The following is a 121,896-nucleotide window of genomic DNA, read 5'->3' on the forward strand; positions in this document are numbered from 1 at the left end:
TTTCGAACTTATATAAGTTGAGGATAGTAAAACTACACATGAACTGAGATACAAATATATAAAAATTATATAAAATTATATTTAAAATTTTTGCGATCTAAAAATTATATTTATAAATTTTTATTATAATCAAAAATAAAAAAAAAATTATTTTTTTTTAAATATATATTTCTAAATATTCATTATACATAAAAAAATTTTAATTTATAAATTTGTATACTATATTAAAATTATAAAAATTAATTTTTCAAATTATTATTTCAAACAAAATTATAAAAATTAAATTTTGAAATTTTTTTATATATATTTGTAATTTAATTCTTGGAAGATCTTCCACTATATACATTTCTTTTAACTCTTTGATCTATTAATTTATAAATCGAGCTAGAAACATGTTTTATACTTCCAGTAAAAATTCATATTCAATTTATATATAATTTTGAAATTGCCAAATAACTATAATTGTTCTCTTTTCTTTTGTAGGGTATGCAACTTGCTGTAACTCAACAAATAACACTTTTCTTTGTGCTTGCCCTCAACGGCATACAAATGGCCAAACAATGGCTAGCTGTTCATGCCAAAAAGGCAGCAGGCAACATGCCACAGGCAGTGCTGCAAGACCAGCTCCTGCTGCTGCAGCTGCAGCCGAACAAAAGTCGAAAGCTGATGGCAGTCGTTGTCAGTTGTCTGACTGTCAGGCTGTCAGGCTATGTCAGACTCTGGCCAAAAGTGAGTTATATATCTCTTGCTATCTCCCTCTCTCCATCTGTCTGTCTCTCTTTGGCTATGCAGTTGGGCTGGCCAGCAATTTGACCACTTTATAAAATCAAATTAAAATCGAATAAATTTAACTAAAAATGTTTGCCATGACGTAAATGAATATTACTTAAGCGTTGGCCAGACCTTCTTCATAGCTGTCTTGCATTTGATCAAGTTTATTGAATTAGCATATTCGAGCAATAGGAATCGGATTTGAAAGGCTTAGCTTGATTAGCTACGTCGTTAGTTAAAGCTCAAGTTGAATTTTTAAATTCTGTTTTCAGCTGACAGTTGCTTTTACTATTCGAAAAGACATTTGAGCTCTGCTCTGCTCAGCTCAGCTCTGCTATTTATTGCTCGTGTGTTCACAATTTACGTTTTCTCACGTTTTTTCATTTTTTTGGCAAATGCCACATGGCGTATGCGCAACGTGTGGCAAGTGCATTGTGCGTGGCTAAGCGAAGTGACAAACGTTGCACAGCAAAAGGTCAGCTGGCAACTGCACCTTGCCACCAGCCCAGGCCACCCAGCAGTCGCCGCCCTCATCGTCGCCTGGCAGTTGTAAATGACAGACGTCAGAATGGCACAAAAGACAGCGTCTGGCATGTGGATATGGATAAGACGCAAGATGCTTTACAATCTGCCTGTGTCTGAGTGTGTCTGTGGCATAGACTGTGCGTTGCAACATTTCAGCGCCACATCTCTGGCAGCCATCGATTTATTTGCGCTGCTAATACTTCGTTTCCAGGACGCACGTCCAACCCTTGGCAAAAGTTTCGCCAATCGATCTGGAGCTGGCGCTGGAGCTCTTTTCCTTTCTGTCAGATTCTCGTCAAGCAGCTCAGCTTTCACCTGCTTTTGCTACGCTAATCAGCTTAAGCCTCTCTACAAGCCACTGCCTTCCCTTTCCCTCTCTCTATCTCCCTCTCTCTCTCTGTGAGGGTAATTGCTCGTGAAGCGACTGTGAAAAATTGCATTTAAATTCGTTGGGCAACTGTTACTTGAAGCGTTACTGCAACTGCCGCTGGGACAGCTGTCAATGTCAAAAAATTTCACAGTTTTTGACCGAAACACACAAGAAAAAATGCAGTTGAAATGCAATTTGGCTGAAGCGATATATTGCATGCATATTCAATGCAGGCCCCGCACGTGCTGGCCTGGTTAACTTAATTTGGCCAAAAACTTTTTTTAACACCACCAGAAATTCCGTACAAACAAAACCAGAGAAAGAGACCTACAAATCGGCAACGAAATAATTGAATTTTCATTTCCGTTTTATGTGTTTACTTTCAGGCGCTGAACATTTCACGATTTCGACAGCCAATGGGCCTATAAATGAGACAGAGCCTGCCACACGGCATGGCCTTACCCTCGTCTGGCTATATGCTCCACTTTCCATACTGATTTCAATCCATTTGTATACAAAAGCTCAATTCTTTTCGTTCGCTCTCTCTCTCGTTCGGCTTGGCAAAAACTTTTTAAGTCAATTGTCAAAAAGTTTTTAACGTCTTTGCTGGCGACCACGCCCAGTTTTTGGCCTGCTCAGCCGGCCTGTGCGCTGAAACTGAAATTGAAATATAATTCGGTAAAGTTTTTGCCGTACGTGGCCATAAATCAATGGCAGCCAAAGAGGCGGACAACTCAAATTGATTTAAGCCTACCAGAAAGTATTGTGGGCGTGGTCGCCAATCAAATGAGCCACTGTCACATAACGTGGTCAACAGCTGCTTGCGAGTGTTCGATTGAAGCGTTTCTGAGTAAATGAAATGCGAGAAAACTTTTGAACAACTCGTTGAGCGATGAATATGAATGGAACCTCGATAAAGGCTAGAAAAAAAAAAGAATTTCTCTAAAGTTTTCTATTGCGCATCTTATTTATCTTTCTGTTGTGGCAGTCGAGGCCTAGAAAGTGCTCATAGCTGTCAAATATTCATAAAGCCACGAGAGTCTAGCAGCTACTAAATGAGATACTCAGCAGCAAATAGCTGACTCATGTGCTCTACTTATATGAACCAAGTCAATTCTAATAGAAATAACGAAAAGACTCAACTGACAAGCTCATACTTTGCTTTTTAGCAATAAATAGTCAAAGGAAATGCTCATTTGATAGGAAAGAGTTGAAAGCTGAATGAGTTTATGGAAGTTGAACGGAGAGTCCTTTTACTCCAGCCATAAAAAGGAGGCAGCTGCAGGTCTAATATTCAGCAACAATACTCAAAAGTTAAAGAACAAACGAGTCATAGGCGTGATATTCATAAAAGTGAAACTAAATACTCGCCAGATTTATAAAAAACTCTTCTAAGACTTATGAAAAAAAATTCATGAGGCACTCTTAAACATTTATCTTAGAATAAACATTTATAAAACTTGACTAAAATACTTGTGTGATCATAAGATCAAATCATAAGACTTCAATTGATTTAATTCTTCGCTTCACATTAATTCATAACACTAGAAATCGAATATTTATATTCGATATAATGGAAATCAACTAATCCACTTCGGAATTCCCATTAGATACTAGGGTAGGCTATAAAGCTATAATCATAAAACGCGAATGCACATCTCAAATAAAGCTCAATTGACATGTTCACAATATTCAGATGACACTCATACCATTCACGTCAAACACTCATAGCACTCACTCAACCAGCCAACTGTAGTTGGCATCCATTACGAAATGTTATGCATAGCCATTCGTCTCGGTTACTCATTTCTCCTTTCTCTCAGTTTTTGATGAGCAATTCGCGGTGTTCTGCTCTGAACTAAATATGCAACCTTCTTCGGGTTGTAAAACTATCCATAAAAAAAAAGCGAAAACGAAAGAAAGCAAGGCAAAAAAGGACAGCAGCCAGGGCAATCGCTGAACCGCAAATCGTGAGTTTTATGACTGATTCTGGCGGTGGCATCTGCTTTGCTCTAAGCACTTGCAATCACATTGCCTTTTTACAGTATTTTCTGCAGTTTTTCAGTGCTCGCTATATGCTCGCTTAAGGCTGACAGAAGAGAGTATATTGGGTACGAAGCATTTGCCTGCTACTGCAGCTAGAGACTTTGAATATTTTGAATATATTTAGAGTCGCATGTGGCTCTGTGGCTAAGGGAGAATGGCTTTAGAAAGTGTTTAGCAGAGCTTCTGAACTTATGCTAGAAGCTTGATATTTTAGTTGTATATATAATAATATAAAGCTACATCAATGGGGGTGTGGCAGCTAGAGCTATGAAGCTCTATAGATATAGAATACGGACGGGACCTTGGCATATCTGGCAAATACTTCAACTTTTATAGGCTTCAAATTTGTCAAGCAATTAGCTAATTAAATCTTTCTATCGATATATATCGATCGATTTTATTGAGGTACTCTAAAGATATAGAACACAGACAGGAACCTTGGCATATCTGGCAAATACTTCAACTCTTACAGACTTCAATGTTGTCAAGCAATTAGCTAATTAAATCTCTCTATCGATATATATCGATCGATTTTGTTGATCCACTCTAATCATAACATTTTATATAAAGAAGCTCTGTCTGGAGCGTAGCAATTCAGGCAATAGTTATTGCCGCTGTTGCCACGCCCTCAGGGAAGTCTTTATATGACATGAACTGATCTGCCACTGCTGAAGGGCTGAGCCCAATCAGCTTTGAGGTTGAGCTGCTCTACAGCTAGATCCCAACACTGTATAAGGGCTGGCCACAAAATTTAATATTCTTATTTGAAATCGACTTTTACATTGCGAACGAGCATTCTGCAGTCGTCTAGCTGCGCTGTTCTAACTGGTTTTTGTTGCAGCATTAAAAACAGTATAAACATGCGCCATGTTGTCTCATCAAACTTCCCCTGGACCCTCGACCACCTTGCTGCGCGTTGTGCTGTTGTCGTTGTGTTGTTGCTGTTGTTTTTGTCACATGTCAGCGAATGCTCGAAGTTCAAACCGTGCTTATTGCTTGGTTCATTTTGTGCTCAGCGCGTCACTTGCACATTTAATTAAGTTTACGGCACGCTGCACACGTAAAGGACGAAGGACCAGGGACGAAGGATATCTGGCTGTTGGGTAGAGGGCAAAAGGGACGCTATTAATTAAATTGCTTTATACAGTTAAGTCGCCAAGCCAAAAACTTTTTTGTATCTGTATCTGTATCTCTCGCTCTCTGTGTGTGTGCGTCAACAATCGGAATATTAACGAACCAACTAATGAGACTTTACAAAAGGCGCGAAACATTTGCCGTCTTCTGTCTCTGTCCTTGTCTCTGTTTCCCTCTATCTCTCTCTCTCTCTCTCCTTCCCTCAGGCTTACACTTTATCTGCAACAGAAACTAACCGAAAGGCTTATTAAATGTTTGCCGTGTAGCGTATCCACCTGCCAACCATTAGATCAAAGGCCTGCCTTTTCCTGAAATCCTGTCGGACTGCCACAAATCATGCATTGCCTGACAGACAAAGAGTACCTCCAATTATTGGCCAACTCCTGCTCTACTACTCTCCTACTCTTACTACTAAATCCGCTCAGTCTGCCTGGCTGGCTGGAAGTGGACTTAGCAGCACACATACTTAGCTTTCGTAACATGGGTCGCTTTAATAAATAGCGACAACAACCAGCACGAGTCGGTGGCTTAACTGCCGGCGACCTTTGAAGTGTATTTGCCTAATAAAATGCTCGTGTCTTGAGCTCTGCTTTGAAACTCTTTCAAGGATTGCAAATGAAATATGTATTAAAGTTCGGGCAGGTCGGGTCGGATATGGTAGACTATGCATAGCTAATGAGGAAGCCATCGATATAGTATTTGTTAGTAATTTAATGCGCGTTTCATTTGTATTCGCTCTGAGTTGGGTATATGGCTTGACTCGTTATGAATTCACTTTTATGCACTACTCGTTGTTTGCTTCTAGCTGGCATCTCTACTCACTAGCTGTAACTGTATCTTGCACTCACTACTCGTTAGTTCATTGTGTTCTCCTTGTCTTTTCATTTCACTATTAGTCGCTGGATTTTGTCATGGATTTTGTCATGTCATTGGATCATGGCTGCACTTCCTACTCTTAGTCTCATAATGTACCTTGCGTTCACTACTCGTTAGTTTCAGCTGTACTCGTTACTCGTTGGCTATTCATTTCCCCTTTACTCACTACTCGTTAGTTTCAGCTCTCAGCTGTACTCTTTAGTCATTGGCTTATCATTAAGCTGACTTGCACTGTCTACTCGTTTGTTATTATCATCATAGATTCTTACTACTCGTTGCTTAATTATAGAATTTGGCACATGGCACTCGTTGCATTTTTTGGCACTTCTTTATTTTAAACTCGTTTGAACTGTACTCGCTGTTTATTGGATATACACACACGTGACGCTCGTTACTTGTCTGAGCTCTACAAGCTAGTCCTTCTCTATATATTCTTCTAGCCAACATTTAACTCCTTTCCTTTTATAAGCTTTGCTCGCTACTCGCTGCTTTCCCATATCTCATTCACTCGTTGGACTTCAGCTCGTTTAGCTCTGCCATCTTTTTCTATCCCCTTTAGCAGCTCATCTACATTAATTTCCGACTTCTCTCCTATCGAGTTGCTCTAGTTCTATATGACTTAGCAGTTATTAGCTCTCTTAAGCAACCCTCGATACGTCTATACGTCATTCAATAAGAGTCAAGAAAAACACATGTTGCGGACGTGGCAGGCACTCATTAAATATTTAAACCGCTTGCTGTACGTAAAGCCAAATCGACTTATATTAAATACACTGAAAACAACAAAGAACAGTTAAGCAGTGAGTAGAAGGAAGAGCCAACGGGCATACAATGTGCAAATCCCGAGTGCAGCAGCAGCAGCAGCAGATGAAATCCGTTCAAGCTGGATTCCAATTCCAATGACAAAGTTGCGAGTTGGCAGTTGTTGCCTCATGCCAATCGGTTTGTAGCATTTACATTTAAGCTGATAAGCAAAGTGCTTCCGCCTCCGAGGCAGGTGTCACTCACCTGAGTCAGCTGTTGTGCGCGGCGCAGAATGTCGCAAGTTTATGAAAGCGCGAAGCGTTGAAATTTACATTTGAGGCACGCACTTTACATTATTAATGCCAGACACTAAAGGTGTCGAACAACAACAAAAATTAGTTGCCAACGTTTCTGCCAGAGCCATATAAGTTATGCCTGAATATGTGTGGGTGGCTGGCAGTGTGTGTGCCTGTGTGTGTGTAGGTAAATGCTTCAGCCATTTGGCAAATGTATCGCATTTCGTTTTGTGTGTTTGCACATCGCTGAGAACTTTCCAATTTTTGCTGCTAATATTTATTAATCAAGTAATAGCAGCACACACGCACACACTCACACATACGCAGAGTGTGTGTGTACGCTTATGAATATATGAGTGGGGCACTTGTGCGTGTATTGTTTTTTGTTCGTGTTATTTGATTTTTTGCACAAAAATTGATTGGAAATTTATAAGCTAAACTTTTTCACAGCATTCTCTTTTTGACTTCGGAAAAACAAATATGCACGTTTGCAGTGGAGTCTAATCGATTGTATAATACTCGCTGCGCGGGTATATAGGATTATATGCTTCAATTTTCAAATCTCGCCCATTTTGCCATAGGATTTAGGCTGAAGCCTATAAAGTAATTTGTGCTTTGCCACGACCTCATTGTGCTTATGCGAAACTCTTTAAGAGGATGGTATCTCTGAGTATATTTTATACATAGGCAATGCAAGCCAATATACTCTCTTTTTGCTACCCGAACAAGCATAACGAACTTTTTCTCTGTGGCTGAAATTTTTCTTGTTTTTTTTTTTTCGTATCACCCGCCATTCGCAGCACTTGAAAAGGTCGCCGCATGTGTGCAGAGTGTGAGTATTAGTGAGTGCGTCTGTGTGTGTGTGCGTATGTGTGTGTGTGTGTGTGTGTGTGTGTGTATGTGCTTCTGTGTGTAGTGTTTGGCTATTGAGTTTTCCTATATAGCCTGGCCATATGCTGAATTACAAGTGGAAACTTTAACGTGCTTTCAAAAACAAAAACTTCAACTGGATTTACATAAAAAACTCATTTGATATGTACTATAGAGTATATATAAATATATATATATATATATATATGTATGTCTATTGATATTCATTTATATATTTATGTATAGAGTTGGCTTTGTCACAGCAAAGACCGTCTGTCAAAAAGATTCTGAAATGGCAAAAAACTAACACAAATCATTCAACGTTCAAACCTAGTAACGTGCACATCACAAAAAGTAAGTATTCTAAATAACGATATATTACCAGATAAATAAATATTATAAATAATAAACATTAAGTATAGAAAATATATTTAATATAGAAATATGAAAAATAAAAAGATTTTAATATAAACATTTAAACAGTTTCATAAATATAAAAAAAAATTGATTTAAAAAATTTATAAAATTAAATTTTTTATATAAAAAAAATTAAATATAAAAAATTACGATAAATATATAAAAAGTTTTAAAATTCAAAAAAAGTTGAAGCTAGATAAATGTATAAAATAAAATTATTTTATAATAAATTATAAAAGTATTTAAATTACTTTCAAATACAATTTTTGAAAATTAATTTTAATAAATTAAATATATATTGAAAAATATTTATTTTGTAAATATGCCAAGTCGTAAGCGTCTGCTCTAAAAGCTGCTTGTTTCTCACTGTATTCTCAGCTCTTTTACTTGAATTTTCTCATGCAAAGATTTTTCAACTGCCAAAAATAAAAAATCCCCTCAAGACGAACTATGAAGAAGCTTTTGGCTAGCTTTTTGATTTTCATCTGCTGTAAGTATATATGAAAAAGTCCATGTGGAATGCTGCAATATTTATTGGGCTGCTGCGTACTCAGATGGCTGCCTGTTGCTGTCACAGCCTGGCCAGGCGCTGCGCATCAAGCGCGCCGATAGCTTGGCCAACACCACAAACAACACGGAATCGGTGCTGCCCGTTGTGGCCATGGCTTTGGGCACTGCGGACTTGTCTGATAAGCAACAAGTGAAAAATGGGAGCGAAGCAAATGCCGCGGCAGCAGCAGCAATTGCCGACAATGATAAGGACAAAGAGCTGGAGCAATCGAATGATTTGTCTGCTCATTTGCGTCGCAGCAAGCGTCGCATGTCTGGATTAGAAGAATCTTTAATGTCCAAGGCCTTGCATCATGGACGACGTCACAATGCAGCGGGAACGACTGTAGCAGCAGAGGCAGCCGCGGCAGCCGTACCTGTCGTTGCACCAGCAACAGCCGCAGCACCAGCGCCAGCACCATATGTCTACTATAATAAGCTGATATCGCCGGATGGCAAACAGGAGCTGAAAGAATTTCAGCTGCTGTCACCGAATATGGTCTTTGAGAGCGTGCAGCGCGATGTGAATTATGGACCAGCTGCTGATGTGGGCGGCGTTCTGCTCTTGAATGCCGACAATACCCTGAGCGGGCATATTCGTGCCTTGGCAGCGAAGCCATCGAAGCATCATCACAAACACAAATCGTCGCTTACCCTGCCGCCCTTTCTGTTCCTGCTGCAGCAGATGCTGCAGCCAAGCCTGAATCTCGAATTGGAGCCGACACAGCCGCTGCCACAGCCACGCGCTCACTTGGAAGCGCCAATGTATCAGTTCCTCGACAGCGCCGTAGACAATGCTCTACGCAACAATCACGAGGTATTTGAGCATCTCATTAATGAACATGACCACGCTAATGAGCTCAGCGGCAAGGCGAAGGAGAAAGGTAAAGATAAGGATAAGGACAAGGACACGGAGAAGCTGAAGGATGCAATTGATTTGCTGCCCATGCAAAAGGCAGCAGAGAAAACCAAAGCCACAATCGAATCGGGCACAAATCACAAGGAAGACGAGCTGCTTGTTAGCTGTCCCATACATCACGAGCATCATGCCAACATCAATGGCGATATGATCGACGATGATGTGGTGCTCGTCAAGGAGTGTCACATTATCTAAGCAGAAGCTGCAGCAGCAGCAGAAACGGAAACGACAATCAACAGCAAGATTTAGGGCCAAGTCGAAACATCTTTAACTTAGTTAGTTGTACTTTTTGGCTTATTCGAAGAGTAAACTCCAAATTTTAGTTAGGTTTCATTTTAGTTCTCATTTGCTTGTACCACGCCCCCTGACCTCTCCATGTTCTCAAATTGTTTATAGTTTGTTTATTTTTGGTTTAACAAGTTCCACACTTAATGAAAAATGAAATTGAATTGGCTTGAGAAATTTTGTAAAAAGGAAGTAATTCGAAACTATATAAAAAAATAAAAATGGGGAAATGTTTGCAAAGCCTTTTTAAGCTCACATGTTTCATCGAGTTTTTGAATTTTTTTGGTTATAAATCCATCTGACGGAAACATACATAAAGGCATACAAATGTAATATATATTTGTATTTGAATTCCGTTTTAATATACTGCATAACAAGCATAGTTGTCGTATTTCAGAGGCCTTGGAATGTAACGTTCCTTTATCTGGGAATTTCATAAGCATTCTGTTAGGATTTTATTGAAAAATATTAAACTTTCTCAATAATTAACTTTTATATCGGCAAACTTCACAATGATTGCGAAATAGGAAGCTAAAATTTGAATAAGATGTGCATAGATTTTTAATTGTGAAAAAAATTTCACAATTTCTACTATAAGTTATGCTTGTCTAAGGCTTAAGCTGAAGTCAAGGCATGCACTTCTAAACCTCTTCACCGACATCGGTGATTCATAGGAAATTTTAGTTAGTCACGCAAAATACGTTTATTAATTTTGCTTGTTTAATTTTTTCTAATAAGTTCTCACTCAAACTAGTTGTCTTCTCCGCTGAAGCCTGTTTCATTTGGCTCATTATTTGTGTTGTCTGCCTGTCGACAGTTTATTTTGCTATTGTCGTACTTATTTTAACTTCTGAATAAGAAGGGCTCATGTGCCAGGATAGCTATACATCTATCTATCTATCTACATCTATCTATCTACATCTATCTATCTACTACTATCTATCTACTATCTACTATCTATCTACTATCTATCTATCTACTATCTATCTATCTACTATCTATCTATCTACTATCTATCTATCTACTATCTATCTATCTACTATCTATCTATCTATCTATCTACTATCTATCTATCTACTATCTATCTATCTACTATCTATCTATCTACTATCTATCTATCTACTATCTATCTATCTATCTATCTATCTATCTATCTATCTATCTACTATCTATCTATCTACTATCTATCTATCTACTATCTATCTATCTACTATCTATCTATCTACTATCTATCTATCTACTATCTATCTATCTACTATCTATCTATCTACTATCTATCTATCTACTATCTATCTATCTACTATCTACTATCTATCTATCTACTATCTACTATCTATCTATCTACTATCTATCTATCTACTATCTATCTATCTACTATCTATCTATCTATCTATCTACTATCTATCTATCTACTATCTATCTATCTACTATCTATCTATCTACTATCTATCTACTCCTTTCTATCTACTCCTATCTATATATCTATATTAATCAATCTATTTATATTTATTCCAAATTATTCCTAGCTATTCCTAGCTATTCCTAGCTTTTCCTAGCTATTCCTAGCTACTCCTATCTTCTCCTATCTTTTCCTATCTTCTCCTACCTTCTCCTATCTTCTCCTATCTTCTCCTATCTTCTCCTATCTTCTATCTTTTTCTATCTTTTTCTATCTTCTCCTATCTTCTCCTATCTACTATTTATCGACTTATATTTATCTACTCATATCTATCTACTCATATCTATCTACTCATATCTATCTACTCATATTTATCTACTCATATATTCTCCTCATGGCTGCTGCTTAATCATTCAGAACTAGCTTCGAAGCATTTGCTATGCATTTGCTAGTGTCAATACTGAAGATTACTTTCACGGCTTGTGTTTAAGATGTTAGGTTGATCTGCTGGCTCTCAAAATTTAATCAATAATTTAATAGTCGAATTCAATTTGAGCAAACAAATCAGTTAGTAGCTGGAAATCCTCAATGAATCCGAAATCGTAGTTCAGCTAAAATTGCCTACGTACAAAATGTGAAATGAAAATCAATTTGCTTGGGTGCAGCTGTCGTAAATTGATATGCTGCGTGTAGCACTAAGCTACAAGCAAATATATTACACACACACACACACACAGTTACAGGTTACTTGCGCCTGAGGCAAAAGTTTTGCCTGCTGTTGCCTGCTAAAATGCTAAAAGCTGCTAATTTCTTATACAATAAAACTAATGTAAATTGCCACTTGACGTTTCGATGTGTATGCGAGTGTGCGTGTGTGTGTGTGTGTACAATACATGTACATTAAATGGAGCACATAATGTGCTGAAAGTCGAAAGAGCATTGAAAGACAAACCCCAGCCAAACTGAATGCCAAAGCGAATGTCATGGATGCTTTAGCAACAGCATAAATACAAATTTGCTTTACAAATGCACAGCAGCAAGAGTGTGGGTGTGTGTGTGCGTATGTGTGCGCTTCAGTTGATGTGTGAATGTTGCCTTAAGTGTACATTCAATGTACATAAGTGCATACAAATACGCTAGGGTAAGCCATTATACATAAGCTTATATAACAAACACGTATGTGCGTGTGTGAGTGTGTGTGTGCGTGTGTGTGTGTGAAAAGCAGAAAAGTGCAACGCAGCATTCGTAAATTGCGTAGCTGCTCTGCCATTGTCCCTGGGGTGTTAACTGGACTGTAAATGTGAATGTATGTGCCAGAGTGTCACGCCGCCGCCACGCCAAGCCACGCCACGCCCCACTAAGCCAAGTCAACGCTTGGCCATATATTGGATTGGATTGGATATACGTATGTATGCATGCTCGTATATCCCTATATTTATATACAAATTGTAAATAATAAATGCAGTTGACAATGCATCACATTTGACTTTTGGCAGCAGCGAATGGCAACCCCAACAGTTCCTGCTGGGGTCGCGAACTGTTCAATGCTGTAGAAAGGGGTGCAGTTGGGAATGGGCACGGGCATGGGGGTGGGGGTTAAAGTATAACAAGTGCATTAGCTAGTGAAATGCATGGCTTATGATTTCAATGACAGCCATCATCAGCATTAGCAGATAATAGAGCACTCGGCAAACTCTTCAAATGCCCCATCCAAAGAAATATTAAATAGAAAATGGCAAGAAGAAGAAGAAAAAACTACTATACACCATATAATTTGATTAAATTTGCTTTTGAGTATGAACAGCAACTGAAATTCAGACAAAAATGTAACGAAGGCAACTGCTTTTTTTTCTTTGCCCTTCCGTTGGCTGCTCTCAACAAATTTATGGGAAGTGGAAGGAAGTGGGAGGAGGGCGCGGGGGCAGGGCAAAGGGAGCCATAAGCAGGCCATCAGACAAAGCGTTGCTAGGGCTTCTATTGCCATTCGCTTAAGTTGTTGCTGGCTCTGTAACTGTTATGGCTGTCATTTGGCAGCTTGTAATTATGTTTTTGCCACAAGTTGTTGCCACTCCCACTCTCTTTGAAAAACTTGTTATCTAGATTTCATAGTCAAAAACCATGACGGCAACAGCATCAAATTCAATTGAACTGTTGAGTCAGCAGCAGCAGCAGGCAGTCAACTATAGAGGAGCATTCAAAGAAGTCACTGAGCAGCAGCCACGTTTGTCCTACTTTAAGCCCATTAAAGCTAATTTGCTAAGCAAAGTTTTCCATGGAAGACGCCGAACATCAAGTATCAGCAAAATGGTTTAATAAGCAGCCAAGAAATTTGTTTACTTTACAAGTATTACCAGATTCTTCAAATATCATTAGGCAACTTTTAAAGTGCAAATTTAGATAATATTATGGACTGTCGTATAGATAAAGACTTAAGCTTATAAATGTGTCTGTTGTGATTACAAGATTTGTTGTTGTTTCGATGAAGATTTGAAGCATTGCTGTTGCTTAAGCTGCTGCCTGACAGATGGCGCCAAGATGAAAGAAAATGTGAGAACAATATATAGTTAAGAAATACGGAAAAGAATGAGAAATTCTAGCAGCTGCAGGTCAACAGCTGAGGCTAATATATATATTACATAAGTTTAAATATATATTTATATAACTATATATATATATATATTGTGACTTACGTTTCTATATACTGTAAGCCTAATAAGTCAGTTCTTTGGCAGTTGCTTAGTTGCTTAAAGACAGAATAAACAAAAATAAATATATTATTTAATGTGATAAACTAAAAAAATAATTCATATTTCTAGCTGCTGCAGTAGTTAGCCACAAAAATTACTAGAGCTGCTTCTTTAATATATATCAAACATCAGTTAATTTATATCAAGCCATAGGTATATATATATGTAAATTTAAAAAGCTGCACATTCATTCACTCTTAACTACAGCAATCTACGTTTCCTATATGAAACAGACACTTCTTAGCTGTCGCAAATTAAAATGCCTTAAGCTACTAGCCAACAGAGGGCGCTAAGCGCCTGAAAAACAAAACAAAATTACTTTTTGTCAAAACAAATTTAGTAAAATAACAACAAAGTCTAGCCACTGTGCGGCAGATAAGCTTAAACTGTGATTTTTTGATATGTGATATGCAAAGGTTTATAATTTAAATATATATATATATATATATATATATATATATATATTATATAGTACATGAGATATAGCTGACAATATATACGTGGCACTTACCTGCAACAAATGATTTTTTTTTTCATTTGTGTATCATTTTTAACATAAATAAAAGAATGTTCCTCTGTTATTTTATATTCAAGTAAGTTTACTATACTAGCTTTATATGCTATACAGTAGGGAGCAAAAGTGTTTCCATAGTTGACACTTTCAACTTTGTGAGTCGATAATTTCTAAACGAATGAAGCAAATCAAAAAAACTTTTTTTTCCAATAATATGTATTTAATCCTTAACAAATTGCCGTATATAACAAAAACAAAAGTTAATCAGTAAAATATTCAAACGAGGAAAACTGAAACAAAACGCATGTGTACAATTTTGCACCTTCCGATATTCTTACTTTGGTTTGATTTCTTAATTCTCTTATCGGCAATACACATGCAGTTTTACCTTTATATGTTTTATTTATGCATTCTACACTTTTATGATCCAGAAATCCACGTGTTTCTTATTATTTGAAGTAGATTTGTTAATTTTAGCAATTAGTCTACAAAGTACCGCGAAAAAATGAAGAAGCGTTCGTCAGATGTCGAAAATAGTATTATTAGCCTAACTGAAAGTGGCTGTTCGACTCGTAGTACTTCAGATCAGCTTAATATTTTTCATTCAGCGGTGTCCGAAGTCCAGAAAAGACGCAATGGTACATCCAAAAACACTATTAAAGGCCGCAAACGACTCTTAAAGAACTCTGACGCCAGACTAATGGGAACTGATAAGTTCCTAACACCGAAGAAGGCATCTATGGACATAGAGAAAGACGTGAGTCGGCGGGTGGCTAGAAGAGCACTAGCTAAGGTTGGATACGTGGCAAGTGTGAAACAAAATAAACCAGCTCTATCCGAGAAGAATGTCAAGGGTCGATTGAAATTCGCCCGGGAACACAAGAACTGGACTGTAGATGATTGGAAACGTTTTATCTGGTCGGATGAATCCAAGTTCAACCGTTTTCAATCAAATGGCACGCAATACTATTGGCACAGGTCCGGGGAAAAGCTTCAAACACACCATGTGAAGCAAACCGTTTAGCATGGAGGAGGCAATGTCAAAGTTTGGGGATGCTTTACTTGGTGGCACATTGGACCATTGCATAAAATTGATGGTATAATGTTAAAAGAAGACCATCTAAATATTTTGAAAACCTGTCTACCCAATTTTCTGGACAAGTGTGCATACCCCGTAAAGGAAATCATTTTTCATCAAGATGGGGATCCGACGCACACTGCCAAAACTGTCCGCGAATGGTTACAAAACCAAGATTTTATGCTGATGGAGTGGCCAGCTAAAAGTCCCGAACTCAATCCGATTGAGAACCTGTGGTCAATCGTGAAGCGACGGCTCGGGCAATATCAATCAATGCCATCCAACCTAGACGATCTTTGGAAGCGTGTAGAACTGAAGTGGAACCGAGTTCCAAAGGAAACCATAGAAAAGTTGGTCGAGAGTATGCCAAACTGAATAAAAAATGTAATAGCTAATAAGGGCCTGTGGACAAAATATTGATTTAGAATCATATCAAATTTTTTTCACTGAAGGTGCAAAATTGTACACATGCGTTTTGTTTCAGTTTTCTTCGTTTGAATATTTTACTGATTATTTTTTGTTTTTGTTATATACGGCAATTTGTTAAGAATTAAATACATATTATTGGAAAAAAAGTTTTTTTGATTTGCTTCATTCGTTTAGAAATTATCGACTCACAAAGTTGAAAGTGTCAACTATGGAAACACTTTTGCTCCCTACTGTATATGCGAACCACGCCATTTTCACTCTGCAATATATACATTTATTTATTGAAATTAAAATATATATATATTTCCTTTTTTTGTTAAATCAAAAGCTTTTTGGACTACGCCACTGTATGAAAGATACATATTATATATAGCAGAAATATATATATATATATATTTATTTATATTTGGTATTTCAGCTGACTTTCGTCTTGTTCGCTCTGCAGCCAAAAAAAGAAGCGAATTATACAAATTTCAGCCTGTCAGCCAGCACGAACTCTTTCATATTTATGGCTATTATGTGCGTGTGCGTGAGTGTGTGTGTGTGTGTGCATTACAATATCTTTGCATGGGCACCCTTTGCAGGTTCATCAAGAAGCTATATAGGCCTGCCGTAGGTTAAGTCGCCCTCTAGATATATATATATATTTCTATATATATAAAAGATGTTGTCATGTGCGCGTGTTTTTCATTGCTTTAACGACTGTCATACACGGCGTATGCGTCATCTGACAGCGGCATTATGCAAATTTTGGCGCATCAGCTTCAATTGCAGGCGCACTCACACTCACACACACACACACACGTACACTTGACAGCTTGAAAAAGCAAATGTTGTTTATTTTGCTTGGCAGCTGGCAATTCAAGCCAAACAAACAAAACAGCAAAAAGATAAGAGAACCAGAGAAGCAGAAAAAAAGAGTTGAGATGACGAAGAGCAGAGCAGTGAGCAGCAAAGGGAAGTCAAAGGCATTGCAATGCCGGCACTTGGAAATCAATAGGAAATCAAGAGCAGTGTTTGGGACGCAAGGCAGACACATCAAAGCGGCTTAAATTGCGGCAGAGATCCATTTAAATTGTCAACAGCAGTGCGAGGCGTTGGGGCATGCTACAAATTTATGTTGCATGCAACGCCCCGTTCGAGTGTTGTGGCTTTTAATTGAGTCATGCCAGTTGCTCGAATTTTCATGTTGTTGCTGCTGGCTGCTGGCTGCTGGCTGCTCTTGTTGGCCAAGTCAAATTTATTTGCAAACGCGTTGCTACAAAAACCGCAGGCGAGGCATGAGAAGAAAAAAGAGTGGGAGAGAGCCAGAGAGACAGTTTGTGGGTGTCTCTATATATGGGGCATGCAGCGTGTTGCGTGCAACTTTTACAAGTGAAAACTTGCCTGTCAGAGATACTTTATGTGCAAATTTTTGGTTGGGCAAGATACACAATGCAGCTACAATGGCAACAAGCAGAGACGGACAGAGAGGCACGCACACACTTGGTCAGCAGTTTGCTATTGCTGCGGCTGTCAGTTGCCAAGTCATTTGCATGCACACACACAGCCATGCAGAGAGAGAGAGAGAGGGAGAGAGACTCAGCACAAATACGAATACCAACGGGGCATGCATGACAAACAACAACAACAATGAAAGTAGTCAGTGAACAACTAAAAGTAAGAGTGCTTCAAGTGGGAGTGCATGACTAGCAGATACCCTGCAGGCAGCACAGAATTGCTAACGGACACAAAACAGACAGACAGCCAGACAGCCAGCCACAGCTACACCCACTCACTGGATCAACCCTGCTCAAGAATTTCCGCACTGCTGCCAAACAGCAACAAGCTACCCTTTGTACGCATTTCGAATAGCATGCAGGGTATAAAAATGCCTTCGCTTGCATGTTGAAACAAACTGCAACAACAAATTGACCGCCTGTTAGCATATAAATCACATTGTAAAAGATAAATTGAAAGCTGTACCAAGGTCTAACGCCACCTCCTCTTTACCTTCGCAGCCACCTGTCACGCCGCCCTCCCTTTGCCCAGCTAGTGCAATTAACATACGCAACAGCAATGCGAACATGGCAAATGTTACTCCGAAAACTACAGTTTGACAAATTCCAGTTCAGATTCTCTTAGTTAGCCCTAGCACTCGACTGGCTGGCAGAGTCGAAGTAAATATTAAGCACAGCTAAGCAATATAAATTACATTTAAGCTGCTTGGAGAGGGCGTGGAAGGGAGAGAGAGACAGAGGGAGGGAGAGTGATAGAGAACGAGTGCTTTAATTGTTGTTAATCTGATTTTGTGGGTGGACACATACATAAGAGACTCTACTCCATTTCTATACACTCAGGCATTAAACTCATTTCCATTATCTATAACTACATATCTCTCTAGCTCTTTTACCTTTTTGTATTTTGCTTTTACTAACTCTTTTTCTTCCCTTCTTTTTGCTTTCTCTCTCTCACTCTGTCAAAGCATTAGAGCTGTTTAGTAGTTCAAGTTTAGCACCGTTCTATGCGATTTTCATAATTTGTATTTATTAGTTCAAGCTCTTCTATGTACTCCTACATATACTTATCATTAGGCAAAGAGCTCAATTGCTTCCTTCTTCAAATGCCACTTCTATCAACTCATATGCAAATCCTTTAGTTTCATTCATTACTTTAAACAAAAAATGTTTACTTAAGTCTTTCAAGCAATTTGCTAATCTCAACGAAGAAATCTTTAAGTGCCGCATCGTTTGCCATTTGAATATCTTCGCAAACCAATCTCTTTACCAATTCCATTTAATCTAAAAACTAAAGCCTATCAATTATCAGTTAATCAAAACAATTGAATGTTTCAGCTCATAAATTGCATGTGCGAAGCAACAGCTCGAAGCTTAAGGCTTTCGAGTCCATTCCTCCTCTCTCTCTCTCTCTCTTAGTCTCCATTTGGGCCACATTTAAATACGCATAAAGCCAACTTGTTTTCATAGTTGGGATAAACACATTTAGCCTTGGACCCTGGTCGGATGGCTCGCTTGCTTGTTTATGAGAATCGTTGATTAGATCTGATTATTATTAATATATTTGAACAATGGACCTTTTTGGACTTTTGTCAGTTGGCGACATTATCAGATTGACTTAGCTTTTATTTTACACCATTTACAAGAGAGCTCTCTCTCTGTCTCCCTTTCTCACTCTCTTTTTCTGTCTATCTATTTGCCCCTCTTTATTACCTGCCCGTCAATCTTTACGACAGGTGGTCGAGCAGTTTATTATTTAAGCAGCTTCATTATGCCACCCTCGCCACTTGTTGCCATGGCAATAGATAAGTCACCTTAACCATAAGCCCGATTAGCAGGCAACTGCTGCTTCCATTTATTATTATTTTGCAGTGGCAATGCAGTTTAAGAGCTGTGCACTTGATAATGCTCAAATAGCCGAGAGAAGTACTAAAAAATTATGTTTTTATTGGTATAAGTCTATATATAAAATGAGAAAAGTTAGTTTAGTCGAGCTGCAAAAAGTCTTCGAGTTTGTTTAAGCTTTAAGCTATCACTGAACTTTTTCGAGGCATTGAAATTACAGTTACTGTTGATGTGTTATAAAATGAGCAACATAAAAGGTCAAGAACGGAGTGCAGAAAACTAATAACTTGTGTACTAAACTATAGAGTGTTGATAAACGAGTTCAAATAATGATTTCTGTTAAAGAAATATTGGGAAAAAAATTTCCAAAGAATTGAGCGACACTGATTAACCTCATGAATAGAAATTTGCTTAGATATACTAAAAAATAGAACCGAACTGAATTTAAAAAAAGGTTTTAAAGAAATTCAAATATTACAATTTTTTGTAATTAATCTATTTATAATACAATTATAGTAAACAAAATTAAATATAGAAAAATATAGTTGAGAATCTACAAAGTAAAACATGACTTTAAAAAAAATTAAAGAAAATTAAAATTGAAAAGCAAACTATATTTTTTAATAAAAAAAAATTAGCTTAACATTTTAAAAAAGAATTTAAAAAAAAATATTTGTATTTTAATTTGTAAAAAATGTTGTTTTTTTTTCAATTTTTAGTTTTTGTTTTAAATAGGTTTTTGTATTTGTATTTTAATATGTAAAAAAATGTTTAGTTTTTTTTTTAATTGGTTTCTTAATTTTTGTATTTGTATTTTAATTTGTAAAAAATGTTTAGTTTTTTCTTTCAATTTTTAGTTTTTTTTTTAATTGGTTTCTTAATTTTTGTATTTGTATTTTAATATGTAAAAAAAAATGTTTAATTTTTTTTTTAATTTTTAGTTTTTTTAATTGGTTTCTTAATTGTTGTATTTGTATTTTAATTTGTAAAAAAATGTTCAATGTTTTTTTTAATTTTTAGTTTTTTTTTAAATTGATTTCTTAATTTTTGAACATTATTTTTTTAATTTTTAGTTTTTTCTTTTTCATAATTCTTAAATTTGTAATTTTTATACTTTGTGTTTTTTTATTTCCATTAGTTTTAACTGCACATATTTTTATTGACTCATGTCAAGTACTTAAATTGTTCTGTATATTCCGTTAAAGACTCTTTACTTTAACATCTACAAAAAAGTTGACTATATTTGAAGCTGTGAAACATTTCCCTTGTCTCCGTCAGAGGCGCAACTAACCTGCCACTAATGATGTCTGCTAGATTGATGTGCTATATGCCAAAGGACTAGTCAGACTTACTCAAGGAACAAATAAGTAAGAACACTGCAGTCGGGCGTAAACGACAGCTGAATACGCGTTCAATAGTTGAAATGAAAAAGAAAGCAATGCAGCGAGGGTTGATATAATGAATATAATATTTCTTCTTTATCGAACAAGAGTAGTTAGACTCGAGTATAGTTATTCTAAATTTCTTACACTGCAAAAAAAGCCACTCACTCTGTAACCGAAATGAACGAGTATTAAAACTGAAAGCGCAGAGTTTAACCTTTGCGGGCCCGCAGCTCTTTAGCGAGCCGCACATCAGCTTATGGCCAGCTGCTGGCGCATTCCAGAACTTGGCTTCCCAACTTTTTTCAACGAGCGCTAAGTGCATTTTAATTTGTCTTTCGTGTTTAAGCATGCTCGACCCACAGCACGCTCTGCGGTCCTCAGCTGTTGTCTACAACAAATTAAATTTGAGCCAGAACAGGTGGGACAGGTAAGGCAATAGCCAAGAGCTATGAGGTGGCTGCTGCTGCTGCACTTTATGCACTTCAACTTGAAGTTGGCCAAGAAGCGCTAAAACTTAAATTCATTTTCATTATATTTCTCTCCGTGCATCTAGATATATCTTCCTGCTCACAAATTAATCGAACTTGTTGGAAAATAGATTTTATGATTCCGAGCAAAAAGTGCTCGGAAATTGAATTTGTAAATTTTGTTTACTTTGGCGTTTCATAAGACGATTGCAATTTTGCAATTGCGTCAATTACGAGCAGCTTGGTCCACAGACAGCAAAAGAGAAGGCGAAAGGGCGAGACAGAGAGAGAGAGAGAGAGAGAGTGAACCAGAGATAGACAGAAAGAGAGCGAGGCAAAGTAAATGCTAATAGATAATTATGAATTTGTTATTGCTTCATTAGCTCAGTGACCAAGGCGGACGCTGCTTGGCATTGAGCTCAATGAGACAGTGAGTGCCAAAAATAAATGTACGCCTTGCATTAATGCATGACTAATGCTCCATAGATTACGTTTGATTTACCGAAAGAGCCAAAAACTGTGCCATGTGATTGCGCAGCTAATTAACTTGAAATGCAAGCAAATACCAAAAAATTATTATTTTTATTTTAAATTTATAAATCTCCGAAACATTTCAAGCTTCCAGTGTGCCCGATGCAGGGCCATTGTATTATGCATATTCCTTAAGTGTATTGTTAACACGTTTGGCTTTTTCGTTGGCATTGGCAGCGCTATTTCCATATGCCCTACGCATTTAATATGACTGAGAGATAGGGTAGTTTGGCTAATGGCATATCTGACTGAATAGATTGAATAGAACCTGCTTGTTTCCAGTCTTACGTGCAACAATGACAATGACAATGACAATGACAATGACAATGACAATGACAATGACAATGACAATGACAATGACAATGACAATGACAATGACAATGACAATGACAATGACAATGACAATGACAATGACAATGACAATGACAATGACAATGACAATGACAATGACAATGACAATGACAATGACAATGACAATGACAATGACAATGACAATGACAATGACAATGACAATGACAATGACAATGACAATGACAATGACAATGACAATGACAATGACAATGACAATGACAATGACAATGACAATGACAATGACAATGACAATGACAATGACAATGACAATGACATACAATGACAATGACAATGACAATGACAATGACAATGACAATGACAATGACAATGACAATGACAATGACAATGACAATGACAATGACAATGACAATGACAATGACAATGACAATGACAATGAAAATGACAATGACAATGACAATGACAATGACAATGACAATGACAATGACAATGACAATGACAATGACAATGACAATGAATTTAGGCATAACATAGAAGAAGAAGATTCGATGCTAATGACGTCGACTGGTTAGGATATTCTGTAGTCGTGCACTGCCCACGCACCAACTCTGACACGTTTTTATTTTATATTTTTAGTATTGTTGATATTTTTGTGTTTTGGCTCGCAGTCGGAGCTTCTATTGTTCCATTTTGTTTGAAAAATGCCAAGAATACATAGCCGGAAACGGACATTTGCATATATTGCGGTTGTGCTTTCTGCTCGCTTGGCAATGCAATGCCAATGACTATGTATACCCTGCTTCAGGTTGTTTAAGTAGGGTATGATGGAAGTCTGATTAGAGAAATTCAGGAATTGCTTAATAAGAAAAATGTTGCTTTAGTATTTTTGATAGCATTTTATAGGGTATCTATGTGGGCAGCAAATGCTTGTATATACCAGATAAATTCTATATTGGCTATGCCGAAGTGTGTCAGCTTACAGCTAGACAGCTTCTCTTCTTAGCTACTCAGCTCATCTAAATGCAGGGTATCTGCAATTCGATCACTCTTCTGGGCATACCTATTTGTTTAAGCTTATAGTTGTAGCACCCGCATTTCCATAGCTTCGAATTGTTGTTGTCTCAGTAGCTGGGTCAGATTTGGCTGCTCTGTTTGCCCAACTGCTCTCGACTTGTCTCTCTCTGTGTATGTGTGTGTGTGTGTGTAGCCGCGGGCGCATTTGGAAAGCGAGAAAAAAAGTATTTGCAATGTTGTCTTTCACTTCTTGTCAGCAGTTTTGGGCGATGGCTTATCGCCAAAGCTGTTGAGCATTCGCCACAAGTGGACAGCAGTTGCAGTGGCAGTTGCCTCCTGGCTGTTGGCAGTGGCCACAGCAGCCACAGCTGCAGCTGCTCTGCATAAGCTGCAACAATATTTGGCTATCAGTCGGTCAATCCTGCAGAAAAGACCAAATCCTTTTGTGCGGCCCAGTGTCTGAAAAGTCATATTGGCAACGGCTTAATAAGTAGCCAAAGGCTATTCGAAAAGGAACATTCTTAGAGTACTTTGTTTTATTCGAATCATTAGATTCTGCTAGGACTTTCGCTTTTATCATTAAGAGATTTTTTATATGAAATCTTAGTTTTCAAAGCTACACAATATACCTATCTAATTAATCAGTTATTAGTTAATTTCATTTAAATAACAATTGCCTGTTTCATACGCTGCCCATGTGCAGGTCCTATCCCAACAAGAAATGAAATTGATAAGCCGCTGATAACAGCGCTCGAGGCTAGGCGGCTGACATTGCTCTTCATTTTCGAACTAAGAGCGAAACTCTACACAATGAGAGAGTGAAAGCGTGCGCGTGTGTGTGTGTGTTTGCGTATAGGCAGCAGCGCCGTCGGCAGCGCAGGCAACGTTCATTTACACATGGCGTTAACTTGACTAACGAAATGCGTCTTCGGGCGCAGCACGAGCCGACGACAACGACAACGACAACGACGACGACGCCAACAAACACGACGAAGCTATTGTCGCTGCTGCTCTGCTGCCGTTGCTGCTCTGCTGCCGCTGCTGCTCACATATGCGCTGTGACGTAGTCAGTCAACGCTGCGGCTGCTGCCGCTGCTGCTGCGACGTCAGCTGAGGCAGCGCGTTTTTGGGGTGCTCTGCCGACGCTTGCTGCTGATAAACAGTTTTCGTTTATCATCAGTTTGTCGATGGCAACGCGCGCAATTGGACGTTCTTTCGCTTTCATTCGAATCTTCTCTTCACGTGTGCACCCTACAAAAATTTCACTAATGTTCACTGCATGTGTCTGAGTGTGCGTATGTGTGTGACTGTGTATAGGAGCAAACTTTAAACGGTTTTATCAGTGCTGCAAGTGATGTTCGAGCCCCATTCTTAATTTTGCCGGCTACAAATTGTTTATGCAAAATTCCAAAAATCAAAAATATATAAAAAAACTTCTCTGAGTTTTTTTATGTGTGCAGCAAGAGGCAACCAAAAATACAACAACAACAGCAGCGCAGTCGATCAAATGTGAGTAACAACTTGCAAATTAAAATAAAATAGAAAATAAGTTTGGATAGGTCGTTAAAGTAAATAAGAAAAATGACTAGAAATTATAGTTTATAAATTATGCAATGAATAAAAATTATAAAATAAAAAAATAAAAACAATTGAAACAATAAAATTCACTTAATGATAATAATTAAAAATAAATACAATTAAAATAGCTTTCTAAAAAACAAATAAAACAAGAAAAAACACAAGAAAAATAAACATAAATAAATAACAATATTATATTATATTTATTATCAAATAGGAATTAAAATATATAAATAAATAAATACAAAATTAAATATTTCAATGAAAAAATAATTGATATAAGCTATATAGACATGTAAATATTAAATAAAATTATAAATTATATAAAAAAAATAAGAATTAAGAAATTCCATCATAAAGAGATATTTATAGATATATATTAAATTATACTCACAAAAAGCTATAAAAATAAAGAAGTATATATAAATATTATTAAATCAAATAAATTAATAATATATACATTATATTTATATAATACTAAGATAAAAATTAACTTATTATAAATTATTAAAAATAATGATTGTTATATAATTTTATTAAAAAATTAATAAGTTAAGAAACATACATATTTATAAACAAAAATCAAATACTTTAGTTAGCAATAAATAAATATAATAAAATAATAAATAATATATATTTATAAAAATTATGTAAACAAAAATAAGTAAAAATTTTCAAAATATAGCCGCGTTTAGGCAGAACTCTAAACACTTTTAATTAACCAAATAGAAGAAATGTTCACAAAGTTAAGAGGATTTTGCTGAAGTACTAAAAATGTACAAAGTGAATGCATAAACAATGTAAATTGCAATTGGTTTCCTCCAAGGTAAAGGCGGAGGTGGAGCTGCTGCTCTGCCAGCTCTTCGATTTCCTAGAATTTGGTAATTGAAAAACCATTTTGAGGGCTCAACGAGGCAGCTATGAATTTCTAATTGACCAAAACAGCTTAAATGACCTAAACAGGAAAAAAATTATGAGAAACAAGCGAAAAAGTGCGCAACTAGAGTCAAGTGCTTAGCTAAAGCTTATATATAAATATATGTATATATATATATATGTGTGTATATAAATATTATTTTGTTATGCCTGCTTCAAACAGGCGAAAAAGTGCAAAGGCTGTGGAAGCGAAATGCGACTTAAAAAGTCAAAAAAATTATGTAAATGCATAAAAACATTTTTTATGCATGTAAACAATTTTTTGCGCCATTATGCGCCATCAAATATGCAAAGATATGTTGCTCGACGAGCAGTGAATGCGAGTGAGATGTTGAGAGAGGGCGAGGAAGAGAGCGGTAGACCATCTAGTCAGCTGCGATGCCAGCCGTATCAAGTGAACTGCAAGATTCTTGTCAGATTTGCTGTCTGCTGTCAAATCAAGTTTTGCAGGCTCGAGTTGGAGTTGAAATTGTAATCACATTTGCGTTCTGGCTTGTCGCTTTAATTAAATTTAATATGCGCTTGCCTTAGAGCCAAGAAAAAAGAAACGAAATATATGAAAGTAGCTGAAGAGAGTAAGCGGAATAAAGTTGTCTTTGGCCGGCAGTCAAGCGTGCAATATTTAACTTTCGAATTTTGCATTCAATACACGCACCAAAGGCAGAAACTTGGCATGCCATGGCAACAACTTTGACACACTCACACACACACACACACATACACACATACACTTACACTTTTTGAAGTCTGACTTATGCATAGACAAAGTGCCACGTTTTTATTGTAAGGCGAAAATCCCTGACATGCTTTTAGCAGACAAAATATGCGCCTTTTGCCGCTAAAATCGGCAAACTGCCCCACAGCCGAAGTAGACACAAATATAGCATATATATATATATATTTAGATATATATATATATATATAACGCTCGCAGCTGGCGACATTTGTTACATTTATTTACGCACAAGCACAACGTACGAAAATGTTGTAGCAAATAAGATTAACGCACGCCGCTGAAAGTAGTGAATGCCATAAAACTTATGCCCAAGCGCAGAGGGAAAGAGTGGGGTGGGGAGAGTGGGTTGGGGTTGTTCAAGTTGTGTGCCAAAGTCAACGACATTGCCGTAGGTGCTACCCATTCATCATCAAGTGGTGTCTCCTGTCACGAATTCCCGCCCACAAACTGCCTCCCAGTTCATGCAAGTTTCTCGCATATTTTGCTGCTGCAAAGCGCGCAAACTTTTGGTTTGCCATGTCATTTGCTGTAGCTAAGCATCATGCATGATGTCCCCCACTCGCTCTCACTCTGTCTCTCTCGCTCCGCTGACAATAATTTAGGGTTTAAACATTTTTTATTGCCTACATTTGGGCGCACGCCTAGGGCTTGCGCTTTATAGACCCAACCCGACCTGAGCCGACCCGCACCGAGCAGCAGCGACCATGTCAGCTGCGTTTTATGTATGCAGCCGCTCGTTAAGCCATTGCACTCCAACGACGTGATGTGGACCCCTCGCTTTTTACACAATTAACACGCACGCAGGCACAATGCGGCGTATACGCAATATTACGCATACGCCACATATATGCCACAGGCTTAAGCCTATTTTTAAAGAAAAAAGTTACGCTTAAACTGTATTTTCGCTTGCAGCTGCTGAAATGCGAGGCGACACGTGTCATGTGCCCTGTGCCTTGGAGCCATGGCCCAGCCAAGTGTGCTTAAAGCATTCTAAGCAGCTTAAATCATAATTAATTCGTGTACAAACGAAAGTCTATATATATTCAAACTTTGAGGAATTTAATAAACTAACTGTCTGTTTGTCTGGCTTGCTGACACTGCCTTGGTCCATTAACATTTCATTTAAAGTTGAGCCACTTAAATTTAGCCGCGCAGCTGAGCAAATAAATTACAATAAAAATGTATTTTCCGAATGTAAACGGCGTCGGCTGCAGCAGTAAAGTTTAATATTTCCCTTCTGCTGGTGCTGCTGCTGCTGCTTCTTCTGCTTCAGCTTCGTCTCTTTTTAAAAGAATTATTAAAAATTGTATAATAAAAGCACAAGCGGGTCGACATTAACCTGTGCACAGCCAGCGGCCACCCACCCCAAAAAATGTTTAGTCGTAAACATATTAAAAGCTACTTTGCATAAACTTCGGGCAACGGCTTCAGCCTCAAACCCAATCTCACCCCTAGCCTGGCCCCAAGCTCCTTCTACCGCTCCCAGTGCTCACATTTCTACCCAATGCCATTCACTGCAAGGACAAATGCCCATTTGCGATTTATTGAAAAAGGGAAGAAAACGACACAAAAAAATGTAAAAATAAAATATAAATGGGCAAAGGCAGAAAGAGGGAGGGAGAGGAAGGCAGAAAGTACCATAAAATAAGTGACGGGTGGCTGACAGAACGCGGCTCGCGTCGCTGTCTTTATTAGGCCGGGGCAAGCGAACTGGTTAAAAGGCTTCATTAAAAACACATTTCGTGCATAAACGTTGACGCCGTTGCCGACTTCATTCAAATGCAGCTAAAAAACGAAAAAAACGAAAAGACGAAAAAAACAGCAAAGCAACAGAAGAGCAAAAACAAAATTTAGGCAGCGAGCTGTGTAATATAAACCGAAACTCATATTATTTGCTTTTCAAAAGCGGCTGTCAGCAAAAGGCGCAGCAAACACCAAACGCAAAAAAAAAGCGAAAAAAAAACGAATTGAAAGGGAAAATTCATATTTGCTGATATCTCACTTTTTGGGCGAGCTATGCGGGCTCGCAGAGCTCGTGACTAGCAGATATCAGTTGAGTTGTTCGTTTTATTTTTGGCTGGTAAAAACTATTTTTAAAGCCACGTTAAATGTTTTTCAAAAATATTTTATATGGAAATATGATTTTGTTTATTGCTGAAACTCAGTGAAATTATTTGAAATTGACTAATATGCAAAGGCAGCAAATGGAAAATTTTTGTATTTTATATTTGATGATGAAACAATCGACTGACGGCTTCTCTTTTTTTTTAATTAAGCTTTTCATTTGTCGAAACTAAGTTCTAGCTGTGCTGTGGCATTAGATAATGAAGTCAAGTGAGAATAATTGAAATATTACTTACATCATGTGTGTGTGTGCACTGGACTATGGAGGATCAGAGCACGATAAGTTCAATCTGCAAGTAGATTGCGTGAGAAGCAATTGTCAGTGGCATGTGATATAGTCGTATAGGCCTAACTATAATAAAATATATCTAATCTACGATATTATGTCAAAATAATATGAAGAGGTGTGAATACAGAATATATTAATAATATAATATAAAGCACGTATTATAAATATAATATAAATATAATATAAAATAAATTAACATTTATATAAAGAAAAATAAATTTATATATATATATTCATACATAAACATACATAAATATTTATAAAATAAAATAAAATTTCAACGTATTTTTCAAGTTCACCTTAAATTGGAAAACTTTCTTAAGCTCAACTCCACTAAATAAATTGTTTAAAAGTAATTTAAATAAGAAAACGAATTCTCTGGCTATCCTATACGCTCTGGTAACCCTATGCTCTACACCTTACTCATTCTTAGTTTTCTCTCGAATAAATGTTTGGCCATTCGTTTCCCTTCTGCTGGCATTGTACAAGTAGTTCAGCTTTCCACAAATAAATAAGCCAAAATATATCTTAAAAAAAATGAATTAAATTTCTCACAAATATGTTATATAAATATTAATTATAAACTCATTTTTTTGTGTTTGCAAATATTTTAAGTGTATTAGAAATTCTTTCATTGATATGAAATGTAAAGTCTTAGTTATTATGATGCGTTTTTTATATATATATAATTTTAGTATGACTCTCAATCAAAATCATCAAAAATAATTATCCATATATGAATATAAAATCGTTTTTTATTTATCCCATGCCAAATAAATCATATAAATAAGTTCTAGACTTTATGTGATTTTTTTAAAGTTTAAATTCTTTCAAGAATTGCATTTTTCATTTACATACAAAATATAAATTATTTAGCATTCGCTTTTCTTACTTTCGATTAAAGCTCAGACTCATGAATATTATTCAAGAATGTAATTTATATGCCTTGAGTCGCTGGCTCGCTTTAAGCTATGACAGTTTGGGATTTCGATGTAAGCACGTTTTGTCTATAATCTCATCACCAGTGCACACACACACACTCACACACACAGAGAGAGCTGCTGTCTGTGTGTTGATTATAGCTTAGTTTATCAAAGCGTTTGCCTTATTTATATTTTCGGCTGGCAAAGCGCGACTAAAGAAAATATTTACAATGCAGTCGAGCGATAAAATGAAACGGACACGCCCCAGCCCACAACAGCCCGTCCGCCCTCTGACCGTTGGCCAGTGGGCAGTGTAGACAGCGCAGGGCAGAGTAGGCGTGGCTCTGGCGCTGGCTAAACCGTGTGTCATGCCAGTTAGAACATAATCAAGTTTCAATTTCAAAACAATTCGGCACAAGGCGAAGAAAATTTCGCACAAAAGAGAGTGCTTGGAATTTTAAGCATCGTTTCGATAAGATCTGTGTGCAGAGCGGCCAAGGGGGCGTGGCACACGTATGTGACGATGTCGTCAATGTTGTCATGCGAGACGCAGTGCGCAGGGGGCCACAGAAATTAAATGGAAACGAAAACGAGCAGCAGCAGCGGCAGCACAACAAAAAATGCCACTGAAATGTACACAAAAGGCAGCCCAAGTTGCCTTGCATTTGACAGGACTGTAGAGGAGGAGGCACACATCAAAGCGCCGGCTGCACGCATCGATGCCAGAGTCAGCCAGCCAGCCAGCCAGCCAGCCAGCCAGCCAGGCTACAGCCTCGACTCTACGCTGTGTGTAGTTCATTATGGCCACTAGAACAGTTTAATGTCGTTTAAAGAGCCGCAGCCACAAAGCAGCGCGAAACAAAGCCACAAAATGTGGACAGCAAAAGCGGAGCAAAGGTAGGCGTTGTTTGAGAAGGGCGGGGCGTGGCAACTGCAAGGGTTTCCCCAACACGCGCCGCACCAACAGCACCGCCGCAACGAGCATTGCGGACAATGGCCGTGCCACATTGTGTGACGGTGTTGGTTAGCCTTACCTCCCCCTCTATCGCCCCTCACCCGCTCTCTCTGTCTCTCTGCCGCCCCCATCTCTATGTCTCTTACACTCTGTGTGTATTATAAGCAATTTTCCATTTTCCACATTATTTTTTGCTTTGCAAGTTTTGCGCTTTGCGCTTTGTTACACGCTGACAGGCGACTATGAAAGCGAAACGTAATGAAAATGGCAACAAACAAAATAATTGAAATTTGGTTTAGCAACAACAACAACAATAGCCAAAACAGCAACAACTAAGCCATGAAAAAATTGGCCAAATGAGAACGAAAATTTGAGGCAAAAGCGAATGCCAACAACATAGAGACCGACAGTGAGAGCGAGAGTCTCGAAACGAAGATGAGAATTTAAGCCAAGTCGCAAAAGCAAATGAAAAACCAAAAAAAGAAAATGCCAAAAGGAAAATGGGCAAAGAAAAAAGCTGCTCAAGAAAATACGCAGACCGAGACGACAATGTGGCCTTATTTTGCGCAGATTTGTCTGTTGATTTTCCTCTCATTTTCCACAAATCTCGTCTTATTTTTTCCTCTTTGTTTTTGTTTTTTGCTTTTTTTTTTGTCTTGAAAAGTTGTGCGACCATCGCAAATTAAATTTTCCAATTCGCGTCGCCCATGCTTAATGTCGCAATGTTGCGCTTCGGCTTTACCTTGCCTCGGCTCGGCTAAGGCCTCTGACATATTCAATTTTCTAATTCTGTGTTATATTACAATCAAAAAGAGAGAGCCACAGGGAGAGGGAGGCAGAGAGGAAGAGAGAAGGCAAGTCAAATCTTGACTAGCGCGAAGTTTATATTCCCTTACAGTTTTCACTTGTTACAACTGTTTTCTGGCATGTGTGTGTGTGTGTTTCGTTCGCTCGCAAATCAATTTCCTCTCAGCTCAAAAACTTTTCAAAACACTGCAAAAGTTGCACAAATTTTGAACAATTATTTATGCATTTGTGCTGCGATAAAAGCCGACACAAAAAAAAGGAAACTTTCCACAACTTTAATACTCTATGACCAGTTATTCAAAGCTCAACTTGATGCGAAAGTTATTGTGGCACAGCAGCAAAGCGCAGGCAACTGGACGAAAGAGAATGTACGAAAAAGTAAAATATATGGAAGAAGGAAAGTTATGGTATGTGTTGGGCAGGCCATAGAAAGACATGACATGACATGAAAGGCTTACAAACAATTTTATGAAAAGAAATTAAAAAAAAATAAAATAAAATATATAAGAAGAATCATTAAATTATTTAAAAATTTAAAAATATAAAAAAAAAATTAATATAAACCATTTTCTTCTAACATCGACTATGAAATCTTATAAATATAATAAGACTTAAAATATAAAATCAAATAAAATAAAACTATTAAAACTCAAATATACGCTAAATACTTAAATTCATCAGCCATACAAATTTAATAAAACTAAAAAATAATAATACTAATAGAATAATTATTATTAAATTGTTTTAAGAAATATATTTTTTATTCATTTCAAACACGTTTTTACTTAAGCCTTAATTGCAAGTTATTAAACTGATAAATGAATAAATCACATATGATATTATAATATATATTTAAGCCATATCTGCTATTAACAACTATTGCCAAAAATATCTCATTTATATAATGATTATAGATAACTAACTTAAGCAAAGCTTAGCTACCCTCTATCTATCTGACTCTAATATTCCTCAGCTTTACGGGTATCTCACGAGTCAAGCCAACAAAATATATGGCAATTGAATGCTAAGAGCTAAACGGGTATCTAAATGGATTTTGCTCAGATTTAGTATGTTGGCCAGGCCAAAAAACGTAGCCACAATTTCAATTTTCCTGGTTTTTCATATGTTTCTTGTTTTGTTTTGCTTTTCTGTCTCTTGCATAATTTAAAAATCTGTTGCCTGTTTTTTAGCGCAATGCCAAGACTTTAAGTTGCGTCTATGTGTGTGTGTGTGTGTCATTGTTATTATGTGTAATTGATATTGCTTAATTGCCCAATTAGAATGGTCAAAAAGCGGTCCCATGCATTACAAATTCCCAAATTGTAGCCGTGGGTAATTACTTGTATCAATTGCGAAACACACACACACACACACACACACACACACACACACACACACACACACACACACACACACACTCACTTAGCAATAAAGGTAACTAGCGCAACTTGTCGCATACATTTGCTGTTGCCACACAGCTAAGGCAGTTGGCCAAGAGCGCTTGCAATGGCAGGGGAAGGGGAAGGGGAGGGAGAGGCTTCTGTGTTTGGCTGTGACTCGACAGCGTCGCATGTCCTGTTGTACATGCAGGTCATGGCATACTCTTTGTGTGTGCCTGTTACATTCTCCATCATCAATTTTTGCGCACGTTAAAGCCAAACGTCGTGCAGCAGCTGAGAAACCAGCGAGAGGTGTCCAAATCAAAAGCGACTTGACTTGGCTGTGTATATAAGAAATATGAAATTCCACATAAAACATTTTGTATGTACTTCTATAGACATTTATCCCAAGTTCCATTTGTAATAACATTACATAGTAAGTTGCAGTCAAAGCTCATCTAATCTGCTTTGTCGAAAGTTTAATTGCTTTCAGTTTCGACTTTTTAGCTTTACTCGAATATATTTTACAATCACAAATTCCAGTGGCGCCTCTAACGCAAAAATAGCATTTTATTGAAACAATTCGATCATAAATTTCGTAAATTTTTTACGCTTTGTTCTTCTAAAAATATTGTCGAAATGTATTTTCATCGAATTTTGTTTAGCTTAATTTAATTTATAGCAAAATATTTAATCGAGTTCTTTATTTAGAACTGAATCTGCCCCAAAAGTTTGGTGCGAGATTGAGTAAAAAATTAATAAGAACTACGTCTTCCAGCTATATCTATACAAATATATATTTCACGAAAGCCGGAGCACGTCTCATCACATAGTTCGGACCACACCTCGCATACGTAACGCGGGCTACAGAGATATCACAGCTTCCTAAATGAGGCAAGCAAAGTGCACACGTTGCCGGCATATTAAAAATGCAAAAAGTGTTTAAGTTTTTTTACCTCTTCTTCTTCTTTTTCTCGCCCTGTTTCATATTTACTTTTTCTTTTTTTTGAATTTTGTGTAATTTTTCTTGTTTTCTTTTTGGTTAATTTTATTGGGCAAAAGTCTCAAGCGCACTTGATGACCTTGAGAGTGCCACGCCTACAACGCCTCTATGTGTGTGTGTGTGTCTGCCATGATGTGCCATCAAACGCAGACTTTTTAATGAAAACGTGTTTGTTTTACCAAAAAGCAGCAACTTAGCCTTAGACAGCAAACGACATATGTTTCTTACACATCATATCTAGTATATGTTATATATAATATATATATATAAACATATACTCAACAACAATTTTAATGGCCTCTACATGCACAGACATAAACAATCAAATTACGAAAGTCAAAGCAATGCAACTATTTCATGCTCTTTCTTAACCCGCAGAAGTGTTACGAAAGCTTTATATGAAATTAAATCTTGCCAGGCAGCTGTATATGAAATTAAATCCAAGTGAATTCAGTAGATCTTATAGTTTTAGCTGCAAAATTTGGTATGCTCCCTTTTTCGAAATAAGCCAATTTGTATGTAGCTTAGAGCTGCCAAGGCTCTAACAAGCAGTCAACTAACTCAGTGAACTCAGAAACTCTTTGAACTATGAACTTAAAATTAGCTGTTTAAGCTTATTTCTTATCATTAAAGAAAGTTACGCGTGACTTATATAATAATTATGCTTAGCATGTTTTTTAGAAGCAAATATAACTCATTGAACTCAGATACTACTTGAGCTATAATTTTAAAATTCGGTATATGTGCATATTATATATAACTTATGAAATTTAGGTGCGATATGCCTAACTAACATGCTTCATATAGAATATATTAGCAATATAACTGCGCTAACTCAGGAATTCTTTAAGTTATATTCATGGTATGTTTTATATAACTAATGAAATTTATATATGAGTTTCACACTTACCAAGAGCAAAACAATGACATTAAGAAAAATAACTAACAGAGTTAACTCAGGAACTAGTAAATTTATAGTCATAAAATATAGTTATTAATTATTTTATTATTATTTATAATTTATAATAATTATAATTATAATTATTTTATTTACTTTATTTATTATAAATTTATTTTATTTATTATAAATTTATAATAATTATAAAATTTAATTATTAATTATTTTATAGATACCCAATAAGATCATAGGGTGATTTACATGACTATATTATCTAATATATATAATAAAGCCAATATAATTAGCTAAATACAAGTCTTTCTAAAGTAATATGACTAAAGCTATACCTATGCGATTTTCGACCCTTACAAACCCAATAAATTCCAGAATTCTTTAGGCAGCAATCATAAGATGCTTGCACACAGTTGTCACTACAGTTAATCAAATTATAAATCTTGCAGGCAACTTTCATAAGTATTATTCAAATATTTGAAGTTTCTCATTATAAGTGCTGGAACATAAAGCAAATAAACTAACGTTAATTTATATGCCAGTAAAATATAAATAAAAAAAATATGCTACCTCCGACAGTCTCTCTTTCTGCTGGTCTTTTATTGTGCGTTAGGAGCTGTCGCCGAAGTTTCGCATATTTTATGGATGAAAGTTTATCGCTTTTATGCTTCGGCTGATAAACGCAGCCGAACGGAAGCAACACACGGAAATAAAATAGAAATAAAAACTGAACCGAACCGAAACAAATTCTGAATTTATTGCAGCTAAAACACACGCACAGGTGAGCGAGTGTTGGCCACGTAAAACTTTTGATATGCAGCAGTTGTTGTTCTTGCTGTTGCTGTTGCCAGAGACAAAAAGTTTGGACAAAAAGTTTCGTTTGGTTTTAATTTCGTTGCGTAAGACATTTGAGTTAATTATGCGTCGATTTGGCAAAGGCAAAAGTAAACAAATTAATTAAAGAGCAAACATGTTGATAATGATGCTAAGCACACACACGCGCACACACACACACACACAGCCAAATGGGCAGAGCAGCTGCCAAGTGTCAAGAGGGCGCCTCGCCTTTTGTTTTATGTCTATGTCTCTTGTTGCTGCTGTTGCTGTTGTTGTAGCTGCTGCTAGCACGCATTAATGTTAATTATTAAGCAAGTGACAATTTGAGTGATTTTCGCTGGAGCCAAACAGCGAACGCTCATCCAATGTCAAAGCAAACAACATGCGACAAGAAAAACAATCAAAGCGACATTTGGATGACCCCCAGCACAACAGCCAGCAACAGTGTTTGGCCTTATAATAAAAAAGAGAAGAGAGATAGTCAACGTTTACGCCCGCCCGCCCTCTCTCTCTCAATCTCTCTCTCTCTTTCACTCTCGCTTTCTCTTGCTGCCTGCCCTTTGCTTTGCCTGTCATTTATTATCTGTTCTGTTTGATATATCGCTACAACATTCACACTGTCCAGCGCATTTTTCTTTTAGCCGCAACTTGTTCGCACGCAGCCACATTGGCAATTACACCTACACACACATACAGAGAGAGAGAGAGACACGCACACCTCACTCACACAGCGAAATGAATCGTGTGAAATGTCAACACACAGTGACAGGGCACAAGTGGAAATGGTAATTGCGTGTTAATTGCTTTACGCGATCAAAGTGCTTTCTACGTTCACTTTTTTTTTCATACACACACAAACACACACACGCACATAGAACACATTCAACTGAAGCACAACTAATCAATCTAAGGCCAGGGCTGCCATCGAAGCTGGCAGCTCAATGGCAGCACACAGCATTCACACACAAAGATAAAGAGAGAGGGAGAGGGACATACAGTCATACACACACACACACACACACACACATGCAAAGCGCACAGATTTCCCATTTACAGTCAACCAATGAGCGCTGCAATTCCGTTTTAGTTGCGCTGCCGGCTCTTTGAAATTGCAAGGTTGTTACACGTTGCGTATGAGCAATGAGCTGCCCATTCAATTTACGCTCTCCCCCCTCTCTTTATCTCTTTCCATTTAACGATCTGCCTCTTTGCTACAGTAGAAGGTCATGTGATTGTTTGCTAAATTGCGTTTTGTGGCTTATTGTTTAAACTTTTTAATGTTGGCGCGCGATTCAGTCAGAGCGCAAATAAAAACGAATAGGCACAGTTGCAGTTGAAGTTGCAGTTGCGCTCAAGCGACTGTTAAATGCGTAAATGTGCTATGGAATTAATGTTTTTTGATTATTTTTATGTTTTTCACGCCCAACTGGACGCATTGCATAACCTATAGAACTCTCTGTAGAGGCTTAGAAGTACTCTTGTCACTATATGAAATATTTTAAAAATATTTTAAAAATATATTCTGTAAATAATCAACACATTCTTCAATTAAATTTATAAAGCAAATTATTAGTTTGCATTCCATATAATTAGTTGGCTAAACTTTCATATTAATTTAAAATAATTTATGCAAAACTTCATTTGCATGCATAATAAAGCAAGATACCGCAAGTATAAAATAGTCAATAAATTTCAATTTCAATGAAAGCGACATAAATGTATACAATATATAAAACAAGACAAAATTATAAAAGCCAAATTACCAAGGCTAAATGCGAAACAAGTTAGCGAAAAATTGTTCAAATAAAAAAAATATATTTTAATTGAACAACAAATGTAATTAATACAAAGCAAACACAAACTGTGAGCGAAAACGATTTCCTTTTCAATTAAATAATAAATTTAAAAATATTTAAAAATATTTGCATGTTCAAATTTATATATAAAATGAAAATAACATGAACATTTCATTTTACAAAGCAATTATTTTCATTAAAAAGAAATTATAAAAAATACACAAAAATATTTTATATCAAATATATTAAATATCTCAAAGCCAGAGTCAATTTAGACTTGTCAAAGTAAAAAAAAAACTTGCCAAAAATATATTGATTTATTTTATATTTTTGATAGACATATTTCAAGGTAGAGTAAGTAAAATAATATTTAAATAAAATATTTAGCCAAACAAAAAACAACAGCAACATTTATAAAATTTAAAAATTAGTCGAAAACACAAATGAAACCATTTGCATAACATTTAGGTTCAACTAAAGCGACTGCAAATTAAAGTGCTTGACCAATGGACAAATCCTTTAAGGACCAACTAAGCTCTCTATCTCGATAATCGCTCACAATTACAATGCACAGCACATGTGTGGAGTATGTGTGGCTTAGCATTCCGAGCATAGAGTCAATAATGTCAATAATTACCTTAAGTTATGCGTGCCAGCTGGCATTTGATTATTGACATGACCCAAACCCTGACTGGCTTTCGCTTGCCTACACTTGCCACAGCTGGAGGCACAGGTGGGCACACTCAAGCTTGAGCTGCTGCCACGCCCTCTAAGCACATTATGACTGTCAACATGTTTATTATTCACCTGTGCATGAAAAAGGCCAAGTTATTAAAAACTTTGTCACATTAGAAGAAGACGGAGCCAAAGGGATGCCAGCCCCATGGCAAGCACTTTTGCAAACAATTGGCAAAAAGCAAAGAGAAAACGAAGAACCGAGAACAGTGAACAGAGAAAGCGAAAAAGAAATGCAATAAAAGTTGCTGCGTATGCGACGTGTTTGCTTAAGTATTTCGCAGGTAGGCAGCCAAGTAGGTGGTGGCAGGTGGGAGGCGTCGCTGGCTGGCTGGCTGATTGTGATAAATGCGACAAAGACATGTGTAAAATATGCTTCATGTGCCTTATTATTGCGTTTTATGGCCCATGGGGACTGACACAGCAGAAACACACACACACACACACACAGGCACACACACCTGTGGGGCAGAGAATTCCAAAATGTCGAAATGCTAAAATGTCGCCCCGCAACTGCTTCTTCTGCTCCTGCCGGCTGCCAAGTGTTTAAATATTTCACGCATTTCGACAATGCCAAAAATGTTTTTAATTATAATTTAATTTTTCTTACTGCTCGCCTGCAGCCAGAGCTAAAGGAAAGAAATTTAAAAAAAAAAAATAAGAAAAACCAGCTAAAGTTATGTGAGGGCTACTAAAAAAGCAGAGAGCGTGGGGCAGCAGTAGCTCCCACTGGTCGCATAATCCATAACAACAGCAGCAGCAAAAAACGCAGCTCGTAATCAAACACAGCACGCCGAAAATTTCCCTAGAGTAAGAGTCAAAAAAAAAAAGCGAAAAAGACGAACGCGAGAGTGGGAGTGTGCCATGTATGTATGTAAACATACTTATAAGCATATGAAGACATAAGACATGTTTGCATAAGTATAAAAATAAAGAAAGAAGCACAAAAAAGGCTCAGCAAAATAAAGCAGCCGCATTTTTAATAATAGCACAAAAGGCAACACACAATGCCAAAGGCAAAAGACACAACAGCAGAAAACACAGCGCGGCTCAGGAGAGACACTAAGAGACACCATTCATGCTGATGGGGCACAAATTCGAGTGTCTTTTGCTGAAATCTAACTGTATATTTAGAAGTATCTCTGTGTGGGTGTGTGTGTGTGTGTGTGTATTTGTCATAAACTCTTGACTTATCAACCCTTTTTAGCATATCAACGAGGTCTATTCAAAACGTATTGCGAATGTTGATTTTGCATATTCGATTTTATGTGGCTAACGCCGAGGCAAGTTCAGCTCAGCTAATTTTTGACAGCTTTTTAGCTCCTCTTGGATTTTTGCCTGCTACAAAAACTAGAAACAAGAATTCTGTATCAACAACACACTGATGATGCCCCAGACCTAAATTCCAGTGACTTTTTCTGCTGGCAAAAGCTGCAAAGATATAGACGACAACGAAGAGAAGAGACCAAAAGAGTAGATCAAAAAAACTGATTCAGTGAAGTAAAAGAGAAAAAGCAGACATAACTGATGCTAACTGAAAGTGGCTTAGAAGTAAAAAAAAAATAAATAACTGTGAATAGATAAACTAACCTGTCGAACAGACCTCGTCCATATATGAGTAGCTGCAGCTTATCGGGCATATTTATGAACTCTGCCTTATGGCATATGCGCAAATAGCATTTAGCAGTTGCAATTATTTTGCAGCTACAAGAAGCTAACCCCATGGCAAAGCGCGCTCCTGCTCCTTTATACATTTGCTGTGTGTGCGCTGGCCAAGCATAATCAATTAAACAAAGTGCACTCGAAGTGGGTGCGCGGAAATGCGAGCATACTTAATGCGAAAAAATGTTGCAATTTACGTTAAAAAGCACACACAGAGGGAGTATTGGAGAACAGGAGAGAGAGAGAGAGAGAGAGAGAGAGAGGAGAGAGGGAGACCGATAGAGGTGGTGTGGTCGCCGGCTTTTTATGCACACGCTGCGTATACGCAACGTCAAGTGGCACTTGGCGCGTAATTTAGCTCGTTTTTTATACCGACTAGCACTTAAGGCAGCCATTTCATAAAATAAACCATTAAAAGAAACAAGTAAAGTGAGTGGAAGAGCTGCAGTGTAGAAGCGGCAACGCCTGCCACTTTAATTGCATTTTAATTAATTTTTTTCATAGCACTTACGTGCAGCCCACATGCGCAGGTAATGCATATAATTATGGCCACGGCATTAATTGCAAAAGAGGCAAAAGCGGCAGCAGCATCAGCAGCAGCAACTCCTCCGTTATGCCGCCACATAACTCACTCGCAATTCATTGCTGCTCCAAATAACAATATGTCCAAGATCAGGGCCAGGTCAAGGTTTGTCTGTCTGCCACCCAAAAATAATATGATTAAAAATCTCTGGAGCTGTCAGCGCAACAGTTGGACAGCAAAAACAATAAACACTGCATTGGCCAGGCGTTGTGCTCTGTCCTTTGCTCTCACTAATTGCCAGCTATGCAAATGTTAAGCAAATGACAAAAAAGAAACAACTGAAAATTGAAAAAAGAAAGCACGAAGTAAGCTAAGAAGACAAACGTCAACAGACGCCGCGAGCTCGTCGTGGCAAATAAACAAACAATTAAAAAAAGCAAAACGACTTTCAACGCGGCTCCCATCTCTTTCCCGTGCAATCTGTTCGAGAGCTTACACTATGCTACAAGTCGACTAGTTTGCACACACTACTACAGCCAGCAACGGCAGAGAGCGTGAGAGATTGAGTTGGTAGATATGGCTATGGTCATTGAGCTTTATATAAGCAACTTATCGATAATATTCTGAAGCTAATATTTGAAATGTTTCTAGCAATCGATAATGCTTATAATGTAATCGATAAAAGAATATGATATTAATGGTAAGACCAATATAATTTGTGAGCCATAATTTTATATATAAATTAATTTAATCAAAAATTTATCGATTACATGCTGATGATTTTACCACTGTTTTTTTCAAGAATATGCATTTCAAAAAGAGATTAACTAAACGTAAAATATATAACATGTTCAGTTATCGAAAAGACTATCGATAACAGCAATATTTATAGTAAAATTTTATTAAAATTAATAACATCAATATCAATAATGGAAATATAATTATAACATATTTTCGAAGGTATTCGTTTAATGCCAGTCCAAGGCAATCAAATTTGGTCTATATGCAAATTATGTTAATCAATATAATGCATAAATTATTGCTTAATATGCTTACTTAATGTTGCTTGTCATAAAAAGCGTTTACAACAAATACAAGCAGTTCAAATGGCTGCTTAGTCAACATTTTAAAACTATCGATAAGAACACATACTTTATCGATAACAAAGTCAACTATATGCTTGGCTACACTCATATTTATACCAATGTCTGAGCTGCACTTAATATATTTTCTTTTCTATATATTATTTCTCAATTATTACGCCAACTAAGAACACAAATCTCTAACTTTAACTAATGCATTTATCGTTGACTGAACTATCGACAGTTGCTTAACTTAAATTTGGCCATCATTTCGCAAGGCTGGTTACACTTAAGTAGCACATAACACCCTTTTATTGCCTGGCTTAGCCTAGAGCTTAACTTTTGTCCAATATCCCTGGGCAGATCAATTTAATTAGCACTTCTATATACACATATATGAACATATATCTGTATATGCATATATTGAATAGCTCTAGTTATTGCTAACAATCGTGCTAACTAGCCAATGATGCTCCTTTGCGGCAAGTGTAGCGAGCGGGCGAGTAAATGACGACCCAATGGGACCAACGCGGCGTATGAGTGTTGTGTCTGTTGCTCTACTTTTGTTTTGCTTGCCGCTGACGGGCAGGTAAACAGAGCAGCAGCAGCCAGGGAGAGACGTGTGTTAAGCCAGCGACTTAAAGTGCGTAAATGAGCAAGACACACACACACATAGAACAAGCACACACAAGAGGCAGACAGAGCATTGTAGTTGTGGCGCCTATTATGCGTATACTTAACATTTATTTCAGCCAGACAGCAAGCTAGCGCGCGCGTGTGTGTGGGCAAATGAGTGGCAGCTCATAGACACCGTCGAGCTTTATAGCCACACAGAAACACACACACGACGCATATATATATATATATATATATATATATATTTTATATATATATATTTATATATATACTATAGACATACTTATATATATCACACCCTGGCATGCAGCATAAATCTCATCGTGCATTCATCAATGTCAAGCCACAAGTTTGCTTTTCATTTGTTGTTGGCTTCATTCGTTCTTTGTCTATGGACGAGGGTTGTTTATAACAAAATAAATAACATTTTATCGCATATCAAGCTGTTGAAACAACCCGCGTGCTCTGGGCCAACGCCACTTAGTATGCCATGTGAAGGTTTCTTTACCCATTCTCAATCGAATTGCAAGAAATTTCCGAGCATCTGATTTCCTTGAACTTGGCGCACACAGATAGTTGTGTGTATGTATGAGTGTGTGCAGGTGTGTAAACGTTTGATTTGCATATGCTGACTGCATTTCATCTGCCATCGAATTTCATTACACATTCTCATGAAAATGGCTACACTTAAGATTCTCTCTCTCGCTAGCTATAAAGGGTGGAATGTAGATAAATTGTTCATAAACTTCAAGTACAGCTCAAATTGGCAGTAAACTCAGACAAGCAATAAGGCATCGAAATGTTAGCTCTATGTTAATGGCCAAGCTCTGACTATGACTCGCTCACTCCGCAGTTTAAGTAGAGCACTTTGCGCACTTTGCTTGGTAAAATGTTATAATCCATAGATTCCATATAGTAATTTCACCATGAACTACATCAACTTTAACTTTAAACTCTAAAAATATTACCAACAAGAACTTTGAAAAATATTAGCTCAAAACGTAAAGCTCTTAAGCTGTTGTTAGAGTTGTGTAGGGTGAATTCTCATTTGTAAAACTGTTGTTGACAGAGCACAAAAGAGGCTTAGTCGTATGTTGTCTAAAAAGTTTCGAGTTAACTGAATTAAAAAGTTTCTTATTGGAATGTAAAGGGGACTGTTATGCTGCTATGTGAATGCAACAGAAACTTAAATGTTAGCTGTACACTCTTAAGTAGCTGAATTTAACAGTTGCTTAGCAAAATGTTAAAATTAAGCAAAGTTTTAACAGAGCTTAATAGTTGTTACCAACATAAGTCTTTGAAATTAACATAATGTTAACTGTAACTCAATGTTATTAACAGAGCTCAGCGGTATCAAAGCACAGAGCTCAACATGCACTTAGGCCAATGTTACTTGTAAACTGTTAACATAGTTTAACAGCTGCTTAACATTTCCTTGTATATTTTAACGAACAATTTTCTATAACAATTTCTAAAAGAAACTCTCAAGCTTTATCTATGCAGTTTATAGGTAAAATTTCTGGTCGCCAGCTTAAGCTGACCAAGTCAAGTGAAGCCAAGCCAAACGCTTCTTGTTATACAATAAACTAAGCTAACCAAAGCATAGAAACTGAAATTGAATTAGATATGGCAACGGCCTTCCACTCCAACTTGGGGATATCTCAAAGATTTCGCTTGGATCTAATACAGATTCAGATTCGCTGGAGCTTGCGACAATTGCAAGGCCAAAGCGCAAGACAATTTCATTTAATGGCTAGCGACCGCAGAGTCAAGTTGTCGGTCGACTAGGCCAAAAAATTTGCTAGACACAGTGGGCGTAGAGAGAGAGAGAGAGAGAGAGCGTGGCTGCAGCAACTAATTTCGACTGGCTGCAAGTTTTTATTTTTGTTTTCCCCCTTCTCTTGGGTTGGGAAATTTTACGAGCATCAGGCGCCAGGCAGTGGCATTGGCTGCCGTCGCCAGCGACGTCAACTCGAGTGCGCGCATTAAGTAAATAAAGCGTCAAAATAAAATGGAAATGCAGACGCGGCGACACGGCTTCACCGTCAGCTCAAAAATCTTTAATACTCCTGCCAACAGTCGAGCCATTCTGCATTGTCTGCTCATCGATTTTTGCACACTTGGCTGATTGCCCAGACGCAGACTAGAAGAAAAAAAAAAACATAAAAAATAGGTCTAACTGGCGCTAAGAGTCATTGAAATTGAAATTATTGAGCTACTCTCGAAGATTTGAATGCTGGAGAGTTTCCGATTTCCATTATACTCCAAAGCAATTGAATATAAATAATGAAGGTATATTGGACTCTCTTCAGTTTTAGCTGATAGTCACAAGAAGAAAGCTAAACTAGAGTAAGCCTTGAACATGGTTAAAAGAAAGGTTAAAATTTAAAAATTAAGTTCAGAAAATTATTTGACTTTATTAGGTAGAAAACTATTGAAACCAACCTCGCTTATTATGTACATATATATACTATAGATGTATACAGTTCCATATAATATATATATATATTATTATATAACATAGAATCACTCTTGCTGCTTGGATATCTCATCTCATATCCACGCATCCCTCCTTAATATCTCTAAAGCTCCATACTTTGAGTTGGTTCTTTCAGCATAACTCGATGACTATAAAAGCTAAAGAGCTCAAACTTGGTATAAAGATACTCCTAAAGTGTATATAGATAATAAATAATTCCTTTTTCAGATGCCAAACAAGATTGAATCAAAGCCTAGGTTTTAGCTACAGCAAGAAGACTATAAAAACTTAGGGGAGCATAATTAAGATACGCTTCACATATCTTAAGGTATTTTAAATATATTTTAGTGTAATATTACTATTTTATTAGTATTTTCTTAGTATTTTATTAGACTTTTATAAATATTTTATTCGTATTTCTCCGTGTCTGTATCTAATCTGTAAAGATGGCCAATCAGCACATTTAGGGCATCTCTTGGTCATGCACTGCCGATTGCTGCCTCGAAATGCAAATGAGTGGCCAAAAAATTGCTGTTAGCTGCTGGGCAAACGCGTCACCTACACAATACAATATGTCGGGGCCGATTTCAATTGGGAACGTTCAAAGCTAACAAGCTGCAAAACAGCCGGAAGCGCAATTCACTCGAGTCATTTGGGTTTTCCTGTCGCTGAAAAAGTTTCGTTTCGCAAAAGCAAAGCAAAGGAATTCCATTGCTCAAAAACATAACAAGGCAACAGCAGCAGCAAATCACTTGTAAGCACTTGAGAAGAAGAGCAAAAAAAAATGGAGGCTGACAACAGGCGACGAAGCCAAAACACAAATCAAAAGATAAACGCCAACCGGATGTTGGAGGCTCTGACTCTGCCGCTCCTCTCTCTCTCTCTCTCTCTCTCTTTCTCTCTCTCTTGCTCACGCTCAACGCATTTAAGACGCTGCCCAGCGGCCACTGCTAAGCGCGTCAGACAGCGCATAAAGATGAAAAATTGTAGATGTGGCAGCTGTGCGCGGAAGGAGCTGGGGCACAACACAGCGGATACAAGAGTTTGCTTAAATAAAGTGCAAATTTGGCAAGGCACAGACAAATGAGCATAGCATTTGGCTTGACAAGTGCTGGACACGATCGAACATTGGACAGCTGCTGCGCAGGCTAATATGTTAGTGTCAAACATCCATTCCCATTCCTGCAAGCTCCTCAAGCCAACCCCTCTTCAATAGAAAATTGAAATTCACAACAAACCCAATAAAAAAAAAAACAAGTTTCCTCTTTTTTTCTTGTGTTCCTTGGACAACTTTATGAAAAACTTTTTTGTTGTCCATAAAAGTTTGATGGCATGGTAATAATATTCACTCGACCAGCCCTCGAGGGCGGTTAGCTGTGGGCGTGGCACTGCTAATCTGTTGGTTTCCTATGCGGCATAATGATTATTTGTTGGCCAAATCGAGTTGAGAGTTGGAAAAGGGCAACAGCAACAACAACAGCAGCGACTGTGGCAGCGGCAGCTTGTTGATTAAATTTTCAACATATTTGGCGCAGCGCAAAACTTAATTAAATACATTAAAAGCTGATTAATAACAATATTAAAACCAAACATTGTGACGGCTGCTGCCGCTGCCAAGCTGAAAAATTTCCTCATTAATATTAACAACTTCATTTAAGACCCCGGACGACGCTTTTTTGCCCCGATTATTTTTGCAATTATGCAAAGTAGCTGCTAGTTGAATATACTTCGTTCTTTGTGGTTGTTGCTCGCTCTTTGTTGTTGTTGCTGCTGCTCTTCATTGTCAATACGTGCACAAAGTTAAATATTAATAAATTTTTAATCAAAGCCTCGTCCGGCAACACGATTTCGAGTAACTCTGGACACATCAAGTCTGTGGTCAAGCATGAAAAATAAACCCCATTTACTTAACTTGACTTCTCACGTTCCGGCCATGCACATATACTTTGCCAAATTTGAGAAATTCTGCAGACCCTTTCGCAGGAAATTCATCAATATTGTATGCCAAACTGAGAGGGTTAGTCAGAGCAAAGACAACGCCCTTGAGTAGCGCTGAACGAAGATGAAATATGCTCGTAGGGAAAAACTTAAAAGTCTTTTTCATATTATGGACAGCCGAAAAAGTCTTTTTATATATTCAATTTTAGATTTGAAGTAATGAAGCTAATCATAAGATTTGAGGTATAAGATAGAGAAGTCTGAAATTATATAAGATCTTAAGCTGCTATGTCTTATAAACTTTAACTTCTATATTTCACAGTCTTTATCTATCTATTATCCTGTATTATATAAGACTTCTATTATCGATAATATTATATTATATTAGACTTCTTCCTATGTCAGCAAAAGATAAGAAATATGTTTTAACTGCAACAAATATTCGAAATTAGCTAAATAACTAAATGATAGATAAGCTGTCCAACGAGCTGCCAATAGCTACTATTTAATTGACATTAGTCATAAATAATTATATATACATAAGACTCAGGGAGGTTCGCTTCTAAGCCTCGCAAATATCACACCTTAAAATAATTTAATAAATACCTTAAAATAATTTAATAAAAAGTATTTTACAAAGAATAATGAAATAAATTCCATTTCATATTATAGCTGCTTTGCAGCGATTTGAGACAGCTTAATATTAGCCCAATAAACGCGTGTATTTATATCAATTGAAGCTTATTTCATTGCTGAACATATTAAAAGAAATTCCCAGGCACACACACACACACACACACACATACTGCAAGACTTCAGTCTGAAATTGTCAGATTTAATTTTAGTCACATCATTACGTAACAGCTTTTGCGAGGAGGCTGAGATGAATTTTGCTCGCCTCGTAGCATTTAACAGGCTGAACGCCAAATGCAGGTTGCCAGGCAATTTGTACAGGTAGTACACAGATTCACACACACACACACACACACACAAATTCATTCACATCGATCGTCTGAGTGGCGGCAGCTTTTGACTTTGGCCCCAGCTTCATACCAACTCCGTCGCCACGTGCTTTGCAGTTCACGTTTATTTGCATGAGAAAGAAATCACAGCACACACATGTCGCCGACAGACAGCCAGCGAGACAGCGCGACAGCGCGACAGTTGTGAAATCTTTGTAACCAAATTGTGCGCAAGAGCATAAAATCATCTTTTTATGTGCCGCACATACACTTAGCAGACACTGTTTGAGCTTAAAAAAAAAACAACAACAAAATCAAAGAGGAAAACTGCGCTTTAATTGCATTTACACAAGTTTGGTCTGTGACTAATTGAGTGGAGCACTGCTGTAAGTGGCTGCAGCAGCTGCAGCTAAACTTCCCTTGCTGCTTCCTCCTTGTCTACTCATGCATATTGCATGAACAGCGAGCGCAGTAAGCTAAAGTACTACGAATTTACGACGCTGCATTACCTGCAGCTATCTGTAGCAGAGACACGGACCAGGTGAGAGTGAGAGCAACTGCATTGACAACAAACAGAGAGAGAGAGAGAGGGAGAGGGTCGCTCGAAAAGCATGTCAAGTTGTGGCACATATAAAATTTATGCGCGCCTCACAAATGTTGTGCGACTTTCACGAAGGCAAAAAAAGGCTGCGCACACGCACACGGCTCATAAATTTTTATTGTGTGGTAAAGATGGCCAAACAGCCGGAACCTCAAAAAGCCCAAGCCACGCCCCCTATACCCATACAGCAACATCTTTGCTGCTGCGTGCGGTCAGCAAAAGCAAAACAAAGCGAAAGCCAAGCTGGCCTTTACTACTATTTTTTTGGACGCACTCTGCGATGAAGTGCCAAATGGCTGCAGAGCAGGCAATAGAGAGCGACTGGAGGCGTGGCATGGGGTGAGAGATGTGAGGTTAGTAGCAATAGTAATGAAGCAGAGTGCGTTTGCCAGCCATTCAGCGCGAAATGAACTGACCTAGCAGAGGGCAGGCAGGGGCTGAGGCAAGCCACGTCCAGGACAGATGCCTGCTTCAGCTCAATGAGAAAATGCAGCAGCAACGGCAGCAGCAGAGGAGGAGGGCCAACCATGCTATGTAGGTAGCTGTTGGAAAATAAATTCATTTCAGTGTCTCGCTGACGTATGGACGACGGATGCCTTGGCCTAGGACGGCACACAGGAAGTGTTATTTAAATGCAGGATATTGCATGCGGAAATTTATTATCATGTGGCATGACGTTCAAGAAAGCGCAAATATATATACATACATATAATACAAATATATATATATATATCTACTATATGGTATATGGCATATATAAGGGACAGCGAGGCAGCCTTTGTTTGTGCATGCTCTAGAGCATGCGAATTTCTGAAATGTAATTAAAAGGCAACAATTTTCTTTATCCACACACACGCACACTCATGTGTAGAGAAAAATATTGTAAAGAATTGTCAGGAAGTTTAATTGAATTTTCAGCGCATAAATTAAAAAAGAGAGCAACAAAAAAACCACAAAAAGAAAGCTTTAAAATTTAATGGAAAGCGGCTTATGAATAATGCAATTGGACTGCGCTATGACAATTGTCAACATCAAGTATTTATGAAGTGGAGTAAGATTTAATTGAGCTGCGTTTTACTTTTGATGTAGATTATGCCGTATATGTCTCCTCAAATACTCAGGGCAAATGGAAGCGTGGGGTATATTGGTTTCCTTGAACTGTATGCAACAAGCAGCAAAAGATGTGGCTAACTTCGGATGGTATTTCTATACCTGATGAAGATCAACTGCAGACACAACTTTTCGTCTAACTGAAGACTTAATTTTCAAGACTAAGGAATAAAGACTAAAGACTAAAGACTAAAGACTAAAGACTAAAGACTAAAGACTAAAGACTAAAGACTAAAGACTAAAGACTAAAGACTAAAGACTAAAGACTAAAGACTAAAGACTAAAGACTAAAGACTAAAGACTAAAGACTAAAGACTAAAGACTAAAGACTAAAGACTAAAGACTAAAGACTAAAGACTAAAGACTAAAGACTAAAGACTAAAGACTAAAGACTAAAGACTAAAGACTAAAGACTAAAGACTAAAGACTAAAGACTAAAGACTAAAGACTAAAGACTAAAGACTAAAGACTAAAGACTAAAGACTAAAGACTAAAGACTAAAGACTAAAGACTAAAGACTAAAGACTAAAGACTAAAGACTAAAGACTAAAGACTAAAGACTAAAGACTAAAGACTAAAGACTAAAGACTAAAGACTAAAGACTAAAGACTAAAGACTAAAGACTAAAGACTAAAGACTAAAGACTAAAGACTAAAGACTAAAGACTAAAGACTAAAGACTAAAGACTAAAGACTAAAGACTAAAGACTAAAGACTAAAGACTAAAGACTAAAGACTAAAGACTAAAGACTAAAGACTAAAGACTAAAGACTAAAGACTAAAGACTAAAGACTAAAGACTAAAGACTAAAGACTAAAGACTAAAGACTAAAGACTAAAGACTAAAGACTAAAGACTAAAGACTAAAGACTAAAGACTAAAGACTAAAGACTAAAGACTAAAGACTAAAGACTAAAGACTAAAGACTAAAGACTAAAGACTAAAGACTAAAGACTCAACTTTATGTCGAATCATCCTTTTTCGATTCATTGAAATCAATAAAAATCGTTAGCATACTTCGATTATTTATGCATATCTCTGACGTCATGAATTTATTATCATTGGCTATATAGATTCGTCTACAAATATAAGGTCGCTAAGGTTGTCCAAGGTGGTTAGGGTATTTGCTAGTCGTGCACTTCCCATGAAGCTACCTTTTCTTTTTACGGTTCTTATAGTCTAAATGTTGTTGTTATTCTTACTAAGATGTTAAGATACAATATATATAATATATATATACTATTGATATTTATGCATATGAAATAACTTATGCTTAATTTAATTGTAAATTATTATTATTAATATGGAAATTTTTTCCAAATCAATTTCCGCCCGCGACTTCCATTGGAATTATTATGATATCAATTTTGATACGAGCACATGTATATATATAGGGAGAGATATATCTACAATTTCAATTCAATTTTATGTTATTTTTTAAACTATTTACAATCGCAACAAATTCTCAGTTGGTTTACATTTGCAGTGGCAATTGGAACTTATTTCAGCTATTGCTTTTTTGCACATGCAAATTTGCTTTTTATTGCATTGATTTTTTGTGTGTGGGGCAAACGCGTTAAAATTGCAAAATAAGCTGGCATTTAAATGTTGCCAGACAGATGTATATGTATATGGACTATATCTATATATCGATGTTTTTATATACATGTATATTTCTATAGTTTTTATGCATTACGTATACGCAATGTTTTACAGCGGAAAGGACATACAGAGCGACAGCCACACGGTTGACTGGCTGCAGCGACAGTTAACTGTTGTCTTTCTGTGTATGTGTGTGTGTGTTTGTTTCTGTGTGCTTCCCGTCACTTGTTTACAATGTACGTAATTTGTTGCTGTGGTCAAAAAAATGTCGATTGCATTATTATTGAATAATTGAACAGTTGGGCTATGCATGTAGCCATGTCCAGAATGTGTGCGAATGTATTTAGAACTAAACTAATTACAAATGCGTATGGCATGTGTGAAATGTGTGCGTATACGTTAAATTTATTGAACTAGCCGAGGGCAGAGCGAGCATAAAAGTTGGCAAAGCACAGGCGCAAAAGTTATAAATTATTTGCAATAGACTGATTGGCAAAAGCAATTGCAAAAGCGGGCAAAAACAATGGCCGGAGAGGGAGAGAGATGCTGTACACATAACAGCTGCAACCGCAACCAACAACAACAACAAAAACAACAGGGGGAGAACTCGATATAGTCCGGGCAATGAAAGGCCTTTGCCGGGACATGGCAACAAGGCGCAAACACTCGAGTGCAAAGATAGAGAAAAATGGCGCATGAAATGAAGCGGAAATGGCGCAAAAAGGAACCCAGAGCTATCACACACACACACACACACACAATCAGCTTGAATGGTTGAAAGGAGGCAGATTGGGAGCAGGCCTTGCTGCATAGCCACTTACAGAGCTGAACTAATATGTACATTAGTATCTTTGAATGCATGTGAACAACTGATAAATGTCTGGTCATGTTTGCCTTTCGCCCATTTATATAGACTATATATAAATATATATATATATGTGTGTGTGTGTGTGTGTGTGTGTGTGTGTGTGCGTTTGTGGCCTGTGAATGAAATCGAGCGTCGAATGAGAAATGCATGCAATTTATTTTATTTTATTTCAGTTTAGTTTAGTTTTAGTTTTTTAGTTGGGGTTTCGTTTGAGCTGCAAGCGTTTCTCGTTTCGTTCGCATTTCAAATTGTCGAAGAAAAGGCAAAACGTTTTGCAAAACCGTTTTCAAAAGTGCAGTTTGATAGGCCGAATAAATGCTGTACATTGATGGATATAAAAGCGAGGGTTGCTAAAGCAACTGTTTGAGAGAAAAGACTAATTTAATTAGCAATTGACGAGTAGAGAAAAAGAAAAAAATTTAGATCTTCAAATGGAATACAATAACATTTATTTAATTTTATAAAACCTTTAAAAGAAATTTGTAAATAATAAAATAATAAGAATGGGATAATAAAATAATAATTAATTAATAAGAAGAATAGAATAAATTAAAAATTAAACTAAAAAGAGAATACAAATGAAACAAAAAATTAGAAATAAATAGAGTAAGAATACAAAAATAAAAAAATAAAAACATATCTTATATAAATTAAAAAGTTAAAAAATTAAAATAAAAAAAATTAAAAATATTTATCTCTTTTCTTATTTTGCTAATGTATATATATATATATATATATATATATATATATATATAATTGCAAAATATAAAAATATACAAAATTTGAAGCATGATAATTATAACTAAAAAGATTTAAGACAAATAAAATTATAAAAGAACCATATGTGCTTATAAAATAATATAATAAAAGTTAAAAAAAATAAATAAACTTTAAAACATAAAAACAAATATATTAATAAATAAAAATGATGATTAAATAATAGAATTTGTTTTTTTTTTCATCATCATATCATTGCAAATGCTAATCAATTAAATTAGAAAATTAGAAACTTATACCTTAGTATACCTGAGTCTATCAAATAGACATTTATTTCTATACTTTCCAACAAAAACAAATGAACATTTGTGAGCACAGAGGCAGGGGCAAGCTTGTAGTTCAACAAAGAACAGTGCAAATGCTAATGCATGTGTAGCTTAAAGGCCAAGCTGCATAAATATGCGATAAGCTATAAAAAGCGACACACACACACACACACACACACTGTTATAGCTATGCACATGCATAATAAATGCAGTCACAGTGGCTCGCGCTGCTGCTGAACTACTTACTAGCCAACCGCAACAAGTGCACTCGGCAGCTGCATAGCCACAGTTACACACGCATACATGTATATATATAAATACACACACGCACACACACATATAGAGTTCTACTGACATGTAGACAGGTGTGCATTTAAATGACATGTGTCGTCTTCACACTCAAATGCACTTCAAACGCGCGCGCCGCACGTTTGCAACTGCCCAAGCCCGGGCCCAGGCCCAGGCTCAGTTCAGCCCCTAAGCCCGCCCACAGCAAAGCAGCTCCCAAATACCCTTGCTGCATGCCACTTTGCAACCGCAGCACATATAGCCACAGTGTGCGAGTGTGTGTGTTGCCTTGAAAACTCATGGCTGACATAAACTTCCGCATTAAATCGACTTTGAACTTGAAAATGTTTAGTTACAGGGACGCTGCCTATAGATGCACACATACACACACACACACATACACTCACTTATACTTACAATACATAAAGTGTTGCAGTTGCTGTTCTAGTTGTTGTTTTCGCTGTCTTTTGAAGGTTAAAGCGCTCAGCTAGCAATTTGCTTTTAATATTTAAACATGCAAAATGATTGCAACAAAATTTTGCGCAGAGAAATTGTCAGCAAAGTTAAAGGTATGTGGGCGTGTATGTGAGTGTGTCTCTGTGTGTGTGTGTATTTGTGTTAAATCAGTGCACAGCCAAAGTCTTTGCACGTGCACGAACGCAAGGTAAATCGTCAGCCCTGCAAAGTATGCTACGTTTTTGTAGCTTGTTTAGTCGAACGGAGCTACGCAAAAGCGAATACGATTGCCAATCAACTCAGGACTTCTTGTGCCACATGAATACGTAAAAAGGGAGAGAGACAGGCGGGGGAGTGAGAGTGAGAGAGTGAAGAAGCAAGGGTAACAGGTATGGCAAAGTACATGTGTTTTGTGTGCTAACTAATGCCAACTTTTAATGAGCTCCTTGCCTGAAACTGAAGCTGCAATTGAGACGATGCAACAGCAAACAGCAAACGGCAAACAGAAAACTGCAAACTGCAAACTGCAAGCTGCAACAGCAGCAGCATCTGCATCTGCCACTACCTTCATTTTAGTGTATTTAACTTGATGATGCTGTATAATTAGCAGTTGGCGACGCTTCTAAAACTAAACTCAAATCCAATTTGACAAGCGCAAGCACAAAACTTGCATATTAATTGGCTGCCAAATGCACAATATGCATCAAACGAGAAGCCCAATTAAAACATAGCCGGAGGGAAATTCACAAAAAATTTATTTATGCAAAATGTGTCGACTGCAGCTGGCAGCAGCACAGCTGCAACTGAATATGATTTCAATTTCAAATGCATTTTCTAAGTTTTTTTTTTTCATTTTATTTTGAAAAAGTCGAAAGTGTAATTAGAAGTAACTTTCATAATTGAGTTGCTCGCTTAGGCAATTGCAAATGAAATTTTCGCTTTTTAGTATTTATTGTATTTCTCCGTATTCATGAGTATTTTAAGCAGCAAAAGTTTGCTGTGGGCAAATATAGTTATATAGATATTTATCAATCCATTAGGCTTTGTTCCAGCATTTATTCTATAAGATTCTTCATTAATTTGTCAGATTTTGCCTATGCAACAGCTTATATCCTTTCATATATATTTTTTACTGTTTGTTTTTTGATCAGCCAGATCTGACTATCTATCTGAACATCTATCTGCCAGTTCTTCTGTCTGTCATCTGCCTGCGTTTCAGTTTGCATATAGGAATATAGGAACTCTTCGTTCTATATCTGACTCAATTTGCCTCTCTGTTTCAGTATTCCCTGCTTTGAGTCTGTCTTTCTCCCTGTCATTTTGTATGCTTCTCCTGCAACTAGCTGTCTGTCTCTCTCTCTCTCTATTTCTTCTTCACCTCCCACTTTTTATCTCTTCTTCTCTTTCTCTCTATTTCTGTCCTTCACCACACACATTTCATCTGTCTCTGGAACTCGATCTCTCCTTCTCCTCACACTCTTCACCTCTCTCTGTCTCACCCTCCTTTTAGTCCCACTCTTAATATGTCTCTCTTTCCCTAGACTCTCTGGCCTATCTCTCTCTCACTTTCTTGCACTCTCATTCTCCCCCCCTCTCTCTCTCTCTATGTTGCTTTGCCTCTGTTCTATCGTTCTCACTCTCCGTCTCTCCCTCCCTCTCTCTCCTTCTGTCATTCTGCACCCACATTTCAGCTGTCTCTTTCTCACGCTCTCTCCTTCTCCACCCACTCTTCACCTGTCTCACTCTCTTTCTAGTGCCACTCTTAACATGTTTCTTTCTCTCCACTCTCTAGGCATATCTCTCTCACTTTCTTGCACTCTCATTCTCCCTCTCTCTCTTTCTGTCTATGTACCTTTCCCACCTGTGTCTTCCGACTATCTCTCTTACTGTCGCTTTCACTCTCCCACTGTCTCTGTCTACCTTTCCTTCACCGCATCTCATCCATTTATCTCTGTTCTTATCCACTTCACCATAAATTCATTTACGGCAATTACTTTAAAAGGCATTCAAAATATATATCACACTTGCTAATTGCCTTAGTTAACCATGCAGCCATGCAGATCACATAAATCTTTAGGGGCTATAGAAACTATTTTTTATAGAGTTTACCTCAGCATATAGAGGAGCAGACAGAGTGGGGCAAACAAAGCGCCTTTGTTGCCGCAGTCGGGGCTAGCCTTATGTGAGCTATAAACCAAGCCATAGACGGCACTCGCATTACGCATGCAACATTTTCGCGACGCGTTTATGGCGCCGCAATATATACCATATAAGCACATATATAGTTGTATATATATATATGTATGTATAAACTATATAAGTATTATATACGATACAGTTACAGTTACTAGCCTGCACACACAGGGAGAAGACACACATAAGGCATGCGTTGACATTTTACTACGCTTGCCGTGGCGCAGCTCTTGGCTTCTACTATTTTATGTTTCTCACATTTTTATGCCCTACACTCATTGAAATTGCTTGAAATAGGGTATATTAATTGCGTGCTGGTGTAGGAGTGTGGGCAGGGAACATAGGTAGGCATATACATAAGCGCTAGATGCTGTTAAGATTCATTTTCAGCCTTGACACAACTCGAAGACTAAAGGAGCGAGAGAAATCAAAATTGGTATATAAAATCAAACTGAGTTTGTATATATAGCAAATATATGCTCTTTTCTTTAAGTACTATTTTCTCCTAGTTAAAAGGGGTATTTCCTAGTCTCTAATACCAACTGAGTTGTCTTAACTTAATTTTTACTTGAATATGAATAGTTTTTCCGATATATCTTTATATCTCTTCATCTAAATCTGGAAAAGCTGACTAAAGGACTTGGTTTTTGCAGCATCGCTCGAGAACTATAAAAGCTAGAGAAAAAATATTTTGTGTATATATACTTCTAAGACACATGCAAAATAGAAGTATTTGCTTTTTAGAATACCTCATTTAATAATCGAGATATTCAAGTTTAAAGATAGTTATTTGTCTGCCTTTAGCATAACTCGAAGACTATCAAAGCAAGAGATTATATATTAAGTATGTATACTCTTTCGAGGCATATATGCAATATAAATATTTTCTTTTTTAAATACCGCTTACCATACCCCAGATAACCAACTAGAGTACGTACTAGTCCACACTCTCCAGTCGAACACTCTTACTTACTGCTTACTTGCTTGCGTTTTTTATGCGTTTTAAATTTATTTCATTGCTGCAGAGAGCTGCCGCTAGCGATGGCGCCTGTCGCACGCACGCAAACTTCCGGCCACACATACATATATTTCTGTGTGTGTGTGTAGAGGGGGCGGGCAAGGCGGAGACTGCGACTGCGACTGCGACTGGCTTTTAACTGAGAAATGAAAACAAGTTGCGTGCCCGTCTTCATTTTTATTTATCGTGCAAAGTGATTGTGCGTAATTGCAAAAATTGCGTTAAATTATTTAACAAGCAAATGTGGAAGAAGAAATATTCAAATTCATTTACACTTTATGCTCGATGTGCAGGAAATTGATATACGTACAATAAATTGTGTAGACTTTGTGTAGAGCGGCTGCAGGAAATTATTTAGCTGTAAAATATTCGAATTTCGATAGCTAAACAACAAATTTTATTCTAATTGAAATTTTCATTTGCAGCTGTGCGAATGCATGCGGTTTAATGCGGGCCGTATTGGCCCACGCTCACATCAAGTCCACATCAACAACAACAATAACAACTAGAGAGTGGAGTGGAGTGAAGTTATGCTGCTGGCGGATGTGAAATTCACTTTGAGGATATGAAAATAGCGCATAAACGAGCCATAACACATGCGAACAAACGGAAGAGCTTAAAAGGAGTGCAAAAAAGAGGAAAAGAACCGGCAGAGCTTGGCAACACATATACAACACTGCCAGTACAACAGCAACAACAGCAACAATAACAACAACAACAATAGCAGCGCAAAGTTGTCAAAAGAAAAGTGAAAGCCGAAAACTGTAAAAGAGACTTCGTGTAAACACTCAAAAGCTCGTTAACAGAATACATCCTGCCTGTGCCTGCCTGCCTACATCTGCCCTCTCCCTCAATCTCTCTCTCAGTGTATGTGTGTGTGGGAGCGTGTATCATCATCATGTACGTACAACAGCAACGACTAAGCCGTCTGAGTAACTCCAACTGTCGCCTCTGCCCGACCATTGCCATTGCCATTGCCTAGTCGCACAGTCGCGCTTCCGCTTCCGTCTACGCTCACTCGCCTCATTTCCGCTGCGGCTGCAATTAAGCCAACTACCCACTAACCTGCAACAAACCAGCCAAAACAAAAACTACAGCTGCAATAAAAATGGCGCGCGCGACCAACTTTAATGGTAGGTAGCAGAAACACAAACAAAAGCAAAAAAAAACTAAGTTAACCATAAGTAGCTGCAGCTAAATGCATGAAATAAAAAGTTTGCAATATTTAAAACCAGCTGCAGCTCATTAAATTAAGTTACATTTACCTGAACATTTTTTTAAAACATGTTAAATGCGGCATTTTAACTCAGTAAGGAGTAAGCCTGCTCGAGTCGAGAGTGCATGACTAGCAAATACCCCGAACCCTGCTACATTTGTCATCTTCTGACACTTCTTTCCTAGCAGCATGCTATATATATACAGACACACATTAGCTCCAGCTCTGCTTAATGCGCAGCGGCTGCTTGAGCGAAATTAGTTATGGAAGAACTTTGTTCGAGATGAACTTTCTTAATTTTTTAGAGCATATTAATGACATTCAGATGTGACTCTTTGCCGAAGCACAAGGCTCTGCTATTTAAAATAAATATTTAAGGAAGGTATCAAAAACCAAAAATTGCCAGATCTGTGTATTTTTTATAGCAGTCTACATAATAAATGTATAAGCCGTAAATCATTAGCTTTTGTGGCATTCATGTTACCAAATATGACTATCGAGTCAAATATGACTATCATACAAAGCCGAGCTGTATGTTATGGAGACTTAAAAAAAATAAAAAAGAAAAAAAAATTTTTAAATTTCAAGCCTCTGTCTTTTGTGGCTTGCGAGACAGACAGACAGACATGTCTAGGCCAACTCAGCTTGATGCTCCAATCAAGAATATATATACTTTATGGAGTCCGCCAAGGCGCAATTTTAAGCAAAAGGCAAAGAAAGCTTCACTCTCTCAGAGTGTCTAATGCAGGGCCTTACTCAGCTTCAGTTTTTTTAAAGTTATAAAACAAAAAAAACCAAAAAAATGTCAATAATTGCAAGCTAAAGTGACAGAAGCGCTGCTAAATCTCATCGTTCCTCTTGCTAATCAAGTACAATTTGCATTGCAGACGCACTGGACTACATCTACATAGCGAATAGCATGAATAACAAGGCCTATCTGATAGCCGACCCGCGGCCCGATGAGCCCGTCGATGCGCCTGAACAGGAGGAGGAGGAGGAGGAGCTAAATGGCGGCGACAGCAATAACAACAATCAATACTATAATGATGGCGACTTTCAGAATACGGCAGCAGCAGCAGCAGCTGTTGCGGCTGCCGCTGCCTTGGAGAACAATGCGAGCAGCAGTTCGACTGGCTTCCCCAGCCCCAACAGTTCACCTGGCTCGCCGCTGGCCACCGCAGCGCTGGCAGCAGCTGCGGCCAGCGCCTCGGTGGCAGCGGCTGCAGCGCGCATAACAGCCAAGGCAGCACATCGTGCATTGGGCAGCAAAACGGCCATCGAGCTGATCGATGCCGATGGCAGCAAAAGTCCGGACAATAATTATACGAATGTGGCTGTCGGTCTAGGAGCAATGCTACTCAACGATACGCTGCTGCTCGAGGGCATGGGCAATGAGACGGGCGGTTTGAGCATCTTTGGCGATTTAGTCAATGGCAGCGGGCAGCTGTTAAATGGCAGCGCAGCGATCAATGTCACAGCCAGCAAAGTGGCCGAGGATGACTTCACGCAGCTGCTGCGCATGGCCATCACGACGGTGCTGCTCGGTCTGATGATACTCGTCACGATAATTGGTAAGTCCTCCGGCAGTGGCCAGCCATAAAATGTTGTGAAAACATGGAAAGCTCATTAGGGCGCATAAGGCCAATGCGTAAGCCAAAGCTGTAGCCTAAACATAGACATAATTATTTGCGCCACAGACAATAAATGCCATGGACTTCAGTCTCAGACACGCGCGCGCGTGCCAACAAATCCGACGCGCCATACCAATGGGGAATATTGCAAACAATTCAATAAGGCAAGCCAAATGACAGCAGCAGCAGCCGTTGGGGTTGTGGGCGCGGGGGGCGGTGGCACATCAAGTGCTTCCAAGATTTTTGCGCCTGTTCAGCATTTTCGGCTCAGTTGCAGATAATAAAATACGCGTAACTGATATTTATGGCTGCTTCCGAGCCATTGTATATTATTTATTATTTGATTTTATTATACAGCAGCAACAACAACAACAATAACAATGGAAAAGCTCTCGTTATTAATAAGGCTTCGCGTTGTTGTTGCGCAACATTCATTACACGCATTTAGCCATAAATCCAAAGGCAAACAGAAGACAAAATCTAAACGCCACATTTAACTAGGCCAAGGCAGCGACAGGCTTGCCGTATTCAAAATGACAGACAATCAATCAATCAATCACAGTTTCACAGCCCAACAACACCAATTTTTGTAAAACGCAAAAACATTCAGACGAGAAAACAGCAGCAACAACCAAATAGGCAAACAAACAGCAGGCAGCAGGCAACAGTAACTCGAATTGATTTCATTAATTTAAGTAGATTTCATTTTCGTTTCGTTTAAACACGCCTCACCAAAGTCAACAGCCCCAAAGCATAAAAATCTAAATATCGCGCCCTACAAAGTATGCTACACTTTTTTGCGCCACATTTGCTCTAGGCCCATTCACATATTTGTGCATATCCTGCACGATTTTGTATGGGGTATATTAATTTTGCGATAGGCTATGTTTGGCAGGTAAGGAAAAAGCAGAAGTTCTATAACATTAGTTAGAGAATGCTAACTTAATAACTAGTTAGCCTGAGGGTCGTCGCATATCAATAATAAAAATACCCCATAAACTTTTGTGAATGCTTAAAGCGGAAAAAATGTCACAGAGAAAATGTGAGTGAGACAGAAGCAACAAAATATATCAATTTTTAAGCAAAATGATGATGGGATGAGGCGCACAATCGTGCCCCCAAAGGTATGCAATACTTTTTGAAGCACAAATTCCTTTGGCTCTGTTCACATATTTATGAATAATCTGAATAGTTAAATAGCTTATATGGGTTATTAGTAAGGCTAGAGAAAGCATACAGCATACAAAAAAATTTATAAAAACATTGAACGAAATGATGATGGATATGAATGTGTGAGCAAAATCAGAATGATAAATAAATAATCTGACATTTTAAACATAACTGGAAGATTAACAGATATTTGCTTTTAAATGAGAGGAAGTTGCTTAAAAACAAGTTAAGCCCAACAGGAGTTTGAAATTATATTATATATTATATATTAAATATTATATATATATATAGTCTACATAGCCTTTAATTCTACTCGCACTCCCCACTCTCTAGCTATGAATCAAAGTCAATCAAAATGACTTCAGTCAACTCAACAATCTAACTACTTAGGGTATTTGCTAGTCTAACACTCCCAGCAGGATGCACTTGTGCTTGTTTTGACTTTTACTGCTCCCATCTGGCATTCATTTTGATTTGCTTCTAATTTGTGTGTGTTTTTTTATATTTATTTTCTCTTGTATAGTTTTAACTTGGCGCCTCGCTCGCTTTCACACTAAACGCTGCCATTTCCATTCTCACTCTCATTTTCATTCTGGGTTTTCACTTTTGCACATTTTCGTTTCTCGTTTTCATTTTTATTCTGATTTCATTTGAGTTTTCCTCACTTTTGAACTTGGCAGTGGTTGCATTTGCTTTGAATGCTGTTTTGAGTGCCAGCATTTAGCATTTAGCATTTAGCATATAAAAGGAAATGCTAATGAGCTCTAATGCTAATTTCCCAAGCAGCCAACAAGAAAACTAGACGAAATGTGAAATTGTGAAATGTGAAAACACAAAATCCTATCCAATGGCTGCTCTATTTGCGAGCGAGCTAAAAGAAAATAATATGTAAGAAAACACTAGAAAATGAAATAAAACAACAACGGCCGCTGACCCAATTGAAAGCAAGTCAGAATGTTACACTCGCAGGCGTAACTGACTGCCTAATACTCGTTCACTGCAACTAAATTTTGTATTCACAAATATCAAAATTTTTGGATTCACTACTCTAGATCTAGAGCGAACCAACAGGGCTTTAACTAACACTCCCAAGTTTAATTTATTTATCATTGTTGCTCTGTCAAAGAGACTACTTGAGTCTATTCATACTTCATTCATTCATTCATATAAACTTCATTCACATCGTGAGCGAGCATCAAAATGACTTGTTTAGTGATTGTTCTAGATATGGTTGGCGTTTGCTTTTTAAACGACTTTAAATGGTCATTTAAATAGCATCAAAGGCACGAAGAATTTAATTCAGATTTCCTTCTAATTTAATATAAAAGCTAATTTCGGCTTATATAAAAATAAATGCTTGTTTCAAAAATTAAATTAAAGCAATTACTTACATCACTTATTTATTAAGCCAATGCCCAATGCTGAGTAGTGCTAAAGCTCGTTTCTGTTTTACAAACTGCAAGCAAAATTTAAATACATTTTTATTAGTTAGGATTTTCTTTATTAGTTATACATTTTAATTGATTTTTTTGTAATATTGATTAATACAATTTCAATTCATATATAATCAATTCTATTAACATAAACAATTAACTTATAATAAAATCAGTTCTTTTCTTTATTTGCCTTTTTAATTAAAAAATCAACGGGTTTTAACCTATGTAAAGTGTGCATTTAATTACTTTTCAGTTGGTTAATCAATTGAAACATTCTTCAAAGTCATTTAATTTTAATTGATTTAATTTTAATGTTTTATTTGATTTTATTTATTTTGATTTATATTTTTAATGTGTTTCCACAAAGTTCAATGTGAAATCAAAATAAATTAAATTTGCTTTAATAGTATAATATTAGTTATCAACTGCAGATTCAATTTAAACTTCAACACCTTAAAAATAGAAAACAAAATAAATGAAATGAAAAACAAATAAAATAAATTAAATATATTTTTTCCTAATTACTAAGTTTCAAAGAATATATATATAAATATTACTTTTACATTTTTATTAATTTTTAAGTACCCACTACTATTTTTTTGAACCCCTAGATTTTGATTCTAATAGCAAAAACATAATTTACAAAAAATATGTTCCTCTCAATATTTATCGCGTATTTATATTATCCAACATTTGTGCTCAGAAGCACTAATATTTTTTGAATACAGATTTTTATATAGAAACTATTTTGTATCTTCGCAACAAGCCTAAAACTTCATATATATAACTATTTATATATAGTAAAGCCACGTTAGGTTCACCTAGTATTGCTTTGGCTTTGACTTGAGCTGACAACTTTAAGCGTCACACCCCAGCAGCAGCAACAGCAACAACAACAGCAATGACAACTGCAACGTGCAGGTGAGGGACAGCGTGCGAGACCCTCGGCTTGCCTTCACTTTGACACTGAAGTGTCTAATTGCATGTGTGTTCCTTTGTCGTTGCACCTGACAGGTGTCCGTGTGTGTCACTGTGTTTTGCTATGTGCCACAAATTGCATGTCTTGGGCGCAATTCTTTTGCTGCAGCTTTCAAGTGTGCCACAAGTAGTTTTGACAGCGGGTGCAAAAAAAAATATTGTATATAAAAGATTATATATATATATATATATATATATATATAGACAGCTTCCACTCTGCCATCAAAGATGGCGCCAGTGTTGGCTGTCAATTGTGCCACGCCCACGCAGTAAAAAGGAAGCAGGGCGCTTTGGGGGCAAAAAGTTTACGACAACGCGATTAGCTCATGTCGTTTATTTTGGCTTTTGTGAACTTTTGTCGGCGTCGGCTCAAGTGCAACAGAATGTGGCAAGCGCAAAGAGAGGGGCGCCACGCGTGGCATAGCAAAACTACGTTGGCAATTGTGCACTGATATTCGGTTACAGTGAGCGCGCCCTTCCTCTTGCCCTCTCTCTGCCTCTCTGTTTCTCTCTCTCTCTCTCTGCCTTTCTCTCTCTTATTGGCTGCCTCTTTAAATGTGTTATAATGCAGCAGCTCAGCGAGCTTCAAGCAGCAGCCAAGTTTAATAAGATTCCCATTTCGTTTGGCCACACGGCTCTGCGGCACAGAACTTTCGTAATTCTCACAAACTTTATTCCGTTCGTTTGAGTTTCGTTTTCATTATACACTTGTGCGAGGTAATTGTGACTATGCCATGGAATATGTAACTGGCCGGGAAAGAGTTTAGTGTAAAATATGTTGAAGAGTCTGAAGCGGAATCTATTGCTTCATGTAATGGATATAGAGACATATATTAACTATGCTTAAGTAGTACGCTATCCTAGATCTAGCTTTAGGTTAGAGTCTGGTTTAGCACAAAGCTCAGCCCACAAAACTCAGCTTTAGATCAACTTTAGACCTAGATTTAGGTCTTTTTTCTTGCATAGTGTATTATACAAGCATTAGCTTAAAAGATTTCAATCAGCAATAAATGTAATTTTTATAAATTTCTACATCTAATGTAAGTGTATTTCACATTCGCTTCGTTTTTTCGCTCAATTTATTTTCATTTTAATTTTGCTTCAGGTTTACGTATATTCGTATTTTACCATTCGTTTGCGCTTTCGACTTTGGTTTCGGTTTGCAGCTGCGCCTAAATTTGACTTGCCAACGTACTTAATTGAATTGAAAACTTTGCGCTCAAGTCAATTTTCGCAATTAGTTCGCTGAACAGCAGCAGCAGCAGCAGCTTCATCTACTGGCAACAGTTCGTGCAGCTGTCATTGGCATTTCCTCTCTATCTCTCTCTCTATCCCTCTCTATCTCTCTCTAAAGAATTAGTACAACTTCTTCAACAATTGCAGGCAACGTCTTTGTGATAGCTGCCATTATACTGGAGCGCAATCTACAGAATGTGGCCAACTATCTGGTTGCCTCGCTGGCCGTGGCTGATCTATTTGTGGCCTGCCTCGTGATGCCCCTTGGCGCCGTCTATGAGGTGAGTACGAAGCCCCTTAACTTAAACGAGGATAAATTAGTCTCTCATGTTGATGGCTAATTAAGTTGCTTAAGAGTTTTTAGCTGTTAACTTCAAACTCAAATTTGAGCATGGCAAAGACTGTAAACGCTTAGCGTGATTAGTTTTCAACGAAAACTATCGATTAAATCATCGATGCAGCCGAGATATGTATTATTTGGGGGTTTTCAATTATTGAAAGATTAATATAATTAAAACTAAATGTCAAATTTATCGTATCAAAGTTTCTAGAGTATTGGCTTTATAGGGCATATGAAAAAAATATCAATAACAAGCTGATGGTGTTGTTACGTTATCGATTAATTTGCCAAATACGCACGAATATATTTAATTTGCCTACAAATTCCATAAAACGAAGCTGTCGATAACAAAAATAAATTTTCAGTGAATATTTGTGAATCAACGATAACAGCTAAGCGCTCGATATTTTTACGTTATCGATACATTACACAATTGTTTACTGCAAAATTGTCAGAAGTCTTGACTTTAGAAGTAAATGTTGTCTATCGATAACAAATCGATAAATTCAATATCAAATCTAATATCAACGAATAAATATTATCGATAGCTCATAATGCATACAAATCCAGCTAGTAAATATAATGAAGGAATTCTGAAACTTAGCATTCGCGTATCGAAACTCATTTCTTTATCGATTATTAAGCAGCACTACAGAACAGGCTTTCATTAAGCAGTAGCTAAACGTAACGTAACGTAAGCCTTGCCACTACGACAAAAGCTTGAGACACACATTCAACGAATGTACGATACGCTCAATTGTCGTCCTGCCCAGCGGGACGAAGGCTTTGGCCATTTAAGGACAGTGCAATCGTTGCCTGCGCAGTTATTAGATGACATTATGGTCAGGCCTCGCTTGAACTCCTCCCCAGCGTGACATCAATTTTAATAAGCCATCAACTTTTATTGTCTTTTTCACTGGCACTTGGAGACCCCAAGCCGTAACTTTGTGTGACCTCTCACTCACACTTTCTTTCTCACCCTCTCCCTCTCTGCTTATCTCACTCACAGATCAGCCAAGGCTGGATACTTGGACCGGAGCTATGCGACATTTGGACCTCATGCGATGTCCTCTGCTGCACGGCATCCATTTTGCATCTGGTTGCCATTGCTGTCGATCGGTAAGTAATTACATTAAGAGAAACTTTTCCAAAAAAAAAAAAAAAACAGAAGTAAAAATCAACACATTTTGATAAACGACCCAAAAAATCCACTTGTAAGCGACGTGTAAAACAAGGCTGGGAACAATTTTTAGATGGGGAACCAAAAGAAAAACTTGGCTGTATTCTGTCAATATGTGGACGATTATGTGTGTGTGCCTGTGTGTGTGTGTGTGTGTGTGAGCTGAGCAAATCAATCAATCAAGTTTTTAGCATGTCAAATCTCTTTACAAATCCACTTGGCAACAAAACGAAACGCACATTAAGACACATAGCAAAAGAATAAATAAAGCAAAGGATGGGAATGCGTGCAAGCACTTGAGTAATGTGCATGAGATATTGAAGATGCCCTAGATAAATATTTTTAGAATTCATCAAATTAGGAGAAAGGGTCAAAGCAAACATTTTTAAGTTGTCAGAGCAACAGCAAAATGTGTATAAAAAATGTAACAGAAAAACATTTGAATTTTTGGCCGTTCTACAGAGAAAAAAATATATTTCTAGAAATTTAGGCAGTTGATAAAAATAAAAAAAAATCCAAAAAAATATATAAAAATTATAATAAAAATAAATATTTACGAATGTAAATTTTAAAGTAAAAATTATTTTAAAAATGTTGACAAATGCTTAAATAATAATTAATATATTTATTCCTTATTTTCAAGCTGAATAGCATAAATTTTCAATTTGCAATTTTAAAGAAATTTTTGTTAATTCCATTTTATTTGACTTTTTCAATGCAAATAACAAAAAGAAATATAATTTAAATTGCGAGCAACAATGCTTTTATCATTTTCTAAATTTAAGTCTTAAATTATTCCACGAAATAATAATTTATTTACATATTCTATCCATTGTTGTTCTGCAAACAAAAATCTTCTATAAAAAGGCAACGCAAAGCCTTGAAATCCTTTAAAATTTGTTGTGATATTTTCAAATATAATTGAAGTTATTATTAGCTTTGCCCTGGCTTAGCTATTTTATTTCGAGACTTGCTGTGCCATAATGTGAAATGCGATTTCCATTCAAAACCAATTCACAAAACCATTCACAGTGCGCAGCCAGCTGTTGTTCACAAACGATGTGCCCAGCAACCAGAAACCGCGTCCAACTGTCGCACAGCTCAAAACGTGCGTGCGTGTGTGTGTGCCGTTAATATGCTTAGCCATTTAGGGTTGACAAATCCATAGGCTGTGTTTACGCCTGCCTGCCTGCGTGCCTGCCTGCCTGCCGGCCGTTTCGCCTCCTGCCACATTATGGCTATATCAATTTAAAATAAATTCTCACTTATTGAAGCGTATGGGGCATGTGGCATGCCTCGCTGCATATCATCAATCAATTTGCTGCAAACATTTCAATCAATCAATCGTATTGAGTGGAGCGACAACACACTCCTGCCCCACCCCACCTCGAACACTACAAACGGTAAATGAAATGAATTCCATTTGCAGGCCATGAAAAGCAAATCTAATGCCCAATCGGCATTAAGTTGGATTTTTGTGGGTGCCTGGCATATTCATTAGGCGAAGTGCTCAAGGCAATGCCTCAATGTCAGCTAATTTCAGCTGCAGTTGACGACAATAGTGCTACGAATAGGGCATAAAAAAAGTAAATATATAAGTATGCTTGGCACACTTAACTGCACGCTGGCGCACGTCGCGTATACGTAATGTGCGCACAAATGAATGCAATGGGCCGCAGCAGCAGCAACAGCAGCAGCAGTAGCAGTTGCTGTGCATTTAATGAACACTTAGCGAACCCCAAATTAGCAGCAGTTGCAGCAGCGCCTGAGCCCTGAGCCCTGAGCCGCAATTTGTAGCCCCGCGCCACGTGGCGTATACGCAATGCAATATTGTTCGCTCTTGCACTTGACTGCTGTTGGAATTTCACAATTTTCATTGAACAACATGTCATTGGGTCATTAATTGGCTAAGCTGCGGGTCAAAATGTGTGCCCAAATTATTTGGCGGTTTCAATTAGCGCAGCCAGCCAGAAAAACAAAGCAGCAGCAGCAGCAGCAGCAGCCGCAGCCACAGCGCCAAACCAACAATAAATTATGTAAAATACAATACAAACAAACTCACACACACACACACACTCGTATACATTTGCAGCAAATTGCATTTATTTTTTACTTACGCACAGGCAATTTCAATTATGCTTATGCCCACGCGGCGTATACGCATTTTAGTTGCAGCTCATTAAAACTAAGCCATGGATTTGTAAATTGTTATTAGTTTTGCACTAATTGATGCAGCTATCTATTTATTCATTTGGCTGCGGGCTAACGCTATTTCAAATTTTAAACAATATGCAATTTTATATTGATATTTAGTGGGCGTAGCTTAATGAATTAAACTTCTTATGGGCGTGTGTTGAGAGTTGAGCATATTGAAGAGAATATCTATAGAGTCAAAGTATCAAAGGGTACACAACTTAAGAACATACAGCTTAAGCAAAGCCTCATGCCCACTTCTCTAGCATAATCAACTAATTTGTAGTTGCTAGCAGATCTCAGCTAGTCAGCTGGCTGCTGCTCTGTCTTACCTGCTTGCATATAGTTAGTTGCTCTCATAACTTGATTGCCCGAGTTTGGTTTCTCACAGGCTTATATGGCTGGACTGGTATTTGCCTGCTGCTATCATTTTGGCGCTGATTTGGCTGTCAATTGGGCAAATTGAAATGCTGGCTGTGCCCGAAATTGCCTGTCAATAAATAAAGCCAAGTGATGCTTAGATTTCGCATGCATATCAATCAGTGGCATTCAGTTGAAATTGCCCAGGCTCAGGGCAGTCTAAGGCTCATTTTTGCCACGGTCTTTGCCTGTCAGCTGGACGCCAAGAAATTGAAGATGCTGGCATTGGAGTGGAGCGGGGGCTGGCCCTATTTCATATTATGATGAGCGCCACTCAAAAGTATGCAAATGAGCTGCATGACAGCTACGTTTCTGCCTGAATGGCAACTCATTGTGTGGGGCGGCACAGAGCGGAGCTGAGTGCTTGCGCCATGATGAAACAATTACGAGAAAATGCCCTGGACTTCCTGCGAGGCAGGCCATAATATACTTTACGAGTATTTGCTAGTTGTCACTTGATATTTAAAATAGAATTCAAAGCCAGCTTTTACTTATCAGCAAACGGAATGAAAATTAATGTGCTTTTAAGCAAGAAGACTCGCCTGCGTGTGAATGCCTCCGCCTGCGCCTCCGCCTTGGCCCCCGCCTTCGGCTTCGTCTGCGCCATTTACTTGTTGTCAAGCGTCTGTACATTAATAAATTAAGTTTGTCAAACGATTGTTGGGCTGCCCTTTGGGGCTGTTGGCTGTTGCGCCCGCATGATAAATAGTTGCTGGAAATTCGACTACAATAATAATAATATTTGCAAGTATTTGTCGTTACCAACCAGCAGCAGCAGCAGCAGCAGCAGCAGAAGCCGACTCGTTGACAGGCAAACAGTCGACGACAGCCATCTTCAGGCCTAACTACCCAAGCCAAGCTATACAGCTCCAACTCCAACTCCAAATCCAACTCCAACTCCACCTCCAACTTCAACTCCAACTCAAACTCCTTCTGCTGCTGTTGCTGCCTCTCAATGTTGGAACATTCGCAACGTTGCCAAGTTCATTTTCCATGTCAGTAATTTTTAAGCAATTAAGACAAAGTGCCAACAATATTTACGAAACTGCGAGACAAGAAATAGCAGCAGCAGCAGCAGCAGCAGCAACAACAACAACAGCAGCCAGTGAAACTCATGTCCAGCGCACGGCAAAAACCCCAAAAAATACTATGAACACAATAAAAGCCTATGGCACGATGTCGTTTACAAGCGGAAGCGCCAAAAGTTATGCAGCACAACTGTAGGGGAAGACTAAAGGATGCCCTGTAAACTAGATTTCAAGGCAAACATTGATCAATTCTTAAGCTAATCAGACTTTATAACAAGTTTAACAGATACAATCCATTTAGTCTTCGAGTTAAATAGAGAATCAAATCTAAATATCAATTTTTTGGTCTTGATAAACTGCAAAAAGTTTTTCAAACTACTTTTATTTGATATTAATGAAAATATTAATGGGCGCTCTAAGCTTTGGCTTTTAAAATTTTCGAGTTAGCCACAAATCACTAACAGAAGAAGCTAAGCTAAGCCTGCTACATATACCTGTTCAGAGCTAATACACTCTTCTTTAACCAACTGCCATGTGTTTAGGGTATAAACAACAACAACTATTCTAGGAGCAACAGAAAATGGCGCATGGTCATTAATCTTTATGCCTTTCGCTGGCTGCTGTCACTGCTGCGGCTGCTATTGCTGTTGCTGTTGCTGCTGCTGCTGCTGCTGCTGTCGATGGCGCTGTCAATGCCAAAATATATGCACATACAGAACACTTATACATATAGACTACACACACTCACACACACACACACATAGAGCAAGTTGTGCATAAATTTTATGCTCTGCAGCATGTTGCTGACGTCATTATTAGTGAAGCAGAAGCAAATGACACATGCCCTGTGCCGTGGGCCTGGTCAAATATAACACAAGCCAACTATTTACGTGACTTTTACAAAAAAGAAAACCTACTGCCATGTAGTGCAGTGTAGGCCAAACAACATAGGTCAACAATTGCTGGCAGTTGCTGTTGTTGCTCTTGCTGCTCTTGTTGCTAGCGCACCTGACACATTCAATTAAATTTCAATTACGTTTAACACATTTATTTATTTATACTTTTTTCTTGTATAAATTTTACCTTTTAGCACTTAAAACGTAATTACATGTTAATATTCGTCGACTTTGTCGCGTTGTCCGCGTTGCTGCCTTAACTGCAAGCAACAACAGCAACGACAACAACAATTGCTGCAACGACCACAAAACTGTGCCCCATCTGTGCCTCGGCTGTAGCATGTGTTATTGTAATTGCTGTTGTCACACTACAGTTTCTGTACTTAGTGGCACAGTGAGTGCATATAGTTTGTGTACCAGAGAAACACGTATAGATGGCATGCAAAATATATAAATATTTTCAATTTTATATAAATAATTGTACTTTGTTGCTTATTATTTATAATATATTATTCACATTTATTATTTATTTTTTATTATTTATATTTTTTATATTTTATTTTCTATTTTTTATTTATTTATTTTATTTTTTCATTTTCATTCATTTTATTATTATTTATAATTTAGTTGTAAGCTTAAATAACTAAATAACTAAACTAAAAATTTTATAGCTGGATAAATTGACAAACTTTTAGTTTTATTTTATTTTTTTTTTTTATTTTTATTTATTTAGTATTTATAATTTATTCTCATAGTTGAATTTTTTTATTGTCAAATTATAAAAGTTTCTCTTTTCATATTGTCTTGATGCAATTGAGTCTTTAATTTATGACCACGCGTTCGTTCAGCAGCAGATATTTCGAAATATATATTTTCATAAGTAAAATTGAACTCTTGGCAAAGTTTGTCTATATGAGGAATATCTAGTTAAAAGAAATAACATAAGACTCGAGTACGACTTAAAAGTTTGCCATATCAAAATAAAATATTATTGAAGGCAAAAAACTTGAGCTAAACGAAGAAATCGAAATTCCTAATGGCATGCTTTCAACCAGGTTGTAAGCCCTTCATGTGCAGCACACCAAATCGTCTTATCTAAAGCCAAATGCCTTGCATTAAATTTGTATTAAAAATGTATTTATGTAATTTTTATGTATGCGCATAAATATTTATGAAAGGCACGAGCCAAAAATAACTGAGACGTGTATAAAAAAAATAGATAACTTATGCATTAACTGCTTGCAGGCACTGTACTTTCTGTGTTCACTGCTATTTTTTGGCATTTCTAAGTGCAAATGAACATTGCCGTTGTTGTTGTTGTGTTTTTACATAATTTGCGCGCTGTCGCTGGACATTTTAGCGAATGGCGCCATGCCCACAAGCCTTAACCCCTGACCCCATACACAGACACACACACCAACACACATTATGCTGTGGCTTTTGGCCATTACCACAGAACGTTCATGTGCATTTTAACTGCCAGCAAAGTTTTGTGTATGTGAAGTAATTTTTTAATTGCGCATGTTTTTCGGTGCGCACAGTGGGGCTAGATTAGGGCAAATATGTTGCACAGAATATATATACAACAAGTCTAAACAAAAGCATAACCTTAATTAAATTCCTAGTTAAACAAACGCATTTAACAGTATAATTAGTTTTCATGCCACAGCCAGAGAGAGAGAGAGTGAGCGAGCGAGAGGAGGTTGGCATTCGAATTACGCTTCATTTGCTTTGCACATTTGATTTCACAAAACCGAAATGCTCAAATTCATGTGTGTGTGTGTGTATACACACACATACATACACTCTGTTGGTTAATGAGACAAAGCTGGCAAACATTGAAGCCAGGCAATAAAACCGGATATGTTACTAAGACATTTATGTTATCTACTAATGCCTATACAAACACAACTCACACACACACACACACGGACCATGCTTAATAGTTGTTAGTAGATTTGCAATGAGGTGTTTGTTACATTTAAGAGCGCTCGTGTCTGCAAATACACTTCAAGCCAAGTTCATAAAACAAATGCTAAATATTTTGTGTGCAAGTGCAAATGGTTGTTAATGCTTTAAGTGTGTGTGTTTGCTATGTATGTATGTGTGTGTGTTTGGTATGTGTATGTTGTTGCTTGGCTTGAAAGACATATTCAATCTCGATTAGCAGAGCTTGACATAATTCTAATGATTTATGTATTTGCCAGACAACATTACAAAATGCCTCAATCAATATTTGCAGGCCACAGCAGCAGCAGCAGCAGCCCCACACATACACCCACACAGCATACACTCACACACACATACAGGGCATGTTTGTTGTGCCATTTAAGCTATAAACTTAATTATGCGACGACTGAGCCAAGTCCTGGGTTTATAGACAGGCCCAAGGGAGAGTGAGAGGCAGAGAGAGAAAGAGAGAGCGAGAGAGAGACTGAGTGAGTGAGTAAGAGCACATGTATTGGCATTCACAACTCAATTAAGTTGCAAAACACACGCACACACAGAAAGAGACAGAGATAGAGCGTGACAGAGAGAGATGGACTGAGTCTAAGTACAGCAGCAGCAAACACACTTGGCAAATTGTTCGCTAAGCCACATTTTTGTGGTTAACCTAACTGTTTTTTTATTTTTGTTATTGGTTTTAACTAAAATGTCAAGAAGAAAAGCAATTATAAGGCAAACATTTCAAACATTTTCATTTACGCATTGAAAAAAAAACTGAGAAAAAGGGAAAGTGAAAGCCAAAGTTGAGGCCAAGGCGAGAGCAAGGGGCGAGAGCAAACCACATTTAAGATGAATTACAATTCTATAACTGTCACAGAGCGGCTAACCCAAATATCTATGTAGCCGTCACAGTCTGTGTGTGTGTGCGTAATTTAAATTTCGAATTTGTAAAAGTCGCATAAATCAAAATAATGGTGCTTGGGCTGCCTGGCTAAATGATTAATCAGTGCGAGAAAGTAAATTGAAATTCAAATAAATCAACTGAGAGACAGACTCGCCTGTGGTTCCAACTGGTCTAGCAAGCCCTTTGCAGGGGGCGTGCCTGGCCAAGACAAATGGCACACAAGTGAAAAATTTTCAACACAAATTGAAAGGCTAACCATAAACTGCATTAAAATGATACCAAAAAAAATATAAAAATAAAATAAAGTAAATTATAATAATGAAAGCAAAAGGCAAGCTAAGTAATCGACTGTCAGATACCCTGTAAGTTATTTGAGCTCAATTAAAGGGGAAGAGAAGTCTTGGCAGTGTAAAATATTTTATTGGAAGGCATTTAAGAAGGTCTTAGGCTAAGTAGTCGCCTCGAAAATACCCTGCAAGCTACTTTGAAGCAGGAATATTGTAAAAAAAATTGACAGCGTAAAATAAAAGCAATTTAATATATTATTGAGCTGCAATTGATTGAGTTTAGCAATTGCTCAATACTCATATAAAAAATACTTTAAAAATAATATTTGAATATGGCTAATATACCCCTGAAACTGTCCAACAGGGTATTCAAAATGCTTTGAAAAAAAAAAACATAAAAGCGCAAATGAATATTATTTATTCACTTGCAATTGAAAAGTTTGCGGTTATATTAGGCATTAAGTTGGACTTACTTAGGCATATGCATAGAAGCACGTATATAAATCAACAGATCTACATATATATATATATATATATATATATATATATATATATATTTGCATTTGTGCTCATTTGTAGGTTTGTTTGTATTTAGTTTTGCGTTTAGCAAAGTTTGGGCACGCAGTGTGATTAATGGTCGGTTTACGGTTTGGACCAAAAACTTTTGCCACCGTAAAGGAAACTTGGCCACAAGCCGCAGCTAGAGCGAGCAAAACACACACACACACACGCACAGAAAATAACAGACAACCAACTGAGCAGTCGAAAAGTGAAGCCAACAAGCCAAAAACTGTAGCACAGTTGTAAAGCCATTGTTAGCCAACAAATATATTTTCACAATTTTCACACAATTTTGCGCCAAATTTTGCGCGGAAAAAACTGCTCTTGACTCTGGCAATAGTCAGTAAATAATCATTTAGCCCCGACTGCATTTTTATTCATATTGTCAAGTCAAAATGTCCCTTGTGGGGCAACTGGCTTATTAAATGTAATTGAGCTGTGCCTTTTGCTGAATTGTTGCGTTCCTTTCGCTAAAGCTGAAAATGCAAATGCATTGAAAGGGGGGCAACACAGCAGGTTGCAACTAAACTGGCAGACAGACAGCAATCAACGCACTTGACTGCAAACTGCGTCTGCTCCTGAAATTGAGGCTGAGTCTGTGGCGGAGGCTGCGTCTGCTGTTGCTTGGTTTTTCTTTTGTTTTTCCATATTTTTTCAGTCATGCTGTTGCGACTGTTGCCCCGCCTTGCAATTTACATAAGTTTCTTGTTTTTGTGTCATAAATTATAATTGCTGTCCCCTTATGACTGCACGCACTGAACAGAACAGTTCTGAACAGAAGGCACGCACACGCACAGGACACATATGCGAAGCAGCGGCCTGTAATCAACATGAAGACGCATCCTGTGCCAGCTGTGCGCCCAGTAGAAAACTTTCCCATACACACATACACAAGAGACAAAATAGCAAACTATAAAAGCAATGCAATTGCCAGCTTATCAGCTAGAAAATACTCTTGAATATGAAGTATAAAAATTTCAACGACTGCCCAAAATTTCTAGACTCTTAAATAAAGTCGTCAAATTTTATAAACTTTTAAAATAAAGATAATTAAAATTTCAAGAATACTTAGAAATAAAATTTTGATAATTTCTACCATTTGAATCAAATTTCAGATAGTCTCAAAGAAGCATTGAAATTTCACGAACTTTTTGTGAATTTTATTTCTATTATTTTAAAATCCATCCTAAAATCCTAAACATGAACGTTTAAATTCTAAGAAAAAAGGAATCAAATTTTAAGAGCAATTTCTAAAATTAATTGTCTTTTTATAAGAAAGCTTTAATAAAACATTTTTCTGAATTATTTTATATTTTTTAGATTTTTCTAAAATTTAATGTTTACTAAAAAAAAAAATATTTATTCCTTAGCTTAAAATTCTTAACTTCAAGCCTCCCAAACTCAACATCAACTTTTTGTCAAACTGAGTCTGCTAGTCTATATACCCAACAGCAACTAACCCACACACATAAAAAGAATATGTACGTAATTTCTGCTCATATAAATTTGTAGGTCGCCGCTAAAGAAAAAAAAAAAACAAAAGTAAAAGAAACATAAATAATAAGTGACCAAAAAAAACCACAACATAAAAACTTGATTAAAATTTATCATTACAAAGAAAACAAGCGAAAAATGGCATAAGAAATGTAATATATAAAGCTAGTTATGTAGGGCAAAGGGACTACAATTTAAGTTATTAACCAACACTGGCTGAGTGTTAGACAATAGGGAAAACTAGATATGAAAATAGTTTAAAATGCAAAACGAGAACAGAAAATTTAAATAGAATTTAAATAAAGGTAACTACTATCAAGCTGTTTTACAACACTGCTAAGGCCCGATTAAAATTAGCTATAAGATAAGATAAGCTAGAAAACTATATAAAACTATATAAAAAAAAACAACGAGTTGCATTACAAAATTTAATATTTATAGTTAGGGTTGTAAAGAGCGTTGAAAGCTAGTTCAGTGTTAGTTAGTCTAAGAATGACTGCTTGAAAAGCTGCTTAGCAAACTTTTTTATATTTTATAATTAAAAATTATAATTGAGTGTTGTAAGACAAGCTAAGGCTCTTGACCAACACTGACAAAGCAAAAAAAATACATTATACATCAAATAACTTAAAGGTCACATTATGAACTTAATATATATATATTATATATCTAACAAGACTGTTGTAAAGGGAATTGAAAGCTATTTAATTTGTTGCTGTACAACACTGGCACATTGTTAGCCTAGAGTTAAGTGCTGTCTGCGCGCATGCTGGACCGCCGAGCAGGCCGTCAGGCAGCAGCCAGACAGACCGTCCGGCTGGTTGGCAGGCAGTTGGACAGCTGGCAACCTGTGGGGCAACAGCTCGCAACAGACCCCGAGGCAAATGCGCAAGCCACGTAAGCATGTTTTAAATTGAATTTCGCTGTAAGGCAAACCAGAGAGACTGCGACAGAAAGAGCGAGCCGTGCATGTCAGCATAACCGACGCAACGCCTCTCGACTCTTAGTACATAGCAAATAAATTGTGGATACATTAAAAAATTGTTGCCACGTGTTGGCCTGCCTGCCTGCCTGCCAGCTAATGAGTTGGCTCTCAGTTAATGCGACACACGCTCGCAACGGATGTCCAATAATAAAGCTCAAAAAGACTTCAATATGGAAATGCATTTATTATGCTAATTGATTTGGGGCGACAGCCAACGCCTGTTTGTATTATTATAAAATAATCGTCATAATAATCTTAACAAGAGCAATAAAGTGCATGTGGGCATGATGAAAGAGTGAATGACTCGGAGATACCCTGAGACTTTTATGCAACTGTAAGCACTCCTTTTCATATGGTATAAACATAAGTTTGGGTGGAGGTATACATAAACTGAATAACTCCCTTTTCTGTACACTATAGTAGAAGTAATATATTAAATTGTAGGAACCTAGCAGCTTAAATGTGTGAGATATGGTTGAAAAGAATAAGTTTGTTATCGATTTTTATCGATTTTGGGTGCAAAGTTATCGATATTATTATTAGAGAAGAATGTCTAATATTTGAAATTTCTAATTCGTTATTTTTCGATCTCGATAGATAGGCTGACAGACAATTGGACACCAGCTGATCTTTTTATCCGGATCAATTATATATATATCAATTATATATATATTGGCAATCTGCCATGCAGTAAACCTGCTACCTGTTATACCCAGCCAACTCATTTTTAATGCGAATGAAAATATAAAATATGACTGTGTATAAAATGAAATTATGTATCAATCATACGACGTGTTGAACCATTGGAAATTATAATTAAAATATAACTGAATGTGAAATGAATATATACAAATAAATATATATGTATATATATTGTAGATATTGTATATGAAAATCAATAACTAATTAGGCGACGTTTAGGTAAAATGCAAATGCTGAAAGCTGATTGAAAATTAAAGAACTAAAGAGAGATAATAACTAATAAATAGATGCGATTTGAAAAGTTAAGCAAACAAAGCTTTAAATAGGGCTATTTCTATTACACTGTGTGAAAATTGATGTTTTATATGAAGTCACATGTTAATATTATGTTTCTTTCTCAATTAGCACACTTTGTTTTCGAAATTTATTGGAAAATATTTTATTTGGACTAGTTTCATAAAACCTTAATTTTGCATAGAGAAAACCAATTTGAAATGCATTTTTATCAATTTTTCAATATTTTTGATGATTTTTTGGGCAAAGGCCAATTTGATTTTTATTTCAATTTTATTTAGTTTTTACTATTTTTAGCATCTTCAAGTTGCAACATTTAGTGGTTAGAGAGAAAGAGAGCGCAGGCAGTTGTTCGTAATTTGCAAAAATTTAATCATGCCACCAGCTGCCGCAGGGCAGAGCAAAAAAACAAAAAACAAAATAAAAACGACGCACACAAAACCCAGCCTCAACCCGGCCTGTGCCACGCCCACATTTACATGTGCCCCCGTTGTTGTTGTAGCGGTTGTTGTTGTCGGCCTCCGCCTATTGTTATTTGTCTAGTGTGGAATGCATTTTTGTATGCCACGTTTTGTTTTCCATTTTTATCTTTTGTTCAACTGCGCTTTTTTTTACCGTTTTTATTCTTTTTTTTTTTCTAAAAAAGAAAAGCACAAAATATTGTTGTAAACTGAAAAATTGCTGTCGTTAGCCGCAGGTAACAAGCGTAAAATATTTTTGCCTCGAAATTGAAAAATTAAAACAATAGACGAACGTTTTACCATACGAGCGTAATGTGATCGATTAGCCTCAAATACAAAGACTAAAAATATAGGATATATATATACATATATATGTATATATATCGATACATATACACATATGAATAGTGCTGAAGACTAAATGCTCTTTAGGCGCATGAGAAATCGAAAAAAGACGAAATATATTTTATACTTTAATTTATATATATGAATAAAGCTCTCAAAAAATAACTAAAACGAACTATTGCTCATATACTATTAATATTATTATTATTATTATTACTATTATATTATATTATATTATATTATATTATATTATATTATATTATATTATATTATATTATATTATATTATATGACTTCAAAATGTCACAACTCTTTCTACTAAGCTCAACAAACAGCCTTAAAAATGCCCAAACCCAAGCGCATGCTGCCATTAGCTAAAGTGCATCAGCTAAAGATTATTCGACTATAAAAATAAAAAAAAAAAAACAATAAACGCATACCAGTTGACAGGCATTAAATATGCAGTCAACCGCTGTCAGCGCATTAACAATAACAGCAACAACGACAACAAGTCGATAAAACAAATATTGACCAACACTCGACATTATAAAAATTCAATTAATTATGAACAGCTTAAAAGTTGAGCTAAATTAATTTGATTTTTTTATTTTTACTCAGACCCATTTTTGTTGCTTTATCTTCAATAACAATTTTCGCGCCATTTCGCCGAGTCATGAGAATTTATGAACAGCGTGTGACAAATCATAATTGAAAATGTGTATACAAATCCCAATATATAGATATAAATAGAGGGCGAGACTAAGCCTGTGCTTGGCTTGGCAAATTAGGCGAAATTTTAGCTGGAGAAGCTAAAAAAAAGAGCTAAAAAAAACATGCGTTTGCCATCCAGTGGGAGTAGCAAGAGTAATGGCTTTTTTGTGTGCTAGGCGCGCATTTTTTAAATGCATTAAAAAAGTGTTACACTCGAGTGCCGCACATTTATCACACACACACCCACACGCGCGCTAACATAATGGAAAAATCGCATTTAAATTGTTTGGCGTACAATAAATTGTTATAATTCATCAGATGAATTTCTGCCTAGCTGGCTGTACTTGATAAATTGATTGACTTCAATTCAATTGAATTGAATAGCGGCCCTAACAAATTTATGATGTACACACAAAAAAATAGACGAAAAAGAAACAGCATATGCGACAGCGCGACGTATGAGTAATATCGCTTAGAGTCGACAACGAGTCGTATGAGTAATATCGCATTGCATGACAGGCACTTTATTAGCTAGCGCTATTAATTTGCATGCGAGACGCATCAGCTACGGCGCCTTTACCTCCCCCTCCCAACGAAAATTGTATTAAAATTGCCAAAAAGAAAAAGAAGCGAAGAAAAAATAAAGAAAATTGACAGGAAAATCACAAAATTCCATTAATTTTAAGCAGTCAATCAAAATTGCCAACTTGAAGTCGATTATATTATGCTAATGAAAAATGTGAGAGCAGACAGTGCGGGAGGCATCAAAGGGGCGTGGCAGCCGAGCCTCACTCTCTTTCTCTCCCCCTCTGTCTCCAGGCAGTCACTCGTAGCTGACCCAGACAGCAGGTGGCAGCTGTCCAGACAAAAGTCATCAACTATCAACATCATTCATTATTATTTATTATCGATGAGGCAGGCATATGAGGCGTATGTTTAATATCAACTTACAAATATATATATATATATATATTTATCTATAGCTAAATATATAAACGCTTCCACAATCATTTCTCATAAACAAGCTGACAAACCGACTGCAGCTGCTAACACGTGTTTGCCATTTGACATTTGCTCTGGGGCCTGAACTCTTTGAGGCCAAAAACCATTTGGGAATAGCTGAAGAAAATCTGTTTATAAATGGATAAAAAATAATGAAAGGGTTTTTTGTAGAGCAAAGTTTAATGGAAATTACGAGCTACGAGGGGAGTAGAGCAGCTTAATTTAAATTCTTTCTCAGAAAGTTTTTGGCACTCCGCCTCTGCTTCGCTAACTCGCCTTTCATGCTCCTTCTTTAAAATCATCTCCTTCTCTATCTATCTAACATGAACTGTTTATCTAATCAACTGCTTTTAATCTTCGATACATCAAATGGGAATAATTATAAGACTCAATAAGATTTTCGGCTATTTATATGAACTTATCGATATACATCGAAATTCCATTCATTTTCTAAATTATGCTAATAATTCATATACATTTTCCAGTTGAGCCCATTTTTAAGCTACTTTTTGACAATTTAATAACAATTAATTTATAACAAATAATATATACTACAAGAGAGGTATTCCTTTAATTCCCTAAATCCAAATTTAAGTCGATTAGTACCTATCCTTATTTCAGTATTTATTTGAAGTATTCACTAAATTAAACTGAATAAATATTTAATTGATTTTCCGCTTAAGTTTCAATTAAAATTGATTTTTATGGGGTATTCACTCGCTTGCACTTGATATAAATAGTTATAAATTTAGTTATCTCTTACATTAGAGGTATTCCCTAAAACTTATATTTGTACACAATTCCTGAATTCTTCTTATGTCTATTATATGATTCCGTTGCACTAAATCTGCGAATAAAATTTTTCTGTTTAGGATTAAAGGTATTCCCTACTATATATGTTTATAAAATTCCTTAAATATTTTTCTACACTACACATACACACTACAGTGTATGCAAAAACCTGTCTAAAGCTAACAGTTGAAATAATTTTATAAAAGATTAGAGGCATTCCTCACACATCAACTGTTATTTTGTCTACCACAGAGTATTGCATAGTCGTTCAGCGTTCTCTTACCTAACAGCTAAAGACCCAGATGCACGGTTAGCTCTTAATTGAGTGCCATTTAATTAAGTTTTAAACAAATGCACAACATATCGATAATTATATTTATATTTATGCAGCTGTCATTAGCGTGTAAGTGGGCGCAAATTAAATGATGCTCCACATACAGATGCGCAGACAGACATACATATGCACATATGTATGTATATATACGACGCCCAGGGGCACTTAGCAAAGTTTACAGAACATTTAATACGGCTATATATAGATATATATAGACATATATGAAGTAGCTATCAGCTGCTCGTCTCGAGTGCTTTGTCAACTTAATTAATTGTTGATTTAAACTTACAAACACGTTTGTTTGCGCTCTAGCATAGCCTGGCATAATATTTGTTTATGCAAATTGTGTTTAATTAATACATAAACAAATTTCTGTTGTTGTTGTCGATGTTCGTGTTGCCACTTTAAGCGCTGCGGTCAGTATTGTAGTTAAAGATATTGTACGTCGTTCTGCAGTCAAATTTTGAAATGTGCGGTTTGCCGGCATTAATTTGACATTCATTCACTCACACACACACACGCATAACCACTGGTTTGCTGTGGTTAACAACCTTTTGAACACTGACAAAACTTCAAAACTAAAAAGCCGCTTAATGGCTGCCACCTCAGCAGCAGCAGCAGCAGCAACAGCATCAACAACAACACAGAGTTGTTGCTCTAGCTGCTGCCTGCCTGCCTTAGGACGTGATTATCTATGCCACACAGTTGAATAGTTGGCATTCTTAAAGCCTTTGGCCCCAAGCAACAAGCGTTGAAGTACCAATACGTTTAAAGCCTGCTTCATAACACCCAGTATATGTATGTGTGTGTCACTGTGTGTGTGTGTATGTGCCAGTTACCATACACGTAGCATTTAAAAACTCGTTTAGGCATGTTGCTCTACTCACAGTCTGAACAAGTGGGTAACTAAAAAAGATAGTTTAGCTTTGGGTATAGAAAACTTTGTTGATACTCTAGCTAGAACTTTAAGTTTTGTTTTAAACTGTTCTATTTCTTAAACGTAAAAATTAAGAATTGATTTACGCTTGGGAAATTTAATAAGACAATTTCGAAATTTGAGTAATATAGCTATGAAAAATAGATTAATACCCACGTGTCGTATCTAATAAAAATCAGTAGAATCCATTAATAGGTCAGTATATTTATAATTTAATATTTTAGATAATTGAATTGAAGGTCCAAATTAAGTCAAGGGAAGCTCGAAAAAGCTATGTATTTCTCTAATTTCCCTTGAATTCGAGCACTTCTTTTCTATTTTTTGCTTACCAAAATAACAATTATTTTCCTATTCACAATTCACATTGATTAAAGTTCAAATCGAAAAAGCATTTTGGGAAGAGAAAATTGAATAGAAGTAAAATTTAGTTTTAATCCCATTAGGATAAATTTCTGTTCTCCATTGAAAAACATTCAATTGAAAATATCTAGTATGGAAATTCCTTCACTTCAATCCAATTATAATTAAGTTAATTCTTTTCGAAAACTCAAACGAATTGAACTCAAGAGCGAATGGGAAATTTTCCATTTTTTTTTTCGACTCACTGGCAAACAACATTACAAAGTTGTGTGGACTGACTCGGGCGGCTCAATCTTTAGAAATGGAAATTTCAAAAATGCCTCGCTTGGCTGCCACACACATACACACGCACACTCACCGGTTTGCATACATAAAACATGTTTTTGGCACACAAAACCCAACAAAAAAGGAAAAAAACGTCCGAGAGGCAAAACAAATACAAACAGTAAAGCAACAAAAAAAAAGATGGTAACAAAATGTTCTAAATAAAAAAAATAGAAAAAAACTGTTGAACGGAATTCGAATATCGAACACGTTTCTTTACTTTGACGCTGTGCCATATGTGTGTGTGTGTGTGTGTGTGTGTATGTGTGTGAGTGCTTGCCTAGATTTATGCAGCATTTCATTTGCATTTTGTGCGCGTTTCAGAGAAAGTAAATAACAAAAAACCGCGTCTCAAGTGTTGCACAATTGTTAATAAAAATAAAAAGTTTTCTTATTGTTGTTGCTCTATTTTCTATTTGCCATTTTCTATATTCTACGTTTTTTTCTTCTTTTTCCTGTTGTAGTTATTGGGCTGTGACCAACATTGATTACATCCATTCACGCACCAGCAACCGCGTCTTCATGATGATATTTTGCGTTTGGACCGCATCTGTTATTGTCTCGCTAGCGCCACAATTCGGCTGGAAGGATCCAGATTATTTGCAACGCATCGAGCAGCAAAAGTGCATGGTCTCGCAGGATGTGGCCTACCAGGTAATATAACTGATATACCTCTTATCTACTTATTCCACTTTCTTTTTTCCAATAGGTATTTGCCACTTGTTGCACCTTCTATGTGCCACTGCTGGTTATTTTGGCGCTATACTGGAAAATCTATCAGACAGCTAGAAAGCGCATCCATCGTCGCCGACCGCGCCCTGTTGACATGACGGCCAACAATAATCAGGTGAATACTAATGCTGAGCTTAACATAAGTGAGATCAAAGTACAGTTAGCTGTGCTGATTAAGTTGACTAAATCAACTCGGCTGTTGATTCTATTCAAGATTCAGTTTCAAGCTGTTGCTTAATCTGTGTATCACAACTTTGCCATTTGGCTTAAATTTTCATTTTATTTTTTCTTGAAAAGAAACTTTCAATTCCCTAATCACCTTGTATAGATGCTCTCATAGGAACTAGCCTGCACGACTAGGAGATACCCCAAGCCAGGTGGCAAGTTTATTGTTGCAAATATTCAAGCATAAACGGAAAAAATAATCCAAAAAATTTGGTTTAAGTTGGCTACACCCGTTAAGATATATTAAGTTGCAGAAAGCACTGGAAATGTGGCTATGTTAGAGAGATTTGATAAGGGAATATAGATTTATGTGAATTTAAACTGAAAAATGCCAACTTCAGAGCTCAGCTCTTATGCTCAAACAGAAAAGCAAGTTAAAATATTATTTTGCCAAAAATTCCACTTTCAAAGCATTACCTTAAGAATCAATAACCAATTTAGAGCTAAATTCTTAACTTTTGCTAAACTGCAACAGCCAGCCAGACCACGCCCACGTCCTCGACCATATTTTCGCCATCAAACTGTTAAGCTGGCCATAAGATGATACAAAATTGAAAAGCTATCCATTACTGACCTCTAAATTTTTAACAAGTTTCTAAATGCAGCTTTGCAAATAAGCTGAAATTACAAAAGAAAAATATTTCAGCTTTTCGACCTGTAAATTTCTTGAATAACCAAAACTAAATAGCAATCAATTGTATACAGCGTGTTGCGTCGCTCAACCAACTCAAGGCTGGCTATGCCAGCAGCTAAGTGAAACACCCTGTGTGTGGCAGACGGTTAAACCTAAAGCCGCAGCACAATTTGCCATGCAACCAAAGCCCTGCAATTATGCACTCTAATGAAGTTAACCGCGAAGGCAGCCACAAAATCGACTCGAGACAAGAGACCAAGTCAAAGGTCAGCGCCGAGCGGGCACAGAAGGTTGTAGAAGGGCGTAGATAGAAAGCAGCAGATAGAAAGGACAAGAGGTGGAAAAGCTATTAGGCTGTGGGGGCGCCCCCACACAAAGACTTCGGCTTGAACTGATGCGAAATATGCCCTTAACATATATGCAAGATGCTCACGATATTTGGCCACAACCTTCGGGCGCCCAAATGTAATTAGGCAACTGAACTTCATTCAAGTGTTTAAAAATGCATTTAGAAATTCGTTGGAGCAAGTGCGCTGCCAGCTGCAAAAAGGGCAGCGTGAAAAACCTAAGGCAAATCGGCTGTTGCTGAGTGTACATAAGTAGGTGTATATATGAGTGTATGCATGTATGCGTGTATGTATGCATATATGTTTATATGTCTGTATGTATGCATGTATATGTATACTAAATTGAAATACCATTTTTTTATACCTTAGCAAGTAGGAACGCTTGATAATAATACTCTATCTTCATGAACATTTACTCAACATTTGAATAAGCATCAAGCCTTGTCAGCATATAATTATAATTATAATTATATAATTATTGTAAGCCTTAAAGGCCTTACCAAAGCTACAGTTCGCAGATGTTAAGTTCAGGCATAGCTCTAACATTTCGTCTATGTTAAGCAGAACAGCTGCTATCTTCTGCTCTCACTCTCTTGCTCTGTTAGCTTAACATTCACAGTCTGCAGCCTCGCTTCTGTTAAGCTGTTAGCTGTTAACATCTGATTGCAACTCACTTCTGTTAAGGCTTTTCTTTAAGCTCTGCCTCTCTTCTGCAACTCTGTTAACTTACAAATCTGAATCAGGGCGCTCACCCTGAAGCTGTCAGTCTCCAACTAGAGCATTTGCACTTCGTACAGCTTACATCATTGAAAGGTCTCTCTATAAGATATTTCTGTATCAGTTCTTTCTTCTATTTCTACTTTTTCTTTTTTGTTTTGTTTTGTCTATAACTAGCAGATGCTGGACCGCAGCTACTTAGCTTAAGCTTAATGCTTTGACTAAATTGAAAATGACCATTTGACGTGGAAATGTTTGCAACCACTTACGAACGTACGCACACACACATACACACACACACACACACCCACTCAGGCACCTAAGAGAATCGCATAGGGCAGTGCGAAGCTGACAAAAAGTCATTGGAATCACAAATTCAATGCGCAAACAAGACAAGTTGTCCACTATTTGCCAACGTACACATGTCCCAGCGATGTCCGGCGTGTGTGTGTGTGACTGTGTTAGTTACATGTCAGCAGGCGCATGCCAATACCAATACCAGCATACTAACACACACACACACAGCGAGATACACGTACAGTCAGCTACACGCATCCATTTAGTGCCACTCACTGGCCTGGCCTGGCCTGGGCTGCTTGTTGATTTTAAAATATATTTACCCCACTCAGCGCAAGCATTTTGTTGCCCTTGCCATGCGGCTTATTGGCTAAGTGAAGCAATTTGTAAGCCTTAGTTGAACGTAGCTAATTTTGCAATACTTTAAAAGGATTAAAGGATCGTTACAACTTCAAGGCTTTGGGCACAAAAGCTTAGTGTGAGATAAGCAAGGTCTTTAATGTGCTTTCATATGAAGTGCAACTTATTATAGAGCTTTAAAAAGATTGATTGATAGAGATTAAAAAGATTAAAAGATTGCTTAAATCATTTTAAGAAATCTTCAAGTCATGAACCTTCTGATTCTGCCTTTATCTTTTATGAGCTTTTAAGCTTTTACACCAGAGAATATAACAATTAAAATTAAAAAATAAATGTAGCTAAACATCTTATAAACTGTCTAAAAAAGTTAATAGTCTTAAAATTTTGCTCACAGCTTTTACCTGAACTTTTCTATAGCCATTTTAAAACAGATTTTTTAATTAATAAATGTGAGTAAAAACTTAATCAATAAATCGGTGTAAGTTCTATGAATTCTTAAACTCTGTTTTCCATGAGCTTTCCATTTGAGCTAAGCAGAGCATTTAGCTAACGCCTAGCCATTGGCATTCGAATTATTCTCTTGTTATTCCTTTTTTATTCAACTAAATGCTTTCAAATTGAAAATTGCTTTCCTGCAACTTGACGAGGGTTTATACTAACATACAACAACAGCAACTACAACAACAACAACAACTTTCGCAGCTCGCCCGCTGCGCGCTTTTTGTTACAATTTTTCCATCTTCTTCATCTCTCCTTTTTTTGTATTTAATAAAGATTTGTTGTAGCAAAGTTTTTTGGATATTTCGCTACAAAAAAGCAAAAACTTTGCAGTCGAGTTTAAGCGACTGCACAATACACGTTCGTGCGCCGAATCCAACTAAATGTACATCAGAAAGAAAGCATAGAAAAACAAATTTCAAGTCTCTAGCTGCAATAGCATCAGTCTGTAATTGTGCAAAGCCAATATACTCTTCTTCATGCCGTCCATGAGCGCGTATAGAAAATGTTGTTATTTCTGTTCCGCTGGCAGCACATAAATTTGAGTTAATTGCATTTGCATTTAGCATATTTATGGCCAATTCGAAGCGCCAAGTGGCATTTGGCTAACTGGCTAACGGAAATTTGTTCTGCGAATGATTTAAATTGCATCAACAACTAATAAAATTCAACTAATGTTGAACATCGACACGCAGCTTAGCACATAATATTTAATTTTTAATGTGTGTTATTTTAATTGAAATGCAGTTTACATAGATCAGAGCCGCAGATATATACATAAAGATATACATACAAATATACATAAATACAGTTTTATATATGTATATTTAATATGCAATTCCAGCTAAGCTTTGTACTATGGCATGAATTGCAACTTTATGCGGCAAACATTGTTTGATTGAGGTTAAGTAAAGTAGTCTATGTATTAATATATTCTGCATCTGTTGAGAGTTTATATACCTGCAAGTTAAGTCCTAAGACTAAGACTCCTAAACTCAAAAGTAGGCATATAACAGAAAAATCTTGATTTAGCATAGGTTTAGGCTGTTAAGTTAACAGCAGTTGGAAGGAGCACTTGATTAATATAGCGGAAGAGATTTAGAGAAAGGAACTAAATATCGCAAATAAGCTGTTAACTGTCAATAGCTATTAGGCAGAGCTATTTACAACTACAACATATTGATTGCTAAGTCAACAGTAGCTAACGAGAGTTCTCATATAAAAATGTTAAATTTAGTTAACAGACAACACACATGTTAAGCAGCATATAAACTTAGATTTCTAACAGAAAATTGATGTTATTTATGCCATCGTATAGGCGGCTGCATTGATTTTGTAATTAACATAATATACGATAGTGAAAGGCAATTAAGCAAATTGAGCGAGCAGGTATTATGTGTAATTTGGCTATGCGACTAATGCCACACACGACTCACCAGAGTACAACACGGCAACAGCAGCAGCAACAATAAGGGCAAACATTAATAATAATGTAACATTAAACACAAAAAGCAATCGGTCTTTGGAGTGTCCCTCTTCATGGCCAAGTGATGCTGACAAGAACGCCCAGATGTTTTGCACTCAACAACACTGATAAAGTGAGAGTCTCTCCCTCTCTCCTTGAGTGCCCGCCTTGACCACTCGAACATAATCACAATTACATTTGCAAACAAAAGCAACAACAACGGCAACTGACAGCAGCTCAAATTGATTGCTCGAGATATTGACATTATGACCAGAACCATATGACAAACAGGCAGGCAGCAGCGACAAGAACCCGAGCAGATTTTGGCCAAAATTGTCCATATGCCGCACACGTTTGCAACTTGTGTTTTTCTTCTCTCTTTTTATATATACACATCTATACAAAAGCTGGCACATTAACACTGCGCTACATGGCATACAGATAAATTTGAAATTCCATATTAAAGTCAGATTTATATATAAATTTAGTTCACTTGACATTAATATTTAATTTACATTAATATTTAATACACTTTCATATTAACACTGTGCTACACAACATGAAATTCAGTGTCAATTTCAGAAACTTTAAATTGAAAGTAAATTAACTTTATATCTACTTCGCTTCGCAATGAAGCTCATTAAGCAACAGCGAGCACATTAACACTGTGCTACATGATATACAGTTCGACTCGAATTCCATATTCAAAATGAGCAGTTATAAATTGATAGAAAACTCAACAAAAAGTTACTTCAACACACAAAGTAATTGAAATTCATATGTAAAACCAAAGAAAACACATTAACACTGTGCTACAAGGCATACAAATGTATTATATTCAAATGGAGTCATATTTGAGTTGACACCTTTTTCCTTACTCAATGCTGTCATAGTAACACTGTGCTACATGTCATGCAATATAAAAAACAGAATTAAATTTTCATTTACAGCGACTGAAAGTGGCATGAAAATTCGCGTTTCCTTGACAAAATAATTTTAATTATTATATAAAACAAAAATGTGCCTAATTAACACTGTGCTACAAGGCATACAAAAATGCATTTTTATGCTAAACAACTCAAGACTTCAACCAATTTTACTTCATTTTTACCAAAGGTAATTTTTATGTACAACGCACAATATTCAAATTATAATTTTCATTAATTTAAAAAATATTAAAAATATATTTAAAGTTAAATAAAAATATTTTATTGTAGCACAGTGTTGTTTGACAGCAACTTTGTGTCTTGGCACTTGAGCGACAATTTTTTGGCCACACTCTGACTGTGCAGCATAAATCGCATGTAAAGAAATTATTGGATACACACACGCACACACACACACACATTAGAGACTATGACACACACACACACGCATGGACACACAATGATATGTGGAAGCTCAACACATGTCTCGCAAGAAAAACAATTAAATAAGAAAACAATTTACATAAATTAGCCAAAGTGGCAAAATGGCTTCGGCCAAGTATCGTTTATGCAAACGCTTAAATAAATGTGCACACACACGCACACATATATATATACGAGTGTCTATAGATAGCGACAGCTGACAGGCACATCTACATAAAATACACATTGAGCTGGGTTTTACTTATCGTCGTTGCTGCTGCTGCTGAAAAGTGTGCTACACTTTACTACACTGGGGATAGCAGCTACAGTTTGTCTTATCTATGAGTGGGTGTGCGTGTGTGCGTTTACTTTAGTATTTAAATAACGTTAATGTGCCATGTTGTTTAGTTTTCGATCTAAGCAAACGCCAAAGGGGAATCCATGCTATTTTATGGCTAAGCGTGCGAGCAACACGCGCAAACTTTTCGCTTTTTTCTTCCATTTTGCCAATTGTTTAGCACGCCAATTTTATGGTATGTGCGCGAGTGTGTGTGTGTGTCTTTGAAGTTATCAGCGATTCAATTACGCATTGATTACCCGCATGGCAGCAAATCCACAAACGAAGCCAATGCTGCGTATACGCAATCCCAAGCATGCGAAACGCAAAGCAAATTCAATTAGCGTCTTGCCTACGAAATGCGATTATTACAGACATACTATAGACATACGTATATGCATATATGTATATCTACGTGTATATGTGAGTCTATCGCAATGGTAGTATGTGCAAAGTTAACATGGATTGATGCCTTAAAGTTTTCGACTCACACATTGCTGCATAAGATTAGTCGTAGTTTATAGCAGCTAGAGATTTAAAGCTTATTAGAAATTGATTCTACTTTTGATTATGAATAGTTTTATGACTTTATACAGTATATAGATAATCTAGTCTTAGCTGATATAAACAATTCTTAATATATTATTTGTACTTTTAATTTCGTGTTCTATTTTCATTTCACTTTAGTTTTATTAGCTCCTGTTTTTACTGTTAAGCTTTCCTCTTTATTATAGATTAACTTAATATTGGTTTACTAAAATTCATATTCTTAGTTTGTGTTAACTCGTGTAAATTCAATTCAAATCAATCAAACTTATACCAAATTCAATTGCTGTCAAATGGTGTTAGCTCGTGTCTAGCTCGTGTTAAGCTCGCATCAAGTCGTGTCACATCATGAAAGTACCAAATCATCACACAGTAAATAAGTCGTTTCAAATCAACTGATATCGAACCAACTTAAGTCGTGTATAGTTGCAACAAGCATAGATCAAACCGTGTCTATTCGTGTCAAGTTTCATTAAACTATGCCAAAGTTGTATTGTCGCGTCGAAGACAGATCAAACCAGGCTGAGTAGTGTATTGCGCTAACAATGGCATTTCAGTTCGTGTCTAGTCGTGACAAAAGTCGTCTTAGATCGATGCCATAACAGCTCGTGTCGAATCGCATAAAGTCGTGTCACGTCTTACTAAGTCGCATCTAAAGTCGTTTTAAGTCGTGTCAAACCCATATCAAAAACTGAAATCGTGTATTGCATTATGAAAGCCACTGCAGCTCGAGTCAAGTCGTGCCAAGTCGTGTCTTATCGTTAAAAAGTCGTGTTAGATCGAGTCTGATATATATCAAACATGGCTATGTCGTATATGACCGTATCGCAGCCATATCAGCTCGTGTTAAATCGCATCAAGTCGTGTCGTGTCGTTTTAAGTTTCATCTCAACTGAAGTCATATCCATACTTAGCCAAGTTAAGCACTGTATTGCCCTATAAAAAACCACATCAGCTCGTGTCACGTCGTGTCCAATCGTCTTAAATTCTATAAAATTGTTTAAAACTTGTATCAAATCACATCAAAGTTAAATCAAGCCTTACAAACTTTCCGTTTCGCCCACTTCAAGCTCAAGTCGAAACACGTGCGCTCTCATGTTACGCTCTAGTTCTAGCCAGCTAGAGACAAATGGCTCAAAAACTGAAAGGCTGAGCAGGAGTTCCATCTAATAGCTGTCAGCACCCAGTTGGATTAAGTTGCACCTGCAAACGCTGCTCTAATTAAGCAACGGGCTTTAAATATTTAATAAGCTGACCCTTCACCATCTACCATTATGGGAGTTGAGGCCGCTCGAGCTCTGGCTACTTCTCAATAAGGGCCACTTTAGGTGTTGGCATGCGACAAAGCAATTACACTTCTTGTTCTGGCCACAAAATGAAGGTCGCATGCGTCGTCCTAGCTGCAAATCCATTTAATACTATTTGCGCAAATATTCACGCCATTTGGGGAAATGCGACTGAGCTGAGGGCATGACCAGGCACACACACGCACACAAAACACTTTGCCAGGCCCAACGACTTTTTTCGTCCATTTCTCTTCTTCACTTCAATTTTTTTTTTAGTTTTTGTCAAATTTCCGCACACGAACGCAAAATCAGCATAATTTTATTTATTTAAAGCAATATCGAGTCTTGGCCAAAGGGTCAGCACGATGACGATGAGGCAAAAGGTTTTGACTACTCAATTACTTTAATTTGGTGGGGATTGAAGGCGACGACAACAGCAACAACAACAGCAAAAAAGGATGCAACTATAAGAAGGCAGAAAAAAAAGGAGTGAAAAAAGAGAAGAGAGAAAATCAAAGAGGTCAAGCGCTCGAAGCAGTCAAGCGTGAAATTTATTTTGAGCAGGCACTGTAGTATATATATATATATATATGTATATGGCGTGACTGTAACAAATATACACAATTTATTTACGAACGTATCCACTTACATATGCATATGGTAAAAGCCAAACGCACGGCATCAGCTCCGGGAGGCCTCTCCAGCTTGGATATGCGTACAAATTGCGGTTTATTGAAGCGTAAGGCGCAACAACAATAGCAGCAAAAGATGAAACTGCCTCAAGTGGCAGTCGCAGCCCTGAGTAAATGCAAATTTCCAGCTATTCTTGTACAAATTAATGCCAAGAAAAAAAAAACAAAGCTATAAAATTTCATTTTTCTAACACTTCAAACATTCAATGCAGCTTCATCTCATCTAAGCCTTTCTCTTACACCTCTCTCTTCTAGCCCGCGGCTGGCGCATCTTCGGACACAAAATTAAATCGTCTGCGCTTACGTCTTGGCAAATTTTCAACGGCCAAGAATAAGAGCGGCACAGCAGCTGGCACAGCTGCCGGAGCAGGAGCTGCTGGCGGCACAGCATTGGGCCTGCTCGAGGGCAACTCGACAAATACAGTGAACACCGTAGAGGACACTGAGTTCAGTAGCTCGAATGTGGATAGCAAGAGTCGTGCCGGCATTGAGGTAAGTGTGCCCACACACACAGCAGGGGATTTGGATTTTCCAATTGGTTTCTGCTCTCCTGTTTTTTCGGGTAGGCCAGCGCTCTGCTCAAAGCAAATTTCATAACGCCTGACATGTGCCCAACGATCTGAGTTTGCTTCCTGAGTGCCCAAAAAAAATGGAAACACGTAAGAGTGATTTAGTGGGCTGTGCACGACTCTTAGATGACCTGTTGCTGTTTCAAATATTCCAGCATTTTTCTGCAGCTACTCTAACTGTAACTCGGTGATAAAACAGAGAATAGAGTTTATTTCATGGAATATTGGTTTGGTCGATCCAAAAAGAAAATATTTCTTATTTGTGTAGTTTTTATGAGAGCTTACATATTAAATTTAATGTCAATGACTCTTATAATCTTCGAGTTATGCCCAAAAAAACTAAGTGAATCCAATTTTGGGAAATTAATTGAGCTTTTCCAAAAAACTTTTCAATGCCCAGTTCAGGGGAAATGCAAGAATAATTATATCAAATTTTAGGCCGCTAGCTTTGGTACTACTCGAGATTGAAGTAGACAAAACAGGAATCAAAATATATAATACACATACATGAGGGCAGGCTTAAAACTGCAGATCGACCAGAATATATATTATAACAAAAATAAATTTAATTAAAATTTTAAATTTTAAATTTTAAATTTAAATTAATTTTCATTTTTTCTATAAGTCTATCTGCACATTAAAGTCAGTCCTTTCATCTAGATCAAAACTGTTGAGCTAACTCTGATTGAGTCAAGTCCAAGTCATGTACTAAATTATTTCTCGCACTTCACACAACTACTAACTAATCTACCCGATTTGCTTATGCTAACAAGAGGCATCAAATCCTTGTCCAGTCTTTCGTTGCGTGTCCTGTGCGCGTAATCCCTGTTAAATCCAAATAGAAACTTGCACATGTCGTTAGCTAAACATCAAGTTCGGCTGACATTTGATTTATGCACGCATAAATCGATTTGCTTTTTATATACATGCGGATTACGTATACGACGACACGTGTGAGCGCGGCTCAAAAAAATTAAAAAGATGAACTCTTATTATTTTTGAAGTCGTTCATTTTTATATGCTGCAGCTACACATAGATATGAGGCTTAAGCCCGCAAATTATACAAAATGCGAGCGATAAAATGCAGGCAAAGCTTTTTTGTTTATTGACAAAACGAAAATTTGTATTTAGCTGGCATTTTATGTACTTCAATTTCAGCTAGCCTTTTTATAGCCACACACACACGCATTCAATAATAAGGCATTAAAGCAAAGGCAACGAAAATCGAAACATAAAAAAATAAGCAAGAGTCGAGTCAAGTCGAGTCGAATTGGAGTCAAAATAAATTGGCTGCGAGTGGCCAAAAGGTCGCTGTGCAGGTTAAGTAATAGCTAAGTCAAACATATATATAGGGAGCGAGAGAAAGTCTGTGACAAGGATACGAAATGGGTGTCGTTGCCATGCAAAAGCATCTCAGCTCAGTTTCAGTCAAATGAAAACAAAGCAGCAACAGGAAACTGAAAACGTGGGCACTCAATACGCTTGAAGTAATTGAAGAAAATATGTTGATAGCTTATGGCTAACAGCTTTCGTTTGACCATAATAACTAAGCGTATCAGCAACTGGCTCGCATGGCTATTTGCCTTTGCTGACCAGCAAACACACGCACACACATGCATTCAGATTAAATATTTACTTGGGCCAGGTTTCTGTGTGTGCGCCAAATAAGTGGACAGCCAAATAAATAAACACACACACATGACACACACACGCACATACACACATACACACATACTCACAACACACTCCACGCATAGCCGCAAGCAAATATATATACATTTATCATAGTAGTTTCGTTTATTATACGAGCCAAGAGGCAAACGCATGAGCTAAAATAAACAAAATAGCAAAAAAAAAAATGGAGGATACAAAAAAAAGAAGCCAAAAACAGTGGGAAAAAGGCTATTTGCGCTGCACCGAAGCTTTGCTTATACTTCAAATCCCGCGTTGGCAATTGCACAAAAGCAAATAGAGTTGAAATCCAAATGGGAATACAATTTAATTATGCACAAATCATAAAGTTGAAGAATTTCTTGCAAAATTGTTGCAATTGAAATGCAATTTGTACACTGAAAGCTGGCGAGAAAATCCACAAGAGCTTTTCCATTTGACAGCAAATAGAAATGGGAATTCGAATATAAATAAAGTGCAAAGAAACTTCAGATATTAATTCGATTTTCTATAAGAAAAAAACATTTGTTGTGACTTAAAAATTTCATTCACTTTTATAAACTTTTCAACTTTGTGCTAGCATATTATTAAAGCCTTTGAAAACTTTAAGCTGTCTTCAGCTTCTTGAACTTCTTAAAGCCTTATTTTTTGAAGCTTTAATAAACTTTCTATATGTCTAACAAGTTACTTTTCCCCTCTCTAATATATTTCAACTCTCATTTCTTTCAAAACTTTTAGTCTTTCTAAGTCTCTTCATGTTTAAGTACCTTCAATAGATTTCAGCTTTATCTTCTTGGTGTAATATATTTAATATTTTATTCAATGATTTCAAAAGATTTATAATTCTATAAAAATCTGTTCTTTGATTGTAATATTCTTGGCAAAGTTTTCTATTCTTCTGAAAAATGTTGCAGTTAGTTTCTTCACACCCTAACAAAACGCTAGATGTAGCTAATCAGCTCTCAGTACTGCCATTAAAATACACTAGCCGAACGTACAAGCCAAAAGCAAATTGGAAACAAAAACAATAAGTCAATGCAGGGCGCAAGTGGCGCCTGCAAATAAATTGAAACAAATATACATTTCACTTAAATGCAGGCCGTCTAGAGCAGGGAGAGAAACTGAGAGAGAAGCAAATAAGTTAGTAGAGCAGAGAAGTTAAGGGTGGTCAATGGTCACATAAATAAAATATTAGCTGTGTGTGAGAGTGGGTGTGTGTGTGTCTGTGTGTTACACTTTGTTAACGCTCACTTCTAAGCTTGTTGCTGTGTTTGTTTTTTGGTTTAGGGTTTTTGGTTTTCTGGTTTTCAACTCTTCGAAAAAGTACCAAAAAAAAAAGCGAAACATTTCAAATTAAAAGTTGCTGGACAGAAAAAGAATCTTGCAGCTGGCCCATGCGGCGTATGCGTAATCTTCAAGTTTCAGCACGAAATATGCAAAAGTTGTTCAACTGCTGTTCAACAGTTGTGCAACTGTTGTCACATTGTCCTTATCCCGCCAGCTAGCATTGAAAAGTTATTACCGTCCTGTGTATTGGCCATTAGAGAAGCCAATGGAACGCGCAATCATTAGACCGCATTGTTGTGTTCGCTCTGAATTGCAGTTTGGCATTGATTCGCTTTACGTGCGGTCAAAATCGAAAAGAATACGAAATGAAACCAAATCGTAGCAAATATCAAGTCAACCTCAGTCCTAAACCAAATGAAATTGCAACATTTGTTTGTATTCCTCTCGCTCTCTCTCTCTCATACACTGTGTCCCTCTCTCCCTCAATCTCTCCGAATGACACACAATGGCATTGACAATGGCCATAGCTTAGGTTACACACACACACACACACACACACATATGCTATTCACTTTCCCTTTGTACAAATTTTTGCCCAATGGCCATTGAATTTTATGCGCCGCCTTCTCCTAACTTTGACCTGTCCCGGGCGACAAGTCGCAAGGACTATTCCTTCTCCTACTTCTGCTACATCCTTCTGGCTTCATTGTTTGGCAAATTGAAAATGCATTTTTTATTTTTGTGGTCTGGCACCAAGAAAAATTTGAATGTTTCTCATAGTTGTTTTTGTAATGCTCGTTCATCGCAGGAATAGGGGTATATTGGTTTTATGCAGGGCATGTCTTAGTATCTCCATGTCTGCCAATAGGCTTGGAATTTGGCATAAAAATACTAGAATCACTCCTCTTCTTCTATGGACTTCACTCTTTTATAAACACATTTTGCAGCTGAATCTGTTTATCCGTTCTACAGATAAATCTATAAATTCTCTCTCTCATTGATTACCAATTCGATAAATATCGATAAATCAACAAATTTAACTACTTTTGTACCAAGTACAGGCATCCTGCAGTCAGCTACATCCAGCTGCACCATTCTAACTTGTTCTTGTTACTGTGCCTTGTCCTAGGCTGTGGCAGCGCATCAATTACACGCTTATAACAACCAAGCAATATATTATGGAATCAAAGTCATAAAATTCATTTGGCAACGACTTTGGCGCCGTGTCCGTGCGGCCCATTAATTGTGAGCAATGCCCTCCCAAGAAAAACAGGCTCAGAAATTAGAGACGAGACTTGTGCAGACAGGCTCTTTGGGTTCAGACAAATTTCTCTCTACTACAAAGGTGAAATTTAAAATGAATTTTAAGCCTTTAAGCTTGCGTTTCATTCCAACATGCCGCTGAGCTAATTCACTGGAAATTTGTTTAAAAAAGGATATCAAAATGAGCCCAGAAATTTACAGAATAATTAAGCAAAAAATAAATGTTAAATATATGTAGAATTATGCTAAAATTCTAGCTAATATCAATCTCAAAAAGAAATGAAGATGAATTTTGGTATATTGATCATAGTTGCATTTCCATACATACTCATTTAGGCTAGACTTATGAGCTTTTTGATATATGATATTGAAGTTAAACTAGCTAAAAAGAAATTTTGGGAAATGTTGCACATTTGGTTCCCATAAACGATTGTTTCAGACAATTATGAACTACAAATTACGTAAGCAAAGTTTGTCCTTAACGTTTATCAAAAAGAAAACTTGCATAAATCTGCCAAGGTTATTAAAAACTTAACTAAACTGACTAAGCAGCCAATTGCCTAAACTTTGATAATCGATACTGGCTATCAAACATCGCTAAAGGGATATGCTATCCAAGGCCACTTTACACATCACTAAAACTGTCTCATTCAATGCTGATCTCAACAACTATCGCAAGCGCTCGTTAGTTATGACGTGCGCTTATCGATATCGCAGCACGAGTTGTTTATGCGCCATCTCTAGCCAAAAAATGTGCGGCACCTGCGTTTGCTTGTTTACACAAGGAGAGAGTGAGAGAGAGAGAGTGTGAACGAGTGTGGCCGTAGACAAAATTTATAACACATAAAAGTTGATTTTAGCACTTTACGCTTCTGCACATAATGTGGCCCATGGACATGGACACTGCTGTCTCAAATTACAGGTGATTATATGAATTTTAGTGCCTACGACATGCCGTTAGCAGGCCAACTCGACAAATTGCAGCCCTTTTTGACCAAGTGCCTGCGAATGTGCGGCTTCCGTCCGGCATAGAGTGGTTTAATAGCAGGGGCGTGGCACACCCATCACACACACACACACACAAGTGGTGCGTGCGTGAAGGCGCAACGCGAAGCTTAACGTAAATAAATACATGTATTTATTTGCCCAGCGATTTTTATGAATAGCCACAGAATGGCCAAGCATAAAAAGCGGAAATGGAAATGGAAATGGCTTAGAGGAATTGGGTATAAATATATTTATGAATGCAATTGCAATTGCAGCTGCTCATGATTCGAAATGCTAAACTGAAATTGAATATTGATATATGCTTTATCTCACATACCATTTACAGGTGCCCAGCACATCAGGTAGCCAAATAGCCACCGTCTCACATCTAGTGGCTTTGGCCAATCAGCAGCACAAGCAACAGAAACCCACTGAAACTGCCGAACAGCCCGTGCAGGAGGAGGAGCTAGAGCAACAGCAGCACCAGCTTAATGTGGTAGAAGCAACCGCAACCACAACATTAGCAGCAGCTGAAGCTGGGGAAGCAGCAACATTAGTAGTAGAAGCAACTGCAACAACACCAACAGGCAAGGCCAATGGCAACGGCGGCGTGGAGGTGCTTGAGGATCCGCAGCTGCAACAGCAGCTTGAACAAATGCAGCAGCTACAAAAAACAAGCAAATCCGGTGGTGGCGGTGGCGGTGGTGGTGGTGCCAGCACATCAAATGCCACAACAATTACATCGATATCAGCGCTATCGCCACAGACACCAACGACGCCAGCAGCTGGCCCGATGACGACAAAGACCAGCACGTTAACCAGCTGCAACCAGGCGCATCCGTTATGCAGCTCCGCAAACGCCTCCGGTCCGGTAACACCAGAACCGCGCACCAAGCAACAGCAGCTGCAGCTTCAGCTGCATCAGCATCCAAATCCCAACTCAAATTCATCTCAGCATTCACAGCAACAGCCGGCACAACAATTGTCCAGCATAGCGAATCCCATGCAAAAGGTGAACAAACGCAAAGAGACGCTGGAGGCGAAACGTGAAAGGAAAGCGGCCAAAACCTTGGCAATTATAACGGGCGCCTTCGTTGTCTGCTGGCTGCCCTTCTTCGTGATGGCATTGACGATGCCGCTCTGCGCCGCCTGCCAGATCAGCGACAGCGTCGCCTCGCTCTTCCTCTGGCTGGGCTACTTTAACTCGACGCTGAACCCGGTAAATATTTATCATACAAATATCTAATATATATAAACATATTTATAATCAATAATTAAGAATTAGTTTGTGTGAACTTGGAACTAGCTTTCGCTTTATCAAAACTAAAAAAAACAGTAGGATAACTGAAAGTATTATTCCTCTACAACCCTTCTAGATATCGTCTATTAAACTTACTGAACACATGTCCTACACCCGTCTTGCTAGCCTCGTCTGCATTACATTCATATACTGAAATTATAGCTGAGTTGATCAAGCCATAACGGTATAGTCCACCTATACAAGAACTCCTTAAGCTTAGCTATATTTCGAGCCATTGTTTCAGTTACCCAAATAACAATCAAGACAACTTTATATACAATATGCCTTTAAGAAATTTCCCTCTTAATATCTTCGATTTTCAAAGAATTTCTTATATATATATTTACATTTAAATGTATAAATATATATCAGAGCTAACGTCCGTATTTTTCAAAGTTCCATTCGAGATTGTCCAGGGGACAGACGGGTCGTGTCTTTAGCCAGTGGGAGATACAATGAAAGTGGAAAGCGTGATTGCAGGAGCCCCAGGCGACGGTACATTCGGTGCCGCTGTTGCTCGATTGATTCGCTTGGCATTGAATGCAGGGATCCATGATATGATTGCGACAGATGGCACAGTTATCGACGACTATATCCCATGACCAGAGCGCCACGCCACTCCATTTCTTCACATTGAAACGTTTGCGATCTATGCCGCTGCCGTTGCCATTGCCATTGCCACCAGCCGCGTCTGCGCTGGTTGTTGGCATCTCGATGTTATTGTTGTTGGTGCTCATTTTCGTTTTATTTCTATCTAATTATGCATTGATTATGTTTGTCAATTCAAGTTTTATTTAAGCCTCAATTTCACTTACTCGTTGGCTTTAGTTTTACAATATACTAAACTATTTTTGACTTGCCCACGCAGCGCTTTTGACAATTTGAATGAAAATTTGAGTCTTTCAGCGTTGCCACCTAGTCAGCGAGTGTTTGAATTTGTTTCGATATATGCTTATCGATAGCTAAGTAAGATTGTTGTTTGAGGCATTTTTAGTCTATTTTAATTAGTTCCTTTGGACAGCTTGTTTTATGACCAATCTAGCTTTTTAAAAGCTAGCTATGGCCAAAACTTGTCTCTATGCAAGCTAAACCGTTTTATTTTTATTAAATTTTAATTATATTTGACAGAAAAGTTGAAAAAAACATCTTTATTTATAAAACCTAAACAAAATTGCTAACAATTCTATCTTTTACAGGTCATCTATACAATATTCAGTCCCGAGTTTCGTCAAGCCTTTAAACGCATATTGTTTGGCGGCCATCGACCAGTGCATTATCGCAGCGGGAAGCTCTAGATAGTGCATGCGAAGAGGCGAAGGTACGTACGCTCAACATTATGAAAATAATCAAAATATATATATAAAATGAAAGCAAATATACAGAAATTGAAACCAATCGCAATTCCTTCCAACTCTCTTGCAGTTATTTTTCTTTAATATATTTTTTTCAATTTCGCTTTGCACAAGTTTCAATTTGCAATGTGCCGCAATATTCCGCAATTGATATGGCTTAAGCAGTTGCTGCTGCTGCTGCTGCTACTGCTGCAGTTGCTGCTTTTGAAAGTGTTTTGAATTTGGCTGTGAACGTGTAGTGTCTTTGCTTTGGGCGCCCAATTTCACCAAACACATGACACACGCTGGCCATGGGCAACGCTTACACAGACACGCACACTCTCTCACACACACATTCCCACACTAAGTCACACACACACACCCCCCACTATCGCGCTTTGTTGCCCGCTTTCTATGGCAGTTGAAACAATTTGTTAGCCTTGAAGGCAAAGTTTCCTCGCATCTCTCAACTCATTTCTCAAATTTCAAAACTGTGAACAACTTTTATCCGTCGACTTTATCGGCGCTGTCATCTGCATGCGAGCAGCGCTTTAAATCAGTTCTGGACAGGATAACGTCCGATGCGCCCAAAGGGTCATTCGAATTATGGCCACACAATGCGTGCGCTTTTATCTATGATAAGTAGCCACATACAAAAAGGCTAGAAAAATGGCTAACAAAAATTAGAAGAAAAAAAAACAAATTAGTGAGCTGCAGTCGGGAGTGCACGACTCAGAGTTACCTAATCCGAAGGACTAATTTCTAAATTGAAAACACAGAATCTATATACTAAATTCGATAACTTTAAGTCTAACAACGAGAAAGATATGCGCAAATAGCTGCAATTTCATATCGATTCTTATCGATATAATGAGAAGGCAATAGTTATCAATAATTTGAGCTGTGTAAGCAAAGATATGTACAAAATTGCTTGAGTCTATGGCATTCAGGAGCGACAAGACAAGACAAGATCGAGTATAATATCAATTAAGAGAATATCGTTATCGGTCATTTGAAACACACTTGCGCAGTGTATGCAATAGAAAGACCTATGACTATGAATATCGATCGGTATCAGAGCAGCTACGTGTAAAAGACTCAAGTCGCTAGCTATTATAGTAACCCAAATGAATGTATTCAGACAGGAATGTTAAGAGGAGGCAAGCGATCGATCGATTTAATTCCCCCTAATAATAATGTATTGGTTCTATGCACTCAGCCACACCTGCTTCTAGCTGTTACATACATTGTCACAGAGCCGATATACCCTTCATTGCCACTTTCGAATGGGTGTCAAAACATATTTGCCTTTGCCCATTTCAACAGTCGCCGGCGGCAGCAAAATCAGTGAAAATTTTTTTTCTTTTTTGTTCCACTTTTCCGAAATAAACTTTAATTAAGTGAATTTATTGTGCGAATTTACGTTTAAATAAATTTTTCGAATTAAAAACTATTTTGCAGGCGTTTCTGCTAAGCGAAAGGATTTGCCTCTTCGTTAAAAATATTTAAAACATGAAGTAAAGAAGTTGAAAAACAAGACGAAAAGAAGAAGAACACCAGCACTCACTACATGCATGTATACCAAAAAATAGAAGTTTAGCAGTAAAATTTAGAAATTGAGATTATTAAGATATTAAAAGTAAATATTAAATGTTATAAATATATTATGCTTTTAAGTTAAGACAAATGTAAATAAGTTGAGCAAAAATTGTTAAAAGCTAAAAGTATTTAAATATTAATATCTAAATACTTTAGAGAAGTTAAAAGTTAAGATTGTAAAGCAAAAAAAAGACAAAAGAAACCTGTTTTCGAGTAACTTCTCTTATTAATTGTTTTTGAAACTGCTTTGAAAACTGATTTCAAGAAACTAATTTGAAAACAAATTTTGAAACCTTTTCATTTTAGGCACTACATTTGGAAACTGTTCTGGAAAACTGTTTTCAGCCACTATTCTTAAAAACTGTTTTTTGAAATTTATTTGGAAAATGTTATTGGGAATTTTATAGAAGCTGCTTTGAAAAAGTGAGAAAATGTTTTTGAAAATATTTTGAATATTTTTGAACTGTTTGGGGAAAAAGGTTTTTGAAACTGTTTTTTAATACTTAAATTAAAACAGTTTTTTAAAGGGGATTTTAGAAACATTTTCATTTAAAAATTATTTCCGAAACTATTTTAGAAACTGATTTTTAAATCCGTTTATAGGGAATAGTGTTTGAGAACAATTTTAGACACTGTTTCTGAGTAATTGTTTTAAAAACTCGTTTGGAAACTATTTAGAAACTCTTTCTCAAATAATTTTGAGAACCATACGATATTTTCTATCAAATATTGAAGCTGTACGAACTATGTAATCAAAATAGCAAAAAAATACAAATGTAATAATTAGCTATAAGCTTTAGCGACTAAGTAAAACTAATTTCTAGCGAAATCCACTTCCAGAACTTACGACAAATGAAATATTGAATATGTGTGTAAACTATTTAGATGTGTAAGATCAGTTACTAGATAGTAGAGCTTGGGTATGGGAGCATAGCAAATGGAATTTTTTGGAATCGTTACAACTGAACCATACGGCATATATATAAACATATATAGCTAAGATATAGCGAACTTTAAGTGTGTATAAAAGCAGTTAGAAACTAAGTGGTAAATATTTGTTGACTATTCCAAGGGCAATTAGCGTAAAGCCCAAATGTATTATTAAATATAAATAATAAATATTAAATATTAAAACTTACAAATTTAACTGTAAATGTAAAATTGTTTAAATGCAATTTAAATCGATTGTTAAAGAAAATTCTAGTTACACTTACAAAAACATAAATAAATAAATTAAAAATTGTTGTATTATTAAAAGTTAAGCAAAAAGTTGGTAAAAAAAATGAAAAACACAAAAAAATGTCGAGGATTTCTTTGAATATGAAGCATATTATATATAAACAAATATATTTAAGGGTGCAAAATGATTGTAAAAAAAACAACAAAACAAAAAAGACGAAGAAGAAGGAGATGCAGAAACCACGTGTATTATTGAAAAGCAAAAACTACTTTCGGGAAAAATGGGTAAAACGTAATTAGCAAAAATTTAAATATATAAAAAAACTTCAAATATTTAAAAAAAAGAAAAACTCTCTTTAAGTAAGCAAACAATATCAGAATTGAAATCAACTCGTTTTAATACCCTATAAAAACTAATACGAAGTAAACCTCTTTAAATGTGAAACGAAAACAAAAACAAAAATCAAAAATCAAAAAAACTTCAACTAGATTATTAAGAACTTACAGCTCTATGTCTAAACCTAGATATCAAAACTCAATAAGAAAATACCTATTCAAGCAGTATATAAAAAAGAAATCATTTTTGATTTGCTCTATGTCACGCAATAATTCGTCACACAAAACACTGATTAAACTAAATTTATTTTTTCGTATTATTTACTGTAAAATTTTCATTTTTGAATAATACAAATTGGCGCGCATTTAGTAAGAATTATTGCCTGGTATACAAAGCAAACAAGAATATGACGCAAATTAAATCAAATGCTATGCTAAAAATTACTGTACATTTCATTGGCTGCAAATTACAAATAAAAACTAAAATTGAACTTTCAAGCGACTCTTTTAATTTTGAAATTAACGGATATTCTAGCTGAGACACAAACCAATATTTATAGCAACATTACAAGCATCATTTTATTGAAGTTGCCCAAATTTAAGGAATTCTAGCTGAGACACTAACCAAACCCATAAAATTGACATATTCCAACTTGATTTAAAATAACATTTCTACGTTATGACGAAGTTAGTCAAATTTAACGAAATTTCTAGCTACGACACGAACTAACGTTTGACGCAACATGTTGAGCTGTTTTGACGAAGTCAAATGTAGCAGAAATTCGAAATGACACAAACTAAAATTTATAGCAACACTTTAAGCTAAGTTACAAACCTTTAATTTGATTTCAACTGAGATCCAAACCAAAATTTATAGCAACCTTTTTAGCTAAGTTAAGAACCCTTGAAGTTGTCTGCGCGCAAATTTGAGCATACATACGCACAATAATGCTCACTTTAAGTTGGGTGTGCGCCAAAACAGCTCACTTAAAGTTGGCTGCGCGCACATTAGTGCTCACTTGAAGTTGGCTGCGTAAACGCAGCTGATTTTGTATAAAGCGGCGCGAAATTCTGCGACAAGCCGCAATATAGATTTGTTATTTTCCAGCTAATTTTTCTTATAATATTGTATGTTTTTCGTAAAGCATGTTGAATTTGAATTGTGTTATATGCGCGGAACTATTTACGCATGCCGATGATGTGTATGTTACCACCTGCGGCCACATGTTTCACCACACCTGCCTCATGCAATGGCTTGATCGGTAAGCAATAAAATTTCACAAGAAATAGAAAAAAAAACTTATTTTAAAGTGAACTTCCAGCTCGAAGACATGCCCACAATGCCGCAACAAGTGTACAACGCGAAATATATGGCGCGTTTATTTCAATTTAGCCAATTTAGATGTAAGTCGCATCGATGTCGGCTCGCTGCAGGAGCAACTGGACAATGCGAATTTGGCAATGAAAATGAAGGAAAAAGAACAAAGTAAAAGCGAACAGCAAATGAAGGAGCTAAAGGAGACGCAAAAGAAGTGTCTGTAAGTAGATTCAGAATAAACTTAATCATATAGAAAATTGAATTTTTAAACTGCAGCAAAACTATAGCTGGCCTGGAGCAAAAGCTGCAAAAGAATGAATTTCTTATCACCAGCTATGTGGAGCAAATAAAAGTCTTAAAAAATGACGCATTGGTCGTTGATTCGCTTCGCAAGGAGAACAAATCGCTGAAACAACAAATACACACAATGGAAGGCGTTTCGGCTATTATGACAGCAGGCGCTGCCGATGCCGAGCGTTTGCTCAAAAACGAAGCCAATCCTCATGTCTTGGCCAATTGGGTGTCAACGCTGAAGCGGGAGCTGCGACAGTGCGAAACCAAAAAGACGGAACTACGAAATGTGCTCAAATTGGTGCAGAACGATCTGCGCAGAGAGCTGGACTCGAAGCGGTAAAGTGATGCTATATACGGTATACTATTTATCGAAAAAATTACGATATTATGTATACGATATGCAATATTAAGTATACACTATACTTGATATACAATATACTATATAATATATATAAAACTATATACTGTACTATATGATATTCTGTATACCTTATACGATTTACTAATATTCAATTCTCTTGCATCTTGCAGCAAGCTGGAGGAACAAATCTCACATCTGGAGAGCGATCTATATCGTACGCAGGAGAAGGTAAGAGTTGAGAGAGACAAGCTGTGTTTTAGTGAAATAGCCATTGCTCTTTATAGCTAAGAGGATGATGGTCTTTGCGTAATAAGTATTAAATAAATTAAGAGTGAATAAAATTGTAAAATCTTTAAGTTAAATTAAGACAGTTTGAAGGCTCGCTAAAACTTGTGTACCTTGATTAATTAAGCTGAATCGTTGTCTGGCGAGCAATAAATAGAAAGCAAAATTTATTTAGTTGCCAAAATTCAGTGAAATCTCCTATGGGCCGAAAGACGGACGCGAATCATAATTAAATTCATAGATATATTACAAATCCTGATCTATTCTTATCATATAACAGAATTTTTCTTTTATTATCAACAGCTCAAGTTAATTAAAAGCCAACCAATTGACTTGGATACTTCGAACCTTTCCTTAGGCCTAAACAGCAACCTTGTTGCGCTAAAGCAAGAGGAAAGACGCAGCACGATCTCGCCAACAACTGTATGTATAACCATATTGTACACAATATACAAATATATTATATATAAAAATCTTTACAGAAACAGAACATCAAACGCATAGAGGAGTCAACATCACCCTATCTAAATATCAAATCCAGCAGCGTTGGGATTTCACATTTGCTCAAACCCCCAGAGCTGAGCATGACCAAAATCTCGCCGATTAAGAGTGGAGCTGGCATAAGCATGGCCTCACATGGCGTCATACGGAAGACACACAGTGATTTAAGCGAAAAGGTAGCTATGCAAAATGTATTCAAAGAAAATTTTGTTGCTACTCACATCTTTTGTTGCTATTTCTGCTGCAGTATTCAATATTTAAGAAACCTCGCCTGGTACTGGGAGCCACTTCTAGTTCTTCGGCTACAATGAGCTCAAATTTTGCATACAATGGCATGGGTGGTTCAGAGAAGATAGATCCTTTCATGCAGCGCGTCGAGGAGGAGAAGGAACAGCAGTTTGCAGCAGCTAGAGCATCAACTAGCAGCAGTCAGCCGACGTTGTCCAAAACAGTTAATTCGCGCTTAAAAGCAGGCACTCTGCGGAACTTTAAGTTAACCAAATAGTTAAAATAGCCAGAAGACTGCATCATTTTCAAATAGCATTAATTTATAGATGAATCTTTTGTAAGCTCCGATTATTGTGCGGTTTCATTATAAGGTAATGTGTGTGTGAGTGTGTATAAGTGTGCGTTGAATGAATTATAAGTTAGCAATGAAATATATAAAAGTAGCAAATATATATTGTCCATGTGTGTTTTTTCAGCTATGCGGCAATTTTCTTTTCTGCTTTACCGGTCCACTCTTCGCGCAATTCTACATTGCAGCCAAGATCTCGCAGCGCAGCCTTGATATCTTGCGCCACCGTAGGATGCTCAGCCATGGCAGCATTGAGTAAATCCTCCACGCCAAATGATAACCAAGTTTCGCACTGATCGCGTGAACGTGAAACCATATTGCGTATGGCCCATGCGCCGTTGCGTTGGAGAATCTTATGCTTGGGATGCAGACGCAATGCCTCGACAATTATCTCAGCAATGCCCGTTTCAAAGAAGGCAATGCTGTGCTCCTTGACACGCAGCGTAAGCGTGGTTATGCAAGCTAAAGCAGCGGAGATGATATTCTCATTTGTTTGATGTGTTTCGAGTAGTTGTTTAATGATTGGAGCCACGCCCTGTTGTACAATGTGCGCCTTTACAGCATCATGGCCAGCAAGGGCACGTAAGAGTTTTAATGCCTCGCGATTTAGACGCTCCTCATTTAGATTATTTTCCATTATACCAAAGATAATCTTAAGGCCGCCAGCATCGTCTATGACCGTGCACAACTCCTGCCGCACAACCAATGTGCCAAGTGTGAGCAACAAGTCCGCCAGGACATTAACATCCTCATAGGCTGGCAGCAGCTCTACCAGCTGGAGCAACACTTCGTTCGCTATCTGTCGTGCATGCTCATGCGCACAGCCAAACTCCACACGTATATCATCGTCCAATACGAGGAATCTCAAAACTGCAGTCAGCTCCTTTATTAGTCGAGGATTATCCTTAACCAGCAGCGGTTTCATAACCTTTATGGCATTGCTAGCCATTATACTCTGTCGATTCATTTCATGCATAATACAAGCTTTTTGCATCCATTGCAGTGTCAGACATGCTACTTCCAACTGATCTTCCAGCGCAAGCAATTGAAGAACAACAGCCATCGCCTTGGGATCATATAAATCAGGTTGCTTGTGCGTTAAACTATTTACAGCTTGCAAGCATTTGCACAGCAATTCTATTTCCAATGTCTCAACGGCCAGCGTTTGTTCCAGCAATCCAATAAGTGCATCGTGCGCGCCATTTTTTCCTGCTAGCACGCGGTGTGCGAGCGATTTTTGACATTCCAGATCCAAGATGGCGAGAAGTTCCGTTAATTGTGCTTTATCTTCACTTTTTTCGCTGATGTGTTTTTGAATTTTGGCCACTGTTTCATTAATAACTGGCTTACCCGTTTCAGGATTTATGGCCAAATCTTTTATGATGTTCACCAGGTTAATGCCCTAAAACAAAGCCAACAAGATAAAGACAATCTAATTGAATGATGACGCATACAATTTACCCACTTGTGCTTCAAATTGCTTTATTGTCTCCTCCTTGGCCTCGGAGGGAGTCATAGAGAAATCAACAACATTTTCCTGGACAACATCGTCGAAGGTCTCTTGAGAAATTACTTTAGACATGTTGATTTGTTAAATTTCCCCTTTAAATGCAGCAGCTGTTTATTTTTTAGCAACGTCTTTTTATGCTATCTTTCTGTTCCGCAACAACTCCCACACACAAACCAACGAGTGAGTGAGATTTCTTTGTTTTCAGTCTCAGTTGCAGTTCTAACTGGCAGTAAATATGAGTTGTATACAAGTAATATTGTGGGTTATCATAAATAAACAAATATATGCGACTTGATGGCGTACAATAAATTGTTGAACTTTTATAAAATGCGCAACTGCAGCTCAGCTGTTGGGCTGCACTCAGGGCTACAAGCACTAATCGATAGATATTTTATAGTCGCATATTTTCAAGATTTAGGTCGGCAAATGGACAAAATGGTTTTGAAAAAGCCTACTAATTGGAAAATTTATAAAAGTATTAATAAAAACAAGTTATCGCTTAATAAGTATCGATACCCGATATAAATCAGTTTGGTCAAAAACTTGTCAAATCTATCGATATATATATGTATCGACAGAGTATCAACAAGCCCAGCTAGCGGCAGGGTCACGGCACGAAAATAGTTAATATTTACCTTTTTTTAAATTTAAGTAGGCGTCATAATATTAGTACAAGTTATACTTATAATAAAATAAGAAGAATGGGTTTTGTTCTATCGAAATTTCGGGTAAGTGAGACTAATTCGCCAATTTCTAATTCGTAATGCCAATAGGCGAATGACGCCAAAGTGCCGACCTATACATATATGTATATGCCAAACAGATTTACATACGTACGCATTTCTAATTATAGAAGGAAAAATCTACAACTGCTGTTCTGGAAGGTCTGCAGTTGCAGATACAAGATCTAGAGAAATATGTGATCAATACGCAGGAGCGTAAAAGGCGTTTCGTAAGCAATTTTGTTGGCTTCACAATTGGCGCATATATCGTGGGCTTTGCTCTATGGTATTTCTTCTATTTCCCGCCAACAATGCAAGAGCGCATCATGTATTTGGTGCCGCTGCTATTGTTCCCAGTACTGTGAGTAATTCAATCAGAACAAGCCAGATGTTCGATGATCTCATTACAACCAGTTGCTCATTATTTTTCACTTTGTAATTATATTTCAGCATCGTCTTTCTTCGTCAAATGTTTACGTGGTATTTTCAGCGAAAGCTCAACAAAAATGGCGATAAGCTGGCGCAGCTTAAGCAGAAGAAGACCAAGATATTAGAGCAGGTCATGGACAATGAGACATACAAGGTAACGCTGGAATGGACAATTGTTACGATAGTTATCAATTATGATAATCGATATCTACACATACATATTTTCGGTTAGGTGGCCGTGCAATTGCTTGAACGCTTTGGTGATAAGCAACAAAGCCGCATCAGCGGCCTGCTCTCTAGCGCAGCGCGTAGCAACCAAAGTATAAACTCCTTAAATCGCTCCATCAGCTCCTCGCTGCAGCGTACACCGCAACCAGCCGGAGCTGCAGTGGCAGCAGCACAGCAACAACAGCAGCGCAGCATGTTAACACCTTATACTGGTGTCTATCGAAATATGAATAATAATAATATAAATACAAGTGTTATGGCACCGCAATTGCAACTGAATACACCATCGTCGCAGGTGCGCAGTGCGCAGTTGCTGCGCAGGCGCACGCCATTTCCCGTCGTTGATGACAGTTCACGCAGCGCATTGGATCGCATTGTGGATTTCATTGTGGGCGATAGTCCACAGAATCGCTTTGGCATGATATGCAAAGAGTGTCATAGACATAATGGTAATGCTACCTTATCTATATACATATATATATATATATATATATATATATGTAAATCCATGTATTTTCTTCTAGGCATGCTGCCGCTGGAGGAATATGAGTATACAACATTTCATTGTGCGTTTTGCGGGGTGCTTAATCCGGCACGCAAGGAGCGTCCAGTGGCACCACGTCTCTCGCTAAATGCAACGCAACCGGAAACGGCAGCTCTACTTAACAGTGCTAGCTCCGATAGTGATTCATCAGACGATGAAGACGAGGAATCTGGTGAATAATACACATACCATTACATACGTCTGTTATCACCTAATAACTTTGATTTGCTTTGTAGAAGATAATAAGCATTTAGTGCGTCGTGCGCTGCATGACGAATTGCGAACGACTGATACCGATGCCGAAGTGGATATGGAAGTGGATGAAACTGATGCTGAGCCCACAGAAGCGACTGCTACAAAAACGGAGGAGACTGAAAGTGCGGCCAGCGAGACTGAAGCAAAAGCGAATTAAAATTTTCAACTCTCAAGAGTGCGCCATGAACAGGTTTAGGCTTCGCAAAGCGTTAGCTTCAAATAAATGCAACTTTTATATATATATAAACACATTGCTTAGAGTTAATATTTAATTACTAATAACACACATTGTTGGTAAGCAAATCTAACTTAGAATCTTTGTTCACTTTAGTCAGTCCCCCTCACTAGTTTAATCTGCAAACAAGAATTACTTGAAATACAAAATTGTAAATTGAATACAACGAAAAAAAAAACAAAATTACTTAAGTATGCAAATTGTATGCAAATTCGCTTTCTTTTAAACGCCACACCTTTATGCAAACGCCCCGTTAAGTGCTAAAGGAAATTGATAATTAAAAAAACAAAAAAAAACCAAAGGCAGGCGACAGCTAATGTCTATAATAACTCCCAGTGTGACAAAAAAGGCGAACACGATAGTTGAGACACTAACACACGTATATCTGACAGGCGACAGGCTATACAATACCAGTGTGACAAAAAAGGCAAGCACGATAGTTAAGTTATCAAAAGCAAGAACAAACACACACACACACGCAGAGCAGCCCAGTCATGTGTATGTGTGCATATGTGAGTGCATTATGCGAACGGTCAACAATTTCAATTTCGCTGGCTTTTATTTTTCCGGGCCATTGATCAAGGCTAACGAGAACAGCTTGCTCCACCACCAGCAATAACCACCTACAAGTGGAGCAGCCGCGCCCGCGCACATTCCTAGCCAATGGCTGGCTATCAAGCTGACTGGCTGGCTGGCGGCAGTTGCAAACACAAATTATAAGAATTAAACTAAATCTGTTACAAACGTTGCCAACAATTGGACACATTCAACAACAAACTGTTGCATGCTTCATGCATGTGTTTGCGTGTGTGTATCTTATTAGCTCATAATTTGTGTGACAGCGCATTTTTTCGCCTCGTTATTGAGTGCTGCACAACACTGAACTCTTACGTTGTCTTTCTCCCTCACTCTTGGGTGCTGCCCTCCAGTAAACTCCGACGTCCACTCTCTATCTCTCTCCCGCTCAGCCAGGAAGTCGTGGTGCGTGCGTTACGTTTCTCGTTTGGCATTGGCATCAAGCACATTGCGTATGGCCCACAGCTTGGACAACGCGTTTTTTTAGAGGTGACAATTGCAGTGCAACAACATTTGCATTAGCGGACCAAAAACCTGCTTTAACTAGGGTTGGGCAATTCAAAAATACTGATAAGAAATAGCTAAATAGATCTAGCTAGCTTTTTTTTTGAAAATTTATATAAATTATAAAAATATAAATAAAAAGTGTAGGTCAAATATTAAAAATAAAATTGACGTGAATACATTTCATATAAATTAAAAATATTTCTAAAAATTTTTTATAATTATAATTATTTCTATCAGATTTAAAAAGAATTTACTTTTGGAAATATTATATTAATTTTTATATAAATATATTTACTCTTATAAGAAGTTAGTTAACTACTATTTTAATGAACAATTTTTTTTCTTAGTTAGCTGTTTTCGTGGTTTTTCCAAAACATATCCATATATGTATAAAAGTATGTATATACAGTATTCTCCTGCCTAATATCTTATAACATTTTCTGATTAGAATTTAAAAGCTTTTTGCAGTTATTTTCAACTATTTTTTGGGTAAATCTAAAAACACTTGAAGCTAAGTGAAATATTTGAACAAATTTCAGATAAAGTTAAATCAAAAATATTGAAAAAGTAAAAAAAAAATGGTACAGCGCAGCCCTAGCCTAGAATCTGAGAGTCCGCTGCGATTCTATGTGGTAAAGTCAAGCAAAGCATTGAAACTAGTGCAAGTTCGCTGCACCGAAAACCCGTTTACAAGCGCCTTCCGGGCGAGTGTGTGGACAAATATATATGTATATATATATTATTGATATATATATCAATATATATATATGTAGCAGGAGCTTAGCGCGTTGGCGAAGGTGTTTGCTTGGCGGCACGACTAGGAAAAACCTGCGGCACAAATAAAGTGATTCACGAACAGATTCCATGAGCAGCGAACGTGTGGCATGTGGCATGTGTGGCAAGGGTTGAGAAGCTTGGCCAAAAATAAAAAGAAAAACGCCAACGCGCCAAGTGGAGCAGGCCATAAGAGACAATGTTTAGAATGCGATCGGGGCTTAGTTCATTGCTATTGCTAATGACGGCTGTAACTTGATACAAACATATATATCGGCTGTATATATATATATACATATGCATATGTGTTTGTGTCTGTCGATTTATTTGTTCGCTCGCTCAACAAAGACTCTAATAATAATCTGTGTGGCCAATCAAGCAAAATATGCGCGAGATCAGTCAACAACAACAACAACATCAGCAGCAACAACAACAACAATAGTTGCAACCACACCAAATCTTAGCCAATGAAAGTGAAACCGAGCCCCGAGTCTCGATTCTAGCCGGCATACGAGAGAGCCAAGACTTTGCTCTGCCGTTCGGGCCTATAAAAGCTAGTTGACGGCCGTGTTTGTCCCACAGTGCAGCGCTGACCACAATTCCAATTGGAAGTTTAATATTATTCAACTTTATAGTCCAATTGGCAACAAGGATTACGATCAACATGTTCTTCAAGCTGGTAAGCTAAAGATTGCCGCAGCTGCTTGGCCGTTTTACAGCTACATTGATGCTCCTTTGCAGCTCTTCGTCTCCTGTCTGGTTGTGGCTTTGGCCAAGCCACAGCATCAGCAAGCTGCCCAGTATCCGGCTGGTGTCAATCCACAGGACTGCCCCAACTTCCCGCTCTGTGATAATGCACGCCTGCACAATCCGCAATCGCAGTGGCAGCAGCCGCAACCCCAGTGGCAGCCACAGCCCCAGTGGCAGCAGCCCCAGCCACAATGGCAGCCGCAGCCGCAGTGGCAGCAACCGCAGCAACCTCAGTGGCAGCCACAGCCCAGCTGGAACGCTGCACCCGCACCAGCGCCCGGTGGTGGAGACAAATATCCAGCTGGCATCAATCCACAAACCTGCCCCAATTATCCCTACTGCGATGTGAATGCCGGCCATGCCGCAACGCCTGTTGCCGCGCCACCACTGCCCGGCTGGTCGGAGCGTCTCTATCCCGCTGGTGTCTCCCCACAGCAGTGCCCCAACTTCCCCTACTGCCACTAATGGCAGCATCTCTTCCGTCTCTACATACCCCTTCTCAATCTCTGCGCGAACCTTTCCTCATTTAGCTTCCTTCTAGTTCTCAACTTTTGAAATTCTTGTTCTTGTTGGCGTCAAATAATAAACAGAAAGAAAAAACATGTTGGTCATATAAAAACTAAAGTTGATGAATTTTATTTTGGGAACTTTTAACAATTTACTTTAACTTAACTCTCCATATCAGCATTGAGTAAGGTCTAATTGGATATGAAGAAAAGAACTTTTACTAGTTCTCTAAATTTTAGCTTGATATGTGTATCTAGTGTCTGCTTGAATTAAATTTTTAATAAATATAAATATCTATATATAGATTTACAGACAAAAATAGCTTTCAGCTGCATTGTTTAATAATATCTAATTGGATTTAATTTATATAAAGCCTATAAAAGATTTTTGATTTAAGTCTAAATTCTTTATTGCTTATGCCAAATGGAATTACTACAAAGTATTTAGTTCAAAGGTCTGTTATATATATACTATATATAGATATATAAAAGCATATCAATTGCCTCATCAAGCGAAATCCAATTGGATTGTTGGGCATATTACACAATAAAACTTTTAAAAGTTTTTTCCACATTTTTGCTCAATTGTTCAATTCTCTATTCTTATATGATTCACAACGTTAGTTCATTGATCTTGAGTTATTTTTTATATATAGTCTTATAAATTACTATTTATAGCAGTGTTTAGCATTATGTAATTGGATTTTTGGTATGTCGAAGAAAAGAAACAGATAAATCTTTTATTACAATTTAACACAATTTAATAGTGAAGCTATATAATTTCTATAAATGCTATAAAAGTTCTTCTGACTTATTTTAAATTGCCATCTAATTGGAATAGAGAGTGCACACAATCGCAGTCAGTTTGCTCTATTCCAATTTGATTTATGTCTCGGTCTTTAGTTGGTATCATTAAGTTCAAGTAAATAGTCGTTTGAAAAGTTGAATCCAATCTTTGTCATACGCCCCGCCCAGTTGACTGTTCGCCTCTTAGCGCAATAGATCACCATTAAACTTCAGCACAGACAGTGCGGAGGCTGATGTAATTGAAGCTCAAGATAAATGCCAGATAAAATAGTTTTAATATGTCGTTTTAACAGCTTTTTATGTCCCTTTTTATGTGTGTGAACATGAGCATGAAGTTTTTACCAGAGTCGTTGTAAATATTTACGATCTTAAAGATATATACATTCTTCTGTATAGATCTGTATACATAATAGATCAATTAGGTTTCACATGCTCAAAGCCTTGGGCAAATGCAAATGGAAATTAGTCCTTGGCTCGAATCCCAGTTGCAGCCAAAAGTCAAAGAAAATTTAGTTAATTTAGCTTTGTCATAAAAACGTTAACCGAAAAAAACGTTGTCATTTATTAAGAATGTGCCACGCCCACGCCCACATGCCGCCCAGCACATGGAGCGAACGATTCCAGTTCCGCGCTTGGAACAAGGAATTGGACAGGTGATCAGCACACAGCTTGATTGCTTGGGCAGTAGCTTGGGTAACTGTTGTTGTTGCTGGTTGACCCCGAGTTGGATTTTGTGAAAGTCGTTCTTGCAAAACGGCGGCGACGGCGACGGCGGCCGGCGGCCACATCAAGCGACCAGCCAACTGACCAAGGTCAAGTGCAACTGCAAATTAAAACCAACTAGAGTCGAGCACACTTACATAACCCAAAAAAATAACAAAAAACAACAACAACAGCTATTCCAGTTTACAATCGAAAAAATCTCACTTTTATTTACAATGCGTTTTTCTTTTCACTAAATTGTACAGATATTTACAAAGCCTCTCTCTGTCTTTCTGGCTCTACCAGCCATGTGAGAGGGAGGATGACCAGCCCTTATGGAAGTCGTGATGGTAGTCGTGATGATCTTCATGCACATGGACGGGCACAATCTCTTCGTGATGCACATGATGCACGGGCACCTCCTTATAGACCGGCACATGCACCTCCTTGTAGACGGGCACATGCTTCACCACAGGCACAGCGATCTTCTGGACATGATGATGATGCACCGTGTGCACCTTGTAGGGCACATGGATTGTATGATGTTCACTGATTTGCGGATTTTAATTGGAATAAGGTAAGAATAGTTATGAAAAAATAAATAAAATTAGAAATTGGATAATATGCGGATAAAGCTAAAAGTGTTTGTGGTTTAGGTAGAAACTGGAGAGAACTAATGTAGGTGAGAGTTTAGTTAAAGTGGGAAGTGTTTGGGAATTCCAATTGGGAAATGGATAAAAGTGAAAATGTTAGTGTCATACTGGATAATTTAGTAGCGGATAAAACTGAAAACGCTAAAACCTAGTTAGCGTATAATATTCACCCATTGGGATAAAGATGAAGCTTATCTATGCATGATAAATATAATTATAATTGATAACGGATAAAGGCGGATAACGTGTGAAACGCTCATATGTATTTTAACATGCTTAGAAGGGAAACATTACTGCATAGTTTAATTTAAAAGAGCGAAGAATTGTTTAAAAAATCTAATTGGACCGGGGATAAAAGTTATAATACGCCTAAACAACAGGGGAGCATGGAAATTATTGGGATAACGATAAGACAATATAATTGCTGCTGTTTGTAATTGTATAGGATAATGTTTAATAATAGGAACAAGTATAAGGATAAGTATAATAATGCATGAAAAGCCCAATTTCATCAAGAATACAAGTCTATTAATGATACGCTTAAATATAATATGTATTCGGTTTAATGTGAAGTAAGAATTGTTTAGCAAATCCAATTGGAAAGTGAGTAAAAGTGAAAATGTAAATGTCGAGCCTAAGCTAATGATATGCTTGATGCATCGAGACGAGGTGAAGGCGGGGAGAGCGGTTGGTGCATTGTCCAATTGGCATTCAATGTTATTAGCTAATCAGTTAATAGCTGGCAGTCGTCTCGACTCGTTTGAACGGCCCGCTTGTTGGCAAGTTGCTTGAACTTGGCTCGGACGCGGAGTTCCGAGAGAGTTCGCAGCAGTCGCAGCACCGATCAATGCTCGGAATTTTTAATTGATTCAATGCAATTATGTGCGCATTATAATTCGCAACCGAGCAAATGCCAAGCGTCGCCTCGAAAATTCCTCAGCGTTGCGCCCAGGTTCACTGTCTGCCAATTGAACTCGATTACAATAACAGCAAAAGTATCTCACTATATATATATATATATAGGGCTCAGAGTGTTGGCTTAGCTCTATTTATATTGATTGCTTCATTTGGATTCAATTACATTCATAATTCATAGCATTTAAAAAGCCATACAAGAGAGCCATAAGAAAACAAAAATCAAACTTCAATTGCACAACAACACGGAAAAACGTTTTCAGATGACGCTTTAACAGTTGATAGATGGTAGATAGTAGATGGGATATGGCTTAATGGTAAACGGTGCACATAAGTTATATATTATGTTAAGTGGCTTATGGCTGCATGTTTTATGGTTCACTTACTGTTTGCCAAAGAAACCGGGACTGGGCGCGCAGTAGGCCACAGCGAAGAGCGCAACAAAGATCTGCAAACACGAGTTGTAAGAGATAATTTCTATATCAGATACATTTTTATACATAAACATAGCTTAACAGACTTATCAAATTTTCTGAGTAAGAATTTTGATATATTTTTCTTGTACGATTTTCTAAATGCTAAACATTTTCAACAATGGAAATATTTTAAAAGCATTAAAATTATAATAATATATTATTAAATATATTGCCAGGCTTTGAAAATTTAAAAAAAATTATATTTTGATTTATATATATAGAATGATATTTTATATTTATTTTTTTAATTAATTCAACAAAAATATCCATTAAAACATTTTTTTAATTATAAAAAATCTTAATAATTTTCCAATTAAGATTTTCTATATTTAAACAAATTTGTTTAATGGACTTTTTCGTTGCAATAAGCACCAACTTATAATGTGGATAAATAAAATTCAGTCAAGAATTGACCTACTAACGAATTAGATTTAAAGACATATACAAATTATTCATTTTCTGATAACCCGTTAAAAGATAAGTGTATTTAGTAGCTAAGATAACCTTCGTAAAAACCTTTGTTGACTTTAGCCAATGCCTGTAACTCTCTAAGTATAAATCATAAATGTGTTTTTAGGGTTTCGTTTAGCCCGAATGTTAGGCAATACAATAATATTTATTTATTGCTCAAGTTTAAATTGGCAAATAATTTTTTTGGTTGGCCAAATTTTCAATTAAGGCCAAACCAATAAATGAACTTAAAAAAAAAATTCGACCAAAAAAAAAATAAAGTAATTGCTGCAATTTTTGTTAAGTGAAGGGCAAAACGTTTCTGGCTTAAAAAAAATTTGTTGATGGATTAAAGCATTTAAATAAAGGGAGATCAATACATTATATATAGATATATGTAATTCATTTCTCTTTCGCCCATTATATAAAGAAACATATATAGATTAAGCTCGATTTGATTTTAGTTTGAAATTTTACGTTAAAGTAAGTTTTATGCTAGTTGAATTTGATTTTAATTTAACTTTCAAAAATTAAAATTAGTCAACAGTTATTAATAAGTTTTTAAAGAAATTTTGAAACTTCTTTTTTCTTTAAAATATTGTTTTTTTTTTTTTTAAATTTTGATTTCAAAAGGAATTTTAAGAAATTTTTTTAAGATTTTTCTTAACTAAAAATTTTATATTTTATATATTTTTGTTTATTGAATTATTTGTTTTCATTTTAATAACGAATTTTAAGAAAATTTCTTATATATTTTTGTTAGCTTAAAAATTTATATTTTTCCTTTTTTTATTTAAATTTTGTAGTGTATTTTCGATTTTTGTTTATATTTTCATTAAGAATTTTAAGGAAATTTTTTTATAAATTTTTTTTGTTAGCAACATTTTAACTAAGGTTAAAATTTTTTGTTAACAAAATTGTTGAATTTAAGTCAATACCCTATTGGTTAGCTAAGAGACTTAAACTCAGTCTGAAAGGAGTCTTTTTGTTGTATAACTTTTGGAATGTCTTTTATTCCTGCACTGCGCTGCACGATTATATAAGTTTTATAATATTTTCTTTTCACTCGCGAATCCTTGTTTACATTAAGTTTATTTGGCTATGAACTCTCTCTGAAGTTTGGGCACACTTACGAAGATTTTAAGAGCGTTCATAGTTAGGTATTTGTTGTTGTTGGCTTAGTTTTGCGAACTCGACTCTTGTTGTGTGGTTTGTGGCCGCTGCGTTTGCCAATGTCTGCCAATGACTGATAACCAATGGACAATTGCTCATCCGTTTTATACACAATTGCAGGCGCTAACAGCGGACGTCGCAGCGACGACAGCAGCAGCAGCACGAGTCGCAGCGGCGACAACAGCGACGACAGCAACAGCTACAACAATCAATGTAAAACATACGTGACGCACAGCAGCAACAGCAACAGCAACAGCAGCAGCAGTCGTGGCTACAGTAACAGTCAGCGCCAGCAGCAACAGCAACAGCAAGAGCAACAACAAGAGCAGCAATAGCTGCAATAGCAACTATAACAAATATCACAACAGTTATTACAACAGCAACAATTGTCGCAGCAGCAAAAGCTACTAAAACAACAACAGCAGGAGCCTCTACAACAGCAACATCAGGAATAGCATACATACACTATTAAGTGCTTTATGAGTTGCTTAACCAAGAGGTCTGCCCACTAGACAACAACAACAACGACAAGACTTTGGGGCAACTGTTTGCTATATACTGTTTGCTGCAGCAAAAGCACGCATCAGTTGCTGCTGCTGCTACTGCCAAAATGAAATCACATTTAAAATAATGAAGATGTTGCTGTTGTTGTTGTCTCTAGCTTGACATGTACAATCGAACTTTGACAGGGCAAATTTGTGTGCAGATTTTAAGTGTTTTTGTCTGTGTTTTGGACAATAAACAACATTAGAGAGAGAGAGAGAGAGAGGGAGAGTGAGAGTGAGAGAGCGAGAGGGTTAGAGAGTGTGAGCGGCAAAAGAAGTGTATATTGGTTGGGCAGTATTTGGTGGAAAAGTTGAGGAACTGGAAGTTGCTGGAATTAAATATTGTATAATTGAGGCTTGAATTTCCAGTTTATGGATGTAGGCCAGCAGTTAGCTATATAAAATATGTTTCTTTAAGATCATGTGACTTTATGCCATATATCTAAAAATCTATCTGTTTCTCTGTCTTCATCTATGAATAGATCAATCTTGATCCATATATCATTCCATCTATCTATACACATGTCTACAGCCAGCTAGATATCGATTAAGCTCTGAGCGCGCATTGGACAGTCGTTGACAGCCATTGACAGCATTCTCACATTGTCTTAATGGCATAGATGTCACAATGCGATTTATTGTTTGCAATCGGCTTCTGAAATTATTCCATTTGAATGATCAACTGGCACATAAAGCATGTGTGTGTGATTGCCCAAATACATATATATATCTATATTGGCACGTATTGCCCAAGAGCCAAAGAGCAGTCGAAAAACATAAAAAAGTGAATGTCAGGGCAGCAACAGCAACTGCCGAAAATTGTCCCGCCTTATCCCTGGCAGATCAGGCCCATCTTTGCAGACGACGACCTTGACATGCAAGCTGCACATAAAAGCAACTGTTACTTTTGAGTTGTTGCTGTTACTGCGACAGTTGTTGCTGATGCTGCTGTTAATGCTGTTGATGTTGTGGTTGCTGCTACGTCGACTATTATAAAATTGTTGTTCCTGTTGCTGCTGCTGTTATTACTGTTGAGGTTGCTGATGCTGCTGCTGATACTGCAATTGCCGTTGCTGCTGTTGCTGCTTCAGTTGCAGTTCCTGTTGGCGTTGCTGGTGCTGTTGCTGCCGCTGCTGCTGCTGTTGCTGCTGCAGCACTGGATGTTGCTGCAGTTGTAGTTGCAGTTGCTGTTGGCGTTGCTGCTGCAGTTGCTTTTGCTGCTGCTGCAGTTGCTGTTGCTGCAACAGCTGAGATTGCTCTGCCTTTGGCTCTGTCGCTGTTTGCTTTTGCTGCAACTGTTGTTGTTGCTGTGACAATTGTTGCTGCTGCTGTTAGCGGCGTCAATTAAACGCATTAAATGGGTCACAATTGTCGTGGAGGCGGCACATCCGATCACAATCACGACTCACGTACGCGCGACTGCTTAACATAAGCAACACCAACAACAAATTTGCAATAAAACGCATTTTTTTTGGTATTTTTTTATTACCAATTTTCGGGCAATTACTTAACCAAATTTCGAGCCCTCTTTTTCCTCGTTTTGCTCCGCCTTTTCTTAGCTAATCAGCAAATGCAACACACGCAATTGATTTAACAAGCCTTAGTCGATCGATTTGTGGGTCGATGCCACAAAAAAGTCGAGATTCATATAACAGCTGATTGCGCAGATGCACTATGTTAAGTTAGCTGTTAACAGAAGCTGTTCATGTTAATGCTAAGCGAAGCAGAGCTGATCTGTTAATACTCTTTTAATAGTTATTGATAGGAGTTAGTTAAAACTTTTAACTGACACTGTTAAATGAGAGAGTTGACTGTTAAATGAAACTGTTAGCTGTGCATATTAACTGAAACTGTTAAGTGGAATTCTGTCAATTGAATCTGTTCAATTAATCTCTATCTTAAGAGCTTATTGATTTACAGTAATCGGTTAAAACTGTGTTTATAGCACTGTTAAATGCCCAAAAGATTCGGTTTATACTGCTTTTAACTTAACATATGCTTCATGTTAAATTAGCTGTTAAAAGCTGGTTAACATATGTTAAACAGCTGTTAGCAGGTCTACTCATTTTTTTTATACTTAAGGCTCAATTGGGCTCGTAAACAGAACTTACTGAGCAGATGATTGAGTTGCATGGATGAAGGAGCTGCT

General features: G+C 37.1%; 7 protein-coding genes across 7 annotated transcripts; 5 read left to right on the forward strand and 2 right to left on the reverse strand.

The window, feature by feature from the left end:
• The first annotated feature begins 7,891 nt into the window (after positions 1 to 7,891).
• Positions 7,892 to 9,964, forward strand: LOC111602349. Its single transcript, XM_023319361.2, has 3 exons — positions 7,892 to 7,986; positions 8,428 to 8,539; positions 8,604 to 9,964. The coding sequence occupies exons 2-3, from the start codon at positions 8,500 to 8,502 to the stop codon at positions 9,710 to 9,712; spliced, it is 1,149 nt and encodes a 382-aa protein (XP_023175129.2). The 5' UTR covers positions 7,892 to 7,986; positions 8,428 to 8,499; the 3' UTR covers positions 9,713 to 9,964.
• Positions 9,965 to 56,914: 46,950 nt separating this feature from the next.
• On the forward strand, positions 56,915 to 102,311 carry LOC111602348 (5-hydroxytryptamine receptor 2A). The gene is made up of 10 exons (XM_023319360.2): positions 56,915 to 57,616; positions 58,587 to 59,270; positions 64,298 to 64,431; positions 65,500 to 65,609; positions 83,111 to 83,300; positions 83,356 to 83,493; positions 92,387 to 92,623; positions 98,256 to 99,128; positions 100,406 to 100,527; positions 102,002 to 102,311. The coding sequence occupies exons 1-9, from the start codon at positions 57,592 to 57,594 to the stop codon at positions 100,502 to 100,504; spliced, it is 2,490 nt and encodes an 829-aa protein (XP_023175128.1). The 5' UTR covers positions 56,915 to 57,591; the 3' UTR covers positions 100,505 to 100,527; positions 102,002 to 102,311.
• A 2,345-nt stretch (positions 102,312 to 104,656) lies between these two features.
• On the forward strand, positions 104,657 to 106,941 carry LOC111602227 (E3 ubiquitin-protein ligase TRAIP). The gene is made up of 7 exons (XM_023319208.2): positions 104,657 to 104,916; positions 104,977 to 105,192; positions 105,249 to 105,602; positions 105,798 to 105,855; positions 106,216 to 106,335; positions 106,395 to 106,589; positions 106,661 to 106,941. The coding sequence occupies exons 1-7, from the start codon at positions 104,801 to 104,803 to the stop codon at positions 106,916 to 106,918; spliced, it is 1,317 nt and encodes a 438-aa protein (XP_023174976.1). The 5' UTR covers positions 104,657 to 104,800; the 3' UTR covers positions 106,919 to 106,941.
• Positions 106,942 to 107,097: 156 nt separating this feature from the next.
• LOC111602226 (armadillo repeat-containing protein 6 homolog) lies at positions 107,098 to 108,973 on the reverse strand. Its single transcript, XM_023319206.2, has 2 exons — positions 108,456 to 108,973; positions 107,098 to 108,392 (listed from the first exon to the last, which is right to left on the reverse strand). Exons 1-2 carry the CDS (start codon positions 108,570 to 108,572, stop codon positions 107,118 to 107,120), a joined length of 1,392 nt encoding a protein of 463 aa, XP_023174974.1. The 5' UTR covers positions 108,573 to 108,973; the 3' UTR covers positions 107,098 to 107,117.
• Positions 108,974 to 109,089: 116 nt separating this feature from the next.
• Positions 109,090 to 110,926, forward strand: LOC111602228 (endoplasmic reticulum junction formation protein lunapark-A). Its single transcript, XM_023319209.2, has 6 exons — positions 109,090 to 109,228; positions 109,354 to 109,583; positions 109,673 to 109,805; positions 109,884 to 110,328; positions 110,404 to 110,595; positions 110,660 to 110,926. The coding sequence occupies exons 1-6, from the start codon at positions 109,202 to 109,204 to the stop codon at positions 110,833 to 110,835; spliced, it is 1,203 nt and encodes a 400-aa protein (XP_023174977.1). The 5' UTR covers positions 109,090 to 109,201; the 3' UTR covers positions 110,836 to 110,926.
• A 2,412-nt stretch (positions 110,927 to 113,338) lies between these two features.
• LOC111602277 (cuticle protein 1) lies at positions 113,339 to 114,114 on the forward strand. Its single transcript, XM_023319273.2, has 2 exons — positions 113,339 to 113,449; positions 113,512 to 114,114. Exons 1-2 carry the CDS (start codon positions 113,435 to 113,437, stop codon positions 113,983 to 113,985), a joined length of 489 nt encoding a protein of 162 aa, XP_023175041.2. The 5' UTR covers positions 113,339 to 113,434; the 3' UTR covers positions 113,986 to 114,114.
• A 1,665-nt stretch (positions 114,115 to 115,779) lies between these two features.
• LOC111602335 (histidine-rich glycoprotein) lies at positions 115,780 to 119,264 on the reverse strand. The gene is made up of 3 exons (XM_023319340.2): positions 119,163 to 119,264; positions 117,490 to 117,551; positions 115,780 to 116,084 (listed from the first exon to the last, which is right to left on the reverse strand). The coding sequence occupies exons 1-3, from the start codon at positions 119,181 to 119,183 to the stop codon at positions 115,835 to 115,837; spliced, it is 333 nt and encodes a 110-aa protein (XP_023175108.2). The 5' UTR covers positions 119,184 to 119,264; the 3' UTR covers positions 115,780 to 115,834.
• Between the last annotated feature and the right edge of the window lie 2,632 nt (positions 119,265 to 121,896).

This window comes from Drosophila hydei, unplaced genomic scaffold (genome assembly GCF_003285905.1).
Source record: "Drosophila hydei strain 15085-1641.00,03,60 unplaced genomic scaffold, DhydRS2 tig00008122-arrow-pilon, whole genome shotgun sequence".
NCBI lineage: Eukaryota > Metazoa > Arthropoda > Insecta > Diptera > Drosophilidae > Drosophila > Drosophila hydei.

Coding starts and splice junctions, on each gene's coding strand:
- LOC111602349 (XM_023319361.2), top strand. CDS start 8,500: ATGAAGAAGCTTTTGGCTAGCTTTTTGATTTTCATCTGCT. Junction 8,540..8,603: donor CTTTTTGATTTTCATCTGCT/GTAAGTATATAT, acceptor CTGCGTACTCAG/ATGGCTGCCTGTTGCTGTCA.
- LOC111602348 (XM_023319360.2), top strand. CDS start 57,592: ATGGCGCGCGCGACCAACTTTAATG. Junction 59,271..64,297: donor GATACTCGTCACGATAATTG/GTAAGTCCTCCG, acceptor CAACAATTGCAG/GCAACGTCTTTGTGATAGCT. Junction 65,610..83,110: donor GTTGCCATTGCTGTCGATCG/GTAAGTAATTAC, acceptor TTCCTGTTGTAG/TTATTGGGCTGTGACCAACA.
- LOC111602227 (XM_023319208.2), top strand. CDS start 104,801: ATGTTGAATTTGAATTGTGTTATATGCGCGGAACTATTTACGCATGCC. Junction 105,856..106,215: donor TATATCGTACGCAGGAGAAG/GTAAGAGTTGAG, acceptor TATTATCAACAG/CTCAAGTTAATTAAAAGCCA. Junction 106,336..106,394: donor GCACGATCTCGCCAACAACT/GTATGTATAACC, acceptor AAATCTTTACAG/AAACAGAACATCAAACGCAT.
- LOC111602226 (XM_023319206.2), bottom strand. CDS start 108,572: ATGTCTAAAGTAATTTCTCAAGAGACCTTCGACGATGTTGTCCAGGAA. Junction 108,393..108,455: donor TAAAGCAATTTGAAGCACAA/GTGGGTAAATTG, acceptor GCTTTGTTTTAG/GGCATTAACCTGGTGAACAT.
- LOC111602228 (XM_023319209.2), top strand. CDS start 109,202: ATGGGTTTTGTTCTATCGAAATTTCGG. Junction 109,584..109,672: donor CTGCTATTGTTCCCAGTACT/GTGAGTAATTCA, acceptor ATTATATTTCAG/CATCGTCTTTCTTCGTCAAA. Junction 110,329..110,403: donor AGAGTGTCATAGACATAATG/GTAATGCTACCT, acceptor ATTTTCTTCTAG/GCATGCTGCCGCTGGAGGAA.
- LOC111602335 (XM_023319340.2), bottom strand. CDS start 119,183: ATGAACGCTCTTAAAATCTTC. Junction 117,552..119,162: donor TGAACGCTCTTAAAATCTTC/GTAAGTGTGCCC, acceptor TCGTGTTTGCAG/ATCTTTGTTGCGCTCTTCGC. Junction 116,085..117,489: donor CCCGGTTTCTTTGGCAAACA/GTAAGTGAACCA, acceptor TCCGCAAATCAG/TGAACATCATACAATCCATG.